The 112105-nt window shown below is 32.5% G+C and overlaps 9 protein-coding genes across 15 annotated transcripts; 4 read left to right on the forward strand and 5 right to left on the reverse strand.

Moving 5' to 3' along the window:
* The first annotated feature begins 3773 nt into the window (after positions 1-3773).
* LOC126778251 (general transcription factor IIH subunit 3) lies at positions 3774-8706 on the forward strand. Its single transcript, XM_050501740.1, has 9 exons — positions 3774-3913; positions 4013-4193; positions 4710-4808; positions 4952-5048; positions 5122-5238; positions 5460-5588; positions 6400-6535; positions 7809-7845; positions 8025-8706. The coding sequence occupies exons 1-9, from the start codon at positions 3898-3900 to the stop codon at positions 8086-8088; spliced, it is 876 nt and encodes a 291-aa protein (XP_050357697.1). The 5' UTR covers positions 3774-3897; the 3' UTR covers positions 8089-8706.
* Positions 8707-12547: 3841 nt separating this feature from the next.
* Positions 12548-16376, reverse strand: LOC126778318 (uncharacterized). The gene is made up of 3 exons (XM_050501824.1): positions 16079-16376; positions 15563-15808; positions 12548-14396 (listed from the first exon to the last, which is right to left on the reverse strand). Exons 2-3 carry the CDS (start codon positions 15755-15757, stop codon positions 14220-14222), a joined length of 372 nt encoding a protein of 123 aa, XP_050357781.1. The 5' UTR covers positions 15758-15808; positions 16079-16376; the 3' UTR covers positions 12548-14219.
* Positions 16377-17827: 1451 nt separating this feature from the next.
* On the reverse strand, positions 17828-29634 carry LOC126778239 (E3 ubiquitin-protein ligase MARCHF5). The gene is made up of 4 exons (XM_050501725.1): positions 29208-29634; positions 26581-26826; positions 22730-22920; positions 17828-21587 (listed from the first exon to the last, which is right to left on the reverse strand). The coding sequence occupies exons 1-4, from the start codon at positions 29385-29387 to the stop codon at positions 21218-21220; spliced, it is 987 nt and encodes a 328-aa protein (XP_050357682.1). The 5' UTR covers positions 29388-29634; the 3' UTR covers positions 17828-21217.
* A 511-nt stretch (positions 29635-30145) lies between these two features.
* On the forward strand, positions 30146-54649 carry LOC126778189 (ileal sodium/bile acid cotransporter-like). 5 transcript variants are annotated; one of them, XM_050501648.1, is made up of 13 exons: positions 30146-30203; positions 30310-30365; positions 43616-43792; positions 45107-45259; positions 48019-48149; positions 49327-49446; positions 49888-50062; positions 50150-50412; positions 50649-50835; positions 51148-51223; positions 51824-51837; positions 52632-52738; positions 53331-54649. In XM_050501648.1, exons 3-13 carry the CDS (start codon positions 43630-43632, stop codon positions 53355-53357), a joined length of 1416 nt encoding a protein of 471 aa, XP_050357605.1. In that variant the 5' UTR covers positions 30146-30203; positions 30310-30365; positions 43616-43629; the 3' UTR covers positions 53358-54649. The 5 variants fall into 5 exon arrangements, with proteins under 5 accessions (XP_050357605.1, XP_050357607.1, XP_050357608.1 ...); XM_050501647.1 differs by lacking the exons at positions 30146-30203; positions 30310-30365 and adding an exon at positions 32267-32456; XM_050501650.1 differs by lacking the exon at positions 53331-54649 and having other exon boundaries at positions 30166-30365; positions 52632-53323.
* Positions 54650-55554: 905 nt separating this feature from the next.
* On the forward strand, positions 55555-57840 carry LOC126778286 (uncharacterized). Its single transcript, XM_050501780.1, has 4 exons — positions 55555-55860; positions 56223-56478; positions 56897-57016; positions 57637-57840. The coding sequence occupies exons 1-4, from the start codon at positions 55658-55660 to the stop codon at positions 57718-57720; spliced, it is 663 nt and encodes a 220-aa protein (XP_050357737.1). The 5' UTR covers positions 55555-55657; the 3' UTR covers positions 57721-57840.
* A 30-nt stretch (positions 57841-57870) lies between these two features.
* LOC126778217 (isocitrate dehydrogenase [NAD] subunit beta, mitochondrial) lies at positions 57871-64486 on the reverse strand. Of its 2 annotated transcripts, none has more exons than XM_050501694.1 (9): positions 64339-64486; positions 63971-64027; positions 61613-61705; positions 60553-60669; positions 60048-60255; positions 59611-59774; positions 59186-59395; positions 58678-58814; positions 57871-58140 (listed from the first exon to the last, which is right to left on the reverse strand). In XM_050501694.1, the coding sequence occupies exons 1-9, from the start codon at positions 64378-64380 to the stop codon at positions 58044-58046; spliced, it is 1125 nt and encodes a 374-aa protein (XP_050357651.1). In that variant the 5' UTR covers positions 64381-64486; the 3' UTR covers positions 57871-58043. The 2 variants fall into 2 exon arrangements, with proteins under 2 accessions (XP_050357651.1, XP_050357650.1); XM_050501693.1 differs by having other exon boundaries at positions 63938-64027.
* Positions 64487-64930: 444 nt separating this feature from the next.
* On the forward strand, positions 64931-80807 carry LOC126778242 (sideroflexin-1-3). Of its 2 annotated transcripts, none has more exons than XM_050501729.1 (9): positions 64931-65085; positions 68483-68648; positions 69004-69158; positions 69754-69871; positions 70523-70598; positions 77552-77637; positions 78069-78196; positions 79382-79566; positions 80298-80807. In XM_050501729.1, exons 2-9 carry the CDS (start codon positions 68500-68502, stop codon positions 80355-80357), a joined length of 957 nt encoding a protein of 318 aa, XP_050357686.1. In that variant the 5' UTR covers positions 64931-65085; positions 68483-68499; the 3' UTR covers positions 80358-80807. The 2 variants fall into 2 exon arrangements, with proteins under 2 accessions (XP_050357686.1, XP_050357687.1); XM_050501730.1 differs by having other exon boundaries at positions 64936-65022.
* Positions 80808-81853: 1046 nt separating this feature from the next.
* On the reverse strand, positions 81854-92622 carry LOC126778107 (zinc finger protein 569-like). The gene is made up of 13 exons (XM_050501490.1): positions 92460-92622; positions 92134-92268; positions 90948-91559; positions 89778-89911; positions 89383-89704; positions 88201-88334; positions 87148-87222; positions 86930-87059; positions 86226-86359; positions 85609-85708; positions 84854-84967; positions 83794-83907; positions 81854-83446 (listed from the first exon to the last, which is right to left on the reverse strand). The coding sequence occupies exons 1-13, from the start codon at positions 92565-92567 to the stop codon at positions 83225-83227; spliced, it is 2334 nt and encodes a 777-aa protein (XP_050357447.1). The 5' UTR covers positions 92568-92622; the 3' UTR covers positions 81854-83224.
* Positions 92623-94542: 1920 nt separating this feature from the next.
* On the reverse strand, positions 94543-105300 carry LOC126778104 (zinc finger protein 569-like). The gene is made up of 13 exons (XM_050501484.1): positions 105086-105300; positions 104716-104850; positions 103873-104466; positions 103665-103798; positions 103209-103521; positions 102682-102815; positions 100416-100490; positions 99537-99666; positions 98941-99074; positions 98577-98679; positions 97761-97874; positions 97160-97273; positions 94543-96815 (listed from the first exon to the last, which is right to left on the reverse strand). The coding sequence occupies exons 1-13, from the start codon at positions 105191-105193 to the stop codon at positions 96552-96554; spliced, it is 2352 nt and encodes a 783-aa protein (XP_050357441.1). The 5' UTR covers positions 105194-105300; the 3' UTR covers positions 94543-96551.
* Positions 105301-112105: the final 6805 nt, after the last annotated feature.

Genomic DNA, 112105 nt, shown 5'->3' on the forward strand with positions numbered 1-112105 from the left:
TAATTGCATTTTCATTTACCTATTTTGAATTTCGCTCGAAAACACCTGCAGGTTTCATGGCGCCTGCACGTGACGTCACGCCTCAGTAAACGACAGTAAACGTTGTATTGTGTCTAACCTCAACGAAGAAAATCAGAAAGTATTGCGTCCTAAGGTTAAAAATGAATTCCAAAGTTTACAAGTGGTGTGCGGTATTTCTGCGTAAAAATACATCAATATCAACATCTAACAAATTGTTTGTGTATGTTCCAAACAAGAAAATTGTGAGAAATAAGTGGCATTTCATTGCATTTCAAAGTGCAAATTTTCCCTTCGCGTTTAAGTTGCACTTAGCTAATAGCATCATCCCCATATGACAGTCGTGAGGATCTAAAATAAACAAAATTGATGATTGAGATTAATATACGAATACAGAAGGTGGCAATGGACAGGGTGTTTATTAGCTTCAAATATTCATCTGAGATTAGATGTTTCATTTAAATATATAGAGGCAGAGATTCATAAAGATTTATTATATATTTATGATATATTTAGATTTATAGAAGTATTCGTAAATAGGTAAATTAACAAATTCAGTACTAGTGGAGCTAAATGAAATATTGTCTTAAAAATTCTTACTGGTAACAATATAAGGGCTCTTCATCTGGGAGTAATACTATAGTATAGCTAACAGAAAAAAAACCTATGATAACACTAAAGATAAAAATGTACTTACAAGGAAGTTTTCACATTTCGAAATTCATATGAACAAAAGTCTTTATTTGATGAAAGAAACTCTCCTAACATCAACAAATCAATCCTGGGCAAATTAGAGGAATTTGCCTTAACAAAACCTGGTTCCATCATTGACGGATCTTGGATGTGTTATTTTCTTCACAAAACCCCGAATAACCAACGAACCAACTGATTACATGGTGCAAAATTAATTTTGAAACGCGTAAACACAACAACTTTTTAAGAGAAAGGGTTATAGATACTGATGCGTGACGTCATTCGCTCTGATTGGTGTTTCAAATAAATTGCAGATTGTTTCAAATAAGATGCCGATTGCAGAATTTTATACTTTTGTTTTATTAAAAATCTTATTCATCTCAATATGTATATTTAAATGAGATCACTTTTTAGAATTCATTTAAAATAGTTTCTTTTCTAAAATAATTTATTTTTTAATTCTTTAATACTGTCATCATGCCTATTGCTGGCGACACTCTTGCGATACGCGCGTTGATAATTTTGTATTTAAAATATCCATCTTTGTGATTTGACGCCCCACATATATTCTTTGACTTATTACATTATGCTAAAATAAGAGCAGTATTTTCACGTAGACTAACAAATAATCTACCGAAAGTCGATCTTGTGATTGCGGATTCTTTCACAATCACTCGAAATATATTAGTGAGCTTATTATTATTGTTTATTTTAATATTTTGTTAATGCCGTTGATCATAACTGTGAACGGCAATAAGTCCGTACGTACTCTTCTTGTAGAGATACTAGCGCTTTCCGCTTTCGATAGAAGACAATATCGATATAGACCATGATATACATTTCCTATATTTTAATTTTATATACACAATTCGGGGCGCTATAGTTACGATACAGAGCCACGGCACATTATCGTAAATTTGCTTGTGATGAAACCGCAAATAAAATTAACAATCTCGAATTTGAAGGATGCAAACATACTATGGCATTTGTCACGTAGCAATGTGAGGAGCCTACCTATAATAAAATAAACTGTTACTAGAAGAAACATTTTTTATGAAAAAGGGGAGCAAACAACCAGTGAGCCTTCACCTGATTTAAAGTGATTACCACAGTCCAAGGACACCTGCAACACTGGAGTACTTGCAGGTGCGTTCCCGGCCTTTAGGGAATGAGTAGGCTCTTTTCTTGAAGGTTTCTATATCATAACGGTTCGAAAAAGTCGCCTGGAAATATGATTCCGCAAAGTGACTGTGCGAGGCCGGCTGTGTGTAGTAGTGGATTTCCAAACATCTAGATGGTATGGATGGAATTTAGAATTTAGTGCGATGTCCGGTGGTGAAATTCAGCGCCTGTGATTAATCTAAACAGTTCCTCAGAGCATTCCCCGTAAAAGATGCGATAGAAGATGCAAAGTGCGATCTCTGTGCCCAGAGATGAGAGCAGTACTCCATGTGATGCTGAATTTTCGCCTTGTAGAATTTTAGGCGAGAAGCTGAAGTGAAGTATAAAGCGTCTTCAGAACTGTCGTCTGCCAACATTGAATGTTGATAATTTGCACATATCATTAATATGCAGAAGAATCAGAGTAGGTGATAACGCAGAGCCTTGTGGAACACCAGAATCAACGAATTTTAAGTCAGAGCATGCACCATCGACAACAACCTTGATGGTGAACGACTGGTGACCCAGTTGCATTATTCTCTGGGAAGCCCAATCAAAGGCTTTTTCTAAGTCCAGACGAAATTATTTTTTTTTATATTTATTATTATATATATTAATTTAACTGCTAATTTTGTTGTCGTTGAATCCAAGAGGTGACCCCTTAGACTCAATTGCTTCAGCCCATAGTCCAGGTAAACTAGAAGTTCAAAATAATGTAACATGATGATTCAAAAGTGCCCTTATAAGTCTATTTGAATATAGAATTACTTAAATTCATTTGTATCAAACGTACTATATTAGACTACGTATTTGACTTTCAAAGAAACATAATAAATATGGTAACAATCAATTTCAAGGGGTCACAGTCATTAAGTATTTTTTCAACTTATACCATTGGCGATACGGCGTTGTTCACAAATCATCTTTAACATTAACAATAAACGTAAGATAAACGTTGAAATGCATTTTTCATCGATAAAAACTCTTAAGACAACACTATCGGTATTCAACGTATCAATAATATCTATCGGTATAACGAAGATTCTGAATTAATTTTATATTAAACGAATACCTATAACTAGCCTGTAAAAATTAAATGTTTGGTCCTCAAACTAAAAACTTATAAATACAACAAATTTTACTACTAAGGTACTTACATTAAAATGCTCATGACGAAAATATCTACTTGTTTTTGTTGATAATATATATATGGAAATAATATATGAAAGTACTTTTTTATACTAACCGAAATATAAACAAAATCAAGAATAACGCGAAAATACAAGCGAAATTGTATGAGAGAGCGACGCTGGGCGATGTGAGGTGACGCGTCAATCGGTCGCTCCAGAAAAGAATTTAAGAACTCGTAATTTTAAAAAGTCGTAAAAAATTCATTTTTGCAGTTATTGTAAAAAAAATTCGCCAATATTTATTATATTTCAAATATGATTTTTTGAGATCATAAAAAAAATAAGCTCATCTTCCTAATTATAGACAATGTAGTATTTAAGTAATAATAAGACTTGTAGTAACTAAATTCTAAGCAGATGAAACAGCAGCCACAGCTAGTACACATATAAACGAAAAGCTTGAATTAAAGTAATAGCATATTAAAAGATTTTTCTCTATTCATAAGGATAGATATTTTTTCACCACAATGCGGATTGGCGGAAGCAGTTGTGATAAAATTATATTTGAAGCGTATAAGTTAAAAATTAAGAAAAAAAAACAGTGGTGCTTGCTGCAATATCTGCGAATATCCGCGAATTTCATTTAAAATTTATGAATTCCGTCAGCCAAGCTATTTCAAAAGAAAGTTTTAAGCTGTATCTATGGTTTTAAGAATAAGACTACGACTTGTCTATAACAAAATGACAGTGACAGTAACAATGGACATTTAAGATGACATTATTGTCAAACAACAAAAACAACTCCCGGTTGTTATTTCCATTAAAAATAAAGAATTTTATTTAATTATAACACAATTTGTGACATTAAAAAAATAGAATAAAATACGAAAACAAAATGGCAGACGATGACGGTAAATTTGTCACAAAATCAGTTAATACGAACGAAAGTTTAGCGAATTTTACTCTTACACCAAGTAATTATACAACTACATCATATTTTTCATTTTTAGCACCTTCGGACAGCAGTCTTCTTGTTATAATAGTGGATACGAACCCGAACCAGCGATATATAACAGAAGATCCAAAAGTACTTACCGGCTGTCTCGATGCCGTAATAGCATTTGCCAACTCGCATCTGATGCAGAAATCCAGAAATCAGTTAGCCGTGATCGGTTGTCATTTTCATAAAAGGTACGTGCTAAGCTTTACATTACCTGCCGTCGAGTTAGGGGTTGATATTTTTTTTACAGAAAGGTTACATTATTATAAGCACACACGCAAAGTTATACAACATATATACCAGTATCTATTCTCAGTGGGGATTACACCAATAGACAACGAGTGATAAATAAATGAATATAAAAATGGTAAGACAGATTGTGGATATCTTGCAAAAAAAAAGTCTTCTAGATATCTTACTATTGATTTGACTGTCTACTCATTGTATATTTAAGATGTATAAGCTGTATTTTGTGCAATTTTAAATTGTAAAAAACATAACCATGTCCCTCAGGTATAGAATAGAAAAGATAGCAAACATTCATTCGTCTATAAGTGGAAAATGCGTAGACCCACCACTGCCCATTCTAAATAATATTACTTCGATGCTATATTAACAACAAATGATTGCTTACAGCATTACTATTTTCAAATTATTATTAAGATTATTATTAAAAGATATTAATTGAAACTATTTTGTTGTTTCAGTGAATACTTGTATCCATCTCCAGGAAAGCCATTGGATGTGCGACAAATTGATGGACAATATGAACTGTTTACTTTGGTTGAGAAAACTATTAAAATGAGGTAAAATCTACTACTCCTACAACAATTTTAATATTGATCATAATTTATATTCCATACTGTGTTTCTTTCTATAATTAAAAAAAAAACATGCTAGTAAATAAAATATGAAAGTTGTACTTCAAATAATAAATTGTGTTTTTCAGGCTTGTAAACTTAATTAAAAGTCAGCCACAAGAAGAGAGGCCTGGAGAGTCTCTACTAGCTGGTGCGATGGCAATGGCACTCTGCTGCATTGCCAGGGTAAAATATTCCATATCATTTGCTGCAGTACCTTAAAATATTGCAGACAAATAAAGCTTGATGCTGTTTACAGATGCGTCGAGAAGCATCACCGGGCCTGCGACTAAGCAGCCGCATCCTCATAGTGACAGGGAGCTCAGATACTGCAGCCCAGTATATCAATTATATGAATGTGTTTTTCACCGCTCAGGTACAACAATGGGATCATCAACCAATACACAAATGTTTTGTTATAAAAAAAAATTAAATTGATTACTAGTTAAATGGGTTGTGCGTTTATTTTTGTATCATTTGCTTTAGTTATTCAAAAATATAATTACCACTCACAAGCAATTCAAAGAAATATAAACTTTTTAATTATTAATTAAGAAAAACAACAGAGTAAAACAAGGAAATAATGTTTATTTTCAGAAACAACAAGTGCTGATAGACGTCTGCTCTCTGGACAAACATCTGAGTTTACTTCAACAGGGCTGTGACATCACCGGCGGGCTCTACTTAAAAGTACCTTCATTGGAGGGACTACTTCAATATTTATTGGTGAGTCATCGAATACAACTATTATATTAATATTTTATTATATAATCCAACATTAACAATAAATTATTGTATCCAATGCTTATTATAATATGTAATCAAATAATAAAAAGCTATTTTATCTTATCTGTTGCAATTACAAGATCCATACTAATATAAATGCATAATGATTGAACCAATTTTGATAAAATTTAGCATTAAAATAGCTTGTAGCTCAAGGAAGGACATAGGCTACTTTTTATATCTATCATGCACACCTCCCCCCCTCTAATACGCTGGCGAAGCGGCGGCTGTGAGCTAGTTAATTATAAAATATATTTTATTAACATAATAAGTAATGTATTAAATACGTCACCTAAATAGCAAAAATAAGCTGTATAGTGTACACCTATCTATTTCAGATGTCAAAAATTCGCGCATTACAAGCAATCAGTCCCCTTTGTGTCACAATAAAAAATATAATATATTGTAGTTATTTTATTAAAACTCAATTTTTTTTTTATTGTACAATACAAACATGTCAAATAACAATTAAATTATGACACTACAAAAACCACAAAAGTTTATCTCGAGTGCCTGTTTGTCTATGGATTTACATACACTGTATACCATAATTGTTTTAAATAATACATTCGACTTCTACTTAATATTCTTATTAGCTTATAGTAATTTCTCGTCTTGTTTTGTTATCTTCTTGTATTCTAGAATAAATATAAAAATGAATTTTACAACAATCGAAATTTTTGTTTTGCTGATGTATGAGTATTATTATTGTAACATAAATAACTTCAATTGGTTTCGTTTGAACTTATAGTGGGTCTTTCTACCTGAAGCGTGGGAACGAAAGGAGTTGGTGCTACCAGGTCGAGGCAGGGTGGACTACCGCGCTGCTTGCTTCTGTCATCGGGAACTGCTCACTATAGGCTATGTGTGCTCCGTTTGTCTTAGCGGTAAGTTTATTGCTGTTACCATTTATTTCAAACTTAACTTATTAAACAAAAGCTATGACAATATGGTCACTGAGTGAACTTTAATCTTACCGCATAATTATGGTCCGATCCATTAAATCATCGACACGGCCGACGGAGATTTTTTACCAAAGAAATAACAGAGGAGGCCTGGAATTTAATTGGTGTCCGTTACATTCCAGGTAACCTCTGTATTTTCATGTGCTTTATTTGTGTTAATAATTCATCTCGTACTCGGCGGTTAAGGAAAACATCATGAGGAAACCTGCACGTGTCACATAAATTCTGCCATATTACTTGTGCGTTGAGTAGCGTTTCGCAAACCGTCTACAAACCACATGAGTTGTTTGGCTACTAATATTATATAAGCAATAATATATTTTTTTGACGAGCCGGTCGGCGTTGTTGGTAGATTGCTTTCACGCCGAAGGGTGTGGGTTCGATTCCCACCTAGGACAGACATTTGTGTTTACGAACAAGTATGTTTGTCCTAAGTCTGGATGTAATTATATATATAAGTATGTATGAACAAAAGAAAAGTAGTATATGTAGTATATCAATTGTCTGGTTTCAATAGTACAAGCTCTGCTTAGTTTGGAATCAGATGGCCGTGTGTGAATAATGTCCCAAGATGTTATTAATGTTAAGTAACTCAAGCCGTGGTTCGGTTTGTCAAGTGAAATTTGTATTTGAATAACGTCTCTTGGTGCCTCTTCTAAAGTATTAACAGCTGTACGAGAAACTCTTTAATATGTACATGTAATCTATACATATATCCAAACTGCAATAGATTAGTTGTTTCAGCTCCAAGTTTAGTATAATAGATTATAAATTTCAACTTATATAGGTACCTTATGCTAATTTACTTGTGGTAGGGCTTTGTGCAAGCTCATCTGGGTAGGTACCACCCACTCATCAGATATTCTACCGCAAAACAGCAGTACTTGATATTGTTGTGTTCCGGTTTGTAGGCACAACGGTCATAAAATCTTAATTACCAAGGTTGGTGGCGCATTGACTATGTAAGCGATGGTTGACATTTCTTAGAATGTCAATGTTTAAGGGCGTTGGTGACCACTAACCATCAGGTGGCCCATATGCTCGTCCGCCTTCCTAATCTAACGCGTAACGCGTTTTATCAGCGTTAAAAAAGGGGTCTATGGATCTCCTAACTATACATATAAATTATGTATATACAAGAGCAAGTGAGTATTGCTGTATACATATTATTCATACATACAATTTCATGTTTCAGTTTTTTGCAAGTTCAGCCCAATCTGCACAACATGCCAGTAAGTCTAAAGTTTTAAATTAGAAATATTTTAAATGAGAATAACTTGCAAATTCATTAACACAGAAGACAAATATTACTTTTTTGAATCGACTAGTTTACCGAATATTCGTTTTCGTCAAAAGTCGAAAATTCTTCATGTCTTATTTCAGTCATTTAATAATAAAAAAAATATTTCAGCACCGTCTTCAAAATCGCTGGTCCGCTGCCGATCAAACCGAAGAAGAAGAAAATGAAAATATAATAATTATGTAAGATAAAATGTAATGTATTCCAATGGCAGACAGAGAAAAGTTAAACAAACCAAAGATTTATAAACTTATGCACCAAACATTTCTTAATTAGTATATATTTATAAAACAACATTATTTCACTTAACTATTTATTATATCCACTTTCATTTTTTAATTATAGAATAAGTAGGCGAACGAGGTTATGGGCCACGTAAGTCCACCAACGCCCATAGACATTGGCATTGTAAGAAATGTTAACCATCGCTTACATCGCCAATGCGCCGCCAATCTTGGGAACTAAGATGTTATGTCCCTTGTGCCTGTAATTACACTGGCTCACTCACCCTTCAAACCGGAACACAACAATACCAAGTACTGTTTTGCGGTAAAAAATCTGATGAGTGGGTGCTACCTACCCAAACGAGCTTGCACAAAATCATACCACCAGTAAACTTCCATTGTTCTAATAATAATATCACCGACATTCAAAGCGCCATTTTTTAACGAATCAATGTTGTCATGCCAATTAAAGGCCAAACTTGTTTATTTATCTTTATCCCTCCTGCTATTGGAATAAGTTATAAATGTGTATATAATTAGTTCTATGACAATAAAATGTTTTTTTTTTTATAATATAAATATTTTCTTTTAATAATCGATCTAAAGTGAATTAGTAATGTTATTAATCAGAATTCCTCATAACAATTTTGAAACTCATTTCCATAGTTTCGAAACAAACTGTATAATTAAAATAAATAATAAATAAAATAAGAAATATTAATAAATCTTAACCAACAATAGTTGCCAATATATTTTAAAAGAACTATAATAACGTTTACAAATCTATTCACATTCGAAATGTGTGTCATATTTATTGTTGTTCATTGTGTGTGTGAATAAAAAGGTCTAATGTCACCGCGCAAATTTATAATATAAAAATAAAAGTACTAAATCATTTGCCGTTAATTCTGTCTGTCTTGGAACTTATCCAGGGTCTTATCTGATCGATATCTTCGTAAACAAAATTAGCCTTATCCGTGTAATGTAAAGGGTAATAAAAAAAAAATGGTAATGCGTATAATATTCGTACGCGTGTATACCACATTGAGCCGACTTAAACGATTAAAATATAATATACTTTAAAATTTGTGACGTGTTACATGGAATTTTCCTCACTAATAACAACTAACAAAACCCTCGACCATTAGAAGTATATGGAAATCTGTTTGTCATCCACAAATATTTGTCATGAAGTTCGAACCCACACCAGTCAGGTGAGCAGCCAGGTGATAGCCAGCCTGCCTTTAATAAAGTGTACATTTAAGTAATAAGTAAGTAGTAAGTACATTTGTAAAAGTTTAGAAAGGTAATATTACCAAAAATGAAGCGTTTGAAAGCGCTGAAGAAAACTATAAAGCGATTTGTATCCTAATCGTTCAAAACAAACTGTATTCAAGTGCTTCAGAACATCATTGTGTAATATTATTTATAGGCTTTCATCGGTTCGTAATGTAAATAAAAGCTATAATTATGTAAACAATACTAAGAGTCTGTCTTTCATTTGGAATTAACCCAGTAGATTATTTGTTTTATTCAATTCACTATAAAAATAAAAGAGTATTAATCTATTATAAGACTGAAGTATAATGTCCTCCAGACCGATTTCGGCCACGGCGGCCAAACAAAATCGCCATGCTGGGGATGGACGTTCGCTGTGACCTTAGTCCAAGGGATTACATCGAGGCTATTATAAAAACAGCTTCACGGAAACTCGGAGTTCTGAACAAGGTGCGGCGTTTTTTCACGCCACAACAACTGTGCCTGTTATACAAAACACAGGTACGGTCTTGCGTTGAATATTGCTCGCACCTTTGGGATGGCTCTGCTAAGTACCTACTGGAGGCCTTGGACCGGTTGCAGCGACGTGCAGTACGCATTATTGGCGACGTAAAGGTCACAAACACCCTTGAACCTTTACAATTGCGTCGCGAGATAGCAGCACTGAGCGCTTTCTATCGACTGTATCACGGCGAGTGCTCTGAGGAATTATTCTCTCTAATTCCTGCTTCCCCCTTCCTTCTTAAGTCCACGCGAGCTGGTTCTCGATGTCACCGCCTAACTGTGACATCAATTCCATCGCGCACAAAGAAATTTGGCAACTCCTTTCTTTGTCGCACTACTAAAAAATGGAATTCCTTACCAGCTCACGTGTTCCCCTCCTCTTACAACCCGGGTTCCTTCAAACGAGGCGTGAAGAGGCATCTTGCGGGCCGGCAAGGCGGGGACGGCTAGTACAGAACATTCTTCCCGACTGTACTGGCCGTCGTCGCGTTTGGACTCTACTACCACTTACCATCAGGTGGAGTAGTCATTTGCCATCCCGGGGCATATAAAAAAAAAAAAAAAAAGCCACAAAACCAACGAGGCAGTCAAAAGACTGAAGTAGGCGTGTACTGATCATATGAGCATATAATTATATCGAATGTCACTTTCCATATACTTAGAAAGTATACTAACCGTAAAGTAAGTAACTGTAGCGTATTACAACCACAAGAGAAGTAAACACAAATTAACCTTTTCATTGAATTGACGCGATATCATTGGTCGAGAAAAGAAATATGACATTCATTTTTTATGGTTTTCGATTAAATGACGTTTTGAATGTCAAAATTGTTATCGGAACTTTGAAAGTAAAATTAAAGTAGAATAATATTGGTTAATATTTAAAGATATGTTAATAACTAACTGTTTGCAGGCCACAATATGGCAGAGCTATAAGCATATCCTCCTGGTGTATTGTTATCATAGTAGACTACTAACTGTACGTATATCCCTTAATACTTTATATCAGTATTATTTACTGTAAGGGCAGCCGACCTAAATCTTACACCAACAGCGTTCTGGCTTATGCCCGGTTTACATTATTCCAGTCCAGCGATCTAGTCCAGTACTGGATTGCTTACTGGAAAAATGTAAACCGGCACTGGAATGAACTGGATTGGATTTAGTTCATTCCAGTGCCGGTTTACATTTTTCCAGTAAGCAATCCAGTACTGGACTAGATCGCTGGACTGGAATAATGTAAACCGGGCATTACTCACTCAAATTTTTAAATATCTAACAAAAACCATTATGATTGTTCCATAGACAATTACTACTTTTATTAATTAGTTAGACATATACCATAAAACGACGTAGTGTGTTATTATAATTTATATTGAATTGAAAATTTTGATAATTTTACCTCTATTGAGAGATAAGTTTTCAAAGTAATAATCAAAATTATTTTTAAATATATCCGGCTACTTAATAAAATCGTTGGGTTCCATTAAATTTAATTGATTTGACGTTATCATATTCACCTGATTTGATTGTTGAATAGATTATAATTAAACAAGACGTGCCTACGTGTAGGTACATGTTTTTACTTATTCCAGAACAAAGTAGTGTGTGAATGGAAACAATTTGTATTTTTTAACCTTAATTATATACAGCAAGTTTATCGCCGTTGCCATCTTATATATTTATCACGTATCTAGACAATTACCGATAAACTCTTCGATAATATTCAGCTTTCTAAGTCTCTCATAAAGAAACCGCCAGAACACAATAAAAGCGTAATCATGTAGGTAAATTGATACACAATAACTGATACGTACCTACGTACGTGGGGATACGGAAAACAATATACAAAGTATGGCTGTATTTTGTTGTACCTTTGACTAGTTGCTTTTTAAGATTTCGCGTTATCATTTGAACCAAATAGATCAGATATGTATACCTACGATTTTAAGTAATGTTTATAAAGTAATAAACTTGCTGAATTGATTTAATTGAAGTAATGATTGTTGTCCAAATTTCAGTCTATGATATAATCTGAAAATGAAAAATCCACATCGGTACCGACCAAAGTAAATTGGGTAACATTGATGGCACTCAAAATTTTATTAATACGGCCTGTTCATTATATAGATCATACCTGCATCAAATTAAAAATACGGGAACATTGATAAATTAGCGTAATTTTATTTATTATTAAGTTAATAAAACGTATTATTAAATTATTATTATTAGGAATAAATTATTATTATAACATTGTAAGCATGTTCAGCGTTAATGTAATCTTTCCTAGGACCAGCCGTATGAGTATGGCGTACTGACTGGTTTTATTGACAATTATCGTAAATCATTTGAAAAATAATTTGCTCTATATGCACAAACAAAAATAATGCCGAGCAAATTAATATGGTCCAATTTTAACAAAAGATATACAAATAATAGTTTAGATTATGTGATTTTTTTATTAATTTAAGTCTGTAAATGTGTATTTTTGTTATTATGACACGTTGTCTAATGGTAAGAGATTAAAAAATGCATATCAAATTTGTGAAATCAGTCTTTAATTTCGTACATAATATAGTTATCCATATTATATCACAATAATGCCTTTAAAACAATAAAAACTATTAATAAAAACTACATCATAACGTTATAATTTCAACTTTACTTAATGATTTTTTATAACTATATGGGATGAATGTGAATCGCCGTTTGCGATTATTTATAATGAAAAAACGTTAAGTAATATTAATAAATATTTATCTTAACGCAAATAGTTGCAAAATACAAAAGTTGTTTATACATAATAATGAATAGCTATGTGTTATATTTTATTTGTAACAAATGTTTACGTACTTATGATTACTAGATATCTTTTAGTAATTGTAGTAGGTACATGACAATACAATTAAACTACTATAATCAATAATTATGATTACAATCGCCACGCTGTAGTCAATGATTAAAATAGAAACAGTTCTTTTTTTTAAATTATAACAGGAACCGTTCAAATCACAAAATCATCGAAAATGTTATAATTTTCCCATATACATGACATGTAAGGATGTCCTACGTGACTGTAATTACAATATTTCACTCAGTTTACAATCCGGAACTTAGAATTTTGACTGTAGAATAGGTGGCATTCGGTAAACTTGGAATTCTAATCAAATATTGTCACTTTATCTGTTAACCGTTTTCCTATTATATTAACACAACGATCCCGTTGAGTTGCCAAAGTTGTAGGGCAATAGAATCGGGATCCTATCGTAACTTTTATATATTAGTAGAATTTGTCTCCTGATCTCGACGAACTAGCACCCATTTTTTTTAATTAGTAAATTAAAATGTATACATTTAATTTATATGGATATTTTCACTTATAACTATTGTAATAATCTAAAATGATAATAATGACATCTTTCAAATGTGCTTAGAATAGAGACACTAACATTGATAACAGATGTGTGACGTAATTGATATGATATTATCAAGAAAATATTATAAGTGGGAATATTATATAGCAAAGATAGTACAAATGTCGAAAAACCGAAGACGAAACCAGTTCTCACAATAAAGAATGTTAAGAAAGTTAGCAGGCGTCAATTAAAAAAAAAAAAAATAATATAATAATAAATTAACAGTTGCCGTCATATTTTGACCGACATATTAAAAATATCGACTAAATTGACCGACAATTGTTGAATTTAGTTATTTTAGTTAATTTAATATAAAATCAAAGTCCAGTAACACGTACACGTTGTCTAAAATGATAGAGGACAAATTACTTATTACTTTGTAGTATTTTGAGTTTAAATTGACAGATGTGTTTTCAGTGCGTAATATTCACATAAATTATTAAAATGGAACTTAGCCTCTTGATACAGACTTGACGTTTAAAATTCGAATGATTCATTTCAGTTTTGAGAAAATTATATTGTTATAGATTGTATTGTCACCAGCGCCTAAAGTATAGCGCAAAATTTAATCTTAAGCGCATGAGGCAAGCTGGTTTGACATTCAGTTCCTGATTTAAAAAAAAAATACCGTTTATTGTTTGTTCTAATTTCAAATAACAATTAACTCTGGTAAATATTCTTAGCATTTTTTAATTCATCATTTAAAAATTTACCAAAATAAAACTTTATAGTTATCTGCCTACTTATGTTGCGTTTGATAATTGATTTATATATAAATGGAGACTTGCTATTTATAGCGTAATTGTATACGTTACTAACGTATAATATGTACTTCGCTTATATTATTATTATCATCTAAATAATTCAATAATTCACAAGCTTACTTATATCTTCTCAATTATTTCGAACGCGATGTCGATTTCTTCTTCAGGAGTTTTAATTTCTGTTGATTGATTCAGTTGAGTTGAGAAGTTTGTGGTTTGGTTAATATCAATAACTGTCTGCTTCTGATTATTCGTATGATATTCATTTGATTTAATCTTTTCAGTCATTTGTATTTCCTAGAAATTAAGAAAATATTTGAGACGAGGAATTTTATAACTAAATAATATTATCTTAATAATAAATGTTTTTATATTTTTTATTCTATGTTTAATGAGCGATTGGTTCTTGTTCTTATTAATATATAATATGATCGAACGAGATAACCAAAGGTTTGAAAGGAAATTAAATAAAGGCCTCTCCTCCCCTTTGCCTTTTGTAAGGTTTGGATCTTTAACCACCATGCTGCTCCACAGAGTATTTCTAACACAGGCAAGTTTTCTGACGATACTTTCTCTCATAAGAGATAAATTATAAACACAAATGGTGCGCATAAAAAATCTGAAGAGTTAAAATATTTGAACCCACAACCTTCGGTAAAAGCCCACTCAGCCATGTCGGCTCTTGAAATATTAAGTGTTAAAGTTAGAAAATATAAGACAAGTAATAATATGACTAGTTTAATATCAAAACATCTCCAATGTTGTTTCACTTTTATGAGCCATTACTTTCTAACCTTATTTACACATTATTATGTAAATCGAGATGACCCAATGGTCAAAAAACGTGAACCTTAATCGAATATTGCGGATTCGAATCCTGATAATCAACGATGTTATATTCAATAGCTACATTTGAACTTTTTTGTAATTCGGATCGGAGAGGTTAAATATCGTGAGAAGGCCTATACATGAGATACAAATTCTGGCATATATGCTCATACTGAGCAGCATGGAATAAGCTTTGAATTTTACGTAACAGGCAATGAGACTTTTAAAAGGAGTGTAATGATTACGTTTTATTCTTTTGCCAAGCAATAATAAGTCATCTTCCGCCATCATTGCCACGGCTAGTGACAGTAAACACTCCTAACAATTTGCTTTCAATCAAAGACATCTAAGATGTTATGTCCCGTATGACAGCTGGCTAGTCACTCGCCTTTCAGAACAGACAGAAATAAGAGTATGTGGTAAAACAATAGCTAAGTAGGCGGTAGCCACCCAATCAGGGATGCAGAAAGTGCTACCATCAGTGCTTGCACCGAATAAAATTATTTATTAGGGCTGTTCGAAGCTCTAAAAATTATAAATTCAACTTTTATTTGTACTCAACTTTAGCTATAAAACCTTGAAATTACATGTCGTTTTGATTTCATAATTATATCTAATAAAAAAATAAAACTTACATGGTTATACAATTCTAAAGACAATGAGTGACGTTTTCTATTAGCTTGTCTCATTCTGCCAGATCTTGATATAGATAACTTTCTTCTTCCATCTAATGGCGGTGCCGCATTTGGCTTATCGTCCTCTGATTCTTCATATCTCGAAGACCTCCTTCTATCAGAGTTGTGGAAGATGGATTTTATGAACTTCGCCATATTTCCTAATCTACTTAATTGATGCAATTATCTGAACATGTTTGTTGTTTTCTAAAACAGAATATTTATATTATGCAATGTTTCACTTCACTTTTATTTGTTTTGGTTAAACACTTCAAAGTTATACAAATAGCATAAGCACCCTTACACACACAGGTATTATAATATAATTACACAGGTATTATACTATAATTATATAATAGAGAATTCGATAGATATATAATAAAATCAAAGATAACGTTCTAAGATATCGACGAAATTTTAAAACCAAAAAAAACGTTTAATTATATTATACTTGTAAAACTATAAAAAAATACTTACGTATTCTCAAAAGTGAAGAAACAAACCAACTTGATACAAGCAAGAATAACAACACCGCAATATAGACCTTACACTAAAATTAACGATAAACACGTATTAAAAACTTAAACACGTCTAATTACCGACAATTGTTTCAACCGCTTGATAAGCTTGTTTGAAAATGCAATCTTTTCGCTACTGATAACACGCGCGAACACAAGTGCAAATGGTTATACACTGCACTTTATTATTTACTGTGCGTGATAAGATACGGTTGATATACTTATTGATAATATTTTTTTATGATAATGAAGTAGATTATCATTATAATGTTAATGATTTTTTTTTGTTGTTGCTTTATATTAAATTCGATATTGCAACTTTAACGGAAATAAAGGATTGGTTGTTAGATAAGCAGTATCATTGGGCTATTACCCTAATTATGTATAATTCGCAAAAAGTTTTGTTTTAATTTGATAAACTTAAATTACCTACCTAAACTTAAATTAGTATATAATAATAACTTTAACTGATTTTGTTATAATGAAATTTCAGGAACAGGGGGCCTAAGGTACGTAATATTTAAGTAACCTTGTATCTAAGGTCTTACATAATATAAAGTAAATACTTAAATAATAATTCATCGTGAGTTACATAAATATAACGACATCTATTTTCTTAAAATTAATTATAAATGTATAAAAGCAATAAAAAGACAATAACAAAAAGCCAAGATGGCTCAGAGTAAAAACGCGTGAATTTTAACCGATGATCGTGTGTTAAAAGCCGGGCAAGCACCACTGAATTTTCATGTTTTTTTTTTTTTATAGAATAGGAAGGTGGACGAGCATATGGGCCACCTGATGGTAAGTGGTCACCAAACGCCCTTAGACATTGGCATTGCAAGAAATGTCAACCATCGCTTATAGCCAATGCGCCACCAACCTTGGGAACTAAGATTTTATGTCCCTTGTGCCTGTAATTACACTGGCTCACTCACCCTTCAAACCGGAACACAACAATATCAAGTATTGCTGTTTTGCGGTAGAATATCTGATGAGTGGGTGGTACCTACCCAGACGAGCTTGCACAAAGCCCTACCACCAGTAAATGTGCTTAATTTGTTATTATAATTCATCTATGAAGGAAAACATCGTGAGGAAACCTGCATGTATCGAATTTCACTGAAATTCTGCCACATGTGTATTTCACCAACCCGCATTGGAGCAGCATGGTGGAATAAGCTCCAAACCTTCTCCTCAAAAAGGGAGAGAAGGCCTTAGCCCAGCAGTGACACATTCTGTTACTGTTACTGTAAAAACAATCATGTAACAAAATGTAAGTATTTATAATTAAAAAAATATATATAAATGTATTTAACCACAAAAAGTCGGACAAAACATCAATAAAATACGTAATATTTATAAGTGGACCAGTATATTTGTAAGTGGGTACATAGGGATTAACTGCTTACGGCCTTATCTACTTAACTTATAAACGTTTAGCGGATGTCTATTTAAACACTGATTTCCCTCTTTCTGTCATCATTGATTTGTCATTTGAAAGAAAAGGACACAGCATTGTTTAATAAACAACATTTATATAAAAAGCCGTTAGATTTCATAGTTAACAGAACATTAACAAGAAATTAAAATGAATTAAATTCCCGCGCAACTTTGTCTGTCCATGAGTCATTTAGACAAATTCATTTTCAGTAAAATGTAACTGAATTTCATTGAAATATATAGAGGGTAATTAATAAGTCATATAATGAATTTAAAATTTTCTATTATGTTAATCGTACAATTAAAACAGTAAAAATTCATACAAATACGGCTCTCAATCGGGCTAACAATAAGCAACATACATACTAACTTTAGCCTGTCTAATGGTACGTGGAGTAAAGGTAAATAAACAATTATGGCTTTGAATTAACATGACAATTGGTTGAGGCCTAAACAAGACCATTATTTCTCAAATTAGACGAGATATTATCGAGAAAAAATGACATTTTGATTTTCGGCAAAGTTTTTAACGCAACTTTGGTAGTAATATAAAAGCGTATATAAGTAGTTAAGTAAAAAAATATTAAGTTAGAAATATATTTATATTACCCAAAAACCGTTTATAGTTATATGGCAGAGTTATTAGCAAATCTCATGGATAAGTAATCATATGTATAAGGTTTTTGTCCTCTTTAATCCATTCAAATATAGTAGATATATAGCTTAGTAACTGTTATCTGATATTAGATCCTGCTTAGACCTGCGAATGTCACGTCTGTCTGTCAGATCCCAATTAAAATAAATAAACTATACTACTAAAGTTAAAGTTATTTAAAAAAAACAGATTTCAAGAAATCCGTAACTTTATTTAAAAATTACAATAATTATATTTTTATTCGCATAATTTTGTAACCGATATCTAGGTACTATCCAGTTATTTTGCTATAATTTGATATAATTATAGTTACATATATTATACAGTGAAATAATCGTATCGTTAATATTGATTGAAGCAAAATTAAATTCTTGATTCTTATTATTCTAGACGACAAAACAAACCACAAACTTATCAGCCAGCATTGCAATACAAAAAACGCCGTCAATAATATGTCAGCAATAGCCGATACAAATTTTACAATAAAATAAGGCAATTTGGCATTTAACGTGCTGGTAATAAAATTTGATTTCCTGTGCATCTAAAAATATTCGTTTGTCATGGTAGAGTTCTAAACTATAAATGTGGGGGATAAATTAAGCGAAGATAGTATCAGAGTATATCTTGTACTACCTTTGCTCATTCCTCTACTTTTACGTCTTTGTCACAGGCGTGTGCACTTTTCCTTTGACATTAAGACTATTATTGAACGCACAGTTGCTCAATTTCTTTCTAGAATTCTATGAGACTATTATTCATGAATATTTCTGGCATCACTTTTATAATTCCGTATGTGATGGTTGAAGCTATGGTTGGTGATGGTTAAAACGTTCACTAGAAGAGATAATCTGTTAAAGCTAAATTGAATCTTAATCTCATCAGGTTTTCATTTGATTGACGTTTTTTATAACGTTGAAAAAAAAAATGGGAGGAATTATTTTACTTGAAATTGATGCAGAGCCTCGACTGTCTTTTTAACACGTTTAGTCGCGTAGTGATTTATTGGTTATTGTAATATAAAGGAAAGATTAACAAAAACACTCGTTGTCAAGTAATCACATTAGGGAGTATATATATAGTGAGCATCGATAACTAAAAAATGAATCGATCATAGCAAGTATGTAGCAATAAAAAATCTACGCAATATTCATCGCTCGTTATTTATAACCCATAATGCACCACCACGTTATCATTACAGTAGCTATAACTTACATCACTAGAGTTTACTCTCTGTTTTCTCTCTATGTTTCTATTCTAAATGTAGAAGAAAATAGAGTTTCTTTTAAAGTATTAATCAATTCATTTGATAATATTATTTAATGATTTACTAGTATCCGCATATCCAAAGATTTATTAGATATTCCACACTTAAGCGACGAATAAAATGTTTACAGCTATAAAAGAGCACAAAAATATATTCATATGTTTAGTATTATACATTAATTTTATGTTACAATAGTAAAATATTTACAATTTTCATTAAAACAATGACGTGATGACCGGATGGACTGTCCAATTTATTTTACATTATTTATAAAAATTACTTTTGTTTACATTTTAGTATTCATGTCGTTTTATTAAAATTGTTTAAATTAATCAACACTGAAATAATTTAACATACTTACTAATTAATTAAATTTTTAATGATTAAAACTTAACTGTTTGGCTCGGCTGCATACATCGTAATATTATGTTACAGTCACAGATATATACAAAAAAAATGTAGGCAAGGCAAAAATATGTTGCCAGATGTAATTATAAACAAATTTTCGCAAATTTTAAACTATTGTCACAGTTCTTCCTCGATAATGATCTCTATGCTTTATAATTTAAAAAAATATAATTACCTTTTTAAATTTTAGAATAAGACTAGCGTGTTTGCGTTGCGATATCGATTTGTTCGATTAAATATTTCGTGTAATCTCAAATATTACGAACATCATTCATGAACACGTGAATTAAACGCGCAAATAACTCAAATATGCCAAAATAACTGTGTGTTTCTATTGATTGAACCAAGTATGAACGGTAAATATCTGGTAATATCATTTATCTTATTTACTGACAAACGGAAGTACATGTTTGCTGTTTACGTTGTTTGACATATTTGTGAAAGTGAATAACGTATTGTAGTATTCGAACAAGTGTTGTAAATATGTGTTAGAACGTCAAGTAAAGTGCCACCAAGTCCTATTTATTACAATTTCTATTTGTTGCCATATACAAAAGAGACAATTTATGTTGAACTTCAAACGAAAGTAAAATTAACTTTTTAATAATGAAAAAATGTTCAATTCATATCCCAAATAATTACGCAATCGATTAACTAAATGAAAAAATGAATACATAATATTATATGAGTAAATTTATATAAATAAATAAGTATGGTATATAATTTTTGTTTTACTAGTAAATATTTCATAAGAAAATTAAACATAGATACATAAAAAAGTTCGTACGGCGCAATAACGCGAACAGTTGCCATATTAGTTACCATGTGTAATAAAAAAAACTAAATACAGATAAAAAATAAGTTTAGCAATACTAGCATTTTACTGGCAAGTATAATAAAATTAAAATAAAAGTATTTTTATGATGGTTAAATATTCCTAATCGTTTACTTAGTTTGTTTTCTATAGGGAGTATTAAATTGTTATTAATATATTTTTTAAATTTAATTAAAGCAACATATTACGTTCTATTCTATTATAAACAATTAAAAAACAAATTAAAAAATATAATAGACATTTATTTATAGAAGTTGCTATTATTAAAAAAAAAAACTTGTCATCGCAGAATAATGATCTTTTTTTAACTATTCTAGCGCATTTAAAAAAAGAATTATAAGTGATCTTATAAACAAAATAGAATAGAAATTCACAACAGTCAATAACGTGTTTATCACCATACGTACCATAAGTACAACCGTTACAAGACGTTACGTCACACGATTTTCGTTCTAAAAAAAAAATAACGTTATTTTTAACTATTTCTAAAAATTTAAATGACTTGTTCAGAATCGTTGGCACTCGAAACGACATCAGTTGTATTCGTAGTCATCGCACTTCTGTATAATTTTAAATTTGACTCTGTATAATCTAGAATTTTCCTACTCGAATGTCTAATATATAACATTTGTTTGTGATATATTTTGAGAGCTCCTTTTATTGTGATGTAAGTCAGACCACCTAGTATGGTTCTATGAAGATTATTTTGTACTGAACGGAAAAATATTTTGCCGATTATTGTTGAAATTGTAGGTAACAGTAATGCTGAACAAAATATTCTGGTTGGAGATAAATTCGAGTTTCCATTTTGATTTCCGTTGTTATTTTGACCTGACACGATTGCGCCTCTGTCACCCTCCACGCTGAAATAAAAAGAAAACATTATTAACTTGCTATTGCACTAAAACAAAATTAATTTGTGAAACGTCGAAATATATCTTATGGCATTTGATAAAACTATGTAGGATTAGTGTGAATACTTTAATTGTTCGGTTTGCTTGTTTTCCTTTTTACAGAAGAGTATAACCGTTATGTAAGGCGAAGCTAACAATATAATTTGGATGTTATATTTATATCCAATATAAAGCGTTAGACAAAACATATAATTGCTAATAATTTGTAAGTCCGTTATACACAATCATCAGTACTACCGTTTAATTTTGAAAATTATAGTTCTACATTTACGTTAAAAATTGTCTATTGTTCACAATTATCAATTAAATAAAACGGTTACTTTAATTATCAAAGTTTCATATACACGTGACGTGGGAGTTTTATTAGATTTCAAATTATTATTTAGTACGAACATGGAATATGTAATTTAAAAATGTTCGTATATTCGAATTTATTTTCCGAATGAGTAAGTTTGAAATATATTAAATCATTTATAACTTATTCAAATCGTTTGTAGTTTGTAATTATCCGCTCTAAATGCAAAAGAAATATTTAAATTTTGGTTATTTACCAAAAATAAACTAGATTATATTTTATTTAACATATATTTCTTTTTATACATATTTGACATATTAAGGCCAAGGTATACGAGTAATTATACTTCTTTCAAACAAAAAGTCAAAAAATTTTCAAAAAATAATATTTCGTAACTAAATAAATCTTTAGCGATATTTTATCGGCGGGAGGGTAAAAAACGTGTGAATGGTTTTGTTCTTTTGTGTTTTGTTGTTCTATTATTTCTCTGACTTTAACAATTCATTGTGATTGTAATTAGCAATCGAAACTATTAAATTAACCTGGAAAATCCAGGCAGACTCTGAATTGGAAGCCATGTTGCAATAAAGCGTGTTCGGCTCAACCAAAACCGGAGACGATTAATTCTACTACAAAGACATTGAAAAGACTGAGCGAAATCCAACGAGAAATTTATTATTAAGGAAGATTTTTTATTATCAGTTTTGTTTTTTTTTAAGGTACTTAAAGTTTCGTATTTCTGTTATCGTAATTCAGCGAATCAAAATGATACCATAGTTTTGTTTTCCGTACTCACTTTCCAAACGGTAGTATATACGCGAGAGCGGGGATCTTCGCACAATATTTCCTCAAGAAGAGTAGCACTGAGTCCTCCCAGTTGTACATCTTAGCGCTGATCAACGTCACTGGAATGGTTGGTAAAAGTACGAGTAGTACCAGGGGATCAGCTGACTCCATCATTTCTAAACCTTCTCTATGGCCGACCACCTAAAAATAAAGTAGTTTTTTAAGGTTTATTAAAAATCAGTTCCTAGGAATTATGCGAGTTTACTGACCCTTCAAACAAACACGGGAATACAAAATGACAGAGCGAAATAAGTGTAATCAAACAGCCACAGAGCAACATTTATCAGCAAATTCGTTAAAGTCGAGATGGCCCAGTGGTAAGAAAGCTTGAATCTTAACTGATGATCGTGGGTTCAAACCCGGACAAGCACCACTGAATTTTAATGTGCTTAATTTTTGATTATAATTCATCTCCTGCTATACGGTGAAGGAAAACATCGTGAGGAAACCTGCATGTGTCTAATTTCACTGAAATTCTGCCACATGTGTATTCCACCAACCCGCATTGGAACAGCGTGGTGGAATAAACTCCAAACCTTCTCCTCGAAAAGGGAGAGGAGGCCTTAGCCCAGCAGTGGGACATTCACAGGCTGTTACTGTTACTGTCGTTAAAGTCATTATTTCTGGTCGATACATTCATGTATTAAGAGTAATTAATTTATTTAAAAAAAATGTATTAACAAAATAATTACTATATATAAAACTCGTTTGAGTCATAATTCTGAAACAATGCCACATTCAATGTGACTGAATGTATTTAAAAAAAAACCTTCAAAAGGCAAGTTTTTCTTTAGTACCATATTCTTAAGTATATAAAGACAGGTTATCTAAATGATTCACATGAGACTGATAATAATAAATAAATAAATAAAATAATAAAAAAAATATATATATGTCGTCAATTCCCTTTTAACGTTTTTTTTTACTATTTCTTACTTTTTGGAAATGACAAGGGTGAAATGTGCTTTGCTGCTTTTTGTCCTGTCAATTTATTCTAAGTAATTTGTATATATTATTAACATCGAAAAAAAACTACATATATACGAAAAATTACATTAAAGAAACACATATATTATCTGCAAAGGGACTCTGTACAAACCACGACGGAATTCGTATTCACATTCGACCTCACTTCGACACTCATATGTATCGAACAACATTTGGTATTTTGTAACAATATGTCATATTATGAGAAGTGAGATGTAACTAATAATAACCCATAAGTGAAATAGTGATAATAGTGCAACCGCCTCTTGGTACCGGTTTTTAGAAAACATTCGGAAAACAAACATCGCGGACAACAATCATGGTTAAAAAACTTAATTTGTTTCAAAAATATAACATTCGTACATTGGAATCATCTATAAAAATTACATAACAGTGAATCTCATACGTTAAGTGATCGCACATGAATTTAACACAATATTAGAACGTAACGGTAAACGCACGTTACACAAACAGCCAAAACTTTTAACTACAAAAAAAAATTTAGCATGCACGGTAAGGCAAATCGCGTTATTCGTTCCAATACTTAGGGTGTATTAACACTGTGTATAACTTTTTTTAAAGCTTCTAGTTCAGTAGCAAATAGACCATCTAAGACATTGGTACTGTAAGAAATATTAAACATTCTTTTCAGCGTCACCAACTTCGGAAACTAAGATGTTACGTCCATTATGCCACTAATCTGGCAATAAATCAAATTACTGATTGGCAGTTGAATAACTGGTTATTGAGTGATACCTATAAAAAGGGCTTTGCAAAAAGATTCAAATCTCTATCCCTAACAAATATGTCCCGCGGACATAATTGCGTGATAAATACGCCATATTTCTCAGATATAAACCTCTATCGAATTTAATACTAAGCACATTATTATTTCTTTCATATAAATTATAATTGTAACATAGAACCCTATTTATTAACCGTGAAAGGTTTATTCTAAACCTAACTATAATGTTGAAAACAAGTAAAGTTTCTAGTACAATACAACCAATGTATATATATGGAGCGAGCGTCGTATCGAATTATTGTTTAAAAAAATACATTTAAGAGGCATTGCATTGCATGCCACATGACTAGTTATGAATATTTATTATATAAGACAGTGGTGTATCCGTAACCAATCACACTTAAAGTGTCAAGTCAACTTTAAAAGTGTCAAGATCAGTCATTGTAAGCTGAAACAGTTGCTATTGTAATGTTAAATAAAAAAAAACCTTTGTCAAAAAGAAACCACAAACTTGGATGACTTGGATTTTGTGTTTAAATTTATTTTACATTAATTAAATAAAATTTTCAAAACAAAATCGAAATCCTACCAAAGATATAAATAAAAGCTACGTAAACACACTGTTCCTAATTAATAGTTTGCATTGCGGTTCGTAATATTTTAAGAGATTATATGGCTCATTAATAAGAAAAGCAATTATTTTGTATCCAATTGTTGATGAAATCGCTTTACCCTAAATATATAAGTACTTATAATACTCTGATAAACTACTCTCAATTACACGCTGATATCGCGCGCAGATATATAATAATTATTCCAAGATTAATAATTTTATATTTTTATATTTTCGCTATGTATATGGTTCATTTTTATTATTCTTGTTTAATTGTAATCACACATTTTTTTTATTTTACTTGACGCTTTAATATTAAACCCAAACCCAAAATTTTCTCATGCAGTAAATAATTTACATACAATGGAAAAGTTTTACGTAAATTATTTTAGTATAGTATAAAAAAAGTTAAAAAAGTTTAAGAACGGAACGGAAGCGGATGAATACAATAGAGTAATAATATTTACTGAATCCCACTGCAAAATGCTCCCTCGTTTATTAGTATAATACCATTGATTTACATTTGGAAAAACTGAATCGAAGTAATACACTCTTTACGAATAATTAATGTAAATTTTCAAATTCATTTTCGAATTCGCATATAAAAAGTTTCGTATCCTGAGCAGCGAGCTCTGTTTTAGGGTAGATGTAATAATTAGTAAAAATAAGACGGATTAGCCATTTACAAGGGTTTTCTAAAAGGGTATGTGAGGCAATTAATCTATTAATAATAATTTCGAAAACTGTGTAAGCCCTTATGGTTAGGCACCACGCACTTATTAATTATTCTATCGACAACCGGTTAGGTTTGATAGGCGATAACGATGGACATAACTTCTAGTTCTCATGGCAGGCAGCGAATTGATTATGTAAGGGATAATATTCCTTACAGTGTCTATGGGTGGTGGTAGCTTGCCATCAGCTTAATAGCCTGTCCGCCGACGTACAGTAACAGCCTGTTAATATCCCACTGCTGGGCTAAGGCCTCCTCTCCCTTTTTGAGGAGAAGGTTTGGAGCTTATTCCACCACGCTGCTCCAATGCGGGTTGGTAGAATACACAAGTGGCATAATTTCAATGAAATTAGACACATGTAGGTTTCTTCACGATATTTTCCTTCACCGTCAAGCACGGGATGAGTTATAAGCACAAATTAAGCACATGAAAATTCAGTGGTGCTTGCCCGGGTTTGCACGATCATCGGTTAAGATTCACGCGATCTAACCACTAGGCCATTTCGAATATCTGCATTTTATGGCCGTTATTTATAAATAATTGTTTTAGTAGTTTTTCAATTAGGCATAAAGTACAAAAAAAAGTCTTCTTATTTATATAGATATTTACCCTTAATAGGCCTGCGTTTGACCGTTGACTTGCCTGATGTTAAGCATCGACACGGTCTAGGATATTGCACGCTTGCCTAGAAGAAAACTGAAGGTAAATAGATATCGACTAACCTGCATAACGGTAACAGCACCATAAGTGATAGCTATCCAGTATATTGAGCCTAGTAAGACACCGCCAGCTATGAACGGGCTAATTTTATATGTGATCTCTTCCAAAGCATCGAGTAGTGCCACAAACGCGCCCATTGAAGGGAAGACGACAATATACTCTGCTTTACACTGAGGGCACAATACTTTTCTGCTTATATTTCCCCGTTGCTTCTCATCTACCCACCGCTGGAGACAACTTTGATGCACCTGGAAGGATTACAAAATTTTAACTAAAAAAAAAAAACATTTTTAGAATATTATAAATATTCAAATATTCGTGGTTATTAATAATATGATGTCCGCCTGACCGATTTCAGCCACGGCGGCAAGTCTTAAGAGAGATTAACCAACTACACGGGAGGATATTATAGGGCACAAGTGTGTGGGCAAACACATGTGCACTCTCTATTTCCTCACCCTCATAATGGGACGGCAACCCGACAAAATCAGAAAGAATACAGGCACAGGTCCAACGGCTCAGGACCTCGAGGTATGCGAGATTATATCTAGCCACTATACAACCATCCTATACTATACAAAATTATATCGGCGATAATCGCCGTCTATGGCAAACTAAGGAATATGAAAACCTAAAAACCAATAATGTTTACTTATGAAACAAAAATAGTAATTTAAAAAAAAAACGAATAAAAATGTAGTCACTAGACTAACGAGGCAGTCAACATACAAATCTACTCTGTTCTTCTAACTGTAAATAAATTTATTATTTCTCTGTAAATTTAAATTTTATTTTACTATACATGGAAATGGCATATTAATTTATATTTCCTGTTGAGGCAGCATTTATTAAGATTATTTAAAACTTTAAAAATAGCTAATTAACAGAACGAAACAATCATAAATTCTATTGATGTTTACAGATGGCGTGAACAGTTACTTCAATTCAGTAAAATTACATAGTTATCATTATTTACATTTATGTTCATTCAAGCGGTTAAGTTTAAAGATCAATGTGTTTCCCTACACCTCATTAAACAATCGAAGTTTATAAAATTGTATTTGAATATAGGCTTAAAAGATTATTAATAAATACAAACCTAAGATGAATTACTTCTATGTATAATTTTCATTACTAACCAATTGCACAATAATACAATATCATAAGTACTATTACGAAATTACATACTAAGCATATTGAAAACTTGGACAAACTTATTGCTCTAAATTGCTAATAGAAACAAGAATTGCAATCTTAAAATAAAAACTTTCACAACAAATAAAACACATATCTTATTTATAAATTAATAAAATAACTCCAGACAAGAAAGGCATAGATTTATCATTGTTTAATGCGATATTTTCTGAACATTCTATCATTCAAAAGGATGACTCGCTATTATCAACTTTCTAAGCATATACATGTTTTCGCTTATACTGTATGAGATACAACTATTGAGTAAAATTATTCTGCATTTTCATTACACTTAGTGAAGTCTTGCAATAAGGTGATGTTATTTAAATGACAAGATCAATCGCACTTGAAAAATTTTTCACAAGAGTGACCGGACTATTTCGAATTGGATGAATAAATATATTATTCAGAATGAACAACATCATGCACAATAACTGCTAAAATTATATTTGTGTAAAAAAAAAAACTTACTATACAACGAGAACACCTTGAATGTAATTGTTTATGATTAATCTTATCCAATTGATGATATATTTTTTTCTGATTGCATTTTGATAACAAACTTTGAAACCAATACCTGTTTAATAAACTTTTTGTTGTCTGTGATGGGACCAAGTCTCATTTAATAAAGCAAGCCTATATGATACTTAACATATTAATATTAATGAATTTAAGACGATACCTCGTTTGACTTTTGTTAAGTCTACTTCGAATTGTTTTACACAAAGATTTAAGTAAGCAAAATGTTACTACTTTATTTATAATATATGTATATATTTATTTATAACAAATTGTTATTGACAAATGACCTTTAGACTTCATAATATGATGTCTATTATATTTATTTTATTTCAAATAGAAATAGCCTTTATTTTAACTAGCATAAGGTTCTTCTAATTCTATTTTAATCAAAGTCATGTTTCAGTTTTTTTGATGTAAGGAAATACATAATTTTTTTCACAACACTAGTCAGTATTGTCCATGTATATAAAATTTTTATTGCCAAAAAATGACACAGACCTTTAAAGAAGTTATTGACCATTAGAAGAATAAGTAAATATTTGTTTAAAATAATTAATAAGAAAGAAAATGATAGGAGAGGTTAATAAATCCCCCCACTGACCATTTGACAAATTCATAACATATTACCTTGGTTACATCACTCTTTTGTCGAATAACTATATATATAATATATTGGTGCTGATTATTGGAATTTAAATAATTAGGTGCACAACTCTTATGATTCACAAACAGAAAAGATAACAAAGATTACCACAACATTAGCACCAGGTTGTTGTCCCCAACTGCTTTAACAATGTTTGCCATATCTATATATATATATATATATATATACTTGTGATTCATTAATTTAGCTTTACCCCTAAATATTGATGCTCAGAAATAAGTATATAAATTTATGAATACTTTTACTTACCCATTTCGTAGTGCCAATACATTTACACGGTTGAACCCAAGCAGCGAGTCTGTCATCGGCCTCCGTGGCAAAACAAACCCAGCAAGACTTAGCATTTTCATCGTCTGGAGATTGCAACGCCTGCGTATTAACTCCTTCTGAACCTTGCTGTTCAGAAACTGCTTTGTCCTCACTAGGCATTATAATTGCGTATTTATAAAGGCGAAGAAACAAGATATTGAGATAAAAAACACTAAGAATTAATATTACGGTTTTAAATGTATATGGAAATAATATCGAAAACAACACAATAATTACTAAAACAAACTTATTAGTCAAATGATAGGTCTCTGTAATGTATGACTTTTGAAATCAATGTGTTTTTCGTTTTCGTCACCGACAAGTCGTCAATCAAAACGACAATTCGACATAACTTTAACTTTCCTTTAAGAATCCTTCAATTAGCTTGGCAGTTAAAACTTGACAATGACACTAATTCGTTTTTGTTATTAGTTCTTATAATTTGGAAAGAGCTAACGTGTTGCACCATACAGCCTCATCTTTAATATATATTTACTTTTTCGAAATAATGCAAGGCATTTTTCCAATTTTTCCATATTTGGTTTAAAGATGTTAATTTTTTTTTGTTTGTTAAAAAACACATTGCTGTCTTTATGATTTTAGCCTTACGCCAAAGTACGGCTTTTTAATTTTTTACATTAAAATATATGTTCGTATCTATGATTAGTATTGATTATTACATTAGCAATGTTCTTCTTTATAATATGTCTAATATAAGTTTAATTTAATTAAAAAAATAGGTATTCCAAGAAGAATTTTTTAGTCATACAGTTTCATGGCTTTTTTCAAAAGTAAAAATTTAACTTAATTAGTTATCAGTTAAAACTGTCAACTGTCAAATGTCATCAAAGTCAAAAAAATAATGTGTCCACTGTCCACTATGCAGAAATTGGCAACTTGCTACTGCGAATGCTGTCAAGTCACCACAAAGTTGTAGTATGTATTAAATATTAAAAAGCGCCTTAGATGTTTCAAGAATTAACTATTAAAAACACTTTAGTAGTAAACAGTGTCTAATATACATTATTTTTTACATTTAAAGGCAACTTCTACTCAATTTTATTCAATAATTAGGAGCAAGGAATTCCAAGAAGTAATGTAAGTATATTTTCTTTTACTAGGTATTTTACTTTGTTGTATTAAATTAGGATTTGCGTATAATCTTGCTTTGCAAAAAATAGAAGTTACTATATCGTATAATTATAACGATAATATAACTTGGTGTCAGAAATTACCTGTAAGTATATCTTTTACATAACCCACTTTTCATATGTATTTGCAAAAACGTTACATTCGCAAGGGATGTATTTTCTATGTGGATTCCAAATTTAAAATTTTAAAAATCTAATATTTATTGTAGTCTTTTGAACTTTACATAATAAATAAAAAATAATTACATGAACTGTGATGGCCCATGGAATGACTAATGAACACAACTTCAAATGGAGTCTTTTGAATTTTCCATGTCTAACAAGTTCTTCATTAACTGCTATGAAAACAAACTTAGATTTTGGAATTAGTAAATTAAATAAGCAAATTTAAATTAAAAATAAATAAAAAACTTTTAAATTAAAATATTTTAAAAATGTTTATATAATTTGGTGATTTCATAAGAGGAAATTTCCAATTGCATTTTCTATAACAAGACCAAAACAAAAATCTCTTACCACCACCCTTTTAAAATTATTTACATATAAACTACAAAAATTAAATCACCAAACAAGGTAACAATAAATATTTCAATTATAAAAATGATACAATTAACCCAGATTGTATCACAATTTACCCCTAACATTCCTAAAAACATGTTGTTACATACTTTTAAATATGCAACACCATCTCGTTAGCTATATTAAAACACAATGAATAATGATACAACGTAGACCACAAGCTATGTGTATTAAAATATAACACAAGTCTATACAAATTATAAGTGATGATACAGTTTGTTGCCTGTAGTCTATATAAAGACATACAATTAATGATGAATTGGGGATAACAACATAATCCGATGGGATGGCAATCCCAAACGACCGGAAAGAGTTCAGGGGCAAGACCAAAAGCTTTACATGCTTTCTGAGACACGGGAGTGTACATACTTCCAACTCTGGGCTGCTACTGAGAATTTTAAGAAAGCCCAACAACTTTTTCTTGGCCCGACTTGGGAATTGAACCCATGATCTCAAGGTGATCTTATACCTAGCCACTAGACCAATGAGGCAAACCGTAATCATTATACTATACAAAATTATATTATCTATGGCGAAAAAACCGTAGGATTATGAAAAATTAAAAACATGGATATTTAGTTATGAAATAAAAATAGTAATTAAAAAAAATAATAAAACCAAAATCTTTATAATTTAAATTCATTTAATGTGTGGTTATTAGGAGTGATACTAAAGATTATCTATGTATTCCTGTATTAAACCATGCTTATTCTGAAATTCCAAAATTAGAATAAAATAGGAGTATATTAATTTCATTAAGTTTACCTCATTGTTTGGAAGTTATCAGTTATATTGTCTTGTGCAAATTTAGATTTATTGTTATAATAACTGAAGTGGAATCCAAGATACATATCAGCTTTTCTTTTAAATTATTTAAGAAAAAAATGTGCTACTATAATATTATAGAATCAGAAACAATCACTGGGAAAACTTTTTTTATATATTTTCATATTTATATAATATTTATTTAACCCTTTAGTTAGGCGAAAAGGTTGTAATTAAAGTTAAGACAATAGTCCAGGGGGTCGAGATCAAATCTGACATTTGATATAAATCTTAATAATACATATAATTATAACGAAATGTTGTATTAAAAATACATCATTACATGAATACACTTTATTAAATACAGGTAAAGTAATATAATTTACTACAGGTAAAATAAAAATTAAATCAATAAACTTTTAAAAAAGATTGATCAAGGGATCACTGAAGCAGTCGCGGTTTCTTGGAACGGGAACCCGCTATAATACTCAGTAGCCTTGATATATTAAGTGGGGGACGGCATTCGTTCTGATTGGTTGTGCGGACTTACGGCGAAATTTATACCAGTGAGTAGTGACGAAAGCAAGCGGCTCCGCGACTGCTGCCTCGCGTTTGACGATTGAATTTATGACTTTGTTACTTTCTCTTAAATTAAATTAGAAGCCTGTTTTGTCATTGTTACGTCATTTGATAGGTAAGTCGAACACGTGATCTACTTTTAATATTGTGTTATGGTATATTATTACTAAGACCAAGTATATAAATAAATTATAATGTGTTTAAAATGAGGTATGTAAACAATGATTCGTATAATTTGTTTCCGCATAAGTTTCCATTGGAAATTATTCGAATTGCGTAATGTGGAAGATCTAGTATAACGTTGAGCAAACAATCAAAAAGTTATTTAATAAAAATGTATTAAACGGGTTTAATGAACAAATAATTATCTTTAAATATATTACTTTGAATTATTTACGTGCAATTTAATGGCGAAATTATTCGAACATTTACTTAAATGAGTTTCCACCAACTAATTTATAAAAAAACTTTTTTCGTGTAATTTTTATTTTGTTATAGATTGTCGTTGTTACTTTTTTAATACATGGAATGACTGCGATGTCGTTTGCGTCGTCAAAGTTGAAGTACATTCAATAACATTATTTTCTCAACGAATAAATAGTTTTATTAAATATAAAAAAAGCTTAAATGTCTGAAAAATAAATATATTGATAAATTTAAATTATTACAGTCCCCAATTAATTCATTTAAAAATATTTTTAAAAAGATAAACAAGAAGTGCTTTACTTGCAACACTCAGTATAAAATAATGTGTTATTCAATTAATTTCTAAATATATACATATATTTATAGAAATAATATCTCTTTTGTCCTCTTTCAAATTATATTTTTCAATTTTTTTTTAATTTTTTTCTTTACTATATCGATGTCGACAACTATTCTATTTATAATTGTTTATAAAATAATGCTAGGATTTATTTTGTCGCTTCAGAAATAGGTTTTCATTTCTTGATCTACAATACGGGTAAAGCGTTGCCATAAGAAGGTACTTAGATATATATTATATTTAAATAGTAAGACGTAGTCTTTCACGTTTGTGCGTTTGTTTCTTAGTTGTTTAACAAAACCCTGATGCAATTTATACAGTAACCAATTCTAGATTTAAAAATAATTGCAAAATCAATGTTAAATTTGATTCAAATCAATCATTTAAATTTACAATATTTACGATATCTTTGAAAATTAAATTTATTGGTTTGCAATCAATAAGTATTAAGTTGATTTTGTAGTTCAAATTTTATCGTTTATCGCTTTTTGATCAATTCGAATATAAAAAGAAAAATATTTGTATATCGGATTTTCTATTGATCTTTTAGATACACATATAGTAAATTTACATTTCTTAGAACTAGCAATGTATGTACATATTACCTTCAGCATTAATAAAACATTATGTTGCATGATTCATGTCCCGTGTTTTTGTTATTTTTTACTTCTCTTTTTAGTATCCGGCAGGTAATCATAATAGTAACCGAATATTCGTCGCAACCGTAATACAATTATAATTTATTTCTATCAATAATTGGTTTTTCAGTTTGTTTGGTAACTAAAACTTATAATTTTTGCAAATTCTTTTTTGGGTGACTCTACTGACCCTTTGATTTAAATCATCTCAACCCTGCTTTAAAAATAATATTCATTGTATTCAATGTATTTAAAACTTTACATAAAGATAATAATTGAACATTTATAAAGTTTATAAATACGCTACATGTCTTGTTTTTTTATTTGTAATGATGAACAGAGATAAAAACATGTTTATAAAGTTGTAATTAAAAATTTAAAAAAATTATATATAAATATGCTCGTATCGTTCAATGTGTGGATATTTCTTAATGTTGGTTAACTATTGAATGCTTGAGCGGATGTGTATAACCGATAACCTGGGCGCATGTGTCAATCATGAAAAAAAAAGTAATATTTATGTAGTTTAATGAATGAATATTATTAGTTTATGTTCTATATTTAAATGATTGGAAATAAGAATATTGTATAGTCCGCGCACGGCCTAATACACATTGAACAATTACATATTAGTTATCTGTAACTTAGAGGAGGTTAGTCGCAAAGGAAGAAGTTTAGCTCATTGGGTTGGCTTTTATTATGAACTTAAAAAATGAAACTTTATACCTTGTAGCTATAAACATCGTCAGCGAAAAAATATGTCAGCACATCCTTTCACAAAGTTTATAACGTAGATTGTACATTACATTGCGAGTCTTTATAAAAATAATCGTAACAGTTTAAACTGGTTTCCATATTACTGACGTAGAAATATGTAGACCTTATGTTTAAGATTATAAGAGTTATATTAGAGTGAAATATCAAAGATTTATAAAGACCTTCACACGTACATTCACACACGATTGCATATGCCGTTTTTTTTTTCTCGTCAGTAAGTACGACTGTATATAATATGTATGCATCTGAAGACTCAAATTTGAACGTGTTTTGTTCAGGTTTATCAACGGTACCTTATGGAATAATTTCGATTTTGCTGTATTAAATAGAGTATCAATTTTATCACCGTTTTTCTTGGCTTCTTCAAAGAACTGTTATAATTTTATTGTATGTATTATCGACGAAATTCTTTATACGACGACATAGACTGTATTTTTTTTAAATGATCCCCACGAAAATTGCAATAATGTAACCCAAGGTAGTAATTATTTCCTTCCTTTTTTTTACTAAAAGATAAACTCAATATTTATAAATTGCGATTTAGTATCGCAAGCTTACTAGTTACTTTATTAACTGATATCACAGTAAAATGAACAATTGTTTATATCAAAATAGCGAATAACCGCTAAGAAAAGTTTTTAATATTTTATGATCGAATGTAACTTTTTTATAGACTTTTATAAACTTTTTCCTTGTATTTTTATGTCTGTCTGATAAATTCGCCTGGTAAAGGTCAGATATGAAAAGTAAATATTAAATAAGCATAAGATAAATTGAAACTTTAAGTAAAACAATCTGACACATAACGCAAGATTACATTTAAACAAGACGGTAAATAATTTATAACAATATGAACATTATTACTGAATAAATTTATTATCAAATAGCAGGAAAGTAATTAGTTGCTATCTACAGTGTTGATGGGTTGGAGTTCAATGTCGGTCATCTATTATGATTTGCTGTCGGGACTGTCCGTCCCGATTAATTAATCAGTTGCAATAAAAGTTCTTAGACTATTTGGATTTTTTAATTGTAATATGATTATACTGGCAAATGGGCCACTCGCGAGAGTGGTTATCTTTAGAATTTGGCTCTGTAAGACGTAGTTCCATGGTCCACCTTAAACGGTAAACAAGAAAAGCAAAAAGAAAACAAATATTCTGTAGCATATTTAGTACTTTGTAGTATTATAACTGTTAATTAGGTAGGTAGTAAGAATATGCTCAGATTGGGTTCTACAAATCCCAATCATTGTTAAATGAAAAGCCTGGCATCAAAGAGCCCGGAACAGATTAATATAACGTCTAAATGACAAACAACAAACACCAATGGGTTTTTTATGCTTATTTTGTTCAACTATATGCATTAGAACAGTGTGCTGGAATAAAATCTAAATGAATAGATGTCTCGAGAGAAAAGACCGCCTTTGCCTGGCAGTGATATCATGATATTCATAGTTTTTACTTTTTTTAATTCATAATTCATACAAATTCAAAAATTCAAGTCTCTCAAGAATGTTGGAAAACATTAAGAAGAATAGATAAAAGAGGCAGGGCCTGCAATGCATGGCGATTCATACGTAATACTATGAAAGCTATATTTTCAAGGTAGTTTAGTTGAATTGACTGAGTCTGCATACTCAGTAATAGTAAATACAGCCAATAGTAAAGCCACGAGCTGGTAATCCTTGGCATCTTTGACTTCATACGTGATTCTGTAATTGGATTAATTATTATTTTCTGTGTTAGCAACTAAAATAGTATCGCTTGAGTATGCTTAACGCTTGTTATGCGAAATTAAACATTTTAGGTGATTCATAACAATAACGTTTGCATCCTAAAAACATATGTTCGTAAGTCTAACGCAGTACCTTATAATTAATGAATACCTTATAATTAAATGTAGTACGTATGTATATATTTATTATAATACATTTAACCCATACAGTAGTTGTAACAGGAAATTGCAATAAACATATGCAATAAATTATTTTTTGTTCAAATGTCGATTCATTATAGTTGCTTGAAGACGCACATTCATTGTACTTAGCTGTATGTATATATTATTTAAATTATCTTGTACAACTTATGTACAATAAGACTGATATTCTATTTTTTATATGTTGTAATATAGGTACAAAAACGCCCATAGACATTGGCATTGAAAGAAATGTTAACCATTGTTTACATCGCCAATGCGCTACCAAGCTAGGGAACTAAGATGTTATATCCCTTGCCTTTAATTACACTGGCTCCCTTCAAACCGGAACGCAACAATACCAAGTACTGCTGTATTGCAGTAGAAAATCTGGTGGTGGTGGTGGTGGTACCTACACAGACGAGCTTGCACAAAACCCTACCACCAGTTAATTTACAAAAATATATAGCGTTGCAACAACGTGTTATGTATTTTTTGAGCCAGAAGAATTCGCTCACTCTCTATAACAATATCGATAACATTTTGTAATATACATATTATATGTGTTATTAGTACATGCGTACATTTAAAACAGGTTTCTACGGAGTCGTGACAAAATGTTATCGTCGGATTTAACCGTTCTTACTGAATGACGACACTTAATAATAACTTATGCAATATTAAAAAAACAGAGTAAGTCAATGGGAGCAAGAGGTCTATTGAAATACGACCTTAAAGCAAAAATACACTATAATTTACCGGAATGAAAACGTGTGTTAGTGACTCGGTGTTTTTTTTTTGTAATGGTGTAACAGCCTGTGCATGTCCCACTGCTGGGCTAAAGACCTCTTCTCCCTTTTTTTTTTGAGGAGAAGGTTCGGAGCTTATTCCACCACGCTGCTCCAGTGCGGGTTGGTGGAATACATGTGGCAGAATTTCAGTGAAATTAGACACATGCAGGTTTCCTCAGGATGTTTTCCTTCACCGTAAGGCACGAGATAAATTATAATCACAAATTAAGCACATGAAAATTCAGTGGTGCTTGTCCAGGTTTGAACCCACGATCATCGGTTAAGATTCACGCGTTCTTACCACTGGGCCATCCCGGCTCGTTACTACATTACATTATTACATGTTCTTATTCCAAACAAAATATTAAGATTTTTTATCGTTTAACGCAAGAGTCCGTGAACAGTACACAAATAAAACTATAAAAATATATTATGCTTTATTAAATATATTTTAGTACACTTAAAGTTGGTACCACGCACTCCTAGATATAACTATACACCATTAATGTCAATAGCATTGAGTACAAAAAATTCAATGCCATTCAGTGTGATTTGATCATTGACATGTCCATGTTCCGTGGACGGTGATCAAAAAATATATAATTTCTAGAGAAAGATGTACTTACCGAATATGTTACCTTTTGAAATTGTATGTAGGTTTTTCCTATAGAAAAAAATATTGCTTCATAAATCTGTGAAAAAAAGATTTTTTAAATTGGTTGTATGTCGCCACTACCACTGGTTTTATTTGGAATTATGATTCATAGCAGGGTTATTCCGGATTACGTGACAGCGATCCCATAAGAACATACATATGTAAAACAATTGCAATAACGAACAATTGCAATAAAACTCAAAACTATGTTTCTTTTTTGTTTTTTGATTATTTATAAACTAAAATTACAACGATCCCAGCTAGACGTTTAGACCTTTAGTTTTGAAACATATTGTATTTTATCACAAATTATATAACACAAACCAACAAAACTTTATTATTAACAAACTTGATAGACTAAAGGAAATTTTGGCTGGTTATTTTCTACTGGTGGTATGGCTTTGTGCAAGCTCGTCTGGGTAGGTACTACCCACTCATCTGGTATTCTACCGTAAAACAGCAGTACTTATCGTTAATATTGCTGGTTTTCGGTTTGGAGGATAAGTGAGCCAGTGTTATTACAGGCACAAGAAACATAACATTTTAGTTCCCATGGTTGGTGGCGCATTGGTGATGTAAGGGATGGTTAACATTTCTTACAATGCCAATATCTATGGGCGTTGGTGTCGTTACCATCAGGTGGCTCATTTGCTCGTCCGTCAACCCGTCCGTATTATATAAAAAATAAATTGTAAACATTCCTAAAAACAGCTGGGAACAAGAGCATTAATAGCCTTATAAAAATATGCCCATCTTGCTAGACTGAACAATAATAATAAATAATAATTAATCAATATACCTAGTTACACTGTGTAATTATTTATAAAACCGGTTAGATTATTTGCGCGGTAATCCTGACGTTTTGATCTTAAATTGATCAACGATATTTATTAAAATATAGTATAATATTTTTCAGCCAGAGAGTTACCAGACAAATAATCGGTTTTAGTTAATAATAAGTAGCCTATGTCCTTCCGTGGGGCTTGCTTCAGAACAAGTTTCATCAATATCGGTTCAGTGGTTTAGTCATGAGAGCGTAACAAACGTACAGTTACTTTCGCAGTTAAATTATTAGTAAAGATTAATTTGTTAGTCGTTTAAGTTATTAGGTTTATACATATGTGTGATATTTTTGTCGTATTTTTCTAAACGTTGCTCTCAATTTGTTTCTATCCAAAATTGTAACATTAACTGACTTGGCATACACAGCCTAAGCAAGTGAGTCTAGGTGGCCTCCTTGACGATCAAAGCAATGGGCAAAAACTAGTCATAAATATAAAACAATTCTAATAGTCCTAAACAATATTTAACCGACCGTCAGGTATTCGCATTCATTCAGTGACTAGAGGCAGTAATAATCAAATAGCATGCCTGACAATGACAGACGATGTCCTGCTAACCAACAAGTACCCATTGTTCTCGAGTCCATGATAAGGAACAATATTAATAGTCTAGATATAATTACGATTAAAGAGCCATTACAGCCAATTAAATTTGTGACTGAAATAAAGTAATTAAGGCACTGTCTTGTGATTATTCAAATGTATACTCTATATGCTTGAATGTTTTATTATTTTGGCAACCTAAGGTGTAATGTGTATTGCTCAATATACATATACATCAGCCTTTGGAGAAGCGTGGTGGATTGATATTCACGTCGTCTCAAGGAAATGAAGTTCTTTAAAAAGAATGAAAGAACTCTCTTTCATCAAATATATATACGCTGTTTTTTTTACAATAATGTTTTGTTACATATATTTCTAATAAATATCAACTAAACGATTCCAATTCTTAAATTAAGTTTTTTTCTCACAAATAATTTATAGATGATGCAATTCATGCAGACGCAGCGTACCAAAATATAAATAAATATTGGTACCTATTTAAAATTAAATTATAAAATTAAATTAAATTTAAAAAAAGCCGAGATGGCCCAGTGGTAAGAACGCGTGAATCTTAACCGATGATCGTGGGTTCAAACCCGGGCAAGCACCACTGAATTTTCATGTGCTTAATTTGTGATTATAATTCATCTCGTGCTTTACGGTGAAGGAAAACATCGTGAGGAAACCTGCATGTGTCTAATTTCACTGAAATTCTGCCACATGTGAATTCTACCAACCCGCATTGGAGCAGCGTGGTGGAATAAGCTCCAAACCTTCTCATCAAAAAGAGGAGAGGAGGCCTTTAGCCCAGCAGTGGGACATTCACAGGCTGTTACGGTTACGGTTACCTATTTACTTTTCGCTTAAATTAACTTTCAACGTAGTACACGTTATATCGTATTACTTTACATAAATAATAACGTATGTTTATCTACTTTTACATAAAATATTACTTACATACCTAAAAAAGTTGTGATTTCGTTTTAAAAACAAAATGTAATATTATTTTGAAACAAAATTGAACATAGCACTAATGTTTTATTTAAGTTTGCTGTTCTGCAATTAAACATAAATCTAAGATTTTATGCCTCCCGTACCTTAATGCTCGCTCACTAAACTAAACAAGCGCCTGCACAAAAGGCTACCACTAGTTTGACAAGAAAATGATAGAATTGATATGATAGTGAAGGAAATCCTATCAAACAATTAATTCTCATTGGTTATCAGTCCACATTATAATATCTTAAACGTGATGGATATTATTTCGAATTATATTAAGTACTTTAATATATGATATTAATAGATAAATAATATTATTTTGATTAAGTAGTTTTTGTGCAAATCATATACAATCTATATACTACGCTTTCCGCCCGCGGCTTCGCTAGCGTGTGAAGAGGAGAGGAGTTAAGTACTCAATGTCCTATTCTGTAACCACGTAGTCACGCTGTCGAAAGCGTAATAAACAAATTCACTTTTGTACAATAATAGTAACAATATTTAATACGTCCTGTACTTAAAATAAGCGGAGGAAACTTATATATTTTAAAAGTTGCTGTGTCATGTATTACATACATGTATGTATAAAAGAAACAAATTGATCGGATATCATAAAAAAATATATATAAGTGTGAATTTTACTTAATGGTATGGCTTTGTGCGAACCTGTCTGGGTATGTATCATCACGTATTCTACCGCCAAACAGCAATACTTACTATTGTTGTGTTTCGGTTCATCAATCAGTGTAACCACAGACACAAGGTACATAACATCTTCCCAAGGTTGGTGGCGCAATGGTGATGTAAGGGATGATTAATGTTTCTTACCCCCCCCCCCCATCAGGTGGTCCTTCTGTCTGTCCATCTATATATATTATAAAGAAAAGAAAGACAATTAAAAAAGGTACAAATAAAACTGTAAGCGCCTTGAATTCAATATTTTAAGATATAAATAATCTCAAAATCGCATTTCTTATATCCGTTCACCACTTACACACCAATATTTTTGAGGTGGTAGTTAAATTGTATGGTAATTAATTATATTAGACCCACTTAGATGAGAGTATATTCAACTGGCGATAATTTATTATAGAAATAAAAAAATGTAATTATCTATTAAACTACACCTTACTACGAGTATAATAATTTACGAAGATGAGTTATCGTTTTGAATATTTATCCTAACAAGATAAGAAGCGCCGATGCTTAAAGACAACTTTTAGATAAATGACCCATTTCAGAGAGATAACATTATATTCCAAAGATATCATTTGATACGTATTTTCCCAAACATAACATTACATATAACATTTTCGCAATTTCTACGGTGTATTGTTTGTTTCCTACCCAAGTAGGGCTTCGTGCAAGCCTATTTGGGTAGGTATCATCACATATTCTACCGCCAAACATCAATACGTGGTATTGTTGTGTTCCGGTTAGAAGGGCCAGTGTAACTACAGACACAAGGGACATAACATCTTGGTTCCCAAGGTTGGTGGCGCATTGGTGATGTAAGGGATTATTAATATTTCTTACGGCGTCAATGTCTATGGGCAGTAGTGACCGCTTACCATCAAATGGCTCATTTGCAGTCTGTCTATACATCTTATTTTAAAAGAAGAACCCAGTAACTGATTCTTTGTATATGATTTTCCCATATAAAAAATAAACACCAATATGTATTTTAACACAGCAGTAGTAGTTTTTGTTTGGTATTTTTACGTACATGAAATATAAATTTAGTAATAAATAAATTGATATTCAGTAGATCCTCATATAATGTTTGCATGTTGCATTACTATTCATCAGATTGTGATGTCCAGTGAAGGTCGTGACCCAAAAAAATCACAACGATTCTTCTCTGTGTATCAGTTTCTTAATATAAGCATTTTACCAATGTCAATTTCTATTCTACCCGAGCAAAGCCGGGACGTGTAGTTTATAAAAAATCTAGACATTATTAAACCGTCGAAAATTTGTAAACGGCGCATTTAATTTACAATAAAACGTATAAATTTCGATACATTATGAATTACCGTTAAAATTTGGTTAGTGTTTTTTTTATAATTTCACTGAAATTGGTTGAAATGAATACAAGAACAAATTAAAAACGTATTCAAGGACAAGTAGGTATTTAAATATTCTGGTAACAGTCGAGTACGCCGCACGAACGACTCCCTTTTAAAAGCCTTTATGAATTCCACTTAACTCCAGAACCAATTTGTTTCTTATCGAAAGGATGTTAGTGAAGTATTTTGAATACAAGTATTATATACAGTGTGATATGAGTGGCTAGAAATAGGTTCAACTTTAGGCAAGCACCACTAAGTTTTCATGTTCTTAAGATGCGGTTAAGGATAACATTGTGAAGAAGACCGCCTATGTCAGTTGAAATTTTGTGCCGCCACCAGCATTGGAGTAGCATGGTGGAATGAGCTCTAAGCTTTCTTCTCGAAATGAAAGGAAGATAATAAGAATAGTAGTTTTACACAAGAAACAATAAAAAGAGAAATCGGGTGTTTTTTGTAATAAAGCCACAGAATCCTTACAGATAGTAACACCAATATTATTAGACAATAGGTTTATAGATTAATTAGATACTGATAAAAATTAGCTAAATACATTCTTATCTTCATTTATCGCTACGTGACATCGGCCACGATCGGTTCGGAAACAAAGCGTAATTTCTTATCAATTTTCAACCTTATCCCATTGGCATAAACACAGTGATAGCAGCTACAAAGGCATTTCATTAGGGTCATATTAATAAAGTCAAAAATTTATTTAGCTCTCTTTGAGTCTGGCTACGAGTCCAGATAGACATAATTTATATAAGTCTAGCTGTATATAATAATGTACTAAAGTGTTTTAGTTTTAATAAACATTGTGATATTAGTTTTTATTAATTAGGAATAAAATATTATTAAACAAAAGTGAGTTAAGTTTGATTTAGTTGCATTTTTTTTTAATGATTTATAATTTTCATATGCAAAAGTATCAATGCTTAAATAGATATGACATAAATTAGTGATCGAACAAATAATGTTATTTATTACGGATTATTCGAGAAACCTTCCTTTCCTCCCTTTCAACTATTATTCGAGTTGACACGTCAAAATACATAGTGAAATCGGAATTGTTCCTGTTAACTAACTTGTATGACACTATATAGATGTTACATGAAAAAAAAAAAATCTCTAAGCTGTTTCATATAAAGAATCTGTTGAAAAAAAAATTAAAGAAAAACTCAATATAAACCGTGTTACCGTGTAATTTTCACGAAATATATAGTCTCGATGTTTATTTGTTTTTTTTTTTTTTTAAACATATTCGTTCTTTGTTCCAGTGTACGCAGCCAGGATGTGTCCAATATGGCCATTGCATCTAATAATATTATACATAGTGGCAATTTGTCCTATGTGGGTGTTGTGCCAAGCAGCACCGAACTACCTAGCTAAATTCATGTCAGAAACCGTGGAGATTCACATGGGCGAATATTATTATGTCAACGTTAATGTCACAGGTAAAACAAAACAAATCAAATAAAAAAAAAAAAAAAAAAAAAAAACAATATCGTATAGTTGAATTTATTTGAGTAAAACTATTAAATATTTTATCATATTTTTATGAAAAATAAACTCAGCTTCAGTTTGTTGCGTATGCATTTAGTTATTTACGTAACACGATAAACTAATAATTATATTTAACATGCAAACATATTTCAGTTTTAATAATTATTATTTGTTAAGAATAGAAATTAAAATTCGTAGAACATTTATAACCAAAGGAAACAGGTAATTAAAACGTTAAAAATAAGTTTTGATTGTTGCCAATATTATTAATCCGAAACGAAATGTCTGTTTGTTACGAGTTAAGGCCAATCCTCGTTTGTATTACCTACTATGTCAGTGAAAATTAAAGAAACACAAAGAAGGGCAATAACTGTTGTAATTTATTTAATGGATAATTTTTTTGGAACGAATAGTTAAATTAAAAAAAAAAGTTAAATTTTACAATTGTTCATTGTTGATATCAAAATAAACATAAATAATTCTATAAATATACTTCTTCGGGTTCATCGCGAAGATCTAATTATTATGGATTAAACTTTTTTATTCGTATCAACCAACAAACTTCCTAGTGAACTTTCACAATATCTGTATTCGCAGATATTGAAGAAAAGATTGTGTGGCCTATTCCAATCGACGAAGGAGTAAAGCTAAACAAACCTTACATATTTATCGCTATTTGCTAATAGCTCTGCTATACAATATAGCATCACACAGTACTTAATTAAAATGTCTTTATTTATAGTGCAACACTATTCCATTTAACTAATGATATCCACTTTAATTTTACTTCCAAGTTCCGATAACAACTTAACCGACATTAAAAAGGCCATTTTTTATTACATAACATTATTAAAAACTTTTTTACTTCCAAAGGTCGGAAAACAACATTGCAGACATTCAAACGCTATATTTTTTAGCGAATCTGTAATGAATACCATATTGAATATTCTTCAAGATCGAATCTTCAATTATATCGCGTCAATTCAATATCAAAGTTGTTTATTTGTCTTTACTCCTCTTGTGATTGGAATATGCTAGAGCTCCATCCATTTTAAAGAAATCAATTATAAATTTTTATATGTAACGATATTTAACGCAGAGCTAAAATAAATGAACAGTATAAAATAACACTAAATCTATTTATTGGCGTTTTATTCTTGCACTTTTGCCAATATTTTAAAAAAAAAAACTGTATACGCTATTATATGCTGTATCCCGCTTTTTTGTTGCATGTTATTAATGTATTTTTTAATGAATATTTACAGGATCAGATCTGCAAATAGGTGATAAAATGGAGCTAGTTACGGATAATGAATACTTAGCGACAGCAGAATGGAATTCCACGTATTTCCTCACAGAAGAGGACGTCAATAGAGGTCGTTTTGAAGGCAGATTTAGGGTAGATGCACATTTTCTTGGTAAGTGTAATTAATACTTCGTATATAATAATAAATGACGTATATTTTACTTTTATTAACTTTTGCTACTTGACTTATCGTGGAATACTTGGCGTGTTTGAACTATTCCAGTTCATAATAATTAACATTAAAATTATTATATTTATTGACAACAGTGAGTTCAAAATTATTTCATATAAAACATAATTATACGCAAAAATGTCGGAAATAAATCACAATACAGTCTAATCAAAATGACCCTTTTAATAAAATAGTTATTACGAGGGTAAATTTAAGCCATATAACTAAACGCTACGAGCTAAGGAGCAAAGCTGCAGTCATAAACGTCAACCAGTATACCAGGCACATAACATACAGAAAAAAAAAACACAATTGCAATTAAAATTGCTATTATTGCACATTAAAAGTGAACTCAACTCAACTCAAAATAATAGAATAACACTAAACCAAAGTCTGTGGATCTGTATATCTCCATTAATAATTTTGTTAGTTATTAAAAAAAAATGGACATTAATCCAAATTCACCGCGATTGACAAGGCACAGCTAGTTTAATAATAATAAAGATTTTAATAAGTATCTGCTCACTTGGCTTCGGCCCGTGAGTGAGTACGACGTAAATCCCGGCTCTAAGTAATAATAATAATAATAATGTTATATAATATTATACTTACTACATGTAATCGAGCTGATATTCATTTATTTTTAAATGATATTCGCAAATTTCGATAAACATTTCGTGATTATTATACATTTCATTCGTTTATCGTTTATTATCATTTACCCATATGACCTTTATTATGGATTAAATATGTATATACAATTGAATTTAAATATTAAACACGTTTTGTTCTTACGAAACGGACAAGTTTAGTCAAAATTTTATGCAGAATGTTTATATACAGTAATATATAACGTCCTCCAGACCGATTTCGGCCACGGCGGCCAATCCCAAGAGAGATTAGCCAACTAAGCTGGAGATATTATAGTGCACAAGTGTGTACGCAAAGACAGGTGCACTCTCTATTCCCTAACTCTCATAATCCGATGGGACGGCAATCCGACACGACCGGAAAGAGTTCAGGCGCAGGACCAACGGCTTTACGTGCTTTCCGAGGCACGGGAGTGTACACACTTCCAACTTCCAGACTCCGGGCTGCTACTGAGAAATTTCTGACAGAAAAACCCAATAACTTTTTATTGGCCCGACCTGGGAATTGAACCCAGGACCACCGGGTCTGCGGCCTTAAATCAAGCCACTAGACCAACGAGGCCGTCAAAGTCAAAGTAATATACAATAAAAATCAAAGTCAATATACAGTATATTCTTCGGAAAGCAAAAGAGATTATATATTATACATATATAAGTACATAAGCGAGGTTGCCAAAGATAGATTAATAAATATTTCTTTAGATATGAACACAGACATCAATTTTATTTACTATATATATAGATTTATAACTATATAATCATAGATATGATATACAAAGTAGAATTCGCTATTGCATCGAGTTCAATGACCTCTGTTATTGCACTTTCAAACTCAAAACATACGTTACTTAAGTAGGATCTTACAATTACTTTCATCGCTGCCTCGTTGGTCTAGCGCCTACCTTATAAATCTGTAGATGCAAGGTTCTGTGATCAAACCCTTGCTCGATAGTAAAATTAAATTCGTTTGTCTGACAAGGAACGTAGCCTGAAGTTTGAATTCGAATGTCAGTGTTTACACTCCCGAAAATGATAGAGTTGCCAGATGCTTTGATTGTCGTGTCTGGGTACGTACGCCAATTGCCTCGAATTTAACGTTTTCGAATTTTTGGAGCGGGGAAATTAAAAAAGGGAGTACTGAATATACTTATAATATGTCCAGTGCAATTGGCTAGTGTCCCCTGAATGACCGAATGGCCGAAATCGGTCATTGGACGTCCGGAGGTCTGGAGGTCATTATCGATTACTACTATTTTATGAAATTTTAAACTACCAGCAATTCGGAATATAAATTCTACTTAAAAAAAAATTTATACCGGTTATTTAACTTATCTCATTCTGCGGCACATATGATTTAAATAAAAAAATAAAATACATAATTACAAAGCTATATTATCTTGAGTACAAATTATAGATATTATCTTGAGAAAAATATACCAATCTATAACCTAGGAGCTAAAGAATCTCTAAGACAGACATTTAAAGAAATTAAAATATTAACTGTTGCTTCTCAATACATATGATGTAATGTTATGTATGTACGGAAAAATATTAGTGATTTTGTGAAAAAATGTGATACTCATAACATTGGCACAAGGAACAAACACAAATCAATTACTCCCGTTACTAGACTGCAGAGTCAGTAACTCTTTTGCGGGGCAATGTATACGGTTCTACAACAGGATCCCTGAAAGCGTTAAAAACGCCTCAATTGCTAAATTTAAAAGAATTGTAAAGGAACGCTTGTGCGGTAAAGGTTATTATACAATTAATGAATTTATGGATGATAGCACACCTTGGGAATAAGACGATCACCGCATGGTTATTTCTCTCTCTTTTTTTATTTTTGTAAATGAAACATGATACATGTAAAAAAAACCCGCTGAGTTTCTTTCGCCGGTTCTTCTCAGGACTGGGTGTTTCTCTTACGAACCGGTGGTAGTTTCTAGTCTGGCTATCAAAAGGCAAGTGTAATGCTTCAATGTTGAATAAATAATTTTTATTTTAATAGAGGATAACATCTTAAAGATTTTTGTTTTCTTTTTTCAGGTAGAACAGAATTAATGGTAGAAGCAAATCGTGGTACTGCACAGTATTTAGCAAATGGCTCCTTGCCAATTACAGTGACGAGGCCTCAGCGAGTTATTGACACAATATTTACAACCAGTGTTGCTGTATTTGTAAGTTTATTTAATATTTTTTTTAGAATAACAATGTACGGCAATTTGAAAATTAAGGTTTTTTTATTGCCAGCTTCTCTATCATTCTACCACTAAACAGTAACACTTTGTATTGATTTATTGGGTTTTGATGGCCAAGTAAAAAAGCCCTTTATGTTATAAGATAAAGACTATTACTTATAAATGATAATTAGCGAGTGATTAATTGGATAATACTGTTCGAATGTCAAATATTCAAAAAAAGTCATAAAGAGATAAATCAGTAATGGAAAAAGCGGCTAAGCAACGTTTATATGTAAGGCCGTAAGTGTTACCTTGATTAAAAAAAACAATAGCAATAGTTTTAAGTTAAATATTAGTGTGAAAAATTAAAAAAAAAATTATAATATTAAAAATTGTAATTACAAGCACATTAAACATTGCAATTTTAATCGCTTTGCATTGTGTCCGTGCATTTATCGGTGAAATCAATATTTGATAAAGTATCAATTTCGGTGTTGGTAGCCAGTTACCAACACGTGGCCATTTCTTTCATTTGCCTTCACCCTGTGAATATACCTATACTAATATTATAAATGTGAAAATAACTCACAAATAAACACAAATTAAGCACATGAATATTCAATCGTGGTGCTGGCCCGGGTTTGAGCCCACGATTATCGGTTAAGATTCACGCGTTCTAACCACTAGGCCATCTCGGTTTATAATTCATCTCGTGCTTGACAGTGAAGGAAAACATTTATAGGAAACCTGCATGTGTCTAAGTTCATTGAAATTCTGCCACATGTGTATTCTACCAACCCACATTGGAGCAGCGTGCTGGAATAAGCTCCAGACCTTCTCCTCAAAAGGGAGAGGAGGCCTTAGCCCAGCAGTGGGACATTAGGAGGCTGTTACGGTTACTGAAAGTAACTCTGTCTGTGTGACGCTTTTACGGCTAAACTGAACCGATTTTGATAAAATTTGGTATGAAGCAAGTTTTAAGAAAAGACATAGGCTGCTTTTTTATACTTAACACCTGCCTCCCAAAAACGTGGGCGAAAACTAGATTGAAAATGAAAGTTAATAGCAAAAATATTAATCACACCTGTTATCATACATACTAACATTTTAGTATAATCTATTATTTTAAGTACCTAAGCAAGGGACATGTTCAAGCAATAGTAAAAATTTCCAGGTTTCATTGATCTTCATAAACTTTGGATGTGCGATGCACTGGCCCACTGTCAAGGGCGTTCTCAGGAGACCCATCGGCCCAGCCATCGGTATGTGTGGACAGTTCATCTTCATGCCTTTGGTGAGATTTTTGTATGATTATTTGATAGGTAGAAAGTAGTCTAACGTTTGATTGCTTTGATAGACTAGTGGCAATCTATAACGCCCATCACGAGGTTCTGGGTATAAACCCCCAGGCTAGGCCAATAAAAAAAAATAAAGGCCGTTGATCCTGCGCCTAAATTCTTTGGGTCGTGCTTACCGGATTATGAGAGGAATAAAGAGTGTACTTGTGTTTATACACTATAATATAACCAGCATATCTTTGATCTAAGATGATAAGACTATTGGAAACGCTTCGACTCAAATAAAATTAATTTGTCTAAAGCCCGGTCACTATATTTTAAAAACAATTTGTTTTGCTTACGAATGAAATTTTAAAGCGAGTGTTGTCAATATTGTAACATTAAAACTTTATTAGTAAGATAAATAATTACAGTAAAATCTCTTATTATGTCCACAGGTGTCATTCGGTTTAGGTTTTCTTATATTCCCGGACTCGCCCGCTATGCGATTAGGAATGTTTTTTACGGGCGTGTCTCCTGGTGGCGGAGCGTCAAATATATGGACGTTTATATTGGGAGGAAATCTTAATTTATCGCTGGCCATGACCACCATATCTACCCTGGCGTCGTTTGGTAGGTTTAATTTTTTTGTCATATCCCATTTGTATGACATTTACACTCGAAACGATTGTTTTTTATATAAATTTGTCTTTTTTACAGCATTCATGCCAGCTTGGCTCTTCTCTCTCGGACAAATTGTATTCGCAAACGCAAACATTGTGGTACCGTACGTTCGTATAGCGACTTTCGTCGCCGGCCTCATCATTCCCCTAATGATTGGCTTGGCCATGCAGAAGCTCACGCCACGAGTGGCAGCGTTCATGGTCAGGATTCTGAAAGGATTTTCGACCACTCTACTCCTCTTCATCATTATATTCGCAATAGTGACGAATTTGTACATTTTCGAACTGTTCTCTTGGGAGGTTAGTATAAAATAATTTATTATTAATTTTGGCCATATATCGGTCTTGCATAATATATTGTACTGTACAACAAAAACTATGAAAGTTATTTATTAAAAAAAAATTATAAGAAAAAAAATTCATTGTATACAATGAAAATTGTTTATTAATAACATGATTGTAAACAATAGCCTGTATGTACAGGAGGCATGACTCTATAATTAAAATAAAAAACTTACTAACTGTTTTAATTCCAGATAATAGTAGCGGGTATGTGCATCCCATGGCTGGGCTATGCCGTGGGCTACGTGGGCGCACGCTTGTTGCGACAGTCGCACGAAGACGCACTTGCCATATCTGTCGAGATCGGCATTCAGAACACCGGCATTGCCATCTTCCTATTGCGATATGCGCTGCCTCAGCCAGAGGCTGACCTCACCACCGGTAAGCAGATAGGACAATTCTTAGCACACACACACCAGCCAAGGGCCCACTTTAATACACACAAATAATGTCATCAAAATCGGTCCAGCCTTTTGGAGGGGTTCATTGACACATATAGAAAAAGAATAAATATATATATATATATAAAGATAACCAAATAAAAATTACACGTTTATCATTTTTGAACGCAAGTGAACGCAAGTGCCTTCGCGATGCTGCTTAAATCATCTGTCAAAGATGCAGAGGCCTATATATCATGTTTGACCTAAAATTTGTACCAAGAAATGTCAATTTGTATATTTTCCTTTTCAGTGGTACCAGTGTCGGTAGCGATCATGACACCGGTTCCTATGACCATCATCTATATAGTACAGAAGATTATGACCTGGTATGTATAAATCTGTACAATTTTGAAATATAATGCTAAGAGATTGATTGCAAAGAAATTATTAAGTGATTTGAAAGATACAATTGAAGTAGTCGACACGCTTTCTCAGGGGATTCATTGATTCATTAGTTCGATCGATTGGGTTTTTGTTTTCATTTTTATGTTTTGAGTACAGGGGTTACGGCTGCCCTTGCTCTTCAGTGTACAATGAGTGTGATACTATAAGATCTTTTGATATTTCTCGATGACATCTGTAGATTTTTTTTTTTTTTTTTTTGACACGTAAACTTGCAAAGGAAAGTTGGATCTTTGATGAAAATAAAATAAGAGTATTTCTTTTTTGTATCTAAATGGAATCTGTAAATGCGATAAAAATTTTAGTGAAATAAAAAAAAAACAGTTTTTCAACATTATTGTCGATATTAATAAAAAAAATATATATGTAAAATATACACAAACAATGCACTTATTAAAAATAAACAGTGGGCTAATGTTATCTGTGGTTGTGTCCAATCTTTAAATTATGCCATATTCGATATTTTTTTTAAGAGTGAATTTTCTATTTTCCATACCATGTCATCATTCCCATACGCGCCATAGCAGGGGATGTAAGCGTACGTATTCAAAACCATAAAGGGGTGGTGGTGGCTTGGGATGTTGTCAATGCATGTGATAACGAACATGAGAAATATGCTATTGCTTAAATATATCCGCTGTGTATTCTCAACACCAGAATTTTTAACTCTAGTTTCCTATATAAGATCCTAATTTGCTAATAATCATAATTATGATTTGTCGAAACCCTCCGACGACGCAATAGGAGACCTATGAGCGTTCGGTATTTAGTTATATTAGTAAATATTTCTCCTCTCATCGTTTTATCGCCATTTTATAATAAATTAGACAATTGAATTTTTAATAACAATTCAAGTAATAAATTGTACAATATGTATTTATTAGAGTTCAATATTCATGTAATTTATTTGAATAATGAACCAATATCTGTTTTATATGGCCTGACCTAGAACTATTAATAAGCATGCTATATAAATATATTTCTTTACTCAACCCATATAATATACAAATATTAGCTAGCTTACAAGGATTACGGTCGATTACCATTTCTCATGTTCGAATTACAAATGGTTTGCTTTACGCAATTTTTATGGTGAAGTTACTACTGTTATAGAGAATGGACTATTGTTATGATTATATTTATGTCTCTTGTAAATTAAATGACAAAAATAATTTGATACTTAAAACATTTTTAATACTTTGTCTATGGTTCGATTTCTCTATACAGTATATATACAAAATTTTCTTTTAAAATATAAAGAAAATTTCAGCTTTGTAAATAGCAAAAATATATTTAACAACTATATAATAACCGAAGTATTTATATCCGCAGCGTCAGAAACCGAAATGCCCACAAAAAAATCTTGGAGGACGACATCAAACCAGTTTCAGAGGCCCCTGAGCCCGGCGTTATCTCTACCATTGATGTCAAATAAACAGGTCTCAATGCTTTAGGACTTTAAGATAAGACGCAAATTTACAATAATTGCTTGCCAAGTTGAAAACAATTTAGGATACATGAGTTTCATTCGTAATTAACTTAAAATATTCCTGTAATAATAATTGAGGTTGTACATATCTATGGTATGTAAAATATTAATGAAGTATTAATTTATATTGTGAATAATACTTCTTGAAGCTATAAATTGCACTGCACATATATTGGGATATATTATAACATATTATGTGGGTAAACATGAAAACAAAAAAAAACATAACATTATTGGTGATATTTTCTAGTTTATTCAATTATATATTCATTTTGGGATTACAATATTTAAAAGGATACTCTAAAATAATGTCTGTCATTGAATGTTCCTTTTTTTATTTTATACATAATATATGTAGGAGGATGTTACATATAATATACTCCACGTATATTATATATAATTCGATATACCACTTTGTTTTCATTTATTTTATGTATGTAACATTTGAATATGCCATGTGTTGAACAGAAACCTACCTAATTTATTTATTATATAATGTCAATCAATTTACTTCTAATATATATATATTTATTTATTCATAGGAGGAGAATTGGTCATCTTCTTCGTAAGCTCACCGTATACCAGTTATTACGTTGCAATAGAGTCTATAATTATTATTACAGACAAAATTATCACGTTTAATTATGACCATAGACCAAAATATATCATTTACAAAATTGATATATTAATGTGTTCTTCTCTTTTTTTATGGATTTATTATTTTACAAAGAAATTGTCAAACTATAAATTGTCTGTGGTGTTGTGTGATTTTTTTTACAATAATATCAATCTTATTGGAGAAACTAATTGATTATGAATGGATAAAAATGTTTTGAAATATTTTATATGAGAATTTAAGAAAAAAAATTGATGACTTGTTTGATACGTACTAAACGTATCGTATACATTTATTTGATAACGCGTTTAAAAAAAATACTATCTTTACATATCGTAGCAAGGCCTTCATATGTTTTGGCTCAGTATTGTCTATGGACAAAAAAAAGTCTAATTCAAATATAGAATATCAAAAATGTAAAAATCTTGTAAGGAAATTATTTATTTAAATCAAAAATTGTTACACCTTTTTATTTAATTATTTGTTAAATTTAAAATAACACACGAGTGTATTTTTATCATAAATTATATTGTTTTAATTCGATCGTGTATATATATATTTTATTATGTTATCAGTTATTTTAAATAACAAGATATTTTGAAGATATTATTGTTCACCTATAAAATTTTTGGTATCTGCGTTTTAATATAAAAGAAATTTAGTATTTTTTTCTACATTATTATGTTTTTTTTACAGTTTCTTGTATTATTATGAATACATAGTCTTTTTCAATGGTACTAAGATGAAAATTAAAGATCAAAAAGCAATTAAACCGCTCAAAAATTACAAGTCAATTCAATAAAACTCGCGAATAAACGCCTAATTCCTAGATACGCAAGTTTAAGTACTAATTCACTTTTTATGACATCTATTGAAATAAACTATGAGTGTAGAAGTAAGATTTTTTATCTGATGTTTTTAAGACAGTTTTTTAATATACATATTTACATATGTAAGTAATTTTTACCAATTTATAAGTAAAAATGTAAATTTTCAATTAAGTTTAAAATGTTTTTCTATAGACTTCTCAAATAATTTAAAAAAAAAATGGTTTTAAACTTTAATGATTATTTTCTGCGGTTGTAAAGTGATCTCTAGAAGGATGTGTAGGATTTTCATATGACTGGTTTTAGAGGTGAAACAGATGTGAAAAGATTGTTTAAATAAGAAATGATTGTTATGAGATCAGTATTTTGTTATTGGATGTCATTGTATTTATTATAAAAGACAATTATTGAATCAGAATATGCAGTTTTACTTTCCTGAACAATAAAAAAGTAAATATAATTGTTCCATTGCTAGAAAAAGTCCTCTTCTTTTAAGTTTTTGGAGCTTATTCCATAACATTAATCCAGTACAAATGTAGTCGAATTTCATCTGACACTGACACATGCAGGTATCCTACCGATTATGATGACGCATAAAGATGATGAGCACGTGAAAACTCAGTAATGCCTACATTTGAACCTCGAATCTTCAAGTGTAAGCCACGTGTATTATTCCACTTACATAATATAATGTTTTTAATGTTATAATAAAGTCATTTCTGTTTTTTTATAGAATAGGAAGGCGGACGAGCATATAGGTCACCTGATGGTTAGTGGTCACCAACGCCCATAGACATTGGCATTGTAAGAAATGTTAACCATCGCTTACATCATCACTGCGCCACCAACCTTGAGAACTAAGATGTTATGTCCCTTGTGCCTGTAATTACACTGGCTCACTAACCTTTTACACCAGAACACAACAATATAAAGTACTGCTGTTTTGCGGTAGAATATCTGATGAGTGGGTGGTACCTACCCAGACGAGCTTGCACAAAGCTCTACCATCACACAAATGAAATGATGAAAATGTACTACATATATAGATTATCTACCGTACTTACAGTAATACAATAGTAATTCTTATGTTGAACACAATAGGAATTAAATTAGAAAAAACAAAAATCCACAGATTGTCTAAAAATTGAAATTATATTGTTTATTTTATAGAGATGAAGTTATATATATAACGTAGTATAAAGTTATATAAATATTCTTAAAACTGAACATTTAATTACCTTGTTAATATTAGAACTTTTTGATATAAATATTTTATCGACAACCTTATAATAAAAAATGTAATCTGTCAAAGTTGTTCAAAAACTAAGTATACCGCAATGGCCGTTAAACCAATAAAATAAATAATCTAAAATGTAATTCTTAACCATCTCCCACGAACCGTATAACTCTCTGAGTAGCTAGCACGATGGGTAAGCCAAAGTACGATCCTCCGACGAACACATTCCCATTCAAGATATCGAAGAGGCTTAATATTCTTAGCGTTCCTAGGAAATATATCATAGATACAGGTGAAGGTATGCCAGCATTGACTCCCAGAGGAATAAGGAAATCTGCAATTAACAGTCACATATCTGACAGAGTGAATGACGCCGCTTGGCCTTATTTACGGTTGGTAAAAATATAACAAATTTAGTATAGTAACAGCCTGCCCACTGCTAAGCTAAGGTCACCCTACGATATTTACTTTCGTCCCAGAACACGAGATATTACAAATATTAATTAAGCTAATAAAACGTAGGACTTTGATCTGTAATCCTGGATCAAGATTGACATATTTAACAACAGGGCCATCGGCTTAGCAAAGACCTGACATTCTTATAAATAAGGATAGTATGTGTAAACTAAATATGGCAGTTATATCTTGTTATGTAAAACAGCAAAATCGTCTAAATATTTTTAGCATATAAACAAAAGACCGTCGATAACGTAAAGTCGTTTTATTCATACATCTTATGATTTCATTCTTTCAGTCGCTTCCTTATAATAAAACGAATGTACAAGAATCGATTCAGTGCAGAACGTATAGAGCGTATTGATCGTATGATTGAAGCCGCCAACGCGACATGTTATTCTAAGCTAGCAAATTGTGTACTGGACCTTAAGAAACAAGATACGAAAGAAGTCAAGAAAAAACGAGGATGGACGGAGAGTGAATGGAAAAAACACATGGACTATATTAGTCAAATTGCTGGACCGAAAAAAGACTTTAGAAAAACTCCAGTTAGAGTACGTAATAATTGAAATATAAACTTTTTTGCGTAATTCTTTCTGAGCGCTACTTTTTTCAATGTTAGATAGATAAATATTTCATATTGCCATATAAAAATATATATTCATTTATCTATACGAATAAATGAGAAGATGTTGTTTTATAAGGCCCAACTGAAAATAACTACTAAACCAGTGTACAGATAATTTATACCAAAAGTTGCAGCGAAAGTTTTTGTATATTCTATTATTGTATAAGTAACTGCGCTTTGCAATTTTACGCACTTCAAATTTAACTGTTGACGTATCAAGCGTGGCTTTCTAATATTTAATAAATGCAATCATAACTGCATTTTATCCTTTGATTAAATTAACTTTTTACTTCTAACCTTAAAATCTTATCAAGAGAGATTTTTTTTTTGTTTTTATTAAACAGAGAGGCCAAGGTAAGCCTTTGGAAATTTTACTGCCAAGAATCAATCAAATTTGTCACTTGCCTGAATTCAAAGTCTACAGAAGATTATCAAAAGAGGCTTGGTACAGAGATCCTGAGAAGGTATGAGATATATATATATATATATATATATATATATTTGATTTCATTTCATATTTTATTGACCATATTCGTAGATTAGGAATTTTTACATCCTTCATGATCAAACTTGAAGCGATACTAAATGCAAGTGTCCTATAATCAGAATGAATACTATTTTAATGCGAATGTATTCAATAAAATGAGCAGTAAGCCTTTTAATAAAATATATTTAAGTACTGAACTAAAAACAGCAGTCGTAACAAAATTCCAATGGCAAACGAATCCATGCGATTATCTAATAGCTGTGCGTGTTACGCACAACAAACAGTTCTTGATTATTCCTTTATTTATAATATGACACTAATCCGTTTAACTACTTATATCTTCTAAATGCCACTTTCAAAGTTCCGAAAACAACTTTGGCGACATTCAAAACGGAATTTATTTACGAATCCATTACCAATACCTTAGACTATATAAGATTTCGACCAATTATGTAACGTCAATTCAAGGACAAATTGTTTATTCATATTAACTCTTCCAGCCTTCGGAATATGTTATATTAATATAATGGATAAATTTGTTCGTCTTACTAAATTGTACTCCAAAAAAAAATTATATTCAAATGTTATATTTTTTAGGTGCCGCCGAATGCGCTCAAGTATGTGATATCGGATAGAATAAAGAAGCTAGCTGCTCATAGAGTTATACCACAGACTGATTAACAAAGTTTTGACTGAACAACCAAATTTTTTTTTTACATAAATGTTTGTTTTTATTAAACCTAGATTTTGTTTTTCATCCCAAAACATACAAAAACACTTTGAAAGCAGCTCCAGATAATCATTTCGTATTTGGAATTAAATAATAAGCCATTGACAAACTTTTGGATTTTTATTTATGGTAACATTAAATACTTAACAATACTGTTACTATGTCGTCTATTTATTACAGATCACATTTTAGACAAAAAATATATATAAATAACATTTAAATAAATTACGCTTATTACTCTATGAGTAAATTGTCTACATTTGGTATGTTTGGATTAGGTTGTGAGGCTGTGGATGACGGCGTATGTGAAATCTTTAGTGGTGGACTGACCACCGAGGTCCTTTGTCTTGACTTTTCCGTCATTCAGGACTCTGCAATAAGAAAAAAGTTATAAATATTATAATAACCGACTGTATTATCTACAATGTCTTAACTATCCTCTCAACTGATTAAATAGCTAAACACATTGCCGTCCTTTTTAACGCAATTCGTGAGAAAAAGAATCAAGACCAGTATTAGCTCCATTCAAATTTTTTTGGACAATTACAGTAAGTATACATAATTAGAATGACAGTGTAGTAGTCATGGTAACTACAAAATCCGTGTGTATGCGTAACGATAAAAAGTATCGCCCCACCTTACAACCAACACACTGAGCGAGATAGTACGGTACCGTAAAGCAACCTTCAATCAGACCATACAATTATTAAAGAAATACTAGCAGTCCGATTCTCAGGCCCTTCTAGAGCTTGTCAAATAACCAAGCGACCTTCTTGATTTAGAAGGTTACTGGTTTTTCTTTTAACTTTTGTGTCTTGTCCGGAATAATTACACAATTAATTTGATTATATTATAATTTGAATAAAAAAGATGCATTAAAAAAATGGAAATCTTAAGGGGGTACAGACTTGTTGATGGCGTTCTTGATCATCTTGGAGTAGGAGTGCAGGTTGACGTGGGCCAGCAGGTTGGCGGAGCACAGCAGCATGGCGGTCGGGTTGGCGATGTTCTTGCCCACGGCGCCCGAGAACACGTGACGCGCGCCCTGCACACACACATTGAGTAACGACTCGTTACTGTCCCACAGTTGGGCAATATACCGATTTGTTCTTTATTTTATTACCCAGCACATGATTAAGCACATGAACAATTTAGTGATTAAAACGTGCACGATTTTTGGACTTTTTTTATAGTCAGAGTGTAAACTAACAATTGATGGTCATAATGGACTTAATGGTCAGTAATAGACGTACCCCCTCTATAAATATTGCCAATGTTAGATTTTGTTTGTTTGTCCATCTCTCATCATTGTTAACGCACAATGTATAAATTTAAAATCTTCAGTTTCTTATGGCATCTCAGTACCGTCATTCGTCGCTGTGAGTGTTGGATGGTACCACCGAAAGGGATCCATACCTGCTCAAAGACGGCGCAGTCTGCGCTGTACGAGGCTCCGGCCACGACACCTGCGCCGCCCACCAGCCCACTGGCGAGGTTGTCTACAATGTTGCCGTACAGGTTAGGGGTCACCATGACGTCGAACTGGTTCGGGTTTGACACCATCTGCATCGTACAGTTGTCCACGATCATCTTCTCGAACTGGATGCGGGGGTACAGCTTTGCCATCTGGTGGAAATAAAATTACAAACCGGTATTGTAATTGAGTTGAGAGAGAAAAAATCGGCCGCACAAACTTATCACTACTGTACTTTATATTCGAATTGTTGCCCGTTTGATGGATTCGTTTAAAAATATTTTCCGTCTCAATTGGACGACTCTGTTCTACTGAGCTGGAAGACAAAGCAAGCGTTAAAGATGACAGCACGTGATAGGTGTGGTACCTCCTCGCAGCTGCGCAGGAAGAGCCCGTCGCCCAGCTTCATGATGTTGGCCTTGTGCACGGCCGTGACCTTGCGCCGGCGCATCTTCACGGCGTAGTCGAAAGCGAACTTCGCGATGCGCTCGGACTTGGCGGCCGTTATGATCTTCAGACACTCCACCACTCCTGCGATAACCGTGATAGCGCAGATCGATACAAAGTTATATTATGTTGATTTTTTGTTTAATGCTATTTTGAAAAAAAATAGAATATTTATTTAAAAATCATGCTTTTGTCATCAACAACGGCCATCTATGGGCAGTCATACCGTTACTTTTATATGTGTTGCCAATTATAAAATATCTAGTTTAATATAAGTTATAATATTTATGATGTCCTGAAGAGTCTGTATAGAGTAGAAGAAATAAATAAAATATGAAATAATGTAAGCTTACTAACCAGGCACAGATTCGTGTTCAAGGGCAGAATATTCGCCTTCGGTCTGCTCTCTGATAATGATGCAGTCGACATCCTGGTGACGACTCTTGACATTCGGCAGTGACTTGACATGAACGACGTTGGCATACAAATCCAGAGCATTACGCAGTTTCATGTTAAGGGTTTGTAGCTCGCCAGTGTGGGAGAAATCTGGTGTCGCTAAGATACCCTGGAAATATATATAGACAAATTTATTTATTTATTTTTATTCATAAACAAATATTTCCTTTCTTAGGCCATTATTAGTTTTAGTTAGTAAATTTTAACAAATATTAAATAATGGCAGAAATAAATAAGTTTAAAGTGAAAAATATTTTTTTTTTTGTAATTTGTTCTCTTTTAGTTATAACAACTTGAATGAATCCTTGTTTTCTTTAAGGGTTTTTTATTACAACTATTTGTCTTGTAAAAAAAGTAACGTTCACGTTTTTATTATTTTAGCCTGCTTATACATAAAAGTACTGACCTTTATACAAATCTTATTCCTTGCGATAGACCCCACGACATCTTCTAACGGCGCGCTCAACGTGGGGTTCACCTCAGAGAAGAAGAAGGATTCGAAGTCCACTGGGATGCCTGCCGCCTGCAACATAAGAATAAACTGCTCTTCAAAAAATATGTCTGTTTAAAATCTACATTTAATTACCATTTTATTATTAATTAAATAATGGAGTTAGTAGTGTAGCGCTACAATAATTTCAATGGAAACTGAAGAAAACATTAAAAACTATATGCCAATAAATATTTTAGTCTATATTAATTCAAGATATGGATATTTCTAACATGTATTCATTGTAGACATTTTTTAACCCAAACATATACCCATATACCATTACAAAAAATATCATTTAAACTAAAAAATCTATTTTCGCGAATTCTTCAGATATATATTGGTAATTCTTTACATTCTGCACTAACTTTTAATTGGACGTAAGGTTTCATATTTAATCAGTACAAGTATATGTCCTCCAGACCGATTTCGGCCTCGGCGGCCAATCCCAAGAGATATTAGCCAACTACGCAGGAGATATTATAGTGCACAAGCGTGTGCGCAAACACATGTGCACTCTCTCTTCCCTCACTCTCATGGGACGGGATGGGATGGGAATCCGACACGACCGAACGAAAGAGTTCAAGCGCAGGACTGACTTTACGTGCTTTCCGAGGCACGAGAGTGGATACACTTCCAACTTCCAGACTCCGGGCTGCTACTGCGAATTTTCTGTCAGAAAAACCCAGTAACTTTTTATTGGCCCGACCTGGGTCTGCGGCCTTACATCAAGCCACGACCAGCGAGACAGTCATTACGTATAATACTGAGTTAATATCAAACATCAAAACTCAGTATTGTGGTCATGTGATGTGTATCATGCAGTGTAATTAGTTTCCATAATAACTTAATAATGTAAGAAAAAGTTACAGTGCCAATGGATTGTGACCGCTTGACATTAAATGTCCTGATTGCATGCCTTTATTTTTAAAAAATAAAAAAATTAAATCAAATACAGTAAAACCAAAGAACATACCTTAAAGACTTCTTGAACGGAATAAACGAGTTCTGGACCGACGCCATCACCGGGAATAAGCGTGCATTTGATACGACCCTCCTTGCTCGTTTGCTGTATTATAAAGCTTTATTTTATACATGGCAACATTTAACAATACCGACATTTTTTTAAAACTACTTAACAATCTTGTAACATTCTGTTTAACAAAGGCATTGGCATCAATTTCTACTTGTAACAAGAAAAAGTGGAGTTTTTGTACAATTAGTATTTCGAGATAAATAAACATTAAAAATTTACATACGTTTTTAATATACTTATATAATTTATATTATGTACAATATTAGACTTTATGTATACATTGCTTTACAATAAAACACCAATAGTGAATTTTAAACATTACCTACCTTTAAAAATAACATGTTCACTGTAAAAATGATATCTTGTTTCCTTAATCTATACATCATATACACAAAAAAGCCGAGATGGCCTAGTGGTAAGAACGCGTGAATCTTAACCGATGATCGTGGGTTCAAACCCGGGCAAGCACCACTGAATTTTCATGTGCTTAATTTGTGATTATAATTCATCTCGTGCTTGACGGTGAAGGAAAACATCGTGACGAAACCTGCATGTGTCTAATTTCACTGAAATTCTGCCACATGTGTATTCCACCAACCCGCATTGGAGCAGCGTGGTGGAATAAGCTCCAAACCTTCTCCTCAAAAAAAAAAAGAGGTGCGGAGGCCTTTAGCCCAGCAGTGGGACATTCACAGGCTGTTACGGTATACATCACATAATATATAAATACCTTTTCGCCCTTTTCGAAAATAAATTGATAAATTTTACCCTTAAACATAATTAATATAAACAATTGAATACAATAGAAAATAAATTAAAGATTACACCAAAAAGGAAAAAAAATAATTTGAATATATTTATTATCTTAACTATTACACACATAAATAAATTATAAATATATATTTTATATCAAGGTATAATTATGTAATGTTTGTGGACAACACACAACATGGTGTTACTTGTTACAATGCACCGGACAACACAAAGGCTTGAATCGCTATGAGAGTGCAGGAGACATGCTATGGACAGATCCAGGTGAAAGATCCTGTAGGTACGAACTTCAATTTTAAACCAAAAACAATTAATTAAGGCTTTGTTCACACTATAATTTGTCTCTGGATCTGTCTCTTTCAATAAATATAATATATACAACATTTAATATAAATTAATTGCATTCAACCAGACATCAAGTTTCATGTTAATTATTCGTAACCATTCTATTCTTTGTATCATATTCCTTTGCCCGATTGAATTGTCTTCATTTTAATTCCATATTCAAATATTTTTGAAAATTGAATAGAATGGCTTTTTATTACACCGGTATATATGCATGCATTTTTAAACAAATAATCTTACACTTTCATCTTGAGATGAACATGTGGATCCTGATAAATAAACTTAAAAAATATATTCATTTTTTATTTTTGTATATTTTAATTTACATAAATTTAGAATTTTGATGCCAATTATATAGGAAAAATTTATATGCCAATTACATTATTCTAATTATAACGAAATAAAGGATTTCTTTACAATATTTGTTCCGAGTATAAAATAAAGCAGAAATACTGGACATGATGATCATAAAAATTAGATTATATATAATGTAAAGAATATTCTAAAGATTATGGTCAATGTAGTAGTTTCCTAGTATACCGAAATATATCAGCCATAGTAAAAATAACCGTGCAGCTTTGGCTTCTTTTTAAGAGGCAAGACAATTTTTCAATTGTCTTAAAATAGTGACGATATTTCAAAAATAATAATTTATTTCGCTTGGCGGCAATGGAAAACATTGTGAGGGTACCATGTGCCAGATGCAATTAGATCAAATGTATATCTAGCAATATGGTGGAATAAGCTCCAAATCTTTCTTTTTAAAAGGAAAGAAGAATATTGCCGAGCTGTGGGATATTTACTTTTACTAAATTATTTAAAGTTAAATATGCAATAAAATTTACTATTACAAATAAACTATATGATATATTATTAATGTAATAATTTTTTGTCCTAATATTTACTATTTTAAATAAAGGGTAATTTTATAGGCTTAGTATCTAGTGCGAATTATAGGAGCATTTTATAATGAATTATATTTTTAAATAAAAGTAAATCATCGAATTAAATAAAAGAAATAGAAATAACTCAACTTTAAACATTTTGTTTTTCTTAACATATTGATTGCAGTGATGTTTACATTGCAAGGGAACTTTTCTGCTTTATTTTGTAAGGTGCGATCATTAGTAATACAGTTAGTATTCTCACCAAGGTGCTGATTGAAAGTGGCGCGAAACATACGTTTTTGTCAGAGTTTACCGCACTCGTGTGCAAACCTTTGCTGGCATGTTGTGTTCCCTGAAATTTATTATTTATAAGAAATTTCATATTTTTAATAAAGTTCATCAATGACACTTCGATCACGTGAGATACTTCGTGTTAATTAATCTCAAGGGTCAAGAATAGTCGCAATAGGCTGTATTAAATAGATTCATTTAGTTTTATTCGATATACATATAATGTATTACATATACTTCGTCTGCAAATATACTTTGTCAAAGGAAAATTCAACTTAACGTACGTAGTAGTTACGAAACAGGTTTATATTTTTGTATGATGATAATTTAATTTAAATTATAATGGTAAATAAGAAACAATTAAAACTTTACCTGGACCAAGGCACGGAATACGTTTCTGGTTATAAGGGACATTCTATATAATGTACAAGACCTTCAAAAAAGGTTAATATTTCAGCAAAAGTATTTTTGGATCGTCTTAGCTGACAAGATGTAACTTCACCAACTCCATTTGACGTTAACTCTCTGTAACGTCAAATATGTAAGCAGTAAATGATTATTTACTAAAATCATAGTTTTCACAGTTTCTAATTACCATCGGTATTTTTTGTTTATATTTTAGTTATATTTTTAACTATACATTCACATTACTAAAAAAATTGCAACAAAAATATCAAGAATAAATTTATATTTTCAAAATTTGACGCGTAAAAATGCAACGATTAAAATGAAACGTGTTTTTATTTATTTCCATATTTCATCTTATATTTGTTTCAAAATAAATTGGATATAGTTTTTAAAATTCTAATAAACTATTATTATAAATATAAATATTTTATCTAATACGATAAATAACGGCAAAAAGTTTTAGTTATAGGTATAAGTTTTTATTTGCTTTAAGAACTGGCAACTCTAGTGTCATCTGTAGAGCAGTCGATTGATTTTTACGTCATTTTTCGAGGTCTTTTGACGGCGCAACATTTGAACTTAATATTGCGATAAATTTTATAAGTGAAGATATAATCTAAAAACAATGAGTGTAATCATTTAAACGTGGTGAATAAATCTTGTTTACTAATTAAAATTTTAGACTGATAATTTTTTTTATACTACTGATAGGTAAGTGAAATATAATGTATAAATTATACATTAATTCTAAAATATTAGGTATATATAATAAAAAAAGGTCATTCATGTAAGAAAATCGTTTTGTAATTTAACTAAATACATTTTTTTTTATTTTAGCTAATATTCATAATTGTTATAACATAAAACACCCATTGTTCCATTTATTGATCAATTGTAATGTAGTCGATTAATAGGCAATCGTATATACGTAATTTTTAAACAAAACTAATAGCGTAATCAGACAGAAAGGAAAAACCTAAAATTCTTCATCGCAAACCTTAATTTTACTATCGTAATCAATAATTCCGAAAGTAGGTAATGAAATGAAAGGTCACGAAATTTTGGCGTTTTTTTATTGATATGCCTTAGAAAAATATTATCATCTTAAATAGTTTATACACATTTACGATAGTATTAATTACACACACGAGACGCAATTAATAGAAAACTATCGATTTTATAAATAATTCGCAGAATTGCTCGTAAGTTGTAACCTTGTACATTATAATATATGTATAATTTGACCACATTTCGTATTTCGAATAAATAATCATATATTAATGTCCAATCTATTAAATGTATAATATTTGCGATTTAATACGCGCCGGTTTGAGGATTGACGACATGCATGTATAATTTATCTATTCGTTTGCTGAAAATCCTTGGATCAAAAACATTAATTCATTTTTTTTAAAGTTTGTGTAATCGGACATATTAAATGCCACTATCCATTGTTTCATCATTTCCTTTTGCTTTATTATTCATAAATTTTTACCCTTTGCCCATTGACATTGCTCTCGTTTAAATAAATATGTTTTCTTGTTTAAAAACTTATTTATATTTCACCCGATTACGATGCAGCTGATGAAAATAATAATAACTTAGTAAGTTGATTTATCTTTAGGTATGTATTTCTCTCAATCTGAAACACCTTGAAGCATTTAATATAAACAATTAATGCAATTTTTTGTAGTAACAATTTGAAACTAATATTTGTAATAAATAACAATTAAATTCAGCATATAAAGTCTAACCCGCATTGGAGCAGCGTGGTGGAATAAGCTCCAAACCTTCTCCTTAAAAAGGGAGAGGAGGCCTTAGCTCAGCAGTGGGACATTTACAGGCTGTTACTTACTTACTTATATAACAGTAACAGTAACAGTAACAGCCTGTTAATGTCCCACTGCTGGGCTAAGGCCTCCTCTCCCTTTTGAGGAGAAGGTTTGGAGCTTATTCCACCACGCTGCTCCAATGCGGGTTGGTAGAATACACATGTGGCAGAATTTCAATGAAATTAGACACATGCAGGTTTCCTCACGATGTTTTCCTTCACCGTTAAGCACGAGATGAATTATAAACACAAATTAAGCACATGACAATTCAGTGGTGCTTGCCCGGGTTTGAACCCACGATCATCGGTTAAGATTCACGCGTTCTTACCACTAGGCCATCTCGGCTTTACTTATATAAAGTCTATTTAAATTTAATAATATATTATTGACTTACTAAGCCTCTAGTTACTTTTATGTATATTGTACATTATACTTTCTACTGTACAAAAAAAATATTTGATAATATACAGGCATAGGCCTTATTCACGTGTGGACTGGTACTGTTTAATATATACATATAATTCGATTAATACGTTTAATAATTAGGCGTAGTAATTAGTACGTATGTATTAAATCGCAAATAGTTACTATAAACGTTTTAATTAAAATAAATTAATACAATTTAACGTTTACCGAATTATTATTTTTTTTTTTATAAAAAATTGTTATCGTTTTCATAACTTAAGTAGAATTTTCGTTAGATAAGACATAATATGTCCGTGACATGATCTTATTTATTTGTTTCATTAAGTTATCTCAGTTCAGAATCGTTATATACCATTGTTGGTACAAAAATATTTCGATCTAGTTAGATATGTTTTAACCACAATATTATTAAAATTAACATTAACTTATTAACAAATCTATATTTCACTTACATAATTTTGTAAAAATTAATGATATAATTCTACTATATTATATAGAGTAACAAGATAATCATACAAATAGGTGTGCCTATTCTGTTTATACTATTCATGAACGTTAAGACAAGAGAATGACGATCCAGAGAGGTCAGTGAAAATGCTCCGTTTTACTCTTAAACAAACCTAAATAATAACGTTTTATTAAACCATGAAATATGAGATAAAATTAAAAATTAAAACGAACATTGACACTGTGAACTCATTTAGTTGCTGTAGCAGGGCTTATCTACAAACCTTGTAATTCACGGATAACGTAACTCATTACTTATTGATTAAAATTTTCTGTCACAAACTAGCTTATTTAAAACTTGAATGAATGGTACTGCCATAAAATGCCATATTATGTATCTTACAGGGTAAACGGACACGCGCAAACTTATGTAGGTACAGTTCTTTTAGATGATCGCAAGATACAATATAGTGTCGCTTAATATAGGATTCATTTCAAATTATTTTTGTATATATTTATCAAATCACCATCAGGTGGAGTAGAGTCATTTGCCCTCCCGGCGAATATAAAAAAAAAAAAGAAATAGTATCATTACAAGAACTATATTTAATTATCTGCATGAAAAAGCTATGATTCTCGTATTCGTAACACGATATCCAAAATTTTCCTGACGTTCGTTTGTATTTCACGTCACGTCAAATTTACGGCGAACAGAGGCGAGCCTGTCGCTAATCATCCAACGTCACGATGATATATTAAAAATTTTATTCTTACAATTATTTGTATCTCTATAAACTTAACCTCCAGTGCCTTTTTTAGTTTTATTTATTTCATATTTTATCGGAGAACTTATTTCTTTAGTTTCCCAGTCACAATCCCATTCCTATAGGCAACGTGAGCTATCTATCATAAATAAATTAAAATAGTTTAATTTTATATTTTCCTTTTTTTGATTTATAAATTTTTTAGGACAAACAATTTTACATTAGTTACTTTATTATTAGGAATATATATGGATAGGTAGGTTGAGACACCTCGAGAAACTAGGACTACCTGAGACAAATACCTATGTAAGTACGAAGGAAGATACAAATAATATATAGTTCTCATAGAAGTATGATATTATTTTTCCACGACTACAAATCCGAATTGAAATTGTTGTTTAAGTTGCAGATTCAATCCCGATCATAATTAGCCTATAGGTAATCACTCCTAATTTACAATATGCGTATGGTTGAAGGGAAAGAGTAAAATACTTAATATTTATTTAATAACTATGTGCATTACAAAATATTAAATAAAAAAATAGTTATTTAGTTTTAAAAATGCTTAAAGGTTAAGCTTAAGGTTACCCTTTTAAGATAACTTGTGCATGTCAGTGTAACGTAATATTTGCCTTTCAGCTTAGCCACCCTTTGCAATGAGCCATATCAACTTGGACAAGCCCCGCTATGATCAAAGCACGTATATGGGTCGTGCGAAGCACTTTCTCCTCTTGACTAACCCTATGAACGCTTTCGCCAGCAACTCGGATTTGGAGGAGGCGAAGCGTATCGTCACCGAATTCAGGTACCAATTCTTATTACGTATCATCATTATTATAACAATTCAGTTAACGAAACAGTTACTTGTGATTGCAATATTTCCATGTAATTTTAATGTATTGCAAACAGTACAATGTTTCAGCTATTTAATTTTTAAAAAAGAATCGATCATCGTCATACTTAGTTTTTAGTTTAACATATCCATGTAATTTAATTAGTATTGAATACTTGTCGGTTCTCCTTTTTGATTCTATCACAATCGAACCGGTGGTAGCTTTAAATGGTTAGCAAAACACCATATTGAATAACAATAGACGGAAGAAAATGTTTTACATAAATATAACGATCAATTGCTAAGTTTAGTTTTATTTTCTCTGTAGAAAATCACGTAGCATGCCACCCGGCTATGACGAAAATAAGCTATGGGCAACTAAGTATTTATACGACAGTGCCTTCCATCCGGATACAGGGGAGAAGATGTTCGTCCTCGGTCGCATGGCCGCTCAGGCACCGATGAACACAATCATCACTGGCTGTAAGTTGATATCGAGATGATCATCCACTATGATTACTTATTATAGCTTCATAATATCGCAAACTTTTGAACTGCTTTGTTATAACTTTCTAATCTATGATGTATATTCATATTTCTCAATAAGATGGTCTACCATTGAATATATATTTATATAACGTCGTGTTTCAATTAAAAGGGACCCGTTTAGACCTACCCATTTAGCCAGTGTAATTAAATTAATTATTGTGCTTGGTGATAGAGCTTAGTGCAAGCCCGTCTGAGTGGGTACCACCTACTCATCAAATATTTTACCGGAATACCGGGTGAGAGAGCCAATGTAACTGCGGGCGCAAGGGACATAACATCTTAGTTACCAAGATTGGTGGCGAATTGGCGATGTACGGTGAATATTCTTTAGAGTGCTAATGTTTGTGGGCGGTGTTGACAATTTACAATCAGATTGCCTTTCTATCAGGCTGTCTACCTATTTTCAATAAAAATAAACAATACATAGCAGTAAATTGCCTATTTAAGATTATTTACATCTTCAGCGTTTGTCTAAAAACACATATTTTGCATTTAAGCAATATTTAATGTGTTTCATAATTCGATTCAGGCATGATAACATTCTACAAGACCACCGCAGCCACGGCTTTCTGGCAATGGGTGAACCAAACGTTCAACGCTGTCGTCAACTACACAAATAGATCAGGAGACGCACCGCTACCTACCTCGTTAGTAAAGTCTACTATTATAGATTTTTTTTTATTTATCTGTAATAAAACCTATACACTAAAGGACATTGTAACCATAGATGTTATAACGATAAAGGACAATGTAATTCAAATTTAACAGAGCCAGTTTGATATACTAGAAGGTAGAAAAGCTACTTTCTACGTGTTTAAATAAAAAGAAAAAAAATTGAATTTAATTTAATAAAGCCGTTGGATGCGGGCAGCGCAAGATCGGCCAACGTGGAAATCCTTGGGGGAGGCCTTTGTCCAGCAGTGGACGTCTTTCGGCTGGTGATGTGTGATGTGAATTGAATTTGACTATAGGTGTTCAGGGACTTTAACAATAACTTCCAAGGGTGGAACAGGTAGGGGTCAACTCAGGTGCACTCTAATAACTCGATTGGACAGCAATCTGTCACGATCACAGAGGGATCAGTTCGGGAACATCGGTTTTATAAGCTTTTCAAGGCGCGGGAGTGTAATATCTTTACCAACTCCGGGTTGCCATCGACTGGTCTGATATGGGTTTTGAAACCTGGAGCCTTAAAAATCAATAGATCACACAGTCAGTTTCGTATACAGTTATATATAAAACAAGAAAATATGATTAAATTAAGCGTTCGTGAAGTAACTTGAGACTTCGCTTAATAGACAATTGGTGGCGTCGTACTGCGCGGCTTGCGGAGGCGCGCTGTCAACCGCTCTCTACCTCAACAGCAAAGTTAAGGTAAACATTATAACTTAATCGTATCTTACTGAGCTAAAACTAAGCTAAAGCTAAGCTAAGTTTATGATGTCAGTATTAATTTAAACGGTTTAATTTTTTGTCTATATCCTATTTGCCATCGTTAACCCACTATTTACTTCTTTCCTTCTTGGTTTTCTGTAATATCTTCAAAAAATATGATCCGATTTTGTAATAGGAGTTAGTTATGGTTCTGATTATATTACTTTAGTTAAATGTAAAAATTCATAGAAAATATTTAACGTTAGAAATAACTGATATGGAATTGTAATAGAAAATGGTAACTTTTGGCTATTGTCTATGAAAATTAAAATTCGTCATATATTATCTGGATATCTTACACCCTGAATACTCTATTGATATTATTGTCACTTTAATGAATGTCTTTTGTGTTGTTTAATTAACATGTTAGTTCCCCAGAGTTGTCCGGTATAGACTACTCACGCGTAGCCATGTAGCGTACCGCCAATCAAAGATATAATCAAATAAAGAATCTAATCGAACCTACTAGAATACAGACTACACATCGACATATTAAATCAATTAATTACCTGTATTTTATCGTATATAATCTCTGAACTTTATAGCTAACACGATTTAAAAATAAAAACATCAAATGCTGAACACTTACGACTTTACCTACAAATGTTATTTACGGCGTGATAAGTTTAACATTGATGTATCTATATACGTGTTAATTGTCACTGAGTTAACTTACATGGACCTTACTGACACGTAGCCTTGTGGCGTGACCATAGACAATTAAGTACTTTTTAAAGATTTGACATGTTCCTAACAATTATGACAGTAAGATAAAAAAAAATTGATAACTAAATACAAACTAAACAACGTTCTTACGGCCGTTAAGATATTCGAATCGATTACCCATCGCGTATTTTTGTACTCGTAGATACCATTTGTTATGATAGACCAGTGGCTAGAATGCATAAAACTTAACTGAATATTGCGGGTTCACTCCCGGTGAACTCCACTGAATTTTCATATTAAATGTTTATAATTCATATCTCACGTATCGGATGAAAATCCATATGTGTATCCACCAACCCACAAACGCGCAGCTTAGTGGAATAAGCTCCAAACCTACTCCTCAAAATGAGAAGCCTTAGCCCAATAGTTTACAGGCATTTGTTTTATACGACATTTGTATGTGTTATCTCTTATTTGCAGTGCCGAGAGATCGTATAAACTTGTTATTAAATATACTCTATGATATTTGCGCAATCGTTCCGCACTCAGTTCTCAGCTCACGACCATGACATAGCATCTCTTATCAACACGGTTCAAAGAACTGACGAATATTATTATTCCCACGTACCGGTTGAGATTAAAACTAAAATATTACAGAATTCATTAAAATGCAAATAATTTTAATTTTCATATAAATCCAATTTCTTTTACCGTTAAACACAATGGAAAAGTTACTAGTATCGCATTTCGAAATATAAATTAAATAATGTTACTTATAATACGTAAGTCTATATAAAGATTGTTTTTATTATATATTCTACTTGCAATACATGGTAGTATAATATATAATAAAGTATATAAATATTAAAATAACTTTCTCCGTGAAAATATACATTCGTATATCTGTCAACTTCATCGTCGATTTATGGAGATCAAATGGTGTCGAAATATCTCTAATCTCTAATGTCGTGTATCATGTTATATGTATATTACTATTTTACTGGTGGTAGGGCTTTGTGCAAGCTCGTCTGTACCACTCACTCATCAGATATTCTACCGCAAAACGGCAGTACTTGATATTGTTGTGTTCCGGTTTGAAGGGTGAGTGAGCCAGTGTAATTACAGGCACAAGGGACATAAAATCTTAGTTCCCAAGGTTGGTGGCGCATTGCCTATGTAAGCGATGTTTGACATTTCTTACAATGCCAATGTCTAAAGGCGTTGGTGACCACTGGCCCATATGCTCGTCCGCCTTCCTACTCTATAAAAAAAATGTATAAGATATATTACATAATATCTCTGTATAAAGCATTTTCATAAATCAAGAACGTTTCAATAAATTCACAATACAAAAGACAAATATTTATCACGATCAGTCGTGCAATTGTTATGTCAAAGAAAGGTCACATTACGATCGACGTCATGATTTGAATATACATAAGTGGGTACATATAGAACAATCTCCTTTAGTCCTATTATTTAATTTATAAATTTAAACAATTTTATTTTATTTCGATCCTCATTATTTTATACAAGATTAAGTCAAAAACTGGCAACTTTTGCAGTCCTCAGTCTGCCTGCCGGCAATTCTTGATGCGTTGGTTCCTTGCTAAAACTAAATAGGAGGTTGAGGCTCTCACTTTCTAGATCGATAGGCATCGGTCTGCCGATACTCGCAAGTCTATTTATCCTGAATGGGGGCTGAAAATTTGGAACTAATGCCACGCTGCTCCAGTGCGAGTTGGTGGATATTAACTTCCGACATTGCATGTCGTCAACAACAAATAAAGCATACGAAAACTGTGACGTTTGCCTTTCTTTGTTCTTACCAGTGTGCCATCTCTACATTATAAAGGCCAGATAAATGCTCTTTTTTATTTTTATTTTTTTAAATACTGTTTTATTAATTTCCATATCGTAATAAGCGTGTTCTGGGATAAATCAGTTACGAATACATACCCTTTTTGAGAAAATATTCTCAAGAACATCTGTTTAGACTTGAAACATCAATCACTGTGTTTACAAACGTCATAAAGATAAGATTAGGTAAATCGCGATTCCGCAATAAACTTGTACAATAATATCACCTTATCGACGACATATGTTTGATTTGTCAACAAGTAACGTCAGAGAGGTGTGTCGCGCGGTATAATGCGGCACACATACGTACACAATGCGGTCTGTGTGATTTTACTTATATTGTTTACTAAATTTTTCAAGTCAATTTGTTTCCATATTAGCGCTTCTATTTTTAAATTTCAATGACACGTTTTAAACTCGTACTTTTTTTATCTGTAACAGAGTATTATGGAATATAGGTAGATTATCGATTCCGATTATAGATTAGTTTAGTGTTTAAGAAAACTAAGTCCGATATCATTTAATGTGCGATATCATGTAAAAATAAAAAAGTAATTGATATTTAAGTAATTATTTTTAATGATTTCAAATTTGGAATCTAATTTTCTATAAAGTATATAATAGGTTAACGAATTTTATTAGTAGCGAGATATTAAATATTGCATATTTTATTTAGCATCATTATTAAACTTGATTCCACACAGGATATTCAAGTAAGTTTTAATAGTACAAATACAGAGACGAAAGCTCAATTTCCTCCTTCTCATAGTCCAATGAGACTGCAATACTGTCTTTAAGAGGCGAGACCAACAGATTCTGAACGTACTCTCCAAGCTCAAATGCTGCGTGCATTGTAACATCGCTAATTTGGAGCTGTTACTTGTTCTTTTAAATTTAGAACATTATATTTTATTTTTACACAACGTAATATAATTTTGCACTAGTTTCCGCCCGGGGCCGGGAGGGGAGGGTCAGGTGTTAAAGTGTACTAAGTAAGCTATTGATATTCATCAGCTTTTTTTCTATAAAACTATGACGGATAATCCTTAATGATAATTTTTATTGAGGGATTATTATTTGCAAAACATTATTTTTAATTGATTGTAATGGCTATCGCGATCCTACCAGCATTATTAAGTGGGTTTACTTTCTATCAATCATTTCTATTAGATATGATTAGATTCCAGTCTTACAGGCGCAAACATAACAATTTGTTTCCCTAATCACAACTTCCGAAATTTTAAGAATTTTAAGAATTTTTTTCTTAAAAAAAAACCTTATTTAATAGCTGGTAATTTCAGCGCCCTATCCATTTAAAAGGGTAGAGCATTAGAAGTATCTAATATTTTTTACCACTATTTGAGTCCTACTATATATATATATATATAGCACCATGGACATCGCCTTAACCAAGATGCCTAAATCATCTCTTTATAGTGGTCAAGATAAAGAAGACTTTCTGACATTTCAAGATCGTCTTCTGAGCTAAAATATAAGAGGCATACATATAAGATGAGTTTAGCATGTAGAATAGGTACCTACATCTCACGAGAATAACGCGTTTATATAACGTGAGCGAAAAACAGTAGTATGTTTTGTTCGCTGTTTTGAATCGGCTTACTAAAATTTTCAATGAGTTTTATTTTCCAATCATAAGTCTCTTAATAGCATCATACCTTGATTTTTATAAAGGGCCAATATAATCAATCAACCTTACTTGTTTTTAATGAATTATTTTAGAAATATTTGTATTATAAATTACCAACAATTATGACATTTGAAAGGAAAGCAAAGACATTTTATTTTCTCGTTCACGTTAAGATACTGTTTATGACAATGTTCTAACGTATATTAGTGTTTATTCAAGACAACAAAATAACTTATACGAATATTAAATAGATGACAAATAATCTTATCACACAGCTAACGATAATGATTTGAATTTTTTTAAATATGATTACATTATTTGTCACAATTTTATACATTCCTCGGCACGATGTTTTTAAAAAGATAATTTTATAAGCAATTAGAGGGAAAGACTTTATAGGGTAATTTTTTGCCATATTTTAATTATAGATATTTTATAATTTGATTTGAAAAGATAATAGTACTGGACTGAAGGAAGATAGAATAGGAGTTTTAAGAACGAGGTTTCTATGGGAACGAAGTGATCATTCTGAGTATGTTGTCTGAGGAGTTTTATGTGTGTATTTCAATAACCAATAGAGGCATATAGTATGCCTGTATTCCTTTTATTATTTATCTTGTTATTTAAATATATTTTTCAAGTCTTTATTTAGTTGGCTTATCGAAGATTTGAATGGGAGTTAATTTGAATAACGTCAGCATGTAAGTGGTAGAGAAAAGATAAGTTTTGTATTAAGTTGGTAATAGAATTAATATAAATCCAAAATAAGATTGGTAACAACACGTACCCATTATTTATTAATCACAACTTATAAATTTGCTTTTATTACGTCCTTACATATGAAATTGACAAACAAAATATATACACAGTATATATAATTGAATATAAAGTCATTTTTTTTTATTAATCAAAGTATGCACCGTTGATATCTATGCATTTTGCCATCTCATAGGTAGTTCATTGATCCCATTACTAAAAAAACCATGGGGGTGAGAATCAATAAACCCTTTGAAGGTGGTTTGGACTGCCGCATCGGAGTTGAATTTTTTTTTCTTGTAACAAGTTGTCCAAATTCCGGAAAAAAATGGTAATCTGTTGGAGCAAGGTTCGGGAAGTACGGTGGATGTCGCAGACATTCCAATTGTAGCTCATCTAACGTAGTGGTTGTTTGTTGTGCAGTGTGTGGTCTTGCATTGTCGTGAAGCAGCAGTGGTCTAGAGCGATTGACCAATCTCTGTTGTTTAGCAGCTAGTTCTTCCTTTATGGTTTGCGGTTGCTGATAATAGATATCTGCCGTAATCGTTTGGCCAGATTTTAGAAAGTTGTAGTGAACGACACCGGCGCTAATCAACCAAACACTCACAAGTAACTTTTTCTGAGTCAATTTTCGTTTAGGGCAAAATTTGGCTGGGTCTCTAGGGTTCAGTCATTGCGACGAGTGCTTCCGATTATCGTACAGTATCCACTTTTCATCACAAGTAATGATTCGATTTAAAATCCCTTGATTATTGTGTCGGTTGAGCAAAGTAACGCGTGTTTGCAAGTTCGATTAACTCAATTCATGAGGTACCCATCGTTCAAGTTTTTTTTACTTTCCCGATTTGCTTCAAGTGGATTAATACAGTTTTATCACTTACCACGAAGCCTGAAGCTATCTCGGAAGTGCTTTGTGATGGATCCGCTTCCACAATAGCCTTTAATTCTTCATTTTCCACTTTGGTCTCCGGCCGTCCTCGGGGTTGGTTCTGAAGGTCGAAATTTCCAGAACGAAAACGTTGAAACCAAAAACGTACCGTGCTTTCTTTTGCGACACCAGCGCCGTACACATCATTAATCCTTCGAGCTGTTTCTGCAGCATTGATGCCACGGTAGAACTCATACTCGTAAATATACCGATATTTCATGTTTCCCATCGTGGGGTACACATAAGCATTCTTAACCAAAGAGGACATATTTCAGATCACACTGGTCAGTACGACAAAACGCAAATTTCATATTTAAGGACCTAATATAACTAGTGGTAAAAAAATAAAAACCCAATACGTCAACTCGATATTATATCTCTTCATTATAAGTTAATTATTCTTCTTCTTATTAAAGTTAGTTATTTCTTCATTATAATTAATAAAAGTTAATCATATAATGAACAAACATGGTGTTAAAACTGTTGCATAATTCAATAGATGATATTGCAATCGGGCTAACGTATAAGCTCCTCTTTTAAAATATGGCTGAAAAAAAAATTAAAATAATAAATTATGTATATTTCTAGGGAAAATATATTATAATTACAATTTTCTACTCCGATTCTTTTGTAGTACTGCTCCTCTTACCTCTCTTACTGACCTAAGACAGTCCGAGCTAGAAGCTTCACTTATTTCCCGAGCGTTTTCTCACTGATTTCCACACCTACCATTGTAAATGTGGTAATTGTTAGATCTAAAAGCGTAAGACCTTTTAGGCCCAGACGTTGAGTTCTTACTGCAACTTGAAACAAGTTTATGTCTTGGCACCCAGATTTCTTGTGGCCTATACATTATTTCATTCTTTTTATAACGTTTGTGCGTCCAATTTTCTATACTAAGAACATTATTATTTAAAATGTAATATTAGGAATATTTAACAGGCTACTTGTGAATTGGAACGTATTATTCAATGATTTAATACTCGGCTTACACAACTCACGAGAATTATTAATATTTATTTCCCATTTTTACAGAACATGAGCCCTATTTACGCTCGCTTGGTACCGTTTGCGGCGGTCTGCGGCGCCAACTTCATCAATATACCCATGATGAGAAGCGGGTAATTATATTTTTTTTTATGTAATTATTAATAATTCACAGTTTGAAAGTAAATAAATCAGAAAATAAAACTACTATTCGCTTTGGCGACATACTGACAGACTCAAATTTAATAACAACAATCATGAACGAAAGAACGAAGGATCTTCGGTTCATCAATGGAGATTCATACTCCTATATCTACTGCCTGTTATATGTGATAAGAGGCATCATAGTATATTTACAATACCCTTAACAATGTCAAGATGATATATACCTATCATTAATCATGAAATTCGAAATTAGTTCTTTTGGAACGTACGAAATACGAAAATCCGAAACCAAACCATTTAGATGAGAATCTTAGCTGAACATCTACTTTAATTTTATGTTTTAAGAGTTTGGTACACTAAGATATTATTAAAATCTGTTTCAACACATTTTTTGTTTCAGGGAGCTAATAAACGGTACGCCAGTTTTCACGGCCGACGGAACGAAGTTGGGAAACTCGAAGAGAGCCGCCAAATATGGTATTGGATTGGTTTGCTTCTCGCGTATACTCATGGCGTTGCCTGGAATGAGTGAGTATTGCGATCATTTTTCGGAATTTATAATATGGACGATGGTCTTAATTTTAAATAATTTTATCATACTCCGCCCTCGTCCTTTATAAGATAAATTTGATGATTTCCTTCTTAATGAAGGCTGGATAGAAGGTACAGAAGATTTTTCAGTACACAAGTGTTTTCGAACAGTCTATTCACTACATATATATTTATTAGACGAGCCGGTTGGCGTGGTTGGTGGATGCTTGCCTTTCACACCGAAGGTTGTGGGTTCGATTCCCACCCAGGACAGATATTTGTGTGCATGATCATGTCTGGTTATCTGAGTCTGGGTGTAATTATCTATATAAGTATGTATTTACAAAAGAAAAGTAGTATATTTTGTATATCAGTTGTCTGGTTTCCATAGCACAAGCTCTGTACAAGCTTAATTTGGGATCAGATGGCCGTGTGTGAAAAATGTTTCAGGATATTATTATTATCATTATTAGCAAATACTTAATTGATATATTTATGACAGGCTTATTGTCTAATCTATACTCGAGATATATAACATATAATCAATAACGGTACAACTAAACATAGACAAAATATAATCCATCTTGACGACAAAGATTGTTCTAAGAATTTAGATTCTTAGAAATAATATTTAGATATAAATTAACGAAGATTGTTACGATGAAGTCGTCGGTACATCTGTAAAGTAATATCGTAAAAACAAGATGCATACAAATTAGACTCAATTTAAAATTGTTAGTCTTTCGTGATATTGATTGAATACTTTACAATCGCAATACACTTACGTAAGCGTGTTTATTTACGCAAGTAATAAGTTTTAAGTTTCATGCCAATAATATCGGTGACTATTTCTATCATTGGTAGTTCGAAGGTCCGTCTTGCTCGGAGTCTATTTTTTTTATAGATTGGCGGACGGGCATATGGGCCACCCGATGTTTAGTGGTCACCACCGCCCATCGACATAGGCGAAGTAAGAAATATTAAACATTCCTTACATTGCCAATGCGCCGCCTACCTTGCGAGCGAAGATGTTATGTCCCTCTTGCCTCTAGTTACACTAGCTAACTCGCTCTTCAAAGTGGAACGCAATAATACTGAGTATTGCAGTTTAGCGGTAGAATATCTGATGAGTTACTGATTGTTACCTACGAGTATACAATGTATTGTATAAAATAAATGCAGCGGTGACGCCGATCATCACGAGTATCGCGGCGCGACGCGGCCTGTTCGACCGGCGGCCGGCCATGGTGGTGCCGTTCCAGCTGTTCCTGGTGGGGCTGTGCGTGACGTTCGCCACGCCGCTGTGCTGCGCCATCTTCGACCAGCGCGCCTCCATCGCCGTCGACAGCCTCGACCCGGAGCTCAGGGTATGTGTGCTACACGGTCGACACTCAAGGGCATAAGCGCGAGCCCGCCTACATGTTGCGCCAATCAGCTGTTCGACATTAAATATTAAATTCGTATAAAAAATAATTTTTCACCTAACACTTTATGTTATTTACTTAACTATTTATTTTGTATGATTGGTGATTGATTAGACTAAGTTATTCTGGCTTTTTAGCACTTAAATAGAATTACGGTAATTTCGACCCGTACTTGTATTGCATTATGCTGTCTGTACCAAATCGAAATGAGTTTATAAATTTCGACTTCGACATTTTAAATAGTTAAAAGGAACCTTCACAAATCATTTTGAAGCGTTAAGACGTTTTAAGATTTGTTTTTTTTTTAAATAATCAATAATAAAGCCCCATACACAAACACCGCGCACATACATACATACATATTGACATATTGTACATATTGACTTAAATTTCTATGAATACAGATTATAATATAATTATTTGAATTTATTACAGACAAGTATTAATCTATCGTCTTATTCTTATCTATATAATTATTTTTTGAATAACGGTATTAATTACTTAACTAATGGCTATAATTGTCAACAAAATGTTATTAAAGAGTCGATAAAACCAATAGAAAAGATACACCAAAACACGTCCGGGAAGATGTTTATATTTAAGAAAAAAATATAACCTTTAAACTTGTAACCTTTAAGTAGCAAACTGATAAATGTTTATCTATTTGATTTCAGGATTCCGTAAAGAAGAATTACCCGAAGATACAAGAAGTCTACTTCAACAAGGGTCTATAATTTTATGCCAGGAATTAATTAGTACAAAATAAACATTAATAAAAGTTAATGGCAATTTATAAAAGCAGTCAATACGTAATTAAGTCTTAGCTGAGTTTAATTTATTAAAAAAAATGCATTTATTGATATGGCAACAAAACATTCCTAAATGTGATTTGTTCTAATAGATCTGAATATTATTTGAAATACAATATATTTTTTAGAGTATTTATTTTATTATTGTTATATAATTTTATATGTTGAGTTTTGGTTGTATCGTTTTAAAATAGAAATTATGATAATACATTTATGTAATTTATATCAAATGGCTCAAATGTTTAATGTAGCGATAACTATGATGTATTCCAATTATTTATTTGCCAATTGTGACGTCAATTAATCTAAGAGAAAGCGACAATAAGCAGCTGTTCCATATGTTTGAAATATAAAATTTATCTGTTATTAAATATATGTACAAATAAATCTTATTATTTAAATATTTTTTTACCCGCATTCAATATCGAACAAAGCATTTTTTTAATATCGCAACTTTCACACGCAATCGCGTTAATCACCTTAAAAGATTAAATTTCAGCATCAAAAAATTAATCAATAAAAATATTTAGCATATTTTAAATATTGTTGAATCATTAAATTACAGGCACAAGGGACGTAACATCTTAGTTCCCAAGGTTTTCTGGCGCATTGGTGATGTAAGCGATGGTTAAGATTTCTTACAGTGCCAATGTCTATGGGCGTTGGTGACCATCAGGTGGCCCATATGCTCGTCCGCCTTGCTATTCTAAATAAATAAAAAATCAATTTCAAATTATTGGTAAACTAAATCCAACCGTCAACGACAATTATAATTCTAAATATTAATTGGGCAAGAGTTGATTGGTAAGTTTGACTTGAAATTAATTTTGATACATTTCAGAGGTAGTAGGATGGTGGCAGGACTTAAAAATAGAGAGAGCAATAGATTTAGTCCAGTCAAAAAGAGATTTAAAATATATTTTTATTTTAATTCATGCCTAGTGAACAGACCGAGATGGCCTAGTGGTAAGAACGCATGAACATAACCGATGATCGTGGGTTCAAACCCGGGCAAGCACCACTGAATTTTCATGTGCTTAATTTGTGATTATAATTCATCTCGTACTTGACGGTGAAGGAAAACATCGTGAGGAAACCTGCATGTGTCTAATTTCACTGAAATTCTGCCACATGTGTATTCCACCAACCCGCATTGGAGCAGCGTGGTGGAATAAGCTCCAAACCTTCTCCTCAAAAAGAGGTGCGGAGGCCTTTAGCCAGTGGGACATTCACAGGCTGTTACGGTAGTGGAAAAGTAAATAAAAGAAATAATATATCAAGTTTTATATATTGTTTAAAATATACTTTACAAGACTATCCTGTACATGTATAATCGAAATTATAATAAATATTCATAAAACGATTTTTGAAAAAAAAACCACATAATTTCATTATAATATATTTAAAAAAATGTAATTCTACTTAATACGAAAGGAACAATAGTTTGAAATTGAGTGGAAATTAATATCTGATTGAGTTGAACACGTGATGTCAGTACAACCTGAGACAGTTTACTTAATATAACTTATTCCTCATTCTATTATATTAATACATTTTTAATCACAATTAAGTCACTTAGGTATATACTTGAAGAAATATTTCTGACCAAAATAAAATGATACATGATTTTCATTATTAAGTAAAGTAATTGTAAATGTCCTTCTGCTGGCAAAAACCAACTATTTTGTTAAAAATTAAGAGTCAAGTCTACTATGGTACTTCCTTTCGAGTCGGTGGATATGCAAATTATAAACATAAATGTATAACAAAATTGATGTAAATAATAAATGAAAACTCAGCGGTGTTTGCATGGATTCGAACCCGTGACCTTCAGTTTAAACTTAGCTCTCCGCTATCGTATTATTTATATATTTTTCTTAGTAAATAATTTTAAAGTTTATTGCCTTAAAAAGTCATTAAGCACTTTATATATTTCATATCTATTTACATTTCCATTAAGTATACCATTATTATGACATTATATACAGAATAATTAATTTATACATGCCTAACACTAAATTATATAAAAAATCATTATTTTTGCAATTTTATGTTTTATAAGTCAGAACCAGGGAAATGGTCACTGTGTGAGACTTATTCAAACATAAATAAGTACATATGCACAACCTACTATAAATGAGATTATTTTCAAACGTATTGTTTTTATTTTTATTTATTTTATAATATATTACGATATTCAAGCCCAAGAAATAGAACGGAAACAGTGTTATATACAACTGTTTTACCGCCCGGACAATTCGATTGGGTATCGTCGATTCTGACAAAAGTATCACAACGTTTCATTATAATATAGTATTTGATTAATTAATCTACATTGTAGCTAAATCACTCGATTTCTTTTTCATCATAAATACAAAGGTATAAAAGTTTTACATTGAAACTATTTTTATTGTTTTTTTTTTTTTAAATATCTGCATTTTTTTATATTAATACTGATGCCGCTTCAAAGGTTGACGTAAGTGACGTCACAATGTTAAGCTTGCCTTTGTAAAGAACAGTTGTATCGTGTGAAGTCTTCCCCGCTAGTCACGCCGGCGCGCAATGGTCGACGTAAGTGACGTCACCAGCGCGGTGCGCTCAATGGTCGACGTAAGTGACGTCACCAGCGCGGTGCACTCAATGGTCGACGTAAGTGACGTCACCAGCGCGGTGCACTCAATGGTCGAAGTAAGTGACGTCAGCAGCGCGGTGCGCTCAATGGTCGACGTAAGTGACGTCAGCAGCGCGGTGCGCTCAATGGTCGACGTAAGTGACGTCAGCAGCGCGGTCGCTCACTCGTTGTAGGTGATGTAGGCGCTGAGGTAGTTCCCGGCGGGCGGCGCGGGGGGCGCGGGCGCGGGGTCGGGCTCGCGGCGCCGCTTGCGGTTCTTCTTGTCCCACGGCGCGTACGGGATCTTCAGGTGCACCGTCTGGATGTGCAGCTTCACGGCGCTGCTCTGCGTGAAGCGCCGGTTGCAGTGCTGGCACTGGTAGCGCTTCTCGCCGGTGTGCACCTGCGGACGATGGACTATCGGATAAAACGGTGGCCAACCAAACTCCAAAACTTTCTCTTCGAGATGAGAGAAACCCTCAGCTCGGCCCAGAATAATTCACAGGCTGGTACTTTTCCTTATTAAAAATGTATATTTCTCTCAGCATGGTGAAACAAAACTACAGCAGAAATAAAAATAGGTCACGTGATCTAAAACGGTTAATACTTCAATTAAATGAATGGAATATTTTTAAGACATAAAAAAAGATATTTATTTGACGCACACGTATGAACATTGTTTATTTATTTGTAGGACAATAATAGAATTTCATTAATACGTACGTATGTATGTAATCTTCATATACTCACAACTAGATGGCGGTCTCTATTGCTGGGCATGCTGAAGCGCCGCTCGCAGTGCGGACACGCGTACGGCTTCTCCAACGTGTGCGTACGCATGTGTACCGTCAGATTTGCGTATTGCTACGGAAAAATTACTATCAATATTTCACGTCATTGCTACCAAAAACATTACTAAGTTATATGAAAGGCACCTTTTTACGTTAACAGTTATCGACTGCCTTATCTAATTGAGATATGTGTGGGATAAAATAGAGATAAGACTTTCATTCAACAGCACAGAAAAATTATAGAATCGCAACAATTGTAGTCAACATAGCAAATTCTGTTTCTATATTATATTTATGATACGTAGAGTCAGAGACAGTTCCAACACTATACTAAGGATTATTGCGGGTGATATGGGCGGCTACGTGATGAGGCGGGTGATCTAGAGATCTATGTGATGCTCTGATTCATGTGCTTCTACGCGATCAATTTAATATCCTATTTTATTTTATCTCAATATATTTATTGATGGTTATAAGACTTGATTAGGACTGTATCTAATTTCTTTATATTTTTTAATTTGAATAAAACACCCATTCTCTGTCACTGGTTTATTGCGACTAACTTAATACGTATAGTTTACGTCCGAACATGCATTATTTGCTCTTTTTTTATGTGATATAACTGGCTCATTTTTAATTCCGATATATTTTAATTATTATTACTTTTGTGATTGTGAGTGTGATTCTAATTATTAATGTATATTATGTAATGTTATGTTTAATTATCATGTACCAAAAGTATAGTCCTTGTTGTATATATATATATGATAAAATGATAATATAATTTATTTATTGATATATAATATATGTATTTTAAATTTACATTTGTTCATTGGTTTTGTTTTAATTAAATATTAATATTATTTTATTCATACCGCCACCTACCTCATATCCTATCTGTAATTACCTACACCGTTGGTCGCCTGGAAGAGATCGCTATGTAGCGATAAGGTCGCCATAATTGTACATTTATTTAGGCGGTATATATATTCTACAATGGGGAGTACCCGCGTACGTACCCGGGTGGTGTGTCCGCAGATGTCGCACATGTACCGCTTGAGGTAGTGCGCGCCGGGGTGCTCCGCGTCGTAGTGTCGCCGCGCTTGCGAGTCGTTGGATAAGTACTTTTTGCACTGCGGCGGAGTGCGAAGGACATATGTTAGCTTCTGTCTCTGCCTACGACTCTGCTTTCACTAGTGAACGCATCGCTGTAGGCAGTAATACTTAAGTATATAATATTGTGTTATATGAGAACTATCCTAATATGTTGTTATCGTTTATGAAAGTCGTTTTAAAATAACTATCTAGTAAATAAAAATTACTTTTTCAGTTTTTTTAAGTGTCTAGGTATAATTGTATATATATTTTATTTACAAAAAAATCATTATAATTAATAAGTAATAAACATCCAGGGCATTAACACTGGTGGTAGAGCTCTGTGCAAGCTCGTCCGGGTAGGTACCACCCACTCATCAGATATTCTACCGCAAAACAGCAGTACTTGGTATCGTCGTGTTCCGGTTTGAAGGTTGAGTGAGCCAGTGTGATTACAGGCACAAGGGACATAAAATCTTACTTTCAAAGGTTGGTGGCGCATTGGTGATTTAAGCGATGAATGAATGTTAACCACATTTCTTACAATGCCAATATCTATGAGCGTTGGTGACCACTTACCATCAGGTGGCCCATATGCTCGTCCGCCGTCCTATTCTATAAAAAAAATATCCTAAAAGTGGTGTGGTGGTGTGTTGGTGTGGTGGTGCGCGCTGCTCACAATCTCGCAGGTGGAGGAGGTGGGCACGCCGGTGTTGACGACGCCGCTGTGCGCCGCGCGCGGCCGCCCGCGCCCCGCGCCCCCCACCGGCTTGATGGACCTGCGGGGGGCGTAGCCGTCTTATAAGGATCGAATTCCTGGGTTCATATCTCGACTCTGATTAGTAAAAGGTTTATTTATTTATTTGTAATAGCACACTTCCAACATACATATAAAGCATTGAAAATAATTATTTTATAAAACAATAATAGTATATCTAATATGCATGTCGATTACAAGTGCACATAGCACTTCCAGATTCGATCTAATCAAATTTAAATTAAAAGTAACAAAAAATCATCGGTAGTTATTAAAATATAATAATAAATATGGTTACCTTATAGTTAATAATACTATGTAGGAATTTAAGTTCTATAAAGTTATAGATTTTTATAATTAACTAGATTTCACCCACGAGTTTCGAAGTCGATTCATACTAAGTTTCATCAAAATCGGTTCAGTGGTTTGACGTGAAAGCGTTACAGGCGGACGGAATTTCTTTCGCATTTTTAATAAAAAGTGTAGATAAATAAACGAATAAACGGGCAAATAGAGTTTGAAGTTCATAGTGTACTCACAGATTGGTATCGGCGTGCTTGTAGGAGGAGCCGAAGTGCGTCGCGAAGGCGATCTCGTTCCGGAACTGAATCCCGCACTCGGCGCAGTACAGCGGGTGAGACGTGTCTACTTCGACTGTGGGCTCCTCCACCTCCTAATAGAGAAATGCACACATCAATTTAACTTTCATAAATATTAAAAATATATCAATTGAAAAATGTTTAATCATAATCTCTTACGATATACGAATTAAAAAAAAATGTAAAAAAGAAACAGAAAGAAAAAAAAACCGGAAAATTATCGAAATCGTATAGCCGAGATGGCCTAGTGGTAATAACGCATGAATCTTAACCGACGATCGTGGGTTCAAACCCGGGCAAGCACCACTGAATTTTCATGTGCTTAATTTGTGCTTATAATTCATCTCGTGCTTGACGATGAAGGAAAACATCGTGAGGAAACCTGCATGTGTCTAATTTCATTGAAATTATGCCACATGTGTATTCTACCAACCCGCATTGGAGCAGCGTTGTGGAATAAGCTAAAAAACCTCCTCAAAAGAAAGAGGTGGCCTTAGCCCAGCAGTGGGACATAAACAGGCTGTTACTGTGTACTGTGTACCGAAATCGGTCAGGAGGACATCATCGTCATCAGCATCGTCGAATCACACAGCTTATACTTTAAAATTAAAGGTGAGAATAAAAAAGACAAACTAATAACAAACCTCTTTACTGTGCGCTAGTTTCTTATGACAGTACAGGCCGGTGACGCTCACAAAGCTGCGGCCACACAAGTTGCAGATGTTCATGGAAGGGTGCTTTATACGTATGTGAGTCAGTCTTGTGGATGCTTTACTAGAATATAAATATTGATATTTCATCGAGGCGGATACGACACAACGCAAAATAGTTTAACTAAAATATATAATTAATTTCAACTTACGAAAATTCCTTTTTACAATGCGGACACGAGTACGTTACGTTTTTATGCCATCTATAGTGCATTTTAGCTTGACCTCTGTAATAAAAAAAAAAAACTTTGTAATTTAAGACCTGACAATCTCTCGACTAACATGTTAGGTGTATCTTGATTTAATACTATAACAAAAATAATATCATATTCTCGCACGGTGAGCATCCATTAGTACTAACTTATACATATTTTAATATTGAAAAAAAAACGATACATTTATGGCTTCATATCAAAAATATCATTACTCAAAAGTATTAAATGATGAAGGTACTTAGGTACCAATATCAAATTGAGCTGATATTTAAACGTCCGGTTAATAACTAACTTTTTTTTTATAGAATAGGAAGGCGGACGAGCATATGGTCCACCTGATGGTAAGTGATCACCAAACGCCCTTAGACATTGGCATTGTAAGAAATGTCAACCATCGCTTACATAGACTGCGAAGAATGCGCCACCAACCTTGGGAACTAAAATTTTATGTCCCTTGTGCCTGTAATTACACTGGCTCACTCACCCTTCAAATCGGAACACAACAATAACAAGTACTGCTGTTTTGCGCTAGAATATCTGATGTACCTACCTGTTAATGTCCCACTGCTGGGCTAAGGCCCCCTTTCCCTTTTTGAGGAGAAGGTTTGGAGCTTATTCCACCATGCTGCTCCAATGCGGGTTGGTAGAATACACATGTGGCATAATTTCAATGAAATTAGACACATGCAGGTTTCCTCACGATGATTTCCTTCATCGTCACGAGATGAATTATAAACACAAATTAAGCACATGAAAATTCAGCTTGCCCGGGTTTGAACCCACGATTATCGGTTAAGATTCACGCGTTCTAACCACTGGGCCATCTCGGCTACAAAATCAATTTGTCAGATAACTCTTAATATATTACAAGGTGAGAAAGCAATGATTATCTATTTAAAAAAAAATAATAATAATTTAAAGTTTCCATCATTCTCAGTACAAAATAAAACTATAAAATAGGCAATTTTGTCAATAAAAATCAAGTGTTACCTGCTAAAGCAAACATAGCTGCACATTTGACAAGAATACTTAAACAAATGGCTCATGTTCATATGCTTGTACATCTTCCTTGTGTCCGGACAATATATTTTGCATGCATCACACTGGAGTTTTCCGGAACATTCCTAGAACATTCAATGACATAAAAATAGTGTTACACAATTTATTTATATAGCAATCCTTTCTATATTATAAATTATTTATGATATTTTAAGTGAAATAAAAAAAATTAAAATAAAATTATTATATGGCAACACCATCTATGTATATCTAATGAGCTTATTCCAATCACAAGAAGTGTAAAGACAAATAAATGACTTTGATATTGAATTGATCAGATTTCTTACAGATTCGCTAAAGCTCTATATGAGTTTGAATGTCGGCGATGTTGTTATCGGACTTTTGGAATGAAAAAGTTTTTATTAAGGTTAATAAATTTGTCCATTTAATATTAAGTCGATCTAATCAAGTCTACTTATTAATAAATGATTATAAAGTGTTGCTTTTTAATAAAAACGAATTAATATTACAACTTCAAATGAATTTATATTAAAACGTTTTTTCCACTACCAGTTAAGATTTTAGAAAGAAGTTATTTTTATAAAATCATATATTGTTTTATTTTTTATTTACTATAACTGTTTTGTCTTGCTGAGCAATCATGTGTTTAAATTATTTTAAAATATATTTGTAAAAAATTACAATATAGATATGATTTTAACGGCACCATAATCATGATTTTAGCATCACAATAAGACAATGGTCGATATGTCATAATATATATATATATATATATATATATATATATATATATATATATATATATATATATATATATAAAATAATGGATTTTTCTGTCGAATATTCTCAGTAGCAGCCCAGAGCCTGGAAGTTGGAAGTGTATACACTCCCGTGCCCCGGAAGGCACGTAAAGCCGTTGGACCTGCGCCTGAACTCTTTCCGGTCGTGTCAGATTGCCGTCCCCTCGGGTTATGAGAGATAATAATAATAATTAATAAAGAGTGCACCTGTGTTTGCGCGCGGACTTTTTTACTTTCATATAACCTGCGCAGTTGGTTAATCTCTCGTGAGATTGACCGCCATGACCAAAATCGGTCCGGAGGACTGTTATATTTATTATTATTATTATTGTGATTTATGACAAAAACTCACTGGATCATGTTTCTTCATATGCTTTTCAAACGTCGCCACTTCTCTAAAGCCCTTAAAACAGAATTCGCATCTATACGGCGAATCAATATAGTTTTTCGTCTTCTGTCGGTCTTTCACTAAAGCGTTTTGTTCTTCCTGACTTATTGGAGAGTAGACTGGAAAATCTTGAGGAAGTTTCTTCGTATTTCTTATAGGACGTATAAACAATTTGTTTTTTTTACTATCTTTAGGAACCCCGGTTGGTTGGGTCTCGTACCAGCTGGCGTCCTTCTTTGAACCTTTCTGTAAGTGACTCCAGATAAAATGTTGTTTGGCTGATGTCCTGAAAAATTATATGTACAAGTCAGTCAGTATATATATTCTGTAAAAAAAAACAACACATGGACATCAGTTACCTGTCAAAACTAACTTCAGGGCACTTTTTACATAAATATTTATACATATGTTTCTCAGTCATATGGGTTTTTAGAAGAAAATCAGTTCTGTAATAATAGCTGCACAATGCACAGAAGAATGTTCCACTTGTATGCTGAAAGAATTATTCAAAAATATTTATCTTAGCAATATCTTTCATTATTAGCTTATATTTGTTAGTGATGTGCTAAAAGATTTAACTTAAATATTGACGAGCCAGTTGGCGTGGTTGGTGGATGCTTGCCTTACACGCCGAAGGTTGTGGGTTCGATTCCCACCCAGGGCAGATATTTGTGTGCATGAACATGTCTGTTTGCCCTGGGTCTGGGTGTAATTGTCTATATAAGTAAGTATGTATTTACAAAAGAAAAATAGTATATGTTGTATATCAGTTGTCTGGTTTCCATAGTACAAGCTCTGTACAAGCTTAATTTGGGATCAGATGGCCGTGTGTGAAAAATGTCCCAGGATATTATCATTATTATTCCACTGGTATGCCATAATTGGTATTTGGTCGACTGACATTGATATGTTGCTTGGTATTAAGGTATCAAATCTTCTTTTAGCCGCCTTGCAAAATTAGATAATACACAGACTGCACAGACTTTCATTTTAGTTTTGTCTTGATTGTCACTTATTGACATGATAGATCACAAGATCCCAAATTTTTTGGTTCGGTAACAATTTTACCGAAAATTTGTCCAAAATTTAATGTCTGGCAAAACCTCTATTAAGCTCATCATTAATATATACAAGAATCTAACAATATTACACTTCGAAATTTAAGTAAATACTGTGAACGAAAGCAAGGGCCAATTAAAAAGTAGACCTTTAGAAAACATAGCTAATTAGGGTAACTAATAGATTTTCATTATTGCAAATTCAGACTATATTCTTAGAAAATATGCATGCTTCTACATAATTATGCTATCGAAAATAATTAATTAATCTGTGCCAACAAGGATTTTAACACTTTCCGCTTCATTTTGTTTTGGCATTCCAATTCTGTTAGAATAAAAAAGAAAAAGAACACAATATAGGTGTATTTTTAATTTAGCCAAATATACTAAATCAATATAAGTAAACATTTCAAAGAGTCATATTTTAGTACACATGAACTGCATTTGTATTTTATGTAACTAAGTATTTACCATATCATGCATTCTCATGTGTGCTGTCAGTCGATTTTCATTATAATATGCCTTCTTACACACTTCACACTGATACTTGCCGTGTGCGAACATTTTGTAAACATCAACAACAGCTTTAGCCTCCTTCATTGATATGGGCACCATAGTTGCATATTCCTCCTCTAAATTCATTCCATCTACATCAGTTTGATCATTTACTTTAGGCTGTTCATCATTATTATCATAAACATTATCTTCTCCGTCACAATCATCAAAATTGTTATCAAAGACACTCTCATCATTTTTCTCGGGCTCTGACACTACATTTTCAGGTACAAATGGCTCCTCATAGCTTGGTATTGTGTTGTCTTCTTCTTTAATACATTCCTCTATCAATTCTGTTAAGAGTTTAGGTTTTTTTCTTGGCATTTCAAAACTAAAATCATCAGATGTTGTTGTGTATTGTATAACAGGTATATTATCTTGATGTTTTATACCAATTCTATTCTTTTTAACCCATTTGAATTTAAGAGTTTCGTAACTTGTTCTGAGGTGGTCTGGAGCAAGATATGACAGTGGTGGTTTAATATTTAGTACAGTACTATCTAATTCTGCAATTATTGACTTGGTTATCTGAAATTAAATTTACATATATGTAATATGTATGGTATAGATTAGACTACAGTGTAAACTCCATGTAATACTACTTGATTTAACGACAAACTCCCTAAAGCGTCGAAATCACTCAACATTGGTTGGTTTAGCTTTTTTCCCATACAATGATACATTTTAAGTAGCATTACATCCACTCTCAATTATGACAACAACATGTCATTACTAAGGTGCCCAAATTAGTAAGTACTGCAGCTGTGTACATTCTTTTGTTGCTTTATTATCTTACCCGTAATAAACTTAACTCAATAAGCATTGATGGCTTGTTTAAATATTAATGTTTGTTGTTTGTAAATTTTATACTTGATCAATAAATAATATTGTAATATTTAGTAAAATAATATTGATTTTCATCTCTCCTTTTAACGACAACTCTCAATAATTGGATAAAATGCACCATCCCTTCAGTGTTGTTATATAAAGTTTACACTGTATTTATAACTATTTTATATTTATATCCAATAATCTTTAATTTGGATTTACAAAGTCAACATGAAAAAAAAGATTTTTTATAAGATTTAATAGTGTTAATTACCTCTTTATCTCTATATAATATTTCTTGCAATGCATAATACGTGCGTTGGCATTTATCACGAAACTTTTTAAAATTTCTAACATATGCAACACACTGATAACATAAATATTCGGGTAAACCATTACGGCTTTGAGTCTGTAAATAAACAAGTACTACAGTTTAAAATATTTACAAATTAAATAATATTATAACATTTTATTAATTTAAAAATTACACATGAATAATGTATTATTATTGTTATGATGAAAAATTGTCAAACATTCAATGATTATATTTTAAAATAAAAATATGATTTTATTTTCATACAAAAAGGTTAAACAGCTTACCTTTAAACCTGATGCTAAATTATATTCGTTTCTTAACTGATCTATATTCATATTAAAGATTTTTACATCACTTTTCAAACACACTGTGCAAGCTTTTAAGTCATACATATCGATAAATTTTGTATCACTATTTATACATTATTATAATAAATAAAACATTTAAGGAAATAACCACAAACTAAACATAAATCAACGCAAGTTAAAGTTTGCTATTTAAGCAATGAACACAGATAATAAAATCTGTGTTCATTACTTAAATAGCTTAAGCAATGAACACAGATAATAAAAAATATAAAAGGCAGATTAAATATTATTACAGAAAAAAATAATTTTAAGACATAATTTCAATCCCATAACAGACTTGAGCAAAATATAATCAGATCAATCATCGATCACGATTGCAGTATAATGAAAGTAATCAAAAAAGTAAAGACAGTAAAGTGTTACTCAAAATCTTACTCTTCTGTATTAATCAAAGGTAAGTCTTTCTATATTTAATACAGTAAGCAACAGTTTACAGAGCCGATTTATAGTAAGTAAAGTAATGAAGTTAGTTTTTGCTTGCCTGCCAATTGTAATGTTATTTAATTGCCAATATTTGTTAAAAATATTTATTTTTCTTTTAATAATACCTTTATTGTTTTATCTTAATAACCACTAAAACTTTTTACACGTAAACGTTTTCAATTTTTTTAGGTATAAAAATATAGACTAAAGATAATTTCCTTTATTAATATCGGCACGAATAAACCACTTCAAGCCCATTTTCTGGAGATTCGTATTAGTATAAGCGGCGACCACATAAAAGGGTGGTCATAAAATGTAAGTACAAAAATACACTATTACCTTTTGGATAATAGATAAATAATAAACGATTGGTCTGGGGGTCTGTAACTTGACCAATATATTTTTTTAATATTTTCATAGTTAAACAAAAATAATTAAGCAAGTTTTTAAGTAAAACAATCGCAATTTCTGCTTAAAAAAACTTTTATTTAACGATTACAAGTTACTTGATTTAAACATAACTTCAAACTAATGTTCAATAATACTACCTTATTCTGCTACATTATATTTAGCTAGGTGTCAAAATCTCTGCAATCTCAAGTTATGATATTACAATATCGTGTTATTTAGTTAATTTTTCATAGAGCTATCTATAACAAAGATAAATATAATATATATTACAGGATACATTAAAACTTTTACTTAATTTAAGCTTTTACTTTACTTTAGTGTTACTAGCACTAATAAAATGTGCGAATTTGAAATCGGTTAGATTGTTTAAAATCATTTACAAAATCGTATCTACTAATCGATGAACATAAATAAAAGCTTGTAAAAAGGGTTAATATGATTTATGAAGATACAAATAAGTACATAAAAAAATTCAAAACATTCATATCAGTCATTGCGACATTAGCAATTTATGTCTCAGAGTAAACTTTTTAAAATGCTGATTTTTTTTTTTCATAGGTTTGCAAATTTATGTATTCTATTGAAATTAATTAACTATTGTTGTTCTGATATAACTTTTATCAAATTTTACACATAAAAATACTTTAAATATACATATATTGATTAATAATTTATTAATAAAGACAAATAAACATAAAAAAGACTTATTATACGATACTAATACTAACAATAAAGTATTTGATGAGATGTACTTTAATAATAATTTTCTTTAAAGAAAGACAAGTCAAAAACATCTTTATTGTAATGGTGCTGATTTTCTTAAACACAATCTCAGGTTAATATCAATTTGACACCCAAAAATATTGCTATCTCGTTCACTCAAATCAGCAACCAGAAAGAATACTATATAAGTTGCCATTGAGTTAATAACATTATAAAATAAAATAACGATTAACAAATATTCTTATATGTTATTTTTATACATTCTCAAATAGTTTTAATTAAGCTTTATAGATAATAATTTTTGATAAAAGTTATCAGAGTAGAATAAAAGCATTTATTCAATAGATATTTTTAACGCTTCCTTAGAGTTATTTAAATATATATATATATATATATATATATATATATATATTTGTATAAAATTGCCGATAATAAACTATATTAGTGTGACTATTTAGTTAAAAAATTATTATAAGATTGATAGTGTGTGATTGTTTAAAAATTATAGAAAAACACTGAGCATGTCAATTCAAAAGGATTCAAATGTGTACAATAGAATCAGCACACTAAAAATTGATTTTAGTTTACAATGTTATAGAAACATTAAAAAAAATATTCCGTTCGTCCGTAACAGCCTGTGAATGTCCCACTGCTGGGCTAAAGGCCTCCTCTCCTCTTTTGGAGGAGAAGGTTTGGAGCTTACTCCAAATAAAAAAAAATATTAAAAATAAAAAAAATATTCAGAAAATTTAATTTATATATTTAACTAGGTCATAATAAAATTATTTTAAACGCTATATTAATCAGTTGTTACTTTAAATATGATTTTTTTCACTCAATAACATTAACCTAGTAATTTTAAGGTAGCTATATTAAAACTTAATTACAATCTTACTGGTCTAATAAATTATTTATTACAAAAAGGTCGAACATTTATTTATACGTGAAATCGTTGCTAGCGGCTGCCAGAGGCGCAACCAGCTGCGGCACTCTGCACACTTACAACCTATAACCCGCTGAAGCACATACATACAATCAAAATGCTTTGCACTTAATTAGGATAGGCCCCACAGATTACAAACAACAACTCTAGCTCAGTACACAAAATTTGAGCCCAACCCTGATTAATAGTTGTGTCAGTCTATTAACAAAGAAGGGCCAAAAAAATAAATATTTCCAGTCGCTTATGACCCTAGCTATGATGTTGTACATAATGTAATAAATAAATAAAAAAACAAAATGTATGTACCCTTCAGAATTAAATAAAAAAAAAATAATGTTTAATATTTTTGACTTTTATCGTAAAATAACAACATCGATAATGCGTTTGTGTGTATTTTCTGATATAACTATAGCTCGTTCCAATCGAAGGAGTAAAGATGAACAAACCTAAAATTTAATTATTCTTGATTAATATATTTATTTATCATAAAATACTATTCAACTTAACTACTATATATCTATCTATTTTAATTTTACCTTCAAAGTTTCGATAACAACTTTGTTGACATTCAAAACGCCATTTTTTCCATAATACTGTGCCTACGTATTAACTTTTATTAATGTAAGCAAAAATCACTGTCCATAATGGCACCTAGAAACAAGTCGATATTCGATATGCTACATTGTCAATTAATACATTATCATATGTTCTGTCGCCAGTCGCCATTCTAACATCGCACTGTAATATCGTCGTAACAATTAAATATTGTAAATTATATTACAATACATATAATCTATACTCAATTGCCTTTCATTACATCATCCACAAGACATTTAAGGCAAAATACCATAGATCATTCAAGTTCTGGATCAATGATATCTCATCGATTTAATACCATAGTTGTTTATTTATCTTTACTCCTCCTGTGGTTGGTATAGACTATAGGCTAAAGATTAGTCTTGCTAGCCCAAAATCACCTGAGAGGTGATCAAGTCCGGTCGAAGGCCCTGGATTAGTATCTTTCACTCAATTTTGTTATTTATATAACATAACGATAAATATATTTCTCCGTTTCATTGGCAGCAGGAAAAAGGTCTACAATTTTGAATTTGGAGCCCCAGCAGTTGGAACGCGTGAATTTTAATCGAAGTTTGCGACTTCAAATCCTTTCAAAAACCACAGGGGACGCACGCTAGGGACATTTATTCCTTTTTTAGAATTTAACTAGGGACTTCCCTCGAAACGAGGGATTTTGTAAACTCTTGCATTTTGCTCTAACAACGGTTTATTTACCATTTTCCCCTTTCAATTGGAATTGACTTTATGTTTTCGACCTCCGAACTGAGACAATGTTAACAAATCAAAATATTACTAACTTACGTAATTAAAACGTTTTATTTTCAAACCTCATCACGATTAACCGGACGTCCGGACAATCTCGGTCCGATTCTGTCTACTACATATTTCCATAGTTTTAGTTCTGCTTTTTGTACAGCTCGACTGAAGATCTATGTTCCGCAGACTTTGTTGGTGGTGTCGATGTAGGCGCTGAGGTAGTTCCCGTGCGCGGAGTCCAGCGGCAGCTTGTAGGCGGGGGGCGCGGGGGAGGGCGGCGCGGAGTCCAGGTCGCGGCGCCGCTTGCGGTTCTTCTTGTTCCAGGGCGGGTAGGGGATTTTCAGGTGCACGGTCTGAACGTGCAACTTCACCGTGTTCTTTTGCGAGAAGCGACGGTTGCAGTGCGGGCATTGATATTTCTTTTCGCCCGTGTGGACCTGGGCATAAGGGTCAGTTTAAGTATTCAGGATTAAAAACGTGATAGAGATACGGTGTTCAACTTAAGAGACTTAATTTACAACTGATATACTACATATAATACTTTTCTTTTGTAAATATATACTTATATAGATAATTACACCCAGACTCAGAACAATGAAATGTTCATGCACACAAATGTCTGTCCATGGTGAGAATCGATTCCGCAACCTTCGGCGTGAAAGGCAAGTATCTACCGACCATGCCAATCGGCTCGTCACTATTTAAAATGTTTATATTTCTATTGGACAATTATTTTGCACGCTAATCCAGTTTTTGTTTGAAGGTAATTTAAACATCTCACAACAAGGTGTCGATCCCGGTTGTTCTGCATACTGAACCGCCGGTCGCAGTGCGGACACGAGTACGGCTTCTCCTGGGTGTGCGTGCGCATGTGGACCACGAGGTTGGCGTATTGCTGCAATCAAACTATTTGTTTAGTATTCGTTTTTGTTGATGATGAATAATACAATATTGCACAACCTATGCCGCTATTTAAAGGCTTTTCTCAGTATGTTTAATAAAATATTTTTAGGAAATACGAGATCAATACGAGAGTGCCAAGCTCGTCTACACCTTTTTCTTGTGTTAGTTATATGAGATAACGTCTTTTTTTTAATTTGTTTTTTTTTTTTAAATTATTTATAATTAATCGAGTATTTTATAAATGAAAAATAATATATGCATTTACATAATTACTGAATTGAAATATATTAAATAAATTATTTAATATATTTCCCCAACTTCGTACGGGTAGAATTCATACAAAGTAACCCTTTTTTCACCCCTTGAAGTTGTAATTTCCAAAAATCCATTCTTAGTGAACGTCTTCGTAACTATGACGCTTTTCAAGTCAAACGGACCTAAAAGTTTAATGTAGAGAGTAAATGGTGTGAAGCTCTCACCCTGGTCTTGTGTCCGCAGATGTCACACATGTACCGCTTCAGATAGGGCGCTCCGGGGTGCTCCGCGTCATAGTGACGAACCGCCTGAGTGTCATTCAGCAGGTACTTGTTGCACTGTAGATATCCAATACACAATTATATAAATGTAAATATTTTTTCATGTGATAGCGCAAATTAGTCCATTAGACTAAAAACTACAAGTTATTCTATTTTATATAATTTTTTTATATAATTTGTATAAATTACAGATCAGAAAATATCTAGATCTATGTATTGATTGTTGATTTATCATTTGTAAAACTTTGTTTTTCAGCGCTTGTTTTATGTATTTTTATAGTAAATGATTAAATAACCAATTTGATCTAGAACCAACTAGAAACTGTCAACTGTAGTCGGCGCGAGAGTGTCAACTGTAGTCGGCGCGAGTGTCAACTGTAGTCGGCGCGAGTGTCAACTGTAGTCGGCGCGAGTGTCAACTGTAGTCGGCGCGAGTGTCAACTGTAGTCGGCGCGAGTGTCAACTGTAGTCGGCGCGAGTGTCAACTGTAGTCGGCGCGAGTGTCAACTGTAGTCGGCGCGAGTGTCAACTGTAGTCGGCGCGAGTGTCAACTGTAGTCGGCGCGAGTGTCAACTGTAGTCGGCGCGAGTGTCAACTGTAGTCGGCGCGAGTGTCAACTGTAGTCGGCGCGAGTGTCAACTGTAGTCGGCGCGAGTGTCAACTGTAGTCGGCGCGAGTGTCAACTGTAGTCGGCGCGAGTGTCAACTGTAGTCGGCGCGAGTGTCAACTGTAGTCGGCGCGAGCGTGTGCGGTACTCACGATATCGCAGTGCGAGGACGTGGCGCGGCCCATGTTGACGACGCCCTTGTCCGTGAGGCGCGCGCCCTCCCCCTCCCCGTCCAGGCCCAGCTTCGTGATCGCTCTGTGGGCACGCACACCGCTTACTTTAGATACACTTCCTATTATATTACAAGAGACAAATGGATGAATACATTTCTTTCGTTCCTAGTGTAATTTGCTACAAATGTGTAAATGAAGCAATTATAATTAAACAGGCATACTCATAAGATTATCATGCTCGGACAATTAATACAAGTACATGAATTTATGTCTAAGGTATGTCTAAAATTATAATATTATCTATGTCCATGAAGATAGACAGCAGCTTAGTCCAGAGACTGACCGATTGGTATCAGCGTGCTTGTTGGAGGAGCCAAGATGCGTCGCGAAGGCATCATCGTCTCGGAACTGAACCCCGCACTCGGCGCAGTACAGCGGGTTTGATGTGTCCACTTTGCCTTCATTCTCTTCCATCTCCTAAAAAAAAAAACTTTCACGCTGAATTAGAAGATCAAATAAAATTACACTGGACGAATATATATAACAAAATTACTATTTAATATATAACATGTATAATACATATGTATAAAATAGCCGAGATGGCCCTGTGGTAAGAACGCGTGAATCTTAACCGATGATCGTGGGTTCAAACCCGGGCAAGCACCACTGAATTTTCATGTGCTTAATTTGTGATTATAATTCATCTCGTGCTTTACGGTGAAGGAAAACATCGTGAGGAAACCTGCATGTGTCTAATTTCACTGAAATTCTGCCACATGTGAATTCTACCAACCCGCATTGGAGCAGCGTGGTGGAATAAGCTCCAAACCTTCTCCTCAAAAAGAGGAGAGGAGGCCTTTAGCCCAGCAGTGGGACATTTACGGCATAAAATATATATTTTTTATTTACTTTCTATTTAATAAAGTAAGCACAACTGACCTCCTTGCTGTGAGTCTTCAGTTTGTGTATGTGTAGTCCGGTGACGCTCACAAAGCTATGTCCACACAAGTTGCATATGTTGGTCGATGGATGCATCTTACGGATATGACCAAGCTTTGTAGATTCTTTACTGAAATAATTAATTTTTAATTACCACTTAACGCCCAGCAGGTATTGATGTCTATACTACAATATGTCTTTTAATTTTTTTTGTTAACAACTATCCTATAATAAATTATATATTATATTGACATCGCAATATATGTTAATAGTACTATGTCTGAAAACTTCATGAGATGTTAGCAACCCTTCAAAACCAATACACAACTTCGGCCTTGAACCGCCATGGAACGAAATCTAAAATAATCTTCGATTATAGAATTCTGAAAAAAGCCGAGATGGCCCAGTGGTAAGAACGCGTGAATCTTAACCGATGATCGTGGGTTCAAATCCGGGCAGGCACCACTGAATTATCACGTGCTTAAATTGTGATCATAATTCATCTCGTGCTTTACGGTGAAGGAAAAACACCTGCATGCATCTAAGTTCACTGAAATTCTGCCACATGTGTATTCCACCAAGACGCGCTGGAGCAGCGTAGTGGATTAAGCTCCAAAAATTCTCCTCAAAAAGGGAGAGGAGGCCTTTAGCCCAGCAGCGACATTCACAGGCTGTTACGGTTATAGGTTTAAAAAACGCTGTTTAGAATGTCGGCCGAAGTTGTTATCGAAACTTAGGAAGTCAAATGAAAGCAAATACAAGTAATTAAATAGGAATTGATTATTGGTAATAATAAAGCAGTAAAGCAGTTTTTTATATTCAAGACTAGGTAACTATTCATTTGCAAGAATAACGATAAAAATGAAAATGTATACTTACGAAAATTCTTTTTTACAATGTGGACACGGGTATGTGACTTTTTTGTGCCATCTGTAATGAACTTTAGCTTGACCCCTGGAAATAGAGAACTTGATAAAGAAATATATATACTATTATTAAAGTTTTAACAAGTTTTGGTGAAGTGGTGGTTTCACTGGTGGTAGGGCCTTGTGTAAGCTCGGCTCGGTAGGTACCACCCACTTATCAGATATTCAACCGCTAAACAGCAGTACTTGTTATTGTTGTGTTCCGATTTGAAGGGTGAGTGAGTTTAATTACAGGCTCAAGGAACATAACATCTTAGTTCCCAAGGTTGGTGGCATTGGTGACGTAAGCGATGGTTAAAAATTCTTCAATGCCAATGTCTATCTATGGGCGTCGGTGACCACTTATCATAAGCTCGTCCGCCTACCTATACTATAAAAAAAAAGTTACAAAACCTAATTCTAAATAATTTAATTTGAGATAATTGAAATAATTAGGAAGATGTTAGGAAGATGGAAGATGTCAATATTAGAAATAATATTTTTTTGTACTTAAATAATCTTTAAATGATTGAATTTTTGACACATGTGTGAAAAAATTATGATTATATATGACTGTGACGTCACTTCGCCCAATCGTTATTGCGGCCGATTTTTTTGCGATACGCGCGTTGATAATTTCGTATTTGTTTTATCTTTCTTTGTGATTTGTTCTTTCACTTATAATAATATTAAAACGATTATTAATACATTATTTTATGTTAAAATAAGAGCAGTATTTTCACGTAGACTAACAAATAATCCACCGAAAGTCGATCTTATGATTGCGGATTCTTTCACAAATCACGCGAAATATATTAGTGAGCTTATTATTATTGTTTATTATAATCTTTTGTTAATGTGGTGATTGATCATAACTGTGATCGGACAAAAGTCCGTACTCTTCACGTAGAGATACTAGTGCTTTCCGCTTTCGATAGAAGATAATAATATATAACATAATATACATTTCCTACATTTTAATTTTTCATACACAATTCGGGAAGCGATAGTTACGATACAGAGCCACGGCATATTAATGTAAATTTGCTTGTGATGAAAGTCCAAAATAAAATTAACAATCTCGAATGTGAAGGATGCAAACATACTATGGCATTGGTCACGTAGGGATGTGAGGAGCCTACATGTATGAAATAAACTGTTAATGGAAGGAACCTTTTTTATGTAAAAGGGGAGCAAACAAGCAGGAGGCTCACCTGATGGAAAGTGATTACCACTGCCCAAAGACACCTGCAACACCGGAATACTTGCAGGTGCGTTGCCGGCCTTTAAGGAATGACCTACTCATTCCTCATTTCTTGAAGGTTTCTATGTCATAGCGGTTCAAAAAAGTCGCCGGGAAATATGGTTTCGCTTGAGATGGTATAAATAGAATTTACAATTTAGACGCGATATCCGGTCCTTAAAATATGCGATAGAAGATGCAGAGTGATAACAGTTCTCCCGATGAGAGCAGTACTGTGTATGTATGTATGTGGGACTGATTTTTTGCCTTGTAGAATTTTAGGCGAGGAGCTGGCGTGAAATACTGACTTACCTTTTTGAGCACACAAAGCTTCTAGAGGCTAATTTGGCTTCACCTTCCAAAAGATCGCGGAAACTAACGTCCCGATACTGGATTTGGTATTTTCAAAATGTACCTTTTGTCATACCCTATATGACAAAAGGTGTCATTTTAGAAGTCATCGCGCAAACTTGTGTCGTATTGGGGTTAAGTTGTACCAAGTTTGGTTGGCCCCAATCTCAGAATTTGGTTAATAAACACTTGTTATTTCAGACACAAGTTTATATTCATCAACATGTTCTCGGCAAATATTAGCGTGGCCGGTGTATAAAGCGTCTACAGTGCTGTCGTCTGCCATCATTAAATGTTGCCAATTTGCACATGCCATTAATATGCAGAATACGACAAATTTTACTACTAAGGAAATTACGTCACGTGACGTTACGTGACGTCACGCGTCGATCGGTCGCTCCAGAAAAGAATTTAAGAACTCGTAACTTTAAAAAATTGTAAAAAATTCATGTTTGCAGATATCGTAAAATTTTTTCGTCAGTATTTTTTATATTTTAATTATGATTTTTTGAGATCATAAAAAAAATTAGCTCATCTTCCTAATTCTTTATTATATAAACGCTTATGTGCAACAAAAGTGCTTTACAAAAATATTATTAGCCATGGTGGTTACCCGTGGTGACATAAAAATGTATTTATTTGGTACCTGTTGAAGCAAGTGTAACCGCACATCTGACATGAGTATTTGAAGATGTGACATCTTGTCATGTGTTTGTACATCTTTCCTGTACTCGGATAGCATATTTTGCATGCATCACATTGTAACTTGCCCGACAGAGCCTGGAAATAAAAAGATTAGAATAATTCATTATTTTTGTACAAAACACTTACATTCTTGTAACTATTTTCTATTGGTTATATAATAACAAATTACAATATTTTATTCTGGGGAAGTAATTGAAAAATCATAATATATACTAAAAATTAAGTAAAATAAAATTAAGAAAAAATGAATAACATTACCGTTTTACTATTTCCAAAATCTTCCTTTGGTTTATAAATAATTGACAAAACTCAAAAATGATATATTTTTATTAATATGGTTTATAAGTCATAAATCAAAAGTATTAGCTTTGTTTATTCTTGTATTAATAATTCAAGTGTGACAAAATATTCGGCAGTCATATATCATGGCTTGTTATATTAGTGGAATAATAAGAAATAAAAACTTACAGGATCATGTTTCTTTAAATGTGTTTCAAATGTTGTTGCAACTCTAAATCCTTTAAAGCAGTATTCGCACTTGAATGGTGAATCAATGTAGTTCTTTGTTTTTTGTCTGTCTCTCACCAAAGCATACTGCTCATCCTGGCTTATGGCAGATTTTATTGGGAAATCATGAGGTATTTCCTGTTTTGTTCCTAACCGACGTATGGCAGATTTATTTTTTCTACCGCCCTTAGTGACTTTGGCTGTCCGTGACCAACTACCTTTATTGGATATTTCTTGGAAATGACCCCAGTAATAATGTCTTTTAGCTGAATGTCTGAAACATAAAACTGACTATAATTTAAAAAATAAATTTATGAATAATAGTAGTCGTTACCGCATAACGTTAATAGAATACAATTTAGTAATGCAGCATTATGTACACTTAAATATGTCCAATTTATTTGAAGCTTTATTTACCTATCAAAGTTAACTTCGGGGCACTTCTTACATACATACTTGTACATATGTTTTTCTGTCATGTGACTTTTCAAAAGAAGTTCAGATCTATAGTAATATTTGCATAAAATACAGAAGAAAGTGCCATTTATACTCTGAAAATAAAGTATTGTACACATTAATACTTTGAGTTATTTTATAAAGCATATGACGTATGAATATGGTTTACCATTTCATGCATTCTCATGTGCGCTTTCAATCGACATTCACTATTATATGTCTTCCCACAGACTTTACACGAAAACTTGCCTTGTGCAAGCAGTTTATAGACATCAACGACAGCCTTAGCCTCTTTCACAGATATGGGTAAAATGGTGGCATATTCTTCTTCCAAATTCATACTGGGATCACCTTGCATATCTATTTTATCATTACTATCAATTTCAGTCTGTGGTTCATCATCATCAAAGTGGCTATCAAAGAAATCGTCGTCATTTTGCTTTGTATCAAGATCTGTAATTTCAGTAGTAAAATTTTCATAATTCGTTATAACCGGAGTTTCTTCCTGTTTAATATCTTCTTCTAGTTCAATCCAAAGTTTAGGCTTCTTTTTAGGCACTTCGAATATTAGATTATCAGATGTAGTTCCATATTGAATAATCGTTATGTTTTCTTGTTGTTTTAAATCAACATAATTCTGTTTAATATTTTTATGTTTTACATTTTCATACTTAGTCCTGGTGTGGTTTGTAGCAAGATAGGATAGAGTTGGTTCAATATTTAGCACATTTGAGTCCAATTCTTCAATTATAGACTTTGTTATCTGAAATGAAAAAATGATATTGACTTAAGTTATATGTCCTAATTAACCAGTTTTTCTTTAAGTTTATGTAAAAATAGTAACAGCCCATATATGTCAAACTAATGAGCTAATATTTTTTTACTTATATATTTATAACGTATACATAAATCAATCATTCTAAATAACTAAAATAACCAAGTAAATAGAGTTATTATTTAGTGTCAACATATGTTCAATCCGAGTGAAATAAAAATTATAGTTGCTTCTTACCTTTTTATCACGGTCTAGGATTTCTTGCAATGCATAATATGTACGTTGGCATTTATCACGAAACTTTTTAAAGTTTCTCACATATGCCAAACACTGATAACACAAATACTCAGGTAAGCCATTTTGACTACGAGACTGAAATTAATGATAAACATTGAAAAAATATATACAAATTCAGAGTTAAATATTACAGCTGGTAGATGTGTACCATAAATTAATAGGATTCCGCGAAAACAATGTTATAAAACATTACCTAATTCGTAAAAATTATTAATGATCGTTAAAATAAGAATTGCTAACAATAATTAAGATATAATAACTTGGGTTTATAACTCCAAATACAACCTATACCCAAACAAAAACTACATACCTTTAAACCAGATATTAAATTATATTCATGTCTCAGTTGACCTGTGTTCATATTAAACACTTTGACGTCAGTTTTCAGGCACACTATACATGCCTTAAAAGTTATCATAGTGATTTATTTAATTAACTATTTAGTCATTTTACTTAATTGAAATAACACCTATAAAGATGTTAATTATATTATCACCTAAACACCGAATCCAAATATTAAAACAAATTTAGCTGTCAAAAGTGGCAGATGTCAAATACCAGAATTTTGAAACTTGAACAGATAAAGTCATATGGAAAACGATTGACACTCATCGGAGAGAGATTCGGAGTTTTAATTCATTTTTCATTCTTTATTTTACTTTATTAATATTGTGATGTAAATAATATATGTAGAATTAGTTCAGTAAGTGTATTTCTTAACAATAGGATATATATATATATAGATGTTGTAAGACTAAGTCAGATTGTAATATATAATATTAGATGTGCTACGAATTAATATTAAATATTACTGGAGATAATAGAGAGAGAGAGAGAGTATCTGTCATTTTTTATATTAATCAATAATAATCTATATTTTTAATCTGGCAACAAGAACATTGACAGATACTCTTTATGGCGGGAAACTGATAGACTTGAATTCTCTTTACGAGCATTGTGGATTGTGGTTGAGATCAAGTTTAAACAATTCAGAATTGGGATAAATACAACACACACACTTAATTAGAATAAATAAAAATTAAATATGGAATACGAAAATATTAATATAATAGCCTTTGAAGGAGCCGCTTTACTCCAGGTATGGAGTCTAAACATAAACACCGTCGACGTAACTATAAATTTAACGAAAACTGGACGAATAAAGAGAAACAACACAAACGAGGCTGAAGCGTGCGTAGTAGGTCCACGGATGAGGCGAACGGATGAATAGACATCAAACACGAACTGAAGAACAGCGTCGAGGAAGTCGGAAACTCAGCCGCAAGCTTGAACACGAGCATCGATTGAGCCGCAGGCGCGAACGCGAGCTTCGAGTAAGCCGCGGGCGTGAACATGAGCGTCGAGTGAGATGCGGGCGTGAACACGAGCATCGAGTGAGCCGCGGAGGTGAACATGAGCGTCGAGTGAGATGCGGGCGTGAACACGAGCGTCGAGTGAACCGCGGGCGTGTGATGTAGTAGATATGTATGCTTGGGTGCGTGCTTATAATAATGTGTAATGGACTAAATATACTCAGTATTCGATCATCATTACAGATGTTTTATTGTGTCTAAGTCCCATCCTTATATGGCGAACTGCCACTTTAGCGGGGATCAAGTTAATCATGTTTACGTTTAGTCCGGACTGTGACAATCTGTTTAAAAGTCGTAATGTTACGAATATTATTATATTCAAAGACAGTCATCATCATATGCCAATCTAGGGTGAACAACGAGGAAATCTTTATAAAACAAAACGGTGCCGGTGGAGGAAAAAATTCAGCTACAGTGGAAGAAATCAAATTTCATCTGTCAGCAATAAGTATAGTCTTGATGATTATATGTTATTTGTCTATTTTTCCTTGGATTTTTATATACAGGTTATATAAGAAATGCCATCAATCTTGGATGAGAAACCAGTTAACGCGACATGTGCTAAGACGTTCTAATAAACCCAGATAATCTAATCATTACCGGAATCCTAAGGGTATATGCGAAGATTGTAATTGTAGAGCTACCAATTCCTGCAAAGAAAGCCACAGTGAAGTAACGAGTGGATAATTGTGCATATGCACCTATACTGGAACCAGATGACCGAGGCTAGAAGATTTTGCGTGATAGTGTAAATAAAACTATGTCAAAGTGCTTTTATAGTGAATTGGTGTATGCGTGGTAATATGAATAAGCATATCTAAATTATATAAATATATAATGGACCGTAATGTATGAACATATAAATAATTTAAGTATTGAGCTAAATAAATTGTATTGAAAAAATTAAAAGAAGCTGAGAGTTTAGTTAGTCAGTTTAATTGTAGTTTGAAAAAGTTAAATACGTTGAAACCTAAGTTAAAGGAGAATGAATCTTAAGAGTTAGATGAACAAATTTCACAGTTTTTTGGTTTATATGACAGTATATTAGACGTATGCAATAATTTGTTGGTAGAGAAGTACTCCAGTAAATTAAAAACCATGGCTTAATTTCACCTCTCAGATATTCTACCGCAAAACAGCAGTACTTGTTATTGTTGTGTTCCGGTTTGAAGGGTGAGTGAGCCAGTGTAATTACAGGCACAAGGGATATAACATCTTAGTTCCCAAGGTTGGTGGCGCATTGGCTATGTAAGCGATGGTTGACATTTCTTACAATGCCATTGTCTAAGGGCGTTTGGTGACCACTTACCATCAGGTGGCCCATATGCTCGTCCGCCTTCCTATTCTATAAAAATAAAATAAAAAAAAACCTCAAGGTTGCATTGAACTTATTACCAGTTTTGAAAGATGATCAAAATAAATTAGTAAACTTTGTTTTGAAAAGTCGGTTGTCACAAACGGCTAAACTATAACTTGAAAATAAATATGAATCTGTTGATAGTTTAATTAAGGCTATGAAAACTCATCTGTTGCCCAAAAAATCAGCAACAGCACTTCAGCGTAAATTATTTAATTTGCGACAAAACGATCTTTCTATAGATGAGTATGGGAAACAAATTTCATATTTATTTGTAGAAATGACGATCTCTCAATCCGAAGGGAGTGAAACCAATTTTAGTGTATTGAAGCCATTAAACGAAAAACAGGCCATAAAAATGTTCGCGGATGGATTGAGAAATCGGCGATTAAGTACCATAATAGCAGCAAGGAATTATTCGTCCTTGAGTGATGCTATTAAAGCTGCTATAGATGAACAAATCACTACCCCTTCAACATCAGGTGATATATTTTCTTTGCGTTACAATAACAGAAATAACTTTAATCAATACAGGAATTTTAGAGGTCGGTTCAGAAATAAAGGTCAGTATACACCAGGAAGAGGACAGATGCCAGTTCAGAGTACTCAGGCTCAATCAGACGAGAGCAGCTGGACAGGTGGTCGATTCAGAGAACAAGGCGCGCAAGGGTCATCTCGAGGCAACAGAGGTAAGATATTTTACAGTCGCTCTAGATATACTCAAGGAAAAGAACCAGAAATAGATATTTTGACAGACTCAGATTCGCAAGAAAACCAAGAGTCTAAAGGTTAGAACCCGATAAGTTTTTTCCCGAATAACCATACAATTTTATCCTGTAATAATAAGTGTTATATTAATTTAAACATTAATCCTTGTGGGGACTTGCATACATGGCTTATTGACACCGGGGCTTCTATATCAGCCATAAAATATGTACATGTAATCGAAAATAATATTCCAATCCAAAAAGAGACACTTATTGTTGATGGTATCGGAGGCAAAGTACAAGCAATCGGATATGTTTATATTAATCTATATTCTAATTTCATTTCAATAAAGGTGATCAAATTGTAAACAATAAATTCTTTGTATTTAAATCGTTGCCATGTAAGGCTAGTGGCATACTTTTTTTTTCACGCAGTGGAAATCTTCAGAAAGGTACCCAGCTCCCATGGGGAAGGGGGGGAACTGGGTTATGTGGGATTCTTACTCACTAAAACCACTGCGATGGCCGTCTTTGGCACGGATCGGAGAGGCTGCGGGATCGTGTTGATATAACGCATCCGCGGCCTCTACCGTGCTTTGCTCCGCTCGTGGCTCGGCGGAGCTCTCCTCGGGGGGCAAAGGTAATAAAAAGTTTAAAAGATCCGTCAAGTAGATTACTTAAGTTTCGACTATGCTTAAAAGAATATGATTATTTAATTGAACATATAAAAGGTAAAGAAGCAGCCGAGAGGAGCTAAAAGAATTTAACAAATGTATTTGCGTCATGACGCGAGTCCAAAAGAATAGAATAGAAACTAATATTCCAGTTAATCAAAATACTAAGAGCATGAAGAGTTGGCATAACGAGCTAAGGCTAGTAAAATCTAACATTGTTCCGGAAAATTCGGTTGAACTTAGGTTTGCCGACAGGAAGTATTTAGATAGATTACGAATCGAGAATAAGATTACGTATGAAAATTATATGTTTTTGTACGATAAATATTAATTAACGTTTTTTATAAATCCGTCAGCACAATCTCGGCTGACGCCTACAGAGTTTATAAAAAAAATGTGTGAATTTTGTGATACAATTAAAATAAATAAAATATTTTTAGTTAAAAATAAAGACAATAGAATCTTTACAAAAGTTTACAAATGAGATAAAAAAGTGTTCTGACTGGAAAGGGCCTATAATAATAAACCCTATAAAGGTGACTATTATTATTATAAAAGATGTAGAGAGAATCGAAAATAAAGACGAAAGGAGAGTTATTTTAAACGACTTCCATCTTTTACCTACAAGCGTTCATGCAGGTATTATAGTAACAGCCTGTAAATGTCCCACTGCTGGGCTAAGGCCTCCTCTCCCTATTTGAGGAGAAGGTTTGGAGCTTATTCCACCACGCTGCTCCAATGCGGGTTGGTGGAATACACATGTGGCAGAATTTCGATGAAATTAGACACATGCAGGTTTCCTCACGATGTTTTCCTTCACCGAAAAGCACGAGATGAATTATAAACATAAATTAAGCACAAGAAAATTCAGAGGTGCTTGCCCGGGTTCGAACTCACGTTCATCGGTTAAGATTCACGCGTTCGAACCACTGGGCCATCTCGGCTTGCAGGTATTAGACGCATGTAATATTAAAAAATATTACCTCTGGCCGGGACTCGAAAATGATATTAATTTTGTAAAAAAATGTCCAAAATGTCAACAACAAAAACATACGGCATTTGTTAAAGAACCAATGAACATTACTTCTACGTCTCATACTATCTTTGAAAAAATATATTTGGATTTAATGGGACCCTTCAATAGGGATTCTTGTAACTACTCGACTAACACTTCAATTTGAGCTGTCAAAATATGTATGCGCTTTCCCTTTGGTTACTTTTAAAACATCAGAAGAAGTCGCACGGGTGTTCGTGAACAATTTTATTCTACAGCACGGCGTTCCAATGGGGGTTGCTACCGATCGAGGCGCGGAATTCATGCCCGACATCTTTAAAGAGGTATGTAAAATTCTTAATATCTTTAAGTTAAATTCAATAGCATATCACCATGAAAGTATCGGTGCGCTAGAGAACTCGCACAAAAGTTTAGGGGCATTTTTAAGAAAACAAACAGAAAATAAACCAGATTCATGGAGCACTTGGCTCCCAATTTGGTGTTTTGCATATAACACAACGGTACACACTTCAACTAAATTTACGCCATTCAAACTTGTTTATGGAAAGATATGTAATTTGCCAAGTAATCTCACGAAAACTGAAGAGCCACTTTTTTTTATGAATTTTTATTTTAATTATGATAACTATCCCATCGAGTTCAAGTATCGATTACAGATGTCACAAACAGAAGCGAGAAATAATTTAATCAAAAGTAAATTGCAGAGGAAGGAGAGGAATATGATCACCACATAAGCCCTACTAAGTATAAGCAAGGTGACACTTTATTAATTAAAAATGAAACTGGTAATAAGCTCACAAACATTTATACGGGACCTTACAAGGTAATCCGAGATTTGTCACAAAATGTGGAGGTGAATATAAACGGTAAATTAGATTTAGTTCATAATAATCATACGAAATTAGGAAGATATAAATTAAAGAAAATATTATTTTTTTGTACTAAAATAATCTTTACACAATTATAATAACATGTGTGAAAAAATTATGATTATATCATGTAAACTTTTTTTTTATAAGAAAATCAATTTGGGCGCTCTCGTATAATTCTTGCTCTATCCGGGTTTTGACTGTGACGTCACATCGCCGGTTCGTTATTGCGGGCGACTCTTTTGCGATACGCGCGTTGATAATTTTGTATTTAAAATATCCATCTTTGTGATTTGACGCCCCACATATATTCTTTTACTTATTACATTATGCTAAAATAAGAGCAGTATTTTCACGTAGACCAACAAATAATCTACCGAAAGTCGATTCTTTCACAATCACTCGAAATATATTAGTGAGCTTATTATTATTGTTTATTTTAATATTTTGTTAATGCCGTTGATCATAACTGTGAACGGCAATAAGTCCGTACGTACTCTTCTTGTAGAGATACTAGTGCTTTCCGCTTTCGATAGAAGACAATATCGATATAGACCATGATATACATTTCTTACATTTTAATTTCACGTACACAGTTCGGGGTGCGTTAGTTACGATATAGAGCCACGGCATATTATTGCAAATTTTCCTCTAACGAATGTGCAGATAAAATTAACAATCTCGATGAATATGAAGGATGCAAACATACTATGTCATTGGTGGCACTCATAGCGATGTGAGGAGCCTACTTTTAATTAAATAATATGTTACTGGAAGAAACCTTTTTTATGTAAAAGGGGGGCAAACAAGCGGGAGGACTGTCCAAGGACAGCAACACCAGAATGCTTGCAGGTGCGTTGTCGGCCTTAAAGGAATGAATAGGCTTAGGCTTCTCTTCTATGTCATAACGGTTCGGAAAAGTCGCCGTGTAATATGGTTCGCAGATATGTTAGGAAATGCTTTAAAATAGCGCTGTAGTAGTGGATTTTCACACATCGAGATGGTATGGCTGGAATTTAGAATATAGACGCAATGGCCGGTGGTGAAATTCAGAGCATGGGATTAATCTAAACAGTTCCTCAAAGCATTCTCCGTAAAAGATGCGATAGAAGATGCAGAGTGATAACATCTCTTCCGCACAAAGATAAGAGCAGTACTCCATGTGGGGCTGAGTTTTCGCCTTGTAGAATTTTAGGCGAGGAGCTGACGTGAAGTACTGACTTACCTTGTTGAGTACACAAAGCTTTTAAAGGCTAATTTGACTTCACCTTCCAATAGACCGCGGAACGTCTAACGTCTTGATACTGGATTTGGTAGCGAGGCGGTATTCTCAAA

This window comes from Nymphalis io, chromosome 25 (genome assembly GCF_905147045.1).
Source record: "Nymphalis io chromosome 25, ilAglIoxx1.1, whole genome shotgun sequence".
NCBI classification, from domain to species: Eukaryota; Metazoa; Arthropoda; class Insecta; order Lepidoptera; family Nymphalidae; genus Nymphalis; species Nymphalis io.

Bases quoted from the DNA above. Each gene is read 5' to 3' on its own strand.
- LOC126778104 (XM_050501484.1), bottom strand. From the start codon at position 105,193: ATGATAACTTTTAAGGCATGTATAGTGTGCCTGAAAACTGACGTCAAA. The intron at 104,851-105,085 runs GTATGTAGTTTT...CATTAATTTCAG, and splicing joins ATTTAATATCTGGTTTAAAG to TCTCGTAGTCAAAATGGCTT. The intron at 100,491-102,681 runs GTACCAAATAAA...CTCTATTTCCAG, and splicing joins GGTTACACTTGCTTCAACAG to GGGTCAAGCTAAAGTTCATT.
- LOC126778286 (XM_050501780.1), top strand. From the start codon at position 55,658: ATGGGTAAGCCAAAGTACGATCCTCCGACGAACACATTCCCATTCAAG. The intron at 55,861-56,222 runs GTTGGTAAAAAT...TCATTCTTTCAG, and splicing joins GCCGCTTGGCCTTATTTACG to TCGCTTCCTTATAATAAAAC. The intron at 57,017-57,636 runs GTATGAGATATA...TATATTTTTTAG, and splicing joins GGTACAGAGATCCTGAGAAG to GTGCCGCCGAATGCGCTCAA.
- LOC126778239 (XM_050501725.1), bottom strand. From the start codon at position 29,387: ATGCCTAGTGAGGACAAAGCAGTTTCTGAACAGCAAGGTTCAGAAGGA. The intron at 22,921-26,580 runs GTTAGTCGATAT...CTTTATTTTTAG, and splicing joins GTGCTGTTACCGTTATGCAG to GTGGTCGGCCATAGAGAAGG. The intron at 21,588-22,729 runs GTGAGTACGGAA...TTTTTATTTCAG, and splicing joins TATATACTACCGTTTGGAAA to CGTGGAGGGTGACAGAGGCG.
- LOC126778217 (XM_050501693.1), bottom strand. From the start codon at position 64,380: ATGTCCCTTATAACCAGAAACGTATTCCGTGCCTTGGTCCAG. The intron at 61,706-63,937 runs GTGAGAATACTA...TTTATAATACAG, and splicing joins CACTTTCAATCAGCACCTTG to CAAACGAGCAAGGAGGGTCG. The intron at 58,815-59,185 runs GTATGGATCCCT...GTGTGTGTGCAG, and splicing joins ACTGCGCCGTCTTTGAGCAG to GGCGCGCGTCACGTGTTCTC.
- LOC126778242 (XM_050501729.1), top strand. From the start codon at position 68,500: ATGAGCCATATCAACTTGGACAAGCCCCGCTATGATCAAAGCACGTAT. The intron at 68,649-69,003 runs GTACCAATTCTT...TTTTCTCTGTAG, and splicing joins CGTATCGTCACCGAATTCAG to AAAATCACGTAGCATGCCAC. The intron at 69,159-69,753 runs GTAAGTTGATAT...AATTCGATTCAG, and splicing joins GAACACAATCATCACTGGCT to GCATGATAACATTCTACAAG.
- LOC126778318 (XM_050501824.1), bottom strand. From the start codon at position 15,757: ATGGCGAAGTTCATAAAATCCATCTTCCACAACTCTGATAGAAGGAGG. The intron at 14,397-15,562 runs GTAAGTTTTATT...CTTAATTTCTAG, and splicing joins CTTTAGAATTGTATAACCAT to GAAATACAAATGACTGAAAA.
- LOC126778107 (XM_050501490.1), bottom strand. From the start codon at position 92,567: ATGTATGACTTAAAAGCTTGCACAGTGTGTTTGAAAAGTGATGTAAAA. The intron at 89,705-89,777 runs GTAACTGATGTC...ATAATTTTTCAG, and splicing joins CCTGAAGTTAGTTTTGACAG to GACATCAGCCAAACAACATT. The intron at 88,335-89,382 runs GTGAGTTTTTGT...TGAATGTTCTAG, and splicing joins ATATGAAGAAACATGATCCA to GAATGTTCCGGAAAACTCCA.
- LOC126778251 (XM_050501740.1), top strand. The intron at 4,809-4,951 runs GTAAAATCTACT...TGTGTTTTTCAG, and splicing joins GAGAAAACTATTAAAATGAG to GCTTGTAAACTTAATTAAAA. The intron at 6,536-7,808 runs GTAAGTTTATTG...TTCATGTTTCAG, and splicing joins GTGCTCCGTTTGTCTTAGCG to TTTTTTGCAAGTTCAGCCCA.
- LOC126778189 (XM_050501648.1), top strand. From the start codon at position 43,630: ATGTGTCCAATATGGCCATTGCATCTAATAATATTATACATAGTGGCA. The intron at 43,793-45,106 runs GTAAAACAAAAC...GAATATTTACAG, and splicing joins TGTCAACGTTAATGTCACAG to GATCAGATCTGCAAATAGGT. The intron at 48,150-49,326 runs GTAAGTTTATTT...AAAAATTTCCAG, and splicing joins CAACCAGTGTTGCTGTATTT to GTTTCATTGATCTTCATAAA.